Source organism: Salvelinus sp. IW2-2015, linkage group LG23, assembly GCF_002910315.2.
Source record: "Salvelinus sp. IW2-2015 linkage group LG23, ASM291031v2, whole genome shotgun sequence".
Lineage (NCBI taxonomy): Eukaryota > Metazoa > Chordata > Actinopteri > Salmoniformes > Salmonidae > Salvelinus > Salvelinus sp. IW2-2015.
Window position 1 is genome coordinate 12,486,910 of NC_036863.1, and position 142,965 is coordinate 12,629,874.

The 142,965-nt window shown below is 42.3% G+C and overlaps 9 protein-coding genes across 16 annotated transcripts in view; 6 read left to right on the forward strand and 3 right to left on the reverse strand.

Annotated features, from left to right (window-relative positions):
• Window positions 1-18,943, reverse strand: part of LOC111950467 (protein FAM168A-like) — a 50,527-nt gene extending 31,584 nt beyond the window's left edge. Inside the window, 1 exon segment of the mRNA XM_023968074.2 lies at window positions 18,729-18,943. The gene's annotated coding sequence lies outside the window, so the exon portion shown is untranslated.
• Window positions 18,944-30,810: 11,867 nt separating this feature from the next.
• Window positions 30,811-35,157, forward strand: LOC111950468 (pleckstrin homology domain-containing family B member 1). The gene is made up of 6 exons (XM_023968075.2): window positions 30,811-32,114; window positions 33,094-33,246; window positions 33,473-33,575; window positions 33,674-33,713; window positions 33,798-33,879; window positions 34,247-35,157. The coding sequence occupies exons 1-6, from the start codon at window positions 32,054-32,056 to the stop codon at window positions 34,378-34,380; spliced, it is 573 nt and encodes a 190-aa protein (XP_023823843.1). The 5' UTR covers window positions 30,811-32,053; the 3' UTR covers window positions 34,381-35,157.
• A 2,810-nt stretch (window positions 35,158-37,967) lies between these two features.
• On the forward strand, window positions 37,968-40,917 carry LOC111950470 (histone H3.3A). Its single transcript, XM_023968080.2, has 4 exons — window positions 37,968-38,135; window positions 38,979-39,123; window positions 39,925-40,078; window positions 40,259-40,917. The coding sequence occupies exons 2-4, from the start codon at window positions 38,996-38,998 to the stop codon at window positions 40,385-40,387; spliced, it is 411 nt and encodes a 136-aa protein (XP_023823848.1). The 5' UTR covers window positions 37,968-38,135; window positions 38,979-38,995; the 3' UTR covers window positions 40,388-40,917.
• A 6,989-nt stretch (window positions 40,918-47,906) lies between these two features.
• On the reverse strand, window positions 47,907-52,707 carry LOC111950464 (homeobox protein otx5-like). Of its 2 annotated transcripts, none has more exons than XM_023968067.3 (3): window positions 52,204-52,707; window positions 50,990-51,165; window positions 47,907-50,357 (listed from the first exon to the last, which is right to left on the reverse strand). In XM_023968067.3, exons 1-3 carry the CDS (start codon window positions 52,292-52,294, stop codon window positions 49,701-49,703), a joined length of 924 nt encoding a protein of 307 aa, XP_023823835.1. In that variant the 5' UTR covers window positions 52,295-52,707; the 3' UTR covers window positions 47,907-49,700. The 2 variants fall into 2 exon arrangements, with proteins under 2 accessions (XP_023823835.1, XP_023823836.1); XM_023968068.3 differs by having other exon boundaries at window positions 50,990-51,141; window positions 52,204-52,699.
• A 12,105-nt stretch (window positions 52,708-64,812) lies between these two features.
• kptn (kaptin (actin binding protein)) lies at window positions 64,813-76,988 on the forward strand. Of its 2 annotated transcripts, none has more exons than XM_023968063.2 (12): window positions 64,813-65,169; window positions 65,331-65,413; window positions 66,843-66,927; window positions 67,176-67,230; window positions 69,247-69,325; window positions 69,411-69,484; window positions 69,563-69,669; window positions 69,925-70,044; window positions 71,038-71,101; window positions 71,401-71,536; window positions 73,432-73,605; window positions 76,474-76,988. In XM_023968063.2, the coding sequence occupies exons 1-12, from the start codon at window positions 64,959-64,961 to the stop codon at window positions 76,627-76,629; spliced, it is 1,344 nt and encodes a 447-aa protein (XP_023823831.1). In that variant the 5' UTR covers window positions 64,813-64,958; the 3' UTR covers window positions 76,630-76,988. The 2 variants fall into 2 exon arrangements, with proteins under 2 accessions (XP_023823831.1, XP_023823832.1); XM_023968064.2 differs by having other exon boundaries at window positions 76,479-76,988.
• An 886-nt stretch (window positions 76,989-77,874) lies between these two features.
• On the forward strand, window positions 77,875-103,093 carry LOC111950461 (RNA-binding protein Nova-1-like). Of its 2 annotated transcripts, none has more exons than XM_023968061.2 (4): window positions 77,875-78,634; window positions 85,165-85,308; window positions 93,130-93,296; window positions 94,550-103,093. In XM_023968061.2, exons 1-4 carry the CDS (start codon window positions 78,478-78,480, stop codon window positions 95,564-95,566), a joined length of 1,485 nt encoding a protein of 494 aa, XP_023823829.1. In that variant the 5' UTR covers window positions 77,875-78,477; the 3' UTR covers window positions 95,567-103,093. The 2 variants fall into 2 exon arrangements, with proteins under 2 accessions (XP_023823829.1, XP_023823830.1); XM_023968062.2 differs by lacking the exon at window positions 77,875-78,634 and adding an exon at window positions 81,805-82,149.
• Window positions 103,094-107,653: 4,560 nt separating this feature from the next.
• Window positions 107,654-111,969, forward strand: LOC111950469 (calpain small subunit 1-like). 2 transcript variants are annotated; one of them, XM_023968079.2, is made up of 11 exons: window positions 107,654-107,878; window positions 108,545-108,620; window positions 109,079-109,115; window positions 109,223-109,315; window positions 109,575-109,632; window positions 109,856-109,921; window positions 110,065-110,132; window positions 110,309-110,387; window positions 110,628-110,744; window positions 111,172-111,230; window positions 111,408-111,969. In XM_023968079.2, the coding sequence occupies exons 2-11, from the start codon at window positions 108,574-108,576 to the stop codon at window positions 111,432-111,434; spliced, it is 651 nt and encodes a 216-aa protein (XP_023823847.1). In that variant the 5' UTR covers window positions 107,654-107,878; window positions 108,545-108,573; the 3' UTR covers window positions 111,435-111,969. The 2 variants fall into 2 exon arrangements, with proteins under 2 accessions (XP_023823847.1, XP_070290476.1); XM_070434375.1 differs by lacking the exons at window positions 107,654-107,878; window positions 108,545-108,620; window positions 109,079-109,115 and having other exon boundaries at window positions 109,232-109,319; window positions 109,856-109,948; window positions 110,064-110,132; window positions 111,502-111,969.
• Window positions 111,970-112,063: 94 nt separating this feature from the next.
• Window positions 112,064-117,289, forward strand: zgc:153990 (Myb_DNA-bind_5 domain-containing protein). Of its 2 annotated transcripts, none has more exons than XM_023968065.2 (5): window positions 112,064-112,890; window positions 113,746-113,958; window positions 114,216-114,743; window positions 114,863-114,916; window positions 116,221-117,289. In XM_023968065.2, exons 2-5 carry the CDS (start codon window positions 113,832-113,834, stop codon window positions 116,661-116,663), a joined length of 1,152 nt encoding a protein of 383 aa, XP_023823833.1. In that variant the 5' UTR covers window positions 112,064-112,890; window positions 113,746-113,831; the 3' UTR covers window positions 116,664-117,289. The 2 variants fall into 2 exon arrangements, with proteins under 2 accessions (XP_023823833.1, XP_023823834.1); XM_023968066.2 differs by having other exon boundaries at window positions 113,749-113,958.
• A 7,755-nt stretch (window positions 117,290-125,044) lies between these two features.
• adad2 (adenosine deaminase domain containing 2) lies at window positions 125,045-134,006 on the reverse strand. Of its 3 annotated transcripts, none has more exons than XM_070434364.1 (9): window positions 133,554-134,006; window positions 132,640-133,119; window positions 132,019-132,159; window positions 131,686-131,836; window positions 131,271-131,438; window positions 127,480-127,694; window positions 127,142-127,379; window positions 126,768-126,902; window positions 125,045-126,557 (listed from the first exon to the last, which is right to left on the reverse strand). In XM_070434364.1, the coding sequence occupies exons 2-9, from the start codon at window positions 133,097-133,099 to the stop codon at window positions 126,410-126,412; spliced, it is 1,656 nt and encodes a 551-aa protein (XP_070290465.1). In that variant the 5' UTR covers window positions 133,100-133,119; window positions 133,554-134,006; the 3' UTR covers window positions 125,045-126,409. The 3 variants fall into 3 exon arrangements, with proteins under 3 accessions (XP_070290465.1, XP_023823305.1, XP_070290466.1); XM_023967537.2 differs by having other exon boundaries at window positions 133,376-134,006; XM_070434365.1 differs by having other exon boundaries at window positions 125,047-126,557; window positions 126,770-126,902; window positions 133,561-134,002.
• Between the last annotated feature and the right edge of the window lie 8,959 nt (window positions 134,007-142,965).

Sequence of the window (142,965 nt, forward strand, 5' to 3'; positions counted from 1 at the left end):
GCCGAATTCGCGTTAATCATCGAAGGAATGAGCATTACACCGAGGCCTGTACTCTGGAGCGGGAGCGATTTGGAGGTGGAGGGTCCATCATGGTCTGGGGCAGTGTTTCACAGCATCATCGGACTGAGCTTGTCGTCATTGCAGGCAATCTCAACGCTGTGCGTTACAGGGAAGACATCCTCCTCCCTCATGTGGTACCCTTCCTGCAGGCTCATCCTGACATGACCCTCCAGCATCACAATGCCACCAGCCATACTGCTCGTTCTGTGCATGATTTCCTGCAAGACAGGAATGTCAGTGTTCTGCCATAGCCAGCGAAGGGCCCAGATCTCAATCCCATTGAGCACGTCTGGGACCTGTTGGATCGGAGGGTGAGGGCTAGGGCCATTCCCCCTAGAAATGTCCGGGAACTTGCAGGTGCCTTGGTGGAAGAGTGGGGTAACATCTCACAGCAAGAACTGGCAAATATGGTGCAGTCCATGAGGAGATGAACTGCAGTACTTAATGCAGGTGGTGGCCATACCAGATATTGACTTTTTTTTGTAGGAAGAGAGGTGACAATTTTGACCCCCCCTTTGTTCAGGGACACATTATTCCATTTCTGTTAGTCACATGTCTGTGAAACTTGTTCAGTTTATGTCTCAGTTGTAGAATCTTGTTATGTTCATACAAATATTTACACCTGTTAAGTTTGCTGAAAATAAAAGCAGTTGACAGTGAGAGGACGTTTATTTTTTTTGCTGAGTTTATTACATAGGCTGGTTAGCTGACAGGTTTGTAGATTTTCCATCACCAAACAGAAAAACAATGCAGAATAGAAATACAGAAATGTGAATAGAATGGAGGAACACAACTGATTTGAATGGGTAGGCCTAAATCCACACCAAAGCAAACCTCTAAAACGGAAGGTCACAATGTTGGAGATGACAACTTAGAAGTAAACCAACTTCATTGTCTGCATCTGTGCATGCAATGTTGTCAGAAATCATAAAAATTAGACAGTCCCCATTGCCTAGACCTTGCCATGTATTGTACATGAATTTGCGCTGATGGAGTGATTTTGAATTTTGTGCACTTGTATTTACTGATTGCTGGAGACAATACACACATTTGCACACATTTCTCGTCTGATGAAAACAATGTTTTAATATTCTGGGAACAAAACAGTTCACAGTGAATTTTGTATTGACTGATGAGGCAAGAAAGTGATCAGAAGTATGGCAAGTGCATTAAGGCATTTGATAATTGTTGTTCTGCTGTAGACATATTAGACCCCAGAAATGTGATTGAGGGAAAACTGTAATAGCCAAGAAACAGCTGCAGATGGAGAGATAGCGCTTAAAGAAAAGAAGAGTAAAAGGAATGGACAGATAAGAGAGGAGTAAACAGATGGATGGTTTGTGTGTGTGTGTGTGTGTGTTGTGTGTTGTGTGTGTGTGTGTGTGTGTGTGTGTGTGTGTGTGTGTGTGTGTGTGTGTGTGAAGAGTATAAGAGTGATAAACAAAAAATTAACGAAGAGAGCGTCAGATACAAGAAGATGACTGACAAACGACAGAATAAAAAGACATGATCACATGATGGCGGCAGGTAGCCTAGTGGTTAGAGCGTTGGACCAGTAACCGAAAGGTTGCTGGATCGATTCCCTGAGCTGAGAAGGTAAAAATCTGCCCCTAAACAAGGCAGTTAACCCACTGTTCCCCGGTAGGCCATCATTGTAAATAAGAATTTGTTCTTAACTGACTTGCCTAGTTAAATGAAGGTTACATGGACAGATGGTGTAGGAAGAGAGGTGACAATGGAATATTGGAATGGCCAGATTAGATGGGATGCATGGAGGTGGTGAGAAGAAGGGATGAGGAACTGATGGAGCAGTATAATAAAGAGTGTTTATGAAAGCAGACATATCTACACTGAGTGTACAAAACATTAAGAACACCTTCCTAATATTGAGTTGTTTGGGTTTGGCCGTCATTGTAAACAAGAAATTGTTCTTAACTGACTTGCCTAGTTAAATACAGGTTAAATAAAATAGATGTCCATTGGGTGGTGGACCATTCTAGACACACACGGGAAACACCAGTGCTCTTAGCACCTACTACCATACCCCGTTCAAAGGCACTTAAATATTTTGTGGCACACATACACAATTCATGTCTCAATTGTCTCAAGGCATAAAAATGTTTCTTTACCAGTCTCCTCCCCTTCATCTATACTGATTTAAGTGACATCAATAAGGGATCATAGCTTTCACCTGGTCAGTCTGTCAAATCATGTTCTTAATGATTTGTACACTCAGTGTATATACTACATTGGCCATATACAGTACTGCACATATATTTTGGCCAATTGCAAATATATTGGCCATATACCACACATATATTGGCCATATTCTACAAATATATTGGCCATATTCTACAAATATATTGGCTGTGTTGCACATATACAGTGGGGAGAACAAGTATTTGATACACTGCCGATTTTGCAGGTTTTCCTACTTACAAAGCATGTAGAGGTCTGTAATTTTTATCATAGGTACACTTCAACTGTGAGAGACGGAATCTAAAACAAAAATCCAGAAAATCACATTGTATGATTTTTAAATAATTAATTTGCATTTTATTGCATGACATAAGTATTTGATCACCTACCAACCAGTAAGAATTCCGGCTCTCACAGACCTGTTAGTTTTTCTTTAAGAAGCCCTCCTGTTCTCCACTCATTACCTGTATTAACTGCACCTGTTTGAACTCGTTACCTGTATAAAAGACACCTGTCCACTCACTCAATCAAACAGATTCCAACCTCTCCACAATGGCCAAGACCAGAGAGCTGTGTAAGGACATCAGGGATAAAATTGTAGACCTGCACAAGGCTGGGATGGGCTACAGGACAATAGGCAAGCAGCTTGGTGGGAAGGAAACAACTGTTGGCGCAATTATTAGAAAATGGAAGAAGTTCAAGATGACGGTCAATCACCCTCGGTCTGGGGCTCCATGCAAGATTTCACCTCGTGGGGCATCAATGATCATGAGGAAGGTGAGGGATCAGCCCAGAACTACACGGCAGGACCTGGTCAATGACCTGAAGAGAGCTGGGACCACAGTCTCTAAGAAAACCATTAGTAACACACTACGCCGTCATGGATTAAAATCATGCAGCGCACGCAAGGTCCCCCTGCTTAAGCCAGTGCATGTCCAGGCCTGTCTGAAGTTTGCCAATGACCATCTGGATGATCCAGAGGAGGAATGGGAGAAGGTCATGTGGTCTGATGAGACAAAAATAGAGCTTTTTGGTCTAACTCCACTCGCCGTGTTTGGAGGAAGAAGAAGTATGAGTACAACCCCAAGAACACCATCCCAACCGTGAAGCATGGAGGTGGAAACATCATTCTTTGGGGATGCTTTTCTGCAAAGGGGACAGGACGACTGCACCGTATTGAGGGGAGGATGGATGGGGCCATGTATCGCGAGATCTTGGCCAACAACCTCCTTCCCTCAGTAAGAGCATTGAAGATGGGTCGTGGCTGGGTCTTCCAGCATGACAACGACACGAAGCACACAGCCATGGCAACTAAAGGAGTGGCTCCGTAAGAAGCATCTCAAGGTCCTGGAGTGGCCTAGCCAGTCTCCAGACCTGAACCCAATAGGAAATCTTTGGAGGGAGCTGAAACTCCGTATTGCCCAGCGACAACCGCGAAACCTGAAGGATCTGGAGAAGATCTGTAGGGAGGAGTGGGCCAAAATCCCTGCTGCAGTGTGTGCAAACCTAGTCAAGAACTACAGGAAACGTATGATCTCTGTAATTGCAAACAAAGGTTTCTGTACCAAATATTAAGTTCTGCTTTTCTGATGTATCAAATACTTATGTCATGCAATAAAATGCAAATTAATTACTTAAAAATCATACAATGTGATTTTCTGGATTTTTGTTTTAGATTCCGTCTCTCATAGTTGAAGTGTACCTATGATAAAAATTACAGACCTCTACATGCTTTGTAAGTAGGAAAATCTGCAAAATCGGCAGTGTATCAAATACTTGTTCTCCCCACTGTATATGTGTCATATACAGTGTACTACACATAAATTGTCCTTATATTGTACGTATAGCATACAGCGCTACCCAAGTAGGTACAGTACTGCAGGGTTTCCGAGCTGCTACCCACTCACTGCAGTAAGACCGGCACCTACCTACCTACCTCAGACTTCCCAAAATAAACTGGTGGGTTGTTGGGAGAAAAACCTGCTGCTCTGCTACAAACAAAGCATCAAGACTGTGGGCTCAGAGGATTCATGACAGCAGAATGCCAGCGAAGGGCTGTCTAAATATACACACACAAAATAGCACTAAGACACTTGAAATCACTTGTATGCTTTCAGGGTTGGGTAGGTTACATTCTAAATGTAATCCATTACAGTTACTAGTTACCTGTCCAAAATTGTAAATCGGTAACGTAATAGTGGTCTCTGATATATGGTCAGACTCGCTCAGGTGGAACAAACTTAAACTTGTGCCCTTTTTTTAATGCTGAATTGAATGTCATTGAAAAAACAGAAAGGTGTCATAATGTATTTTTTTGCAAACATCCTTTCTGAATTTAAAAGTAATCCAAAAGCAATCATCTATTTTTTCAAAAGTATCTGTAATCTGATTACAATATTGTAGTTGGTAACGTAACTGATTACAGTTAGTTTTTTAAAACTATTATTACATGTAATCAGTTACTCCTGAACCCTGTATGCTTTCTACATTTATAGTATTATAATTCACTGTATAACATAAGGCCTATACTCTGTCACTGAGTAGCAGTTAGAGATATAGAGGAGAGTGTACACTTGAAATCAATCATATGTTTTCACCCAAAACACATGTTTGATATGTCCATGTAGGGGTTTATAATTTAGCCTTTAACACAAGGCCTATACTCTGATATGGCTGTGACTGAGCAGCAGATATGGGAGGGGATTGTAAACCACGGATTGGTAGACACAGAAAATGCAGAGAGGAGAGTGGAGTAGGAGGACAGTGAGTAAGCAAATCCTCCTCTCCCTTTCTGTGCTCTAGTGGATAGATTCAAGCACTCCTGTCACTGTCTGGCTAAGCATGGATCCTTCTGTAGGTGTTAACACGGCCAGTCTCAGAGGCACCAACACAAACCTCTCATTCAACCATACAAATGTTTACGACACAACCATTCACTATAATATAGTAATAGTATAGTATAGTATAGAGTGGAGACAACACATAAAGCAATATATTGTGCATAAAGGTTGGGAGACAATAATATCATAGGAAAAAAGTACACAAATAGAGAACAAGTCAAGACCTCCGCATTCCACCCAAACCTGTGACATAGAAAGTGCAGAAATAAAACAACAATTTATTCAGTTTTCTCTGTATCAACTCCTTCTTGCATATACTGCAGAGAAAAAAAGGTAAAATGTTGAATTATATCACGCTAGTACACTGTAATATATAAATACTGGTAAGGCCTTACGGTGTGGTCATCCACTTTGCATAATTTTGCATTCATCACATTCAAACATATTCATTTGGGAACATGTTTAGAGGTCGGCAAAACATGAACCTCAACCTCACACCTGTGTAGCCTATTCAGTGAGGTGAAACATTTCAGAATGTTGCAGATATAAATGTAATGGATACCACCGACACGATTCCCTATTCTACACAATCTATTTCTATCTCAACATTCTGTTAGGGAGTGGTCAAAATGTACACAATTGTTACCCGGAGGACAATTGAGGAGGGTCATGCTTTTTCATGTAAAATGATGACAAATCATGCATTCCAATTCTTTCATAGAATGTAATGTCTGTAAAATACTTTTTTGAAGGTTGTACTGATTATGATGAGCTAATGGTAAGCTAATTACCAGCTATATGTGGCACCATGTTTGTTGACATCATACAATGCATTCTGGTTGTAACGTAAACGTCTGTCAGACCAAAGATGTTATAACAAAATGAGGTAAAGGGATGGTTCACTCGTCTTTCCAGTACTTCCGGAAGTGAATGATGGTAGACGACACCCCCCCTTCAACATGCATACTGCAAACAGACCCAAGTCATCTTGTAACATCTTATCTTAGGTTGACACGATAAAACTGTGTTTGTGCAAAATGTTTGTGAAAAAACTGTGGCCAGCTCAAATGCTGACTGTTGCGTCAATCGTAACTTGACGTTCTAAATAAGTGTTCTAATCACACCGGTTTGAGTGCACACTGTAGGGACCGCTGTAGAATGACCACACCCGTATGTTCATAAGTGTCAAAGGGTTAAGTTCGTTGGCTCTCAAAGTTGTCCGTCAAACCCAGTATTATCTCCACCACGGCACTTGCAGTGAAGCACACTTCTCTTTAGTTTTGTTCTTGGGTTCTTAGCCAGATGCGGTAAGAGGTAAGTTGCACTTTAATTACCTTCTGCCTTTGGAATATGATATATTTCTGGAGTAAGATAAGTATTTCTAAGATATACAGTACCAGTCAAAAGTTTGGACACACCTACTCATTCCCTGTTTTTCTTTATTTTGACTATTTTCTACATTGTAGAATAATAACAAAGACATCAAAACTATGAAATAACACATATGGAATCATTTAGTAACCAAAAAAGTGTTAAACACATCAAAATATATTTTATTTTTGAGATTCTTCAAAGTAGCCACCCTATGCTTTGATGACAGCTTTGCACACTCTTGGCATTCTCTCAACCAGATTCATGAGGTAGTCACCTGGAATGCATTTCAATTAACAGGTGTGCCTTGTTAAAAGTTAATTTGTGGAATTTCTTTCATTCTTAATGTTTGAGCCAATCAGTTCTCGACAAAGCATTTCTGTATGGACCTCGGTTTGTGCATGGGGGCATTGTCATGCTGAAACAGGAAAGGGCCTTCTCCTAACTGTTGCCACAAAGTTGGAAGCACAGAATCATCTAGAATGTCATTGTATGCTGTAGCGTTAAGATTTCCCTTCACTGGAATTATGGGGCCTAGCCCGAACCATGAAAAACAGACCCAGACCATTATTCCTCCTCCACCAAACTTTACAGTTTGCCCTATGCAATCGGGCATGTAGCGTTCTCCTGGCATCCTCCAAACCCAGAATTGTCCGTTAGACTGTCAGATGGTGATGTGCGATTCATTACTCCAGAGAACATGTTTCCGCTGCTCCAGATTCCAATGGCGGCGAGCTTTACACCACTTCAGCCAACGCTTGGCATTGCACGTGGTGATCTTAGGCTTGTTGTGTAGCTGCTCGGCCATGGAAACCCATTTCATGAAGCTCCTGATGAACAGTTCTTGTGCTGATATTGCTTCCAGAGGCAGTTTGGCACTCGGTAGTGATTTTTACGTGCTATATGCTTCAGCACTCTGCGGTCCCGTTCTGTGAGCTTGTGTGGCCTACAACTTCGGGACTGAGGCATTGTTGCTCCTAGACGTTTCCACTTCACTTCACAACAGCACTTAGAGTTGACCGGGGCAGTTCTAGCAGGGCAGAAAACTGACTTGTTGGAAAGATGGCATCCTATGACGGTGCCATGTTGAAAGTCAATGAGCTCTTCAGTAAAGGCCATTCTACTGCCAATGTTTGTCTATGGAGATTGCATGGTGGTGTGCCTGATTTTATACACCTGTCAGCAACGAGTGTGGCTGAAATAGCCAAATCCACTCATTTGAAGGGATGTCCACATACTTTTGTATATATGGTGTAGCTAGCTAACTAGCTATCTAGTTAGCTAGCTTTGGCTAACCCAGAATCTAACAGAAAAAGTTTAATCTCCTGTTTTTAGCTCCCCATATGATCTCTTTTTGTTTGCCTAACTTGCCACCTTGTCATTGGCATAAAGAGTGACTAGATTAATAAGATGTGTGTGGCAATAGCTAACTAGCTATCACATTAGGTTACAACTAGATAAGCTGTCTAAGCTAGCTAGCTAGCTGCAGTGTCAACCATGTAGCTAGCTAACATTAGCTAGATCTACAGGTCAGTTCCCCACAGCATCATCCCACGCATTGCTCTCTCTCACGCTCTCTCTGTGTGTATGTCTAAATGTCATTCTGTTTTTATGACAGGGCCTATAAGCACCTCTGTAATACAGTCAGTGTATCATCTCAGTAAGCTTTTTGTGCCATATATAAATCAAGATTGTTTTGTGTGTGTGTCTTTTTATTTACCGCTTGTTGCAGCACAACCGGGGGGGAAGGAGAATGGACCAGCCAAAAAGGGTTACAGCGTTTGTCAAAAATGTACTTTTCATAGCAGGCTAGGAGGAGTAGGTTAAGGTTAGGAAAAGGGTTAGGGTTAGCTAAAATGCAACAACAAAAAACTTTTTACGTCAATTTAATTCCATGGTGAAATGTGTCTGATTTGCATACTAGTAACATGATTGATATTGACATTTCAGTATTGTTTGACCGTTATAACACTTACCTGCTCATTCTGAGTGAAAAATTAAACATCACACTTGGTGTAAATATTTTTTGTATGCATTCACCATCACATGTACTTGAAACGATAATGTAAAATAAATGTTTATTAATGCTATTGAAATTGTAAAATGATTCCAATGTCTCGAGTACCATATACCTTTTTATGAAATTGTGCACATTGTTAGATATTCAATCAACATTGAATGACCGAAATTGAAACTGTACAGCCTACGGACTTTGTTTGACGTCAGTCTTCTTTGAAGAATACCTGTGCTGGGGGACATTTGCAAGATGGTGCTGACAGGCTTTAACAATAAATTAATGTCAAATAAATGTTTGTCTTTTTGGTTTGTTGTCACAGTTTACCATAAGGTGCAAAAATGACCAAAGATATGTTTGCCCTCTGGTTGGTATTGTCATCGGAACAATTTAGTCCTTTTTGAGCAGACTAAGGGCGATTTATCTATTTGACAAGCATTCTGTACAATAGAAATAAAGTATTTCCTAATTTTCCATGGCAATCTACTGTGGAAATTTACCCAACACTTTTTATGAATGGAAACTAATGTTAGTGTACTGTTATTTTATTTGCTTACTATTTATGTTATCCAAAAGTGTCTGGTATGGTAATTTCTTTTCAAGAAAAATAATCTATGCCCCTGGACTGTCCATATTTGAAATGTCTAACTACATCAAGTCAATCAGTAGACTGCATTATTTGTATCAGAAGGGCTTGGGGCAGAATCAAACCCACACCAACACGGTAGACCTATACATACGCTGAAGGCAGTGGCCCTAACTACTACACCACCCCAGGCCACGATTTAACTCAATTTTGACACTTCATTCGTAACTTTCGGATACACTAGATTCTTATTATTATAAAAAAATATATATTGTTTTATCTTCACCCCTTTTTCTCCCCAATTGGTAGTTACAGTCTTGTCCCATCACTGAAACTCCCATCCAGACTCGGTCGAGAGCCATGTGTCCTCTGAACCACGACCCTGCCGAACCACGACCCTGCCAAGCCACACTGCTTCTTGACACACTGCTCATTTAACCCAGAAGCCAGCCACGCCAATGTGTCGGAGGGAACACCATCCAGCTGGCAACCGAAGTCAGCTTGCAGGAGTATGAGTGCAATGGGACAAGGAAATCCCAGCCGGCCAAATCTTCCCCTAACCCGGACGATGCTGGGTCAATTGTGCGCCGCCTTATGGGTCTCCCGGTCAAGGCCGGCTGTGACACAGTCTGGGATTGAACCGGGTCTGTAGTGACACCTCAAGCCTTAGACCGCTGCACCACTCAGGAGGCCCCACACTAGACACTTGTATGTCATAGCCTAGTGGAGACCAATAACTATCTTGTGTTATTAAGCTATATAAAACAACAATTGTTGATGTGTATGTGTACATTTCAATGTTGCAGTAATAGGACCTAAGCCTATAGAGAACATTATTTGAAGATACCGAGCCCTGATCCCAATGACTCGACTGCCCCTGAGTGGAAAGAAAGAGAACTGCTCATTTTTAGCCAATCACAAGGCTCATTTTCCTGATGCATCAGGAAAATTCTCTGCAACAAGAGTGATCAAGTTAAGATCTGACATCTGTAGATCTGATCCTATCCATGATATTGCCTTGCTATTTAGCACAGCCAGGTTAGAAGGTCAATGTGATGACTTGCACACCTCTGATAGGCTACCTTCAAAAGAATCTCCCAGAATCACTAATTCCTTATCCTATCACCCAGCACCATCTATTGCCTTTAATCACCTCCTTTCTCCTTTTCTCTCCCTTCCTAATTTTATTCTTCCTTTTTCAAATGAAAAACCTGCTGATACAGAGTTAAAGAGCTATATAGTAGCACACACCACTGCAGGCTACTCTCTGATAGATGGAGAGGAGAGTTGACTAGATAGTACAACGCTTTGGCTCGCCAAGCTCCAGAACTTTTCAGGAGCTATGTAGGAGCGTTGTAGCTTAGCTGCGCGTCATTGGAATGCATTGCAGCCAGGACTACTCCACTCCTGATTGTGTAGGGCTGTCTGTTGCCAGGCCCCGTATATCGAGCACCGAGTGTCTCCAAGAAGGAGATACATTTTTCGCATTTTGCTCCCCGACGGCAAACAAGTATTTACATTCTTGCCACCCACAGGCGGCATGACACGGCGGCTATTATAGTCTCCTCAGACGCAGACACTCGGATCAAGGTAAACAAAATGGCAGCGCGAGAGAGAGTGACTTATGATCGAGTCAAAGCAAACAACATCTTTCGAGCTTATTCTATTGATCTTCTCTTTCAAGTCCAGTGCTGAATCCTCATCCTCAACTATAAGCGATGAGAAAGGACTGGAGTGGAGATTTGAGTGGAAATTTGTTGTCTTTTTTTTTTTACATACCAGGCTGTACCTATCGAGATAAAGTGAGACAAAGCTATGGGTTAAGAGCCGATAGGCATCCTAATGTTGTTACGAGTCATTGTAGACTCAAACGCACCCCCTTTGGCAGCCTCCTGGGGAGGGTTCAGAGGTACAACGTTCCAAAAAAACAACTCCGACATTCCATCATTCCACAGTACATAGAGGAGGCCTATGGAACGGCAGAAGATAATTTTGTACACACATTCCAGCCCTGAGCTAACCCATATAAAAACCCTGTGTCTGTCAGCTACTCAGCTCTTCATCAAATCCCACAAATGAAGGGAAGGGAAGAGCTCAAGAGAACATATGGAGGTTAGAGGAAGAGAGGAAAGGAATGAACCTATGATGTCAGAGGAGGTAGAGAAAGGAGGGATGCGTTTTTTGTGCCTCCTTTACTACAGCAAAACAGAGCAGTTACAGATGCTGCAGGACTGGAGAATGAGATGGGAAGCAACCAAAATGGCATCCTATTCCCTATATAATGCACTACTTTAGACTACATAGTGCACTACTTTTGACTAGAGCTTGCATAGAGCCCGCCAAGGACTGTTTCTTTCTCTCTCTCCTCAAACCATTTCAAGATCGCACTCCTCTCCTCCCCGAGATAGAAAATTATTTGTCAGCCAGCAGTCAGCCAAGAGATTAAATTACCACTATTTTCACCGTGAGCCTGCATGCCTCACTGGGTGTGTGTGTGTGTCAGAGCTCCCTCTCATGTGAACGTGCATGGTCAAAGCATGGTCAGGTCATGGCAGACCTGACTAATTCCCCTCTCATTCGGCCCCCCTTCACAGTAGAGGCATCAGACAATGTTCTACAGACTGTTGACATCTAGTGGAAGCCGTAGGAAGTGCAAACTCATCCATATCTCGCTATGATTTCAATAGGATCTTGGTTGAAAATCGACCAGCCTCAGAATTCCCACTTCCTGTTTGGATTTTTTCTTAGGTTTTTGCCTGCCATATGAATTCTGTTATACTCACAGACATAATTCAAACCGTTTTAGAAACTTCAGAGTGTTTTCTATCCAATACTAATAATAATATGCATATATTAGCAACTATGACTGAGGAGCAGGCCGTTTACTCTGGGCACCTCTGTGCACCTTTCATCCAAGCTACTCAATACTGCCCCTGCAGCCATAAGAAGTTAATAGCCGGCTTTTGGACACATTTTTTTTAAAGCCGGTAAATACAATTGTCACCGGCCAATTGTCCAGGAGAAGAAAAAAATCCCATTGCAAAATAATGCTTTTTGCCTATTCATTGATGGAAATACCAGCCGATGCAAATACATTTGACCGGTCATGCTTATTGGTCTCTAAGTTAATTTGCATAATTCTGCTTACAGATACAGGGCCTAGTTTGAGTGGAGTCAAACATCCACTTTTATAAGCCCAATCATTGTACAACAATTCTAAATGCAATCGTGTGTTAAAAACAGTTTTGATGGTCACGATTAAAAAGAGCTACTATTTGTATTTTTCAACTGGTAATTGAAGCGTGCTTCCCATTCGCCATTCAAGTGCTTAGGCAATGGTAGGCAGGCTTCAGCGTGTCAAACCACTTTGCAATGTGAATTGGAGCTAGTATGCATTTTGAAAATATAAACTTAATTATGTGAAACCTGAACATTTTACCTTGCTTCAAAGTAGCCGTGCCAAAATCTGTTTATATAAACGTGGAGGCAAATATTTTATAAAGACTTCTATATGCCATTGAAACAAGTAGCCCATTTCTCTCATGTTCTATTGGTTTTCAAATCAACTTTCTTTCATTGTCCAGTAGCCAAAGGCACAATCCTAGTCATATTAGCAACCCATGCAAGTTGTTAAACATTTCTAACTGATATTTTCATCCGAATGTACAGTGCACATTTGACAAAGGTTTTTCCCCACAAACATTCGCGCGTAGCCTACTATCGTGTGTGCATTGCTGCCCTTATAATGTGAAGAAACAATAGTTTATCAACATTTTAAGCTAAACATTTTGATCTGTTGCATCAACCTCAATGCCTATTAAAGTTATTTTGATGTACTGGTTGTATGAATTTGGGATCTATCGTCCCACAACTCTGCCAGAGTTAGTTTGGAATAGGCTATTTATTTTTTGCACAGAATGACCCGCTGACCAATAGTATAGGTCAACTTTTCTACTATGGGGTATAATAGATTGACATAGACTAGTGATTTTTCTGTCTGTTACTTGTTTTGTTGGCTGAGGAAAAGCAAATGTGAAGAGTTATTCTAACATCTTCAAAGTGTGCATCGGAATTCGGTAAGGACGCACCCCGTTGCACCCTGGAGTTGCATGTTCTGTTAAGATGAACTACCATAATCTAAATGTGATGTCTGTTATTCTGATCACTGTGAGTGGACGCCCTTACACAACCAATACATATGCGTCCTGTAAATTTATCAAATGTCAGGTAAATTTTAAATGCTACCGGTCAAATGTCCGACTCCACATTTTTGTAACAGAAACCCTGTTATGTGTGTGTGTGTGTGTGTGAGAGGGAAAGTGTGTCAGAGGGAGTGTGTGAGTGTGGGAATGAGTTGTTATTGCAAGTGTGTTTGCTACTGTGTGTTTGGGATGTGCGTGTTCGCCAGTATGTGTGTGTAGAGATTCGTTTTAGCATCGCCTGCCTCTGGCAGAGTGAAGGAGGGCGGTCCAGGGCCAGTTCTGATTCCATCAGACATGACTGCTCTTAAGAACAGAGCAACGAGCCAATCAGCTTCCTACTTCTTAGTCCGATCCTCCCACTGACCTGACCCCTCCCCTTCACACAAGTTTCCCCTAGGTACAGATCTAGGATCAGCTTCTCCTCTCCCAATACTGACCTTAATCATTAGTGGATACAACTTCACAGCACTGCGGCTTTCACTACAAACTATGGGTGTGAACGTTTTAACGAAATTGGGATCCTTAACGTTAAGAAAAATCCCTAACGGGAAAAGTGTTTTTTGTTTGTTTTTCCCACAAAACTAAAATCACAGTGCAGCTGGCTCACCTGCTCTTTCTCTTCGCTAATGATGCGAGTGTGTGTTCAGTCTTCAGTCTGTGAAATACAGCATTACATGCAGCTTTTGATTGCCGATAGATGGCCTAGTGCACGGTTCTGACTCCGTCTGCCAGGTTGTTGACCTGCCTATACTGTTCCTCTCTTCCCTCTGTCGCTTGCTATGAAAGATGCAAGTGTTTGTGTTCTCGGAAGTATGGACACTAATCAGTCTCATCTGTTAAACAATGGTGAATCTTAGAAGTCGATTCCTAGTGGAAGATGTATTTTCTTTCTACTAAATGTCCTGGTAAGTCACAGTATTTAACTTTAGTGTACTTTTTTGGAGAGAGTGGTCTACGTGCAGGCAGCAGGCAGGCTGCACACAGCAGCTCGATATTATTTGATTGACAGTTCTGGTCACCTAGTGATGAACGTTAGTCCAGCTTCAGAAGCAGCATTCCTTTACAGACAAGTCAAATACCCATTTCGTTGCGCTTCGAAACTATCTTCAGACAAGGTTTTGTGTAAGCATTAAACAAACATGCCGTAGCTGAGGCGCTTTCAAGGGTATATGACTGCGGTAGATATACAGTGCCTTGCAAAAGTATTCATCCCCCTTGGCGTTTTTCCTATTTTATTGCGTTTCAACCTGTCATTTAAATAGATTTTTATTTGGATTTCTTGTAATGGACATACACAAAATAGTCCAAATTGGTGAAGTGAATTTTTTTTAAATAACTTGTTTCAAAAATGTCTAAAAAATAAAAAATGGAAAAGTGGTGCGTGCAGATGTATTCACCCCCTTTGCTATGAAGTCCCTAAATAAGTCACATAATTAGTTAAATAAAGTCCACCTGTGTGCAATCTAACTGTCACATGATCTGAGTATATATACACCTGTTCTGAAAGGCCCCAGAGTCTGCAACATCACTAATCAAGGGGCACCACCAAGCAAGCGGCACCATGAAGACCAAGGAGCAATCCAAACAGATCAGGGACAAAGTTGTGGAGAAGTACAGATCAGAGTTGGGTTATAAAAAAATATCTGAAACTTTGAACATCCCACAGAGCACCATTAAATCCATTAATAAAAATGGAAAGAATATGGCACCACGACAAACCTACCAAGAGAGGGCTGCCAACCAAAACTCACGGGCCAGGCAAGGAGGGCATTAATCAGAGGCAACAGAGACCAAAGATAACCCTGAAGGAGCTTTAAGCATACTGCTAAAGCAACACTCGAGTGGTTTAAGGGGAAACATTTACATGTCTTGGAATGGCCTAGTCAAAGCCCAGACCTCAATCCAATTGAAAATCTGTGGTATGACTTAAAGATTGCTGTACACAAGCGGAACCCATCCAACTTGAAGGTGCTGGAGTAGTTTTGCCTTGAAGAATGGGCAAAATTCCCAGTGGCTAGATGTGCCAAGCTTATAGAGATGTACCCCAAGAGACTTGCAGCTGTAATTGCTGAAAAAGGTGGCTCTACAAAGTATTGACTTTGGGGGGGTGAATAGTTATGCATGCTCAAGTTCTGTTATTTTGGCTTATCTTGTTTGTTTCAAATAAAAAATATTTTGCATCTTCAAAGCGGTAGGCATGTTGTGTAAATGAAATGATACAACCCCCCCCAAAAAATGTTTTAATTCCAGGTTGTAAGGCAACAAAATAGGAAAAATGCCAAGGGGGTGAATATCTTCGCAAGCCACTGTAATTCCATTGCCAGGCCCTAGCAGTCATACATACATAACAGGACCATTATTCTGCATTGTGAATTGATGTGGAATTTTATGATTTTTTTTATCGTTTTAACAGAAAAACTACAAATTTCAGTTAAAAAATGTGGCTAAATTGTCCATCCCTACTACAAACAGCCTGGCAACTGGCCAAAAACACATTGATTACACTATACTTTGTACGTATCAGTGGAGGCTCCTCAGAGGAAGGAGGGGAGGACCATTCTCCTCAGTGAATTTCATAAAAATTAAAATCGTAAAACATGTTAAAAGTTATCCTTTTTAGATAAAATGATACAGAATATATTCACCTCACCAAATAATTGATTAAAACTCACTTTTTTGCAATCAAGGTCTACAGTAGCCTCAACAGCAATCTGTAGGGTAGCACCATTGTGTACCCGGAGGACAGCTAACTTCTTTCTTCCTCTGGGTACATTGACTTCAATACAAGACCTAAGAAACTCATGGTTCTCACCCCTTCCATAGACTTACACAGCAATCATGACAACTTCCGGAGGACATCCTCCAACATATCAGAGCTCTTGCAGCATGAACTGACATGTTGTCCACCCAATCAAAGGATCAGAGATTGAATACTGAAAGCATAAGCTACAACTAGCTAACACTGCAGTGCATAAAATGTGGTGAGTAATTGACTCAGCGAGAGAAAGACAATAGTTGAACAGTTTTGAACAAATTAATTTGTTTAAAAATTGAGGAGCAAAACAGAAAGAGAGATATTTTGTAAACATTTTTCACTTTCACTTACTTAGCTAGCAAATGCAGCTAGCTAGCTTAGCCTACTCAGACAGAGGGATGCTATATTAGCTAGCTGGCTATGACTATCCAACACTGGAACTCTTCCTAGTCAAGGTAAGCTTTTGGTTTTACTCATTTATTGCCACTGGTGACTGCCGGTGTAACTGCTAAACTGCTTACTACACTGTACTGCATGATTGTAGCGGGTATACTAACGCATTAGTTCTTTTAGCTATGTTGACTATGACGTTACTTTAGCTAATATAGTGAGCTAGCTGCGGTGATGATATGAAGGTTTGGCTTGGAAAGTTTTTTTTGCCTGGTCACAGACAGCTGATGTGTTGTGCATTGATGTCCACAAACGAAGGGAAAAGGTGAGAAGAGAGCGCGTATTTGCGAGAAGGAATACAACGAGCTGTTTGTATGTGGCTATGAACTTGAACTGTTTGCGTGTCATCAGAGGTGCATTCATTCCGCCGATTCTGTTGAAAAACGTTTCTTAAACGAAAGCAAGCGGAACGAAACGGGGATAAACATATCTGAATTTGTCGAAAAGAAACTGTTGTTTGCAACTGTTGGACTAATGATTACACCCTAGGTCAGCTAGATGCAGGCAGGAGTGTACAAGGCGATATCGAATGTGTCACTGTCTGTCGAAGTGTCACTGTCTGTGACCTAAAATCATTCTCTCGACCTGTGTGCACCTACGTTGAATTCATAGGCTAGGTTGTAGCAACCTCATGATGGGTATAGGGAACATTTTTGTATCATGTAGTAGCCTAAACCTATCGATGTTAAACTGGGTGAATGGAATATGCTGTAATAGAAATAACACTAATAAAAAATAAAATAAAAAGTGTCTTAAACGGCACTGACCGCCACATAAAGAATAAAGAAACAACATCCGATAAAGAAACAACATTCTGAGTTTAAACATGGCCTAGCTAGTCATTAAATCATTTAACTAGGCAAGTCAGTTAAGAACAAATTATTATTTACAATTACAGCGGGGGCAGAACGACAGATTTTTTACCTTGTCAGCTCGGGGATTCGATCTAGTAACCTTTCGGTTACTGGCACCAACGCTCTATCCACTAGGCTACCTGCCGCCCCATGAGAAACAATATATCAATAACAAAGAAATGAGCCATTTAGACACATTAAAACATTAACACTGGAACAAGTGCATCTCCACAGATAATGGAGTGCCCCCACATCTCTGGGGTGTGTTTTGTCTCACTGCCCTCTGGAGCCCAGCAGAGCACATAGCGGCACTCACACTCACACAGATGGCGAGCAGCAGATTCGGCGCCCCGACATCACAGTCCAGTGTTTACCTGGAATCATGTCAGCTTTATATATTCATGACATTTCTATCTGCAAGGTTCCACAACGTTTTGCCTATTGAACGTCCATACTTTCAAAGCAGCAGCAATTGTCAACTACATTTTCCAAAATGTAAAATGTTTGGACATGCAATAGGCCATTGGCTAGTGATCGGTTCCTTCAAAATGAAATGAAAAACAGGTACAATATTTTCATAATGAAGCATTATTCTTATTCTTGTTGTTATATTGTAGTGTTTACAGTATAATTTGTATGATGCATGCTTATATTATTAAACAGCTTAGATGTGACCATATTTGTTACCTTGCGCAATTAGTCCACCTCCTATTGTAACTTCATAGCTTCTGGCTATTTTGCCATCGTATCAGCCTACTTCCCAAACGCATCATAACCACCGCAAATTGTGAGTCATAACAAAAACATTTCCCAGCAGCTATTGTACGCATACAATACTGTCAGGTCTTGTTCCAAATCACACTGAAAAAAATACTTGCGTCCAGCTGATATGAAAAAGTGAAAATTAATAGTTTTCCCTATGTGCCCTCTCTATCGTGTGGACTCCTGAAATAATTGCTGCGCTCAGAAATTCACTTGGCTTTTAAAATGGTCACACAGTCAAACTCCCGACACCATTTTGAGCCGCACATATCTTTACCAAAATCCGATCTGCTGCTACATGAGTAGAAAAAATGTATAGCCAGGAAAAGGGGTCGGCTGCGTTTCCTCTGCACTCGCTCTCAGCCCATGTCACATTTTATAATGCATCCTTGAGATCCAAGGCCGTTGCTCCGGCGATTACATTGTTACACACTTATGTCTGGTTTTATTTGCCAATGGACCACAGCGACCTATGGCTTGGAACGTGTAGCCTAGTCTTACACATTTGTAATATTTTACAACATGCATGTCCATTACATTTTTTATATATGCATAGCAAATATATATATATTTACATTATCAGGCAGGACACGTCTGTCTCCAAGACTATGAACACGTTATGATATCAAACTCACCAAATGTCCAAGGGAATTTATTATCGTGGAGCACCTCGTCTTTAATTTTATGCTGAGTCCGGAGTCACTGATTTCCCTTGTTCAATGCTGGCGGTTTTCTCCAAGGTTTGCTTCGGTGGTTTCTCATAAGCGGCGTTGGTAACATCGACATCCACACAAAGTGGGGGGATGGGAATATCGAGAGAGAATGAGGGGTAACGGAGGGGGGCAGTAAAACCTTGCAAACACAAGGGGAGGACCTTTTTCTCCTACGTGACTGTCAAACAGGGACCAAATTCAGAAGTCTCACTACCTCACACATCTATCCATCTATCATCAAGTTCACTGGAGTTGGAAATATAGGCTACATTTATTAAGAAAAATGATGACATGATCCTTTATTAAACTTTTTCTGATTTATGTGTTCTCACATCTCTGTATTTTGGTCCTGTTTAATGTGTGTGCAGCAGTGGGAAAGATACATTTTCAAAGAGGACCGCTTGAATCCCTTATAGAATGATCATGACAGCAGGGAGGTTTTCATATAAGAAAAAATGAAAATCAAACTGGAGATTTATGGCAGATGACAGAATAGAATCGAATATTTTTGCTTTGCAAAACGTACTAGGCATCCCTGCCTTCTTATCTCTGTTGTGTTTTTGCTATTGCCATGTCAATCATGATGTATGTATATAATAGCAGCATTATCTGTCATTCAGGAAAGATGGGGCTTTTTTAGCAACAAAAAAAAATATATACTGTATATTGTTTTTTTGGGGGGGGGGGGGCTTGCCTGTTTTGCATGTTATTTTGGCATCACATCAGTTTGCAAACAATGTAAAAAAAAATATATACACTACCTTTCAAACGTTTGGGGTCACGTAGAAATGTCCTTGTTTTTGAAAGAAAAGCACATTTTTGGTCCATTAAAATAACATCAAATTGATCAGAAATACAGTGTAGACATTGTTAATGTTGTAAATGACTATTGTAGTTGGAAACGGCTGATTTTTATGGAATATCTACAAAGGTGTACAGAGGCCCATTATCAGCAACCATCACTCCTGTGTTCCAATGGCACGTTGTGTTAGCTAATCCAAGTTTATCATTCTAGAAGGCTAATGCATCATTAGAAAACCCTTTTGCAATTATGTTAGTGTCATGTTTTGTCTTTGATCATCATGTCTTGTCCCTGTGCTTCCCTCTGCTGGTCTTATTAGGTTCTTTCCCTCTTTCTATCCCTCTCTCTCCCCCTTCCTCTTCCCTCGCTCGCTCTCTCTCTCTATCGTTCCGTTCCTGCTCCCAGCTGTTCTCATTCTCCTAACGACCTCATTTACTCTTTCACACCTGTCCCCTATTTTGCCCTCTGATTAGAGTCCCTATTTCTCCCTCTGTTTTCCGCTTCTGTCCTTGTCGGATTCTTGTTGATGTTTGCTGTTCTGTGTCCTTGTTCCGCCCTGTCGTGTTTTTGCCTTCTTCAGATGCTGCGTGTGAGCAGGTGTCTATGTCAGCTACGCCTGTGCCTTCCTAAAGCGACCTGCAGTCTGTGGTCGCGTCTCCAGTCGTTCCTCTCTATTGACGAGAGGATTTCAGTTTCTGTTTTTGGATTTACCATCGATAATATCCAGGAGAATCATTATTTGTTTAATACTGGAATAAAGACTCTGTTTCTATTACGTCGCTTTTGGGTCCTCATTCACCAGCATAACAGAAGAATCCGACCAAGAATGGACCCAGCGACTACGGATTCTCGCAACACTGCCGTCGAGATCCAGGGAGCAATGCTCGGCAGACACGAGCAGGAATTGTCTGCTGCTCGTCATGCCGTTGAGACCCTGTCCGCTCAGGTCTCCGATCTCTCAGGACAGTTTCAGAGTCTTCGTCTCGTGCCACCAGCTACTTCCTGGTCTTCCGAGTCTCCGGAACCTAGGGTTAATAACCCACCATGTTACTCAGGGCAGCCCACTGAGTGTCGCTCCTTTCTCACCCAGTGTGATATTGTGTTCTCTCTCCAGCCCAACACATACTCAAGAGAGAGAGCTCGGATCGCTTACTCATATCACTCCTTACTGGTCGGGCTCGGGAGTGGGGCACAGCTATCTGGGAGGCAAGGGCTGAGTGTTCTAACGTTTATCAGAACTTTAAAGAGGAGATGATACGGGTTTTTGATCGTTCAGTTTTGGGAAGGAGGCTTCCAGGGCCCTGGCTTCCCTATGTCAAGGTGATCGATCCATAACGGATTACTCTATAGAGTTTCGCATCTTTGCTGCATCCAGTGACTGGAACGAGCCGGCGTTGCTCGCTCGTGTTTCTGGAGGGACTCCACGCTGATTAAGGATGAGATTCTCTCCCGGGAGGTCCTTCCAGCGTGGACTCTTTGATTGCACTCGCCATCCCGATAGAACGACGGGTAGATCTTCGTCACCGAGCCGTGGAAGAGAGCTCGCGTTAACGGTGTCCCCTCTCCGCATCTCGACCATCTCCTCCCACCGGCTCAGAGACTGAGCCCATGCAGCTGGAGGTATTCGCATCTCGACTAAGGAGAGGGAACGGAGAATCACCAACCGCCTTTGCCTCTATTGCGGTTCTGCTGGACATTTTGTCATGTCATGTCCAGTAAAAGCCAGAGCTCATCAGTAAGCGGAGGGCTACTGGTGAGCGCTACTACTCAGGTCTCTCCATCAAGATCCTGTACTACCTTGTCGGTCCATCTACGCTGGACCGGTTCGGCTGCTTCCTGCAGTGCCTTGATAGACTCTGGGCTGAGGGTTGTTTTAGGACGAAGCATGGGCTCGGAAACATGACATTCCTCTCAGACAGTTAGGGAAGCCCACGCCCATGTTCGCCTTAGATGGTAGTCTTCTCCCCAGTATCAGATGTGAGACACTACCTTTAACCCTCACAGTATCTGGTAACCACAGTGAGACCATTTCCTTTTTGATTTTTCGTTCACTTTTACACCTGTTGTTTTGGGTCATCCCTGGCTAGTATGTCATAATCCTTCTATTAATTGGTCTAGTAATTCTATCCTATCCTGGAACGTTTCTTGTCATGTGAAGTGTTTAATGTCTGCATCCCTCCTGTTTCTTCTGTCCCCTCTACTCAGGAGGAACCTGGTGATTTGACAGGAGTGCCGGAGGAATATCATGATCTGCGCACGGTCTTCAGTCGGTCCAGAGCCAGCTCCCTTCCTCCTCACCGGTCGTATGATTGTTGTATTGATCTCCTTCCGGGGACCACTCCCCCTCGGGGTAGACTATACTCTCTGTCGGCTCCCAAACGTAAGGCTCTCGAGGATTATCTGTCTGTTTCTCTCGACGCCGGTACCGTGGTGCCTTCTCCTCTCCCGCCGGAGCGGGGTTTTTCTTTGTTAAGAAGAAGGACGGTACTCTGCGCCCCTGCGTGGATTATCGAGGGCTGAATGACATAACGGTTAAGAATCGTTATCCGCTTCCCCTTATGTCGTCAGCCTTCGAGATTCTGCAGGGAGCCAGGTTCTTTACTAAGTTGGACCTTCGTAACGCTTACCATCTCGTACGCATCAGAGAGGGGGACAGTGGAAAACGGCGTTTAACACTCCGTTAGGGCATTTTGAATACCGGGTTCTGCCGTTCGGTCTCGCTAATGCTCCAGCTGTCTTTCAGGCATTAGTTAATGATGTACTGAGAGACATGCTGAACATTTTTGTTTTCGTTTACCTTGACGATATCCTGATTTTTTCACCGTCACTCGAGATTCATGTTCAGCACGTTCGACGTGTACTCCAGCGCCTTTAGAGAATTGTCTCTACGTGAAGGCTGAGAAGTGCGCCTTTCATGTCTCCTCTGTCACATTTCTCGGTTCTGTTATTTCCGCTGAAGGCATTCAGATGGATCCCGCTAAGGTCCAGGCTGTCAGCGATTGGCCCGTTCCTAAGTCACGTGTCGAGTTGCAGCGCTTTCTCGGTTTCGCTAATTTCTATCGGCGTTTCATTCGTAATTTCGGTCAAGTGGCTGCCCTCTCACAGCTCTGACTTCTGTTCAAGACTTGCTTTAAGTGGTCCGGTTCCGCCCAGGGAGCTTTTGATCTCCTCAAGAAGCGTTTTACATCCACCCCTATCCTTGTTACTCCTGACGTCACTAAACAATTCATTGTCGAGGTTGACGCTTCAGAGGTGGGCGTGGGAGCCATTCTGTCTCAGCGCTTCCATTCTGACGATAAGGTCCATCCTTGCGCTTACTTTTCTCATCGCCTGTCGCCATCGGAGCGCAACTATGATGTGGGTAACCGCGAACTGCTCGCCATCCGCTTAGCCATAGGCGAATGGCGACAGTGGTTGGAGGGGGCGACCGTCCCTTTTTGTCGTTTGGACTGACCATAAGAACCTTGAGTACATCCGTTCTGCCAAACGACTTAATGCACGTCAAGCTCGTTGGGCGTTGTTTTTCGCTCGTTTCGAGTTCGTGATTTCCTATCGCCCGGGAAATAAGAACACCAAGCCTGATGCCTATCCCGTCTCTTTAGTTCTTCTGTGGTTTTCACCGACCCCGAGGGGATTCTCCCTGAAGGGCGTGTTGTCGGGGTGACTGTCTGGGGAATTGAGAGACAGGTAAAGCAAGCACTCACTCACACTGCGTCACCGCGCGCTTGTCCAATAACCTTCTGTTCGTTCCTGTCTCTACTCGTCTGGCTGTTCTTCAGTGGGCTCACTCTGCCAAGTTAGCTGGCCACCCCGGCGTTCGGGGTACGCTTGCTTCTATTCGCCAGCGGTTTTGGGCCTACTCAGGAGCGGGACACGCGCCGTTTCGTGGCTGCTTGTTCGGACTGCGCGCAGACTAAGTCAGGTAACTCTCCTCCTGCCGGTCGTCTCAGACCGCTTCCCATTCCTCTCGACCATGGCTCACATCGCCTTAGACTTTATTACCGGTCTGCCTTCGTCTGCGGGGAAGACTGTGATTCTTACGGTTATCGATAGGTTCTCTAAGGCGGCACATTTCATTCCCCTCGCTAAGCTTCCTTCCGCTAAGGAGACGGCACAAATCATCATTGAGAATGTGTTCAGAATTCATGGCCTCCCGTTAGACGCCGTTTCAGACAGAGGTCCGCAATTCACGTCACAGTTTTGGAGGGAGTTCTGTCGTTTGATTGGTGCTTCCGTCAGTCTCTCTTCCGGGTTTCATCCCCAGTCTAACGGTCAAGCAGAAAGGGCCAATCAGTCGATTGGTCGCATATTACGCAGCCTTTCGTTTCGAACCTGCGTCTTGGGCAGAACAGCTCCCCTGGGCTGAGTACGCTCACAACTCGCTTCCTTCGTCTGCTACCGGGCTATCTCCGTTTCAGAGTAGTCTTGGGTACCAGCCTCCTCTGTTCTCGTCCCAGCTCGCCGAGTCCAGCGTTCCCTCCGCTCAGGCTTTTGTCCAACGTTGTGAGCGCACCTGGAGGAGGGTCAGGTCTGCACTTTGCCGTTACAGGGCGCAGACTGTGAGAGCCGCCAATAAACGTAGGATTAAGAGTCCTAGGTATTGTCGCGGTCAGAGAGTGTGGCTTTCCACTCGTAACCTTCCCCTTACGACAGCTCTCGCAAGTTGACTCCGGGTTCATTGGTCCGTTCCGTGTCTCTCAGGTCGTCAATCCTGTCGCTGTGCGACTGCTTCTTCCGCGACATCTTCGTCGCGTCCACCCTGTCTTCCATGTCTCCTGTGTCAAGCCTTTTCTTCGCGCCCCGTTCGTCTCCCTCCCCCCCCCCCGTCCTTGTCGAGGCGCACCTATTTACAAGTACGAAGATCATGGACATGCGTTCTCGGGGACGTGGTCACCAGTACTTAGTGGATTGGGAGGGTTACGGTCCTGAGGAGAGGAGTTGGTTCCATCTCGGGACGTGCTGGACCGTTCGTTGATTGATGATTTCCTTCGTGCCGCCAGGGTCCTCCTCGAGTGCCCAGGAGGCGGCTCGGTGAGTGGGGGGTACTGTCATGTTTTGTCTTTGATCATCATGTCTTGTCCTGTGCTCCCTCTGCTGGTCTATTAGGTTCTTTCCCTCTTTCTATCCCTCTCTCTCCCCTTCCTCTTTCCTCTCTCGCTCTCTCTCTCTATCGTTCCGTTCCTGCTCCAGCTGTTTCTCATTCTCCTAACGACCTCATTTACTCTTTCACACCTGTCCCCTATTTTGCCCTCTGATTAGAGTCCTATTTCTCCCTCTGTTTTCCGCTTCTGTCCTTGTCGGATTCTTGTTTGATGTTTGCTGTTCTGTGTCCTTGTTCCGCCCTGTCGTGTTTTTTGCCTTCTTCAGATGCTGCGTGTGAGCAGGTGTCTATGTCAGCTACGGCCTGTGCCTTCCTAAAGCGACCTGCAGTCTGTGGTCGCGTCTCCAGTCGTTCCTCTCTATTGACGAGAGGATTTCAGTTTCCTGTTTTGGATTTACCATCGATAATATCCAGGAGAATCATTATTTGTTTAATACTGGAATAAAGACTCTGTTTCTATTACGTCGCTTTTGGGTCCTCATTCACCAGCATAACAGTTAGCACAGCTGAAAACTGTTGTTCTGATTAAAGAAGCAATAAAACTGGCCTTCTTTAAACTAGTTGAGTATCTGGAGCGTCAGCATTTGTGGGTTCGATTACAGGCTCAAAATGGCCAGAAACAAATAACTTTTTTCTGAAACTTGTCAGTCTATTCTTGTTCTGAGAAATGAAGGCTATTCAATGCGAGAAATTGCCAAAAAACTGAAGATCTCATACAACGCTGTGTACTACTCACAGAACAGAACAGCACAAACTGTCTCTAACCAGAATAGAAAGAGGAGTGGGAGGCCCCGGTACACAACTGTGCTAGAGTACAAGTACATTAGAGTGTCTAGTTTGAGAAACAGACGCCTCACAAGTCCTCAACTGGAAGCTTCATTAAATAGTACCCGCAAAAAAACCTTTTCTTTCAAAAACAAGGACAATTCTAAGGCACCCCAAACTTTTGAACGGTAGTGTATATAATTGAGTTGATAAAGCCGCATACAAACAGTCTCTTTTTTGTTTTCTTGGGTAAGGCAGCTCCAAAATGCAGGTGTTTCAGCCTAGCTCAGTGCTTTCTGTGGTGGTGAGGCAAGCCAGCAGAAAATACGGAGTGTTGCGCCGTGATTGGCTCAGTGTTCTGTCACTCATGGGGACACTACGTCACCACCAAGTCTAAGGGTAGAGATAGAAAATTCTAGCCCCTTGGGTGCTGCCATAGAGTTACATTATAAGTTTGCATCCAAGAAAGCTCAAGGTCATTGGCCACAGATAAAATTACGCCAAATCACGTTATATGTACAGTAGCTTTGATTGGACTGATCATGTCAACATCATACTTTCAAAATCTTAGCTAGCAGTCATCATCAATAATAAAGTTGACAATCTACTGGGAAATCCTTTTTAATCCTTGTCATATGAAGAGAAATAATGAAGAGAAATGATAAAACATATCGGTGCACATCGGCCATTCGACATAAACATTATACAACAAGTTAATCGCAAAATCAACAATGAGTGGTTTAGAAGGAATCAGTCACAGTGGCTAACGTTAACTGCATGCATTGCAGCGCAACCACTAGCCTGCTGTTCAGTGGAGTGGCTGTGTGGTCCCAAATCTGGGATTAAGGGGCTCTTTTCCAAGTTTAAAATGATAAACATTCAACATTGGCCATGCTGTCAATGAAGCATGCTTTGTGTCGCGCTCAAAACAACTGTTAACTCGGAACACTCGAAAACTTGACTTGGAGATATGTATACTGTAGCTAAGAAAGTAATACTGTGTATGCTGTGTAGTAAGATGTTAGTAGCCCATGTGCCTCACCCTAATAATTTGGTCTATTTACCCTTCTTAATTTCGCCTACTGTTCTGACTTGGTCATGCACATGTAGCCTATAACCTGTTTTAGAGAAATGTAATCAAAAAATATTGCAAGAGCTTTCATTGTCTGCTTAGTCAAACTATCATACGTCATTGATCTTCGGGCTCCCGAACGGCGCAGTGGTCTAAGGCACTGCATCTCAGTGCAAGAGGCTTCACTACAGTCCCTGGTTCCAATCCAGGCTGTATCACATCCAGCTGTGATTGGGAGTCCTATAGGGTGGAGCACAATTGGCCCAGCGTCGTCTGGGTTTGGCCGAGGTAGGCCGTCATTGTAAATAAGAATTTGTTCTTAACTAACTTGCCTAGTTAAATAAAGCTTAAATTATAATTGCCCTTTATTTATCATATGGTTCTGACTTGGTGTACAGGGAGAATACTGTAAGAACAGCCCATGTACTGAATTCAGTCGCTGTACATTTCAAAAGTGCTAAACAAATAGTTATATTGACTATGTCCATTCTAGCTCGCCCATTAATGTCTTAATCAAAATTACGGATTGCCTCATCTGCTTGTCGTCCCCTTATGCCATAGTTTGTACATCTCAATTGACATTAGAAACCACATTTGTTTAAGCAAATCAGCCATATCAGCTATGTTTTTTTTAAAGGCAGTAAATGAGGCTGAATTAACTGTTTCGCTGCCAGACAAGGCTCCATTGGTAGCCAGGTGTAGCAGTGGTAAGATGTTGGGACTGCTGTTGGGACAGCTTTATGTAGGCCCTAGCAGTTTGTGGGCACCGTTTGTCACTGTTATAGTGCAATTAATGTATTGTTTAGTGTTGTGTAGTGGCTTCACAGGCATGATTCCCACTTGTTTTTTTTCCCCCCACCAAGATTTACATGCTAAAATCGCCATTGAATAGCAGTAACATGTTTCGTATGCTAGTTTGACTGAGTTGTATAGAATCAGATTAACATTGCAAGTCAATATTAAACAAAATTCTAAACAATTTTTTAATGCAACCAAGCACCTCCAAAATTCTGCTACAGTACTTGCTTATCTCAACTAAATAAAGATTCCAATGATAGCCTTAACCATGTTGCTCCAAAAACCTGACCGCAGCCCCAAAAAGTTATCAATAGGTTTTAAAGGGCCAAAACATGCAACAGAATTTAGGGGCAAGAGTCAGAGGTAAATTTATTTTACAAAAGTTCAATCAGGAAGGCTGATCTGAATACTCGTTTAACTTCATCCAGTAAGCATACCATCATTCACTTTGTTTCCTATTCTTCAGGCTTAGTGGGAATGAATACAAAAATATGATCAGCATGGCGTCTTGTTTCTTCTCCTCTTTCCTATAAGCCAAGTGAGGAATGTCGTACATCTATTTACCTTATAGCCTATAAGCATGGCACAATAATGCACATTCCTCACGCTTGCTGTTTAACCAATGGGCTCACGTTTGCAACTATCAGTTTCCTCACTCACAACCAATGGCAGTAAATCGTGGGATGTATTTATGTAAACTCTCCCATGTTCTCTCACTTGCTCTTTTTCAGCAACAATTTTCAACAACCATCCACCTCCCCACCACCACCAGCTATAATACCCTTAAGGCCAGTCATAGGAACTCCTTTCCCCAAAGGACAGCAGACTCTCTGTCACATCATCTGACCATTCCCCAAACTATTTAATAAAATGTCATATTGCATTCCGTCTTTGTTGTTCTTTCAGTTAAGCCTGTACTCGATTGTCCTGAAGAAAAACACTCCAGACAAAGAATCTCCAATCCAAAATTAAATCTAGAATTGGCTTCCTATTTCACAACAAAGCCTCCTTCACTCATGCTGCCAAACATACCCTCGTAAAACTGACTATCCTACCGATTCTTGACTTCGGCAATGTCATTTACAAAATAGCCTCCATCACTCTACTCAGCAAACTGGATGTAGTCCATCACAGTGCCATCCGTCTTGTAACCAAAGCCCCATATACTCCCCACCACTGCGACCTGTATGCTCTCGTTGGCTGGCCCTCACTACATATTCGTCGCCAAACCCACTGGCTTCAGGTCATCTATAAGTCTTTGCTCGGTAAAGCCCCACCTTATCTCAGCTCACTGGTCACCATAGCAACACCCACCCGTAGCACACGCTCCAGCAGGTATATTTCACTGGTCATCCCCAAAGCCAACACTTACTTTGGCCGCCTTTCCTTCCAGTTCTCTGCTTCCAATGACTGGAACGAATTGCAAAAATCACTGAAGCTGGAGTCTTATATTTCCCTCTCTAACTTTAAGCATCAGCTGTCAGAGCAGCTTACCGATCACTGTACCTGTACACAGCCAATCTGTAAATAGCACCCCCAACTACCTCATCCCCATATTGCTATTTATCCTCTTGCTCTTTTGCACAACAGTATCTCTACTTGCACATCATCATCTGCACATCTATCACTCCAGTGTTAATGCTAAATTGTAATTATTTCGCCTCTATGGTCTATTTATTGCCTTACCTCTCTACTCTTCTACATTTGCACACACTGTACATATATTTTTCTATTGTGTTATTGTTTATGTGTAACTCTGCTTTGCTTTATCTTGGCCAGGTCGCAGTTGTAAATTAGAACTTGTTCTCAACTGGCCTACCTGGTTAAATAAAGGTGAAATAAAAAAAGATTATCTTATGCCAAAACAAATGCTGAGTGCCAACAAAGCACAAACATATTCAAACAGAAACACTAATACAATATTATAACATGTTATAACTCTCTGTTAGGCTTTTACAACATATTATAGATTATGGAGATGTACTGTTACTGGGCCTGATGATGTGCATGTTTGCACTGAATTGGATAAATCAAAGTTATCTTAGCTGGTTTGGTGTAAGGTAGTGATGTGAGGTGAGCTAGCAGCAGGTAAGTGGAGAGCACAGTCTTCTGAAATCGAACAACATTTGCAGACCCTGCAGTCTAATTCCACTTGTATCACCATAAGTAAAGGGATAGGCCTGTGCTGTTCACAGAATTACTTTACTTGAGCATGCTTTCCTAGAAGCCAAATAATTGCTTGCTGTCATAATAATGTCCTAACAGGTGAGAGCTGATGTGGCATAATGTCATATCTAGTTATTTTGCAAGTTGGCTGGTGTTTTACCAAGCAATTTAGCTGAACCACACATTGGTTTGTGTCATCGGGATTGTTGAGATAACTGTTGAGACACTAGATGTCATGAATGTTATTGACATATGATATATGTTATGTAGCCCCTTATGACAGAGGACTCTAAATAAGTGCTACCACCAAGCTTTTAAAACAGCTAGACGTTAGTGTGATTTCAGGCAGGGCAGGCCAGTAGATAGGGTTAAAAAAGGGTTGTTCTTCTGGAAAGGTGGAGTAAGTCTAAAAACACTTACACTCTAAACATTGCGCTTCTGTGTCAGTCACCACCAAGTACCATTGACCTCCGATTGAGTACTAGTCCCAGTATCCTACAGAGCACACTAGTAGAGAAATGTGTGTATTTCAGAATGGCTACAAGTTCAGATTTCAGAGGTCCTCAGGTTTGCTGGGCTATGGTGAATGTTGAGGGACTGTCATGTGATGTCATGGAACGCAGTGGGTCACTGCTGACTTTTCTGACCATGATCTCCAATAAAAATACACAGCGTGTGGTACTGATAGGGGTAGAAATAGTGCCATCTAGTGGCAACGGAGTGTAAGTGTACAGAGAGTATAAATAGAGTCCCTTATGTTGAAGGTCAAACCCTGAGAGGAATCCAGCGTTCCCACAGTCACAATACAATGGCCAACATTCAGTCCCAGGCAGCAGTATGTCATCAGAACATCTGGCTAGCAGTTTTTCCCCACTAGGATACGCTTCATGACTCACACATGGTGAAAATAGAAACGGATCATCACCAAGCAGGGTTGGGGTCAATTCCATTTAAATTCCAGTCAATTCAGACACCCCTGGACCCCCCATAACAGATCAGAAGCCCCCCCAAACGAATTTAAATATCAATGTGAGGCCCAACCCCACAATTGCCAAAGATATCGACATCAGGCACCCCCATGACATTTTAGGCTCCCCAAGAGTCAATGTATAATAAGAACCCTGTGGCTAAGTAAGCATCGCTACTGTCTTCCTGAAACCTGAAGTAGGGCTATTGTTAGACACAGACTCAGCACTGCATTGGCTTTTTTGGGTCAGTGGTATTACTGGTGCTTCTGGAGGACGTTGTGTTGTGGTGTGGGTTCGAATCTTGGTTCTGCCATGGCAGGGATGGACCACATTACAGATGCATTAATTGTTAAATATTACAGTGTGATTAGTAATAATGCATCTATAAACAGCTAATGTGTATATATATACTTCTATAAATACAGTTATTGATATTCTTTCTCTGACCTTGAAAACAATGATATCCTCATTGGCTATATCCAGATCATTCTAACCATCTCAAACTCAAACTCTCTATTTAATACACTGACCTGAGGCAGTGACCATGATACAGGCACCAGAAATGAGGTCATCATTATACCTCCATGGGATTTGCTCACTTGGAGGGAACAGAGTCTTCTAGTAAGGTTTAAAATAGAGCCAGGGTGATTCCTTAGTGAATCAGTCTAATATACCTTGACATTTCTGCTGGGTTCACTTCAAATAATTGACTTATTTCTTAGCAGACCCACATGTGTGCTTATAAAAGTGCTTGGGCAGCTTTCATAACGATGTTACAACAGTAACTCAAGTATGCTCAGGTCAACGGTGCACCTGAGTTAAAACAGGAATCAGAAACGGACAGGCCATTGGGCATTTTGGGCAAATGGCAGATGGGCTGGTCCATCTTTAGCCCAGTCGATTGGTTAAAAAAAATTGTTTGACCTAGAATTACCCTTATTTGGATAATAATGGGTGTCTAAAGGAAAAAAATGTGGCAGTGTGTTAGAAATGCCCCAAACAATTTCTGGTATCAGTCTGTCCCTGACAGGAAGGTTCTCCTGAGTTACCCAAAGAAAACTATAACAGTTAGCTAATTCTCATGGTGTTATTTTAATGCAGGGATTAAGGTGTTTGAGTGTGTTATGCCTTTTTCACTATGTGCTATCAACACATGCAGTAGTCCAAGAAGCCCAATTCCTAAAAACAGATGACAACATGTGCAAAATATAAAGAAAGGCAAAGCAGAGACAATTTAGTAAATAGTGGAGGAATAAGAGGAGTTGGGGAAGGAGACGGGAAGTGAAAACATTCCAGCCAGAGAGGGAAGCAGAAGATAAATCAGGAGAGAAGGTGTGGCCAATCCAGGCCCACTAATCCCAAGTGATCTAGTTCAGCCCCATTCTCCGCCTCTCGCTATCAGATTAGAAGTGTGGGCCAGAATAAAAATAAAGGCACCGTAAAGGCATCTCTCTGTCTCTCTTTAGACGACTCCTCAAACAAGAACAAACACTTGACAAACATAAAACATACACCCCTGGTACAAACACGCTTTTGGGTTTCCTCTCTGGATTATTTGGGGTGAGGAATTGTAACATGGACAGATCTCCGACCATACACATAGCTCTGCTGAAGTCAGGCTGGCTCTGGAGACAGAGTGAGTACTGTAGATTCAATGTTTCTCAAATAATGTCATGTTGTAGTCTAACCTCGTGTCTACCTGTTTTGGTCTCAGATATAGCCATAGCCATTGCAGGTACTATCTTTACCAAGTGTAGACTTCAACGGCTAAACATAGCATAAGAAGTTGTGTGGGGCACTAGTATCAGAGAAATATCAGCACTGTATAGAACACTTTGAAAGACAGGTTAAGGCCAGGCACCACAGGCTGGCCTTAACCACAGCCCAGTCCATGCCACTCTCTCCAAAAACAGTTCTCCCATGTTCTTAAAACTGACTCCACTGAAAACAAAATGGAGGACTCTGTTGATGTCATCAAGATCGCTAACAGATTAACCTACAGTACCTACCATTTAGCTTGTTTTGATGAAGCCAATGCACTAAAGGGCATCTTTGCCCTATTTATTGAGTTGCGGTTGCTTGTCAAAACTACTGGATTTTTCAATAAGATCAGAATCGTTCTAGAAGATGAATGTTACAACTGTTATGAAATTCCAACCCTTACTCTGCTTGTCCAGCCTGGCCATAATCTAATTAGCTTCCTGTCTGTGTTAGCAAATCAGTGACTCACGCAGAAAGGCCACAAGCCAACCACTGGGGATTCACCCTCCGGAGAAAAACATATACAGATTTACAGCTTCAACGATATAAATACAAAACACTCAAAATGGCTGTAGGTTTACCCATTATAGACCCACTGGCAAGAATGCGTCTTTGAGATTCTTCTTGTAATAAAAAATGCTATATAAATGTAATCTATTATTGTTATTACTACTATTATTATATGCTGAATTGAGACAGAATCATATCTGGCTGACAGTGCATTTCAGTTAATGTGAATAAATAAAAGTATACAAAATGGTCAAAGTCCAAACTGACCGTTAGGAAAGTGGACATCTTAACCTAACCCCAACTCTACTCCATCTCCCCCCCACGCCCTTCCTGCCTCCCGTCAGCATCCATCTTAAAGCGGTGGAAGCTGAATTGGTGTGACCTGTGGATCGATGGGAGCCTGGTCTTCTACAAGACGGACAGCAGGCGAGAATTTGAGCACCGAGTGGGTCTCAAGACCAGCTGTGTGAGCGTCAAGTCTGGCCTGGAGAGTGCAGGTGAGGAGGAAGTGTCTGGAAAGATGGGGATGTTCAATATGACAATGGGTGCTTCCGAAATGGCAATCTATTCCTTAGGCCTATAGTGCACTACTTTTGACCAGAGCCCCATGAGACATGCTGTATGCTTTATTACATAAATAAAGAGGACTTTACCTCCAAAAGATTTTGGCCTTTGCTGTGGACTTATGTGTGTGTAACCCTAGCTGTCTATGTTGTTGTACAGGTCTCTCTCCCCCAGAGAACCACCCAAGTGAGAACATGGTGGTGGTGCAGCTTAGAGATGGCTCCACTGTGATCCTGTGTGCCAACAGTGAGGACGAGGCACTGTGAGTCTATATTATTTCTCTCTCCCTCTCTCACACACACACACACTCTCTCTCAATCCACTTCCTCTCTTTCTCCTTTTGTCATTCTGTTTTTGCAGAGCATGGAAGTTGACAATTATAGAGGCGAGACGAAACCCAGTAAGTAAACCGGTAAACCAGGGTTTCCCAAACTCGGATTCTTAGAGGACATTCTTGTCTTATCGTCTTGTCTTTCCCACTTAGTTCCCGTATGACCCATACGACGACTCGTACCAGTCCGTCCCAATGGACGGCAACAACACCATCTACCTCACCCCTGGATCAGGTAAAGACAACACAACACCCAAGCTCTGAGTCGTAATCATTATTGCACACTGTGGCAAAATGTTTTGCAACGAAAAATGAAAACAAGTGTTTCTTATTGGACAAGTTCAGGTAGTCCCTCCTTGTTTAAGTCCATTTTCTACTGTTAGGTGCCTAGTGAATACAACTCTGATTTCAGCAAGTCAACAGGGTGACTCTAGCACTCCTTTCCAAGACTCCCTGAAATTAGTTGTTGACAAAACTATCCTGGTTACATCAAATCAGAAAAGTCTAATAAAACACACTCGTATATTCACTTATGCTCCCGTAAATACTGTAGTACATCCTATATTCAGCATCCTGTCTCTCCCTCCCTCTCCCTCTCTCAGGTACGCACCACATACTGATCCAGAGAGACCCATACGACGGCATAGGACAGCAGGTGGCACTGGGGCTACTGGCGGGCATGGCGGCGGGTGCTGCCATGCGCTCCTTCCTCTGGATGCCCTTGTTCTTCTGTTGATAGAGAAGGTCTCTGATCTGGACCAGGCTGCTTGCTTGGCGCCCTCCCCCAGTGCGCTAGCTCCATGAGCAGGGAGGCACGGTTGGGAAATGCCCAGGCTGCTGTAGGCCTCATTCCTACAAGTCTTTTCTACAAGCCTCATTCCTACAAGCAGAATAATAGTGCACGAATGTGTGTGTGTGTTTTAAGTTTTAATGTCCCATGCACACGTACAGTGAAATGCCTTTTTTGCAAGCTCTAACCACAACAATGCAGTAATCAATAACAATGTAATACTAAAAATAACAACGTATAACAAAAACACACAAGATATAAAAATAAGAAGAACCCGATAAAGTAAGTAAGCATACAATATCAGGGTCATTGTGTTTGTGTGAGCGTGCTTGCATGTGTGAGCGAACGTGTGTTGACAAATTGGTTTACAGAACAGGTTGATGGTAACATAAATATGTCCTTTATAACATATGCTGTGTGAACTCAACCTATTTAGTAGAAATGCATATGAAACGTATACGGTATGCAACATACAGGATGTATGAAAAACAACATCCCGATCCGCATATTCAGCTGCCTGAGGTTAATGGAACCCCCCCCCCCCCCACACACACACACACAGAACCATTGACTGCAATTATTTTTAAATAAAAAAATTGAGGTGCAAAAATGTATCACTTTAATTAACCTTAGATCCTGTATTTAAGCTCATGTACAGAATGTAATTCACTATGAGTACAATGCTGCTGTTGTTGTCAAATTTAATAAAAGTTTTCAAAGCCATGGATATGAGAATTAATATTCGATGACAGTAGAAACCTGTCTGGAGATGGTGTTCCATGACAGACCACAGTCCTTCATATCCGTCTCCACTGTTCACCTACATGTCTCTTTGGGGCACCCACACTTTCTTTCTATAATATAAGAGATAGACAAATATGTATTCAATATGTATAATGTATTACACATCAGTAGTAGCCTACACACTAGTCACTCACAATCTACGTTTTCTCCAAAATAATATTCACATGATGGTGAATTTCAGAGAAGCACACCATTAGAGAGACAGAGCTCATGAAACTAACGCATCTCCTACCAACTCACAGTTAGCCTACATTCAGGGGTGAAATTGATGGGGAATGACTGGGAACTGAGTTCCCAAATGAAACTAATTTTAACATCTAAACATTTCTTTAAAAATGAATTCACACTGACACAGAGGGATTAAAAATCATTTTAAAAACCTGCTTGTTCATGTGGTTTTTAGCATCGATTCATAAACCGAGAATCTGAGTCTGACCCTTCCACATCCATGCCTTCCCAGTTCTCACCATAAAAAAATAAACCTTCCAACAAAATCAAGGGTTGTTTTCTAATGACATTCTCCTTAGTAACACTGTTATTCAAACTGGTTAATCATAATGGGAAGCCTGTTGTAAAGTAGGGCTACAGTAAGCGAAATTATGCACTATATAAATTATAATAAATGACTTAATCTCTAAATGATAAGATTACATATTTAGTCATTTTTTTCAATGAAGCTCTCAAATCATGACTAAAGAAAACCCTTGATTTTGCACCTTAAATAATCGTTGATATTCCCTTTTGACGATCAATTGGCATCCAATTATGGTTTCAAAGATTTCATGGTAGGATATACTGACATGTTTCTCTACATGGATTACAATATTATTAAGGTTTAAATGAATGAAAACAACCCCTAAATTTAAGAGGCTATATGGAACTTTTGCCTCTGGCGTGCTCTTGAGCCAAAAGGGGTCCCAAATCGACAGAAATGTTCCAGAAAAAACTTTATAGGCCTTAATGACACTCAGAGGGAACCATTAGCCTATAGCCTTGCTGTAATGTTATGCCATATGAAGAAAAAAATCACATTTTGCTTTCTTTTACCACTTTCCCAGATTGTGTGATGCGGTGTTGGTTGTTTTGAAGATCTTGTATTTTCTAAAGAAATTGTCACTAAACTGCCATATTTTCATACACAAGCCGCGGCATAGGTCTGCCTAGCTGAGATACCCCCAACTTTGTTCTCTTACACCGACATGGAGGCGGAGTTGGTTTTGATAGCTTTAAAAACTGGCGATTTGATAGCTACAACATTGTGTCACCATCACTCAATACTTGTAAAAATTCTGAAAACGCTTTACCTTTAACTATGCTAGTACTGTACAACCGCGATGGTTCGGCGTGGTGGTGAAATTCATACATTTAATTAAAACTTTAATCGATTATAACCGCCGACTTTTTCGTAATTTGTGTTGCTCAAATGGAGACGTAACGTCCGTCATGTACTGCTGGCTGGGCTGCAACCTAAACTGAGATTCAACTGGCACATTTGTATTCGCGCTGAGTTGGGCAACACAAATGCGCTATCCACCCACAGATAGAACAATGAGACAGATATTTCACCGGATGTATAAATATGAAGCATCCGCGTGGCGTTTCTACGGTAGTGAGAGAAAGCCCACTGGCGCGCAGTGGGAGAAGACGGAACGAGATGGATTTTTGCCTACATTCTGCAAATGTTGTCATCGATTAAACATTTGATCTTAATACAGTTTTCTGTTCCCAAAAATATAATTCATTATGAACAGAGTGGACTAAGTTTTGTAGACTTTACCCTTGCACACGCGCATTTCACGTAGTAGGCGTTCCCTAACAGAAATATGCAGATGTATGCTAGAACGGACCAATAGGTTAATAATTATATAACTGATTAAGTCTTCCTTGTAGAATGCTGACAGATGTATATAATATATTGTATTGTTAAGATGCTAAAACTTCACTTAATAGCTACACTCACCAACACAGGATACCCCTCATGCTGGCCCTGACCAAACTGATACATTGCCCCACTATAGTCGCACTTCTCCACGTGGCTAGATTTATAGTGGTCTTCCCCCCTTTTAATTCTCTTATGCTCATCCTTGAAAAATGCCATAAGGTCTGAAATAGACACCAAAGTCAACATACTGTACAAACTATTATCTAGGCTAAGTAATACACAAATATTTTTTGATCTACTGCTCTGCTAACTAGCTAGCTAAAGTGTAATAAGTGGCTATCTAAAACAGAGAAAGAGGACAGAAGATTGGGAAGAAGTTCAACTCTTTATTCAATTATTTCCAAAACAGCACATGGATTCATCATGGTTTGGGCAAAGGTATCCGTTCGCCCTGGTGAACGGTAGCCGACAGTGTCGGATAGAGATGATGTCCAGGAATTTGGTCTTGCTGAGGTCTTCCCTGTTACACGTCAGTTATCTCCCAGTCTGAAAGTCTGAGATCTAGAATGAGGCCCGAGTTCCTGAGTTGGAATTCCGAGTTGGATGACCGTTCAAATCGATTACAAATAAATGTAGGCAGTTGTACTGAGAGGAGACTGTGCCACTTTGGCATAGCAAACGCTTTTGAAAAAGCAGACAAATTCAAGCAGTTACATATAATTTATTTCACAAGTAATTGTTTTAGCACCTTAGGTTATTTCGTACTACATTACTTCAAATCGATAAAGAAATCACTAGAAAGCAATGAAAATGTTACTTTCAGGGAACACTCCAACCATCAGAAACTGTGTTTACAAAATGAAAGCAGTTGCATTATGGGAGAACAATGATTGACACGGCAGCCATTTTCCTACGGGGCGCCCTGTTCCCATTGTGTGAGAGATAGTAAATACTGACACTGCTAGAAAACCATAACATTTATTTCCTTGCGAAAAAACGTTTATATTCACGTCAGGTAAGTGGCACATTTTGGCATATATTTTTGTCTAAAACACTTAACCACTGTTTTATATAAGTTTCAGATGGGTTAAACTTCATTTTATTTTAAAATAGCATTTTATTCCGACGGTGTGGAAATGGAGAAGCGACTGCCGCGATGCTAGAGAAAAATGCTTTCTACTTCACTGGCCGAGGCAGATGTAAATTCCGCTCCAGTTTCATGTGCATTTTTACTTCGCTCGTACGGTGTAAACAAACGTTCACCTACAACTCAGAGCGACTTTTTGGATAGCTACAGTTGTCTAGTTTTATGTTTTAATGTTCGTAGTTCTGAACATTGTTTAGTTTTTCGAAGATTTTTGAAAGTTTCTGTCCCGCTCTTTGCCTGTATATTGGTAGGCTCATTCGATTGCTTCTTCATCTGCGGCCATAATCTTGCGGTTAGAGGGCGGAACTAGGGTTTGTGGACCCACCCATACGCTGTAAACCGTGTATCTCGATTGGTTGACAGCGACGACATTGCCCACTGGATTGGATGTATTTCGATAGGCGATCTGCATACTAGTTTTATTGGTTGGGCAGTATCCCAGTATTCACGGATAGGATAGTGGCCCGCTGTTTCTGGATTGCAATGCAGCTGATCAGCAAAATAGAAAGTTATCATAACAGAGTAGTACTCCAGACGGAAGCGTTTCAGTCATAAATTCTCAATAATAGCAACACACTAGTATACATTTAACACTTGGGAAAATTGTATTGCAGTATATTTGTAACTCACAGAATTTTAGGGATTGTATCTAACAGAGCATTGTCAACACATAAAAATAAACAATTGAATGTATTTTTACCTGTCTCTCAGGTGATAACTAACTTGTCATGGCTCGTACCAAGCAGACCGCCCGTAAATCCACTGGGGGAAAGGCTCCACGTAAGCAGCTGGCCACCAAGGCTGCCCGCAAGAGTGCACCGTCTACCGGTGGGGTCAAGAAGCCCCATCGTTACAGGTAAAGTATCGGTTCACCCCTAGAAATTAGCATTAGTGTTCACCACAGATCGTACATGTCATGGTCAGCTGGCAGTGGTGTAAAAATACTTTAAAAACTTTTACTTAAGTACAATTTTACTGGATGACTTTTACTTGAGTCATTTTCTATTAGGGTATCTTTACTTTTACTCAAGTATGACAATACGGTACTTTTTCCACCACTGTCGGCTAGCGATACAGCCCCATTATGACATGTAAAGCTTGTGTGAAACCACAGAGGTGGTATCAATTCATATTGGTGTGGAAATGACTTGACACTCCAATTGGTCACTTGGTGTGTTCAAAATGGCACCCTATTCCCTATATAGTGTACTACTTTTGACCTGAACCCATAGGGAATAAGGTGCCATTTCAGACGCAGCTAATGTTTTCAATGAGCAGTTCCACAAGCCTTATAACTAAGCAGTGACTGCTGGTAAACGTCACCACTCAGTATTTGGGGCGGCAGGTAGCCTAGTGGTTAGACCGTTGGACTAGTAACCGAAAGGTTGCAAGATCGAATCCCTGAGCTGACAAGGTAATAATCTGTCGTTCTGCCCCTGAACAAGGCAGTTAACCCACTGTTCCTAGGCCGTCATTGAAAAAAAAAAAATGTTCTTAACTGACTTGCCTAGTTAAATAAAGGTACAATGATTATTATTTTTTTTAAATTAGCACGGCCAGACACGACCAGTAGAATTCAGCATGGGGAAATGATCGATGAAGTACTATAGTAGAATATAATTACCCCCCAGTCATACTGACTGTGTGTTGGTTCCAGGCCCGGCACCGTGGCCCTGCGTGAGATCCGTCGGTACCAGAAGTCCACTGAGCTGCTGATCCGCAAGCTGCCCTTCCAGCGCCTGGTGAGAGAGATCGCTCAGGACTTCAAAACCGACCTGCGCTTCCAGAGTGCAGCGATCGGAGCTCTTCAGGTCAGTGGCTGTGTGTGTGTATGTGAAGCTCTGTCCCCCTTAATCCAGATCCTGTCCTAATTGGCCTACTACACAAACGGGAACAAAACAGCATGCTCAAATAATTTTTTGTGTGCTGACTTATGCATTTATATATGTGTGTGTGTGTGTGTGACATTTCTTCTCTCTGTCTGTCTGCAGGAGGCCAGCGAGGCATACCTGGTGGGTCTGTTTGAGGACACCAACCTGTGTGCCATCCATGCCAAGCGTGTCACCATCATGCCCAAAGACATCCAGCTGGCACGTCGCATCCGCGGGGAGCGTGCTTAGCCCGCCCGCCCTCCTTTCCTTTTTCTCTTTAATGTTTCACCTCTATTCTCTTTGTTTCTTTATCTCTCACTGTCCTCACTCCCTCATTCGCCCCGCCCTTCCATCTCACCCCCCAGCCCCCTCTCCCTGTTTTCTTCTTGGTAGACTTTAGAGTAACCGTGATTATGATGAGAGAAACGTGTTGAAAAGTCTCGTCTCTCATAGTTTTTGTCTTCAGCAGATGTTTTAGGGTACCTTTTTCGTGCATGTAGTAGGTGTCGCTGATCAGACACACACACAGGTTTGTGCGTCCTCAGCTCTCATAAAATAAAACTCACTCACATGCACAGGTGGGCAGACCAGAAGGGCATCGCCCGGGGGCTAGTCTGCTTAAGGGGAGTGGCAACTTCCACAGCAGGGTGCTACTAAAACTAACCCCAGGGCTGTCGGTGTGTGTGTGTGTGTGTAAGCTCTGATCAGCCAAGCAAATTGTATTCAACAGCAAACAAGTATCATCTTGGTTACTTAAAAATAATTCATGATTACTATCATTGTGGATATTGTGTCTATTTTTTTTAATATATATATATATAATTCATACATATACACCTTTTCTTTTGACTACTGCCAGAGACATCAAAATAATAATACGAAGAAGAAAAAACGAAGTGATTGACGTTTGGCAAACTTCTGTTTTTACAGAATTATTTTTAAACCAATCAGAAAGAGCTTCTCAGTTTCATAAGAGCTACTGTTCCAATGGCAGCCACATGGGGGTGATATATACCAGCCCCCCTCCTATTTAGCTTTTTCTCACTATTAATCTGTCATTATCCATGATACTACTCTCAATCTCTACCCTATCTCCTCTTAAGGTTAGTTGTGTTCGGCATTAGAGTTGTTACACCAGTATGAGTTGACTTTGTAGTAGCGAGAGTTACTCTTCAAGTTTGGGTTATTTTCTGACTTTCTCTCACTTCCTTTGTATACTGAACAAAAATATAAACTGAACATGCAAACATTTCAACGATTTTACAGTGTTACAGCTCATACAAGGAAATCAGTCAATTGAAATCAGTTCATTAGGCCCTAATCGATGGATTTCACATGACTTGGGGGGGGCGCAGCCCTGAGAGGGCATAGATCCACTTGGGAGCCAGGCCCACCCACTGGAGAGCCAGGCCCAGCCAATCAGAATAAGTTTTTCCCCACAAGGCTTTATTACAGACATAAATACTGTTTCATCAGCTGTCCGGGTGCTGGTGTCAGACGATCCCACAGGTGAAGAAGCTGAATGTGGAGGTCCTGGGCTGGCATGGTTACACAAGGTCTGTGGCTGTGAGGCCATTTGGACGTACTTCCAAATTCTCTAAAACGACACTGGAGGCGGCTTATAGTAGAAAAACTAGCATTCAATTTTCTGGCAACAGCTCTTGTGGACATTGCTGAAGTCAGAATGCCAATTGCACGCTCAACTTGAGACATCTGTGGCATTGTGTTGTGTGACACAACTAAACATTTTAGAATGGCCTTTTATTGTGCCATCACAAGGTGCACCTGTGTAATGATCATGCTGTTTAATCAGCTTCTTGATATGCCACGCCTGTCAGGTGGATGGATTATTTTGGCAAAAGAGAAATGCTCACTAACAGGGATGTAAACTAATTTGTGCACACAATTTGAGAGAAGTTTTTTGTGCATATGAACATTTCTGGGATCTTTTATTTCAGCTCATGAAACATGGGACCAACACTACATGTTACCTTTATATTTTTGTTCATTATAGATCTGACCATAGAATCTATCAGTTTCCTCAATTTGTGATAAGCAATATAACCTCATGTTTGTTTTCTTATATTTGTTCTTATTCTTCAAGATTTTCAGATGTTTAAGCTGATCTTTGTATTTTCCAAATTCCTCATATTATGGTGGTAATAAATAGATGTTACACAAAATAGGTGTCTGTCAGTTTCCTTTTCTACAAATGTTTCACTCTTTGCTTGTGTAACGGATGTGAAATGGCTAGCTAGTTAGCGGGTACGCGCTAATAGCATTTCAATCGGTTACGTCACTTGCTCTGAGACCTGAAGTAGGGTTTCCCCTTGCTCTGCAAGGGCCGCGGCTTTTGTGGAGCGATGGGTAACGATGCTTCGTGGGTGACTGTTGTTGATGTGTACAGAAGGTCCCTGGTTTGCGCCCGTGACGGGGCGAGGGGACGGTTTAAAGTTATACTGTTACATTGGTGCCGTGACCCGGATCACTGGTTGCTGCGGAAAAGGAGGAGGTTGAAAGGGGGGTGAGTGTAACGGATGTGAAATGGCTAGCTAGTTAGCGGGTACGCGCTAATAGCATTTCAATCGGTTACGTCACTTGCTCTGAGACCTGAAGTAGGGTTTCCCCTTGCTCTGCAAGGGCCGCGGCTTTTGTGGAGCGATGGGTAACGATGCTTCGTGGGTGACTGTTGTTGATGTGTACAGAAGGTCCCTGGTTTGCGCCCGTGCCGGGGCGAGGGGACGGTTTAAAGTTATACTGTTACACTTGTTGTGTGCATAGTCTGTAAGAGTTGTACGATTTTGATTGATGAAACATTCCAGTGGGCTACCTCTTGATTTGAAAGAATATAACTTCTAGATACAACTAAAAAACCAAGGACCTAGAACTCGTGTTTTTGCAGGCAAACAAATGGCAAAGCTTCAAATCATGTTTTTAAAAGGTAATGTTGCTCTCATGGAATGTCATTATAGAAACCAACTGCTGTTTGCATGTGAAACCAGTAGAATTTTGACTGTGCTTAACTCCTTTCCGTAAATTTTTTATCCTGAAAATCTCCCCAGTCCTTAACGATTACAAGCATACCCATATCATGATGCAGCCACCACTATGCTTGAAAGTGGTTCAATTATGTGTTGTATTGGATCTGCCCCAAACATAACACTTTGTATTCAGGACAAAAAGTGAATTGCTTTGCCACATTCTTTGCAGTATTACTTTAGTGCCTTGTTACAAACAGGATGCATGTTTTGGGATATTTTTATGCTGTACAAGCTTCCTTCTTTTCACTCTGTCAATTAGGTTAGCATTGAGGAGTAACTACAATGTTGATCCATCCTCAGGAGAAAACTATCGCAGCAATTAAACACTGTAAGTATTTTAAAGTCACTTCTTTAAACCCTGGGCGGTTTCCTTCCTCTCTGGCAACTGAGTTAGGAAGGATGACTATCTTTGTAGGGACTGGGTGTATTGATTTACTGCTCGCCCGGGGCAACTTTACAGATTATTGTATGTGTGGGGTACAGAGATGAGGTAGTCATTCAAAAATCATGTTAAACTATTGTTCCACACAGAGTGAGTCCATGAAATGTATGAACTTATTTAGGCTTGCCATAACGAAGGGATGAAATACTTGACTCAAGACATTTCAGCTTTTCATTTTTAATTAATTGTAAAAAATAATCTAAAAACATAATTCCAATTTGACATTATGGGGTATTGTGTGTAGGCCAGTGACATAAACATCTCAATTTAATCCATTTTAAATTCAGGCCGTAACACAACTAAATTTGGGAAAAGTCAATGGGTGTGAATACTTTCTGAAGGCACTGTATCAGAGATCTGTGTTCATACAGGTAGACAGGCCTGTTTTCTTTCCTAGTTCTTGTTGTAATGCCCGACCAGAGGGTGGAGAAGTTGAACAGCAGTAGATTCAACACAGTTGTAGCTATGTGGGCTAATATAGTCAAAATGTTTGCCTTGGGGTAAATTGAGGGTATGTTGAGACAATGTTTGAGCCAATGGCAATTTGAGCAAATATAAGTGTTTTTCCCCCCAGGTGTAATGCAAGGCATTATCGCTGGGATATGAGGCTTATGTTTAAAGTGTTAAGTGTAAAAAAAAAAAAAAAAGTATTAAGTGTATAATAGGTGTTAAGCCTGTGTCAAAATATGCTTAACATTATTGTCATTGTATTGAATTGTGTTTGGGAAATAAAGATAGACATGGTTTTAAAAAGTATAAAATGGAAACTCAAATGGTAATGTATAGATGCATCACTGACTACACCAAAGTATAGCAATTATAGCAATTATATTGTATTCACTAAGGCTTCATTTTCTGTTGCAAAACCATTTGATACTAATGAATATCACCCTGGTCCTGCAGAGTTACAGTGGTATGCAGGGGTTTGCTCCAGCCAACATAGCATCAAAATACCTGATAGAGTTTATAAACTCAAGGTCTCTGAATGAAGTAGACTTGTGTTGGGCTGGAGCTAAACCATCCACGTCCACTAGCTCTCCAATGATCACCATGGTCGGTGACCATTGCTTTACAGTACAAAAAAAACAGTTTTATAAGGGTTTTTGTACAATTGAAGTCGGAAGTTTACATACACTTAAGTCATTAGAACTCATTTTTCAACCACCCCACAAATTTCTTGTTAACAAACTATAGCTTTGGCAGGTCGGTTAGGACATCTACTTTTTGCATGACGCAAGTAATTTTTCCAACAATTGTTCACAGACAGATTATTTCACTTATAATTCACTGTATCACAATTCCAGTGGGTCAGAAGTTTACATACACTAAGTTGACTGTGCCTTTAAACAGCTTGGAAAATGACAGAAAATGACATGGCTTTAGAAGCTTCTGATAGGCTTATTAAAATCATTTGAGTCAATTGGAGGTGTACCTGTGGATGTATTTCAAGGCCTACCTTCAAAGTCAGTGCCTCTTTGCTTGACATCATGGGAAAATCTAAAGAAATCAGCCAAGACCATAGAAAAAACATTGTAGACGCCCACAAGTCTGGTTCATCCTTGGGAGCAATTTCCAAATGCCTGAAGGTACCACGTTCATCTGTACAAACAATAGTACGCAAGTATAAACACCATGGAACCACGCAGCCGCCATACCGCTCAGGAAGGAGACGTGTTCTGTCTCCTAGAGATGAACGCACTTTGGTGTGAAAAGTGCAAATCAATTCCAGAACAACAGCAAAGGACATTGTGACGATACTGGAGGAAACAGGTACAAACGTATCTATATCCACAGTAAAACAAGTCCTATATCGACATAACCTGAAAGGCCGCTCAGCAAGGAAGAAGCCACTGCTCCAAAAGCGCTATAAAAAAGCCAGACTGGTTTGCAACTGTACATGGGGACAAAGATTGTACTTTTTGGAGAAATGTCCTCTGGTCTGATGAAACAAAATAGAACTGTTTGGCCATAATGACCATCTTTTTGTTTGGAGGAAAAAGGGAGAGGCTTGCAAGCCGAAGAACACCATCCCAACCGTGAAGCACGGGGGTGGCAGAATCATGTTGTGGGGGTGCTTTGCTGCAGGAGGGACTGGTGCACTTCACAAAATAGATGGCATCATGAGGATGGAAAATATTGAAGCAACATCTCAAGACATCAGTCAGGAAGTTAAAGCTTGGTCGCAAATGGGTCTTCCAAATTAACAATGACCCCAAGCATACTTCCAAAGTTGTGGCAAAATGGGACAACAAAATCAAGGTATTGGAGTGGTCATCACAAAGCCCTGACCTCAATCCCATAGAAAATGTGTGGGCAGAACTGAAAAAGCGTGTGCGAGCAAGGATGCCTACAAACCTGACTTAGTTACACCAGCTCTGTCAGGAGGAATGGGCCAAAATTCACCCAAATTATTGTGGGAAGCTAGATGAAGGCTCCCGAAACGTTTGACCCAAGTTAAACAATTTAAAGGCAATGCACCCAAATACTAATTGAGTGTATGTAAACTTCTGACCCACTGGGAATGTGATGAAAGAAATAAAAGCTGAAAGAAATAATTCTCTCTACTATTATTCTGACATTTCACATTCTTAAAATAAAGTGGTGATCCTAACTGACCTAAGACATTGAATTTTTACTAGGATTAAATGTCAGGAATTGTGAAAAACTGAGTTTAATGTATTTGGCTAAGGTGTATGTAAACTTCCGACTTCAACTGTGGTATACATGTATCAGTTTACCCACTTTTTTATTTTTGTGAATAGGGTTTATTTTGAGAATAAGTTTTTTTTTTTTGCATTAGGGTACCCAGATCTTTTACCACTACATCTTGTCTGACCTAAATGACAAAGGTATCAATACTCTATTATTACATTTGGCTGACATCTCCATCATTGAGAAGTTAGGGTAGTCATTGGACTCAAAATATGAAACTGATGTGACTACGTGTTTGTGTTCCCTTATGCCCTAAAGAGAAAGAAATGCATTACTTTAAGGGGTCATGAATTGGTCATTTTGGTCTTATGTGGTTTAGGGTTTTGAGTTTGTAAGTATACTTCAGAGAGAAGAGTTCGGAACGGTCTTGGGTGGCCAGGGTCATGTTCATCAGAACACAAAATGGGAAACATTTTGAAACACTTTGCAACAGATTTTGTTTTTCTTCAGCTATTCTTCACCTTGTGTCTGTTTGCTTCACTTTGGCAGCTAATGAAAACGACCCACATTGGGATATAATAAGGAACGCTGTTTGTCTCTATGTTCACCTTCCCCAAGGTCTGCTGGGTGCTGCTGTCCATCCCTCCCTCCCTTGCTCCATCCCTCCCCCACCACATCTGCTCCTTTTAGAGATTACCGGCAACATGTCTGTCTGTCTGAATCTATCCGTGCTGACGACCAGCAGATTACAACCGCACTGCACCCTCCAAAAGAGATTAACCAATCAGGACGCAGACAGAGACAGAGAGGGCAGGGATTAACCAATCAGACCACAGAGAGGGAGGGCAGAGGGATTAACGTGGCGCGGAGTGGGATTAACCCAGCGAGTTGAGTGGGTACGTCGTGTGCGTATTCAGTGCGCTATGGAAATCTCTCTAGTTTCCCTTTTACGTCTAAATACTATACTGTATAATGCTTGTGTTCAAATGAACACTTCATCAGTTGAGGAAAATGGCAAATCCACTCCTATGTTATTCATTCCCAACATTGTTAGATACATTTGCTGCTCTCTGAAAAATAAAGTTATTCTATTCTATAAATTAATAGGTTATGTATTCATTTTTAGAGTCCCCATTTGTCCAAACTTAAAGTACCAAATTGTTAACCTGTCACCACATGAGAAATCTAGTTATCTCCAGACACTGTCAAATATGTTATGGAATCTGTCTTTTGCCGAGTCTAGATTCCAACACACATTCGTAATGAAGACGTCTTATGCGCAGCGATAGGAGCATTGATAGGAGCATTGCTGCAGAGTAACTCAGTGAACTCAGTCCCCATCTCTGTTATGACATACACACACACACATCGCATACACATCACGTACACATGTTGTACTCACAAACACTCACATACAAGTATACACACTCACACAAATTTCCACTTGAAGTCAAATTACATGGCATGTAACCAGGTCAACTAGGGATTACTGGGTTGTCAGAAGAGGAGGGTGAGGTGGAGTAGTGGGTGTGTGGAGGGAGGCAAAAGGGGTGTAAGAGACTGGTAGGAATGGGGGAGAAGAGATGTGCTGGAGGGGAGGGGTTGCACATAGGAAGAAGGACAATAGACAATACTTTATGTCACAGATGATAGCCTTGATTGTTTTTTTGACATTGAGACATTAGTGGAAGGAAAGAAAGGGGAAGTAATTACATTGTCCTCCATGATAGCAGAGTTTGAATTCAGCTGTAATATGTTTTAACCATGGCCTGAGTGTTTCAAATCAGTTTATAGTTAAGTCTTTTCCGTATAGCATTATCATCAAGGGCGTCTACCTTTTTATAGAGTATATGGTATACTTTGCCTGTTCAGAGAGAAGAGAAGTGATTGAGACCAGAAGATTGAGAGACATGTAGATGGAGAGACAGATAAACAGGGAAAGAGACCAAGGCCGTAGCTACATATGAGGGCACTGAGGTCCGGACCTCTGTACTTTCTAAAGATAAAAAAACAAAAACAAACATTTTCGGAACTCAATCAGGGTCTCAATTTACTGTTGAGAGTTAGAATAGTAGAATACTCAAGGTGCAATTTTGAAACTTGGTTGTGCATCAGCAGTTTTCCTCTTGTTATATGTCACTCACTGACTGAGGGAAAGTGAGAAGGGAGAGGTAGAGGTGGGGAAATAGAGACAGAGGGAGAGAGAATAAAGAGTTACAGAAATGGGAAAAAGACAGAAAGATGGTGACAGAAAGAAGGATGGGGAGATAGAGAGAAGGAAAGAGAGACAGAGGGGTAATCCTGACTAATTCACTTAGAACATTGCTGAAGGGAGGGTAAGAGGATTGAGCCCCTCCAGAATCAGATGAGCAAAAATAACCGACAGCAAGATACACTGGAGAGCCATGTGGGCCAAGGTGGAAACACGACAGAAACTGTTAAGAAACACAATAGAAACCATAGCTAACTAACTAACAACATGGTGACTGTTATCCTCAGAAGTCAACTGGTCACTTGTTTACTTCTGGTTCAGTCATGTCCTTGAACTGAACTCATTTTGATTTAGAATACCAATACATGATGTACAGTACGTTTGAATGCAAACCTGATCATTTCCTATAAATTGTGAAACCAAAATGTCACTCAAACTTGTAATCACAATAATTTTTGTTGGGCATAAATGTAGATTCAAAGTTAGCTCTAATATTTCACACAACCAAACATATACTTTTTTTTCTCCATCAAAATATAATAGCAATGATGCTAGCCTAACACCATAGTAACACGTTAGCTCCAAAAGCCTAAAAGTAACCAAATGAAAATCTAAATTGTAACATAGAATAACAATGACTAAACTCAAATTAACACTGACGGTTTTTCAGAACAAAAAAAGAGAGAGACTAAGAGAGTATCAAAGCTCTGTAAATGTGATCTATTGTTGTGTTTTTTGAAAACAAAACTCAAGCCATCAACAGCAGAAAAAACATCAGAGGAACGATTGAGTTTAGCGTGGCTGTATCAATAGAATTCTCTTGAGGATGTCTTTCCATCACAGACCAATCAATGCATCTGAACCATGGTGTGTGTTTAAATCAGTTTCTAGCTGCGAGTCTTTCCCATAGTATGATCCTCAGGGGCATCCTTCCCTTCTACTGTATGAGAAAGTAAATGGACCTGATATCCTGCAATCACAGTCAGGAGGTATCAATAATGTCCCCTGGTCTCTCTTCTCCTCTCTCCCCTGAATAGAAAACACATTCTACAGGGGTTGTAAAAACCAAGCTTACAAACGAGAAACGGAGAGAAAAAAATAAGTGTTCAGTCAGAATCATTTGATCGTACTGTATATCTGGCGAGAGCCTCATTCAATCACAACTCCTCCCTCTTCTTCTTCTTCCTCTTCTTCTTCTTCTTCTTCCCACTCTCTCTACAGCACCTGGAACTTCCAGGAATTCTGGTCTTTGTGGTCCAGGCAGTCCATGGTGCTGAAGCCCAGCTTCCAGGCCTGCTGGTCTTTGTAGTCCAGGCAATCGACGGAGGTGAAGCCCAGCGAGGCGGCCGTGCCGTAGCCCTGGGAGGAGAGCGAGGCGGGTGACTGGCTCAGTGAACCCCCCATTGAGGGCACGGTGATGGGGCTGAGGGCACCGCTAGCCGACAGCTGCGAATGCATGGGCGACAGGTAGGCGCTGCAGTCCAGGCCCGTGAAGTAGGAGGAGGTGCCGGCATAGCCCTGGGCATAGCCCTGGGCGTAGGCCTGCGGCTGGCCGTAGCTCATCGGGTAGGCAGAGGGCCGCTGCATACAGGGCGCCGAAGAGGCCAGAGGGTCAGGGAGTGGTGAGATGGCCGGGCTCCAGATGGAGACGGCTGCGTTGCCAGGGTTGTTGCCGCTGGGCGGCAGGGAGGGGCCCGATGGGGCTGGGGAGGGGCTGTAGGAACCAGAGGGGTTGTTGGCTGAGGGGTCTGGGCCGGCGCCGGGCTGGTCCTGGGCGGGCGACGCCTTCTTTTTGGGCGGGCGGGGCTTGGACTGGCCGCTGCTCTGCTGCTGCTGTTGGCGGCACTTGGCGCGGCGGTTTTTGAACCACACCTGCAGAAACAGAGACACACAACACAGCTACTTAGCATAGAGACAGACAATATGTGGAAAAACTGTGATGGTGATAGTAAGTTGTTTGGTGGGAAGATGGCACTATGTTACTACATCATTGTTGATATATCTGTCACTATGTCAATGTGCACCTATACTCTGTGATATAATGCAACTGTCAAAACCAGTTTTTGTACCAGATAGAACTGTGAGCCAAACTGTCACGGGTGGGGGATGTATCTGTACAGAGCATTCAGTACATGTCCTTCTACAGTCCTTACTACAATACTGGTGTATTGTATTCTTCCATCTGAGAGCACTCTCTTACCTATGAAGGTGGACGTCATTTTTTTTTTACCACAACAACAATTTTGTAACACTGTTTCGATTGTGTAGGTATTTCTTCCACTGTCCATGTTGTTATAACTTGAAAGGAGCCCCGATTGATAACATGCATAGATGTAAATTGCACTAACTGCATAACCTGCATAGGCCTACTCTAAATGTACTTCTAAATCCATTACATTGTCATATAGACACCTGTTGGTGAGACGAGAAGATGAGACTAGAACCACTTATAGATAGAGCCATGTCTGACTAAACATTTTATATATATTCACATTACACCGTACCTGTACGCGTGACTCGGGGAGGTTGATCTTGAGGGCCACCTCCTCCCTCATGAAGATGTCGGGGTAGCGGGTCTTGGAGAACAAGGCCTCCAGGATATCCAGCTGAGTGCGTGTGAAGGTGGTTCGCTCGCGACGCTGCTTTCGTGGGGTGGCTGAGAAATCCAGAGACACAGAGACTGTGTGATAATAATGGTAATGATGGAATGGCATTAATGGACAGCAGCACTCCTCAGTGCTCAAAGTGATTGACATTCACATTGCATTTCATTAGGCCTACAGTCCATTGGTAAAGGGTTTGGATATGTGTTGATAACAGTGGTATTGATTTCATGACCCCTCATGACACCTCTCTATAAGACAATAAGTAATTGTGCAATGTCATATAGTTTCTATGATCATTATGTTAATTTGAGATATTCATAGTCATAAAATAGTCAGAGCAGGTATTAGCCTAGTAATAGAAAAAAGGCCAAAGAAAAAAGAAAGAAAACTATAGGAAAATTCAGGTCTATGTGAAAACGAATCCTTTCCTGATTAAAAGACTGTGCCCATATATGGGAAGATGTGTGTTAGGCTAAATGGTGATTGTCTGTCTGCAAGTTGAACAGGTGTCACAACTGGTGATGATGGTAATGGCAGATGCAAAAATAAAATTTGGACAGAGAAATGCATAGCCGACTGTAAAGGACCAGGCTACTCTCACATTTAGCCAATTTGGACTAGGATTACGCTAAACTGTCATCATTGTCTATAGATATGGTTTTCGTTTAATTCTCTATTCTTTTCAATGCTCACAATTATTTCATATTTTCTTTTTGATTAGGAATCGCTGTTATCTGACACTAGCCGACCCTTTGTGGAATAGGTTATTGTCATGGAACCAGTCACATAATAATCTATTATTATTGATATTGTTGATATTATTCTTGTTGTTGTAGTTATTGTTATTAGTAAGCTATGTTATGTTTGGATATACATTATTAACGGGGTTGAAAAATTCATGGTGCACGGACTTGAACGCATGAGCATGAGCCGCGTTCATCTTTGGACTTGAACGCATGAGCATGAGCCGCGTTCATCTTTGGACTTGAACGCATGAGCCGCGTTCATCTTTGGCCAATGTAGGCAACAAAACAAACTAAATAAAACAACATTGGTAATGAGAAAAAAAGTGGTAAATTACAATAAAAAAGTGGTAGTATTGCTATACTCACATGGGTATCCAGCCGTGGTGTGTAGCAGGTCCATCCCAGACATGTTTAACCCGTTCATGGCGTAATGGGGTTGCTTAATGTAGGACATCATCCTCGCGCCGGGCTTTTATGCCTTCTCGCTCACTTGGTCGTCTCTCTGAATTGACACACACGACCGGACGTTCTTGGGAGACTTGGCTATTTCCCACCAGTCCCTCTTGGTCGGTAAATTTAGGCCTCGCTTCAAGTCAACCTCGCCAAGTGCGTAAAAGTGACAAGGATATCTTGATATCGGAAAGTTCTTTGTCTTTCTGTCTTTTTACTCTTACTCTTTCTCACTTTACTGACTTATCGAAAAAACCAAACATTTCTAGTGCGCTCCTCGTGACAATTGCGCGCCTCAGTTTATGTCAAGGTAGATCGCGCGGACCCTTCTTTTTTGACGCGCCAGGAGCAGGTTAAGAGGCGCGTGCTGCAGTTGAGCCGGGGTGAAGCCGCTACACTGATTTATTTTACAGACACTGTGAGCTAATTAGAGGGACGACGTGGACTCATAGAAACCCCTCCTTCCTCTCTCTCCCCCCCCTCTCTCTTTCGCTCCCTATCTCTTTCCCTCCTCCCGCTATCTCTTTCGTCTCTGCCCATCCCACCACACATGTTCCTTTTATTCCGAGAGACATTTAGAAACAATTTTGCAGTTACGTCTACTTATTCAATTCACCATGTAGAGGCATCAAATTTTTACAGCATTTATCACATTTTCATCAAACAATATAAGCATTATATGTATAGGCTACAGTTAATGTAATCGTTGAAGGGTTGGTTAAAGAAAATAAAAAAATCTTACCCAACCTGTCAATTTTATTCAAACTAATCATTTTCATTGCTGAAGCAAAAAATAATATTTAGCCGTGTATTTTTTTAAATGCTGTCGATTTATCAACAATCGATAAACATTCGTTCTTTAACATTTGAAATCAAGGCATAAGATTATCCATTATAGTCTCAGACATACATTATACTGTATATATAAAAGTATGTGGACACCCCTTCAAATGAGTGGATTCGGCTATTTCAGACACACCCGTTGCTGACAGGTGTGTAAAATTGAGCGCACAGCCATGCAATCTCAATAGACAAACATTGGCAGTAGAATGGCCTTACTGAATAGCTCAGTGACTTTCAATGTGACACCGTCATATGATGCCACCTTTCCAACAAGTCAGTTCATCAAATTTCTGCCCTGCTAGAGCTGCCGATCAACTGTAAATGTTGTTGTTGTGAAGTGGAAAAGTCTATGAGCAACAATGGTGCAGCAGCAAAGTGGTAGGCCACACAAGCTCACAGAATGGAACGGAAAAATTGTATGTCCTCGGTTGCAACACTCACTACCGAGTTCAAACTGCCTCTGGAAGCAATGTCAGCACAATAATTGTTCATCGTGAGCATCGTGAGCCTTAAATCACCATGCGCAATGCCAAGCGTCAGCTGGAGGGGTGTAAAGCTCACCGCCATTGGACTCTGGAGCAGTGGAAATGCATTCTCTGGAGTGATGAATCACGCCATACCGTCTGGCAGTCCGACGGACGAATCTAGGTTTGGCAGATCCCAGGAGAATGCTACCTGCCCCAATGAAAAGTGCCAACTGTAACGTTTGGTGGAGGAGGAATAATGGTCTGGGGCTGTTTTTCCTTGTTCGGGCTAGGCCCCTTAGTTCCAGTGAAGGGAAGTCTTAACACTACATCATACAATGACATTCTAGACGTTTCTGTGCTTCCAACTTTGTGGCAACAGTTTGGGGAAGGCCCTTTCCTGTGTCAGCATGACAATTCCCCCGTGCACAAAGCGAGTTCCATACAGAAATGGTTTGTCGAGATTGGTGTGGAAGAACTTGACTGGCCTGCACAGAACCCTGACCTCAACCCTGACGAACACTTTTGGGGTGAATTGGAACGCAGACTGCGAGCCAGGCCTAATCGGCCAACATCAGTGCCCGACCTCACTAATGCTTTTGTGGTTGAATGGAAACAAGTCCTGCAGGAATTTTCCAACATCTAGTGGAAAGCCTTCACAGAAGAGTGCAGGCTGTTATAGCAGCAAAGGGGAGACCAACTCCATATTAATGCCCATGATTTTGGAATGAGATGTTCGACAAGCAGGTGTCCACATACTTTTGGTAATGTAGTATATTTGGCCTATAGGCCTATAATATTGAAATAAAAATGACTGAATTGAGTCCATGTTTAATATATTGCATGAATCAAAAATACTATTCCCATTAAATTCTAAGATAGGGTCAATTCAGGAAGAGGGGGACATCATAAGAACTGTGACAGCTTAATCCTGACATGTTTATTTCTTGGTCTGACAAGAGAAAATCAAAACCATTATTACTAAGCCCTTGCAGAGAAACCACATGATCAAAATCGCCTCACTTTATTGGTGTGACATCATAGAGAGGGGCAGAGTAAGCTTAAAACAGGAAGCTCGCCCCTGAAGCACACAGTAAGATCAGTGACAGCTTTTTAATCAATTTTGACGTTAAACGTTATAAAACTGTCATAAATAATGCACTGTGCCAAACTGTGATGTAAATGTGGATACTTATACTGGTGCATCAAAATACATAAAACAAGTTGCCAATACTATGTTTACATTTTGTAATTCTGTCATTTTTTTAGTTGCCCCGCTTTACTAACCATAGCTAGCTAAAGTAGGACAGCATGGAGTAGCTAAATTGGGACAGACTTATATGCTTTTCCAATGGAGGAAAGAGATCCAGTTTACATTTGGGACCCCCGGCTCTGGTTCTTGTAGTACTATAACCTGTTCATTTTTTCTTGTAGTACTGTCAGTGCTTGATTTTGGCAGGAACTCACCAGCGCTGAGTACCCGGCACCTCAAATGTTCTACTGCTTGAACTCCTGTTCCTCTTCATAGGTCAAAAGTATTGTGGAGCTCCTGCACTTAAATATAAACAGTACCTGCACCCAAAATGAGTACCAGAACCTATTTCAGTCCAAGTCAAGCATTGACTACTGTTATTTGTACTGTTATTAGAGTGAATTCAGAAAAAGTGGGACACTTTTTGCATTATTGTCTTCTGTAACCTTGTCAGACATCTTTCCAACATGTTAGCCCAACACATGATACATTTCTGAAATCCTCAGATGTTTCCTAATCACATAAATTGACTTGAATTGTCATTCATTGGTGTACAATTAGGGCTATAAAAATGGCCCACTTTATCTAATCTGCTGTCCCAGTCTACCAAATGCGAACGGAAAATATGGTTTTAAATCAGTGTACACAAATGGGTGTGTCATGACTCCTGTCAATATGATATTAACATTCGTTTTTTTGTGTGATTAGGAAACATGTTGAAGATTTCAGAAATGTATGTGCTGGGCTAAAATGTTGGATAAATGTCGAAAGCGGTTTCAGAAGACAGAAATTCATCATAAAATGTTACTTTTCAATTTCTAATTAAAATTTGAAACTCAATGAGAAATGATTTCAAGTTGATACACATATTTCTATTACTTTGGCCTCCAATTACAACGTTGATGTAATAACTATACTCAGAACCAAGATTTTATTGATCAGTTCTTTCGACCTTCGATTTTTTGTTATGGGCCAACATTGTTAAATTATTTAATATTCGTTTAGTTTGTTCTGTCACAAACACGTATTTTTGCGGGGTTTTCAAGAGAGATATATATTTTTGGTAGAGTTATGTGGGCCTCCCTAAACTGCATTTTAATTTTGAATATTGTTGACAATGAACATTTTTACAATAATTTGACCAGATTAAGCCACAACAAAACATGTACCTTCATGTGACACAAGGTTCAATGTAAATGTAAGTCATATAAAAATGTTCTGAGTCCCTGATTTAAAAAGGAAGATGATTGTGGCACAATCTGCAATATTTTATTCTGTTAAATTGTCATTTCAATTATATACCCATTCTCGAAGAATATAACCTATGCTTTATGAGCATATTACAACTTGTCACCCAAATATCCAAAGTATATTTTTTGGTTTATAGCCTGGCTGAAACTCAGGATTGTGGCTTCAACTTTGATTCTAAATTGAATCTCAAGGTTTTCAATCAGTTCTTGAACAGGTGCATCAAACAATGAATTGCTATTCATAAAATCAATCCTTTCACATATTCATTGACCCATCAGCAAAAGATTACAGTGAGCTGTAATAAACCAGTGTAAAAACAAACACACACACACACACACACACACACACACACACACAACACACCACACACACCACACACACCACACACATCACACCACACACACACACACACACACACACACACACACACAGCACACACACACAAAACAACCCCACAAAGCTCATTTTAGTTTACATTCATAATATGCTTTATCTGAAAAGATCTTATCTCCAGATAAAGGCAGGAAAGAGAGAGCAATCCATTCAGTGGCTGAGAGAGAGAGAGAAGATAGAGAGAATGAGCTATCAGCTAAAAGAGAAGTAGTCTACAGACAACTTGAACAGGGAGACAAGGAGACATAATGGTATGTAAGTATAAAGACAAACAGACAGACAGGTGTTAAGATGTACAGACAGACAGCCATCCAGACAACAGACAGACTGAAATTAAGGAAATAATTATATTTTGCACCTACAACTCAAAACAAGAAAAGTTACATCAAGAAAATATTTAACAGAGACAGCCGAGACTAATCACCAATCTCATGGAACGAGTAAGACGGAACAACCACCATGTTTTGTGGACTAACATCATTGACTTATGGAACTGGAGAGACTTAGTTAAGTGTCGGTGGAGAGATTTAGTTTGCTATTTTGTTATGTCTATTTTATGTTGATGTATATTTTTTGTAACCTTTATTTAACTAGGCAAGAGAGTTAAGACAAATTCTTATTTTACAATGACAGCCTAACCCAGCCACACCCTCCCTACACCGACGACGCTGGGCCAATTGTTCCGCCACCCTATGGGACTCCCGATCACGGCCGGTTGTGATACAGCCCGAGATCAAACCAGGTCTTAGTGATGCCTATAGCACTGAGATGCAGTGCCTTAGACCGCTGCGCCACTCGGGAGCCTTGGTGTGTGTGTGTGTGTGTGTGTGTGTTGTTGTGTGTGTTGTGTGTGTGGTGTGTGTGGTGTGTTGTGGTGTGTGTGTTGGGTGTGTGTGTGTGTGTGGTGTGTGTGTGTGTGTGTGTGTGTGTGTGTGTCAGTGCCAAGGCGTTTGTCAACAGTTGAATCCAAGAAAATATTAACTACGTGGTTGTGGGTTTTGTCTTTTTGGAGATCATGGTGGACGAATATTTGGACAAAACAATCATTTTAAGGCAGGATATTTTGTGAAGAAAAAATGTGTTTTTGCTAAATTAACATTTGATAAAATCCACTTCTGTTTAAACTTTGGACATTATATTTTATTGACAATTAGCATATATTCAGTGTCTATACTGTAGCCATACAGATGGTAAGACAGGCAGCCATGTTAGATTGTGAACAGATAGTTCTGCAGCTTCAAGAGCAATTAGGGAATTGAGGACTGAGCCCCTGTAATCCTCGGTCACATGCTGCTAGTTGCCACACCCCCCATGCACACACACACACACACAACACACACACACACACACCACACACACACACACACACACACACACACACACACACACCACACACACACACACACACACACACACACACACACACACACACGCCAAACTACACTACGGGAGAGCTTTGGGATTGGAATTGTTGAAGAATTGCATTAAATACAAAGATGGTGCAGTTAGAGAGAGAGGTAGACGGAAACAGATTGAGGACAGAGAGAATGAGGTGATAGAGAGAGGGAGATGGAAACAGATTGAGGACAGAGGGAATGAGGTGATAGAGAGAGGGAGGGGGACAGGTAGACAAAAGTGATCAAAGAGAATCAGGTAAAGCGATCGAGAAAGAGAACAAGAGAGAGGAGGGGAGGAAAAAAACAGGCTAACTCTGAGAGATTCAGAGTTGGAGGAAGGAAGAACAAGGCGACAGAGGGAAGCGGGGTAGGAAAGAGATGGGGTGAGGAGGGGAGATGGAGGGAGGGATGGAGAGAGGCAAGAAGGTGAAGGGGTAGAGATGGTGGAGGAGGGTGCGGGCCATGTCCCCACTGACACACTGCAGTGGTTAATCCAGATTACACTGTCTAAAACGTGTTGCCTAAACCAGTAATACAGAGACTGCTGTCAGCCCCAATCACTCACACACACACACACACACAAATCTCATACGTGAAGACCTGGTGCTCAGCCACCAGTAGCTCAGCACAACAACCCCCCATTACCCTTGCACCCAGGAGATATACTGTACCAGCTGGCACCAACCCGGGAGCCCTACAGACTCTTCTAGAAACACTGGGACATGGCAACATGTCAGAGCCTCTGTCCCTGGTCATTTCCATGTAAAAGGACCATGAGCACCAACATGTGAATTTTATAGGAGCATATCAAATTTGGTGTCAAATGAAAGCTAGGAGTCTATTTTTTAAGAAATGAAGGCATAGATAAGTTTTTCTATGACTTCATTAATTAGGAATAGGCAAATGCTTTGATTTCTCGTCACACAGATGGAAAAAGGGGTGTTAAAAAACATGTATAGAAAATGTCTTAAACGGTATTAGAAATACATCAAACAAAAAAATGTGTTGAAGTAAAGTCATGGGACAATGGGAAATAATAGTAGTCACAAACCACAGTTGCAGTAGAGCACAGTAGAGCACAGTACAGTAGAGCATAGTAGAGTACAGTACAGTAAATAAAAATAGAGTAGAATATAGTTCCCTACAGTAGAGTACAGTGGAGCACACGAGTAGAGTACAGTATAATCTAATCTACTCTACTGTAATGTACTGTACTGAACTATAGCATACTATACTATACTCTACTTTGTTTTACTGTACTGTGCTCTACTGTGTTGTACTGTGATGTCCAAACTTGTGAAACATAGACATCTATGATTGGTACAGATTTGGTCCGGTCTGGACCAACCAAATTTGCTCTTGTTTGGGGGCGGGGCTCATGTAGAGAGTGAGAGTGACATTGATAATTATGCATCTCTGTATAGTACAGATCAAGGACCCATGATATCATTCTGTTACAGTCATTCTTTTAGATTGATAGATTTTTAAACAACTCAAGGTGTCATATCTTAGCTGGCCTGGCACCCCATTATTTCTGCAGACATCTTTGAATCTGTAACGGCATTCCTCCTCCTCTTCTGACGAGGAGAAGCGAGAAGGATCAGAGGACCAATGCGCAGCGTGGTTAGTGTTCATCTTATTTAATAATAATCCAAAACTGAACACTTCAAATTACAAAACAACAAAGTGAAAACCGAAACAGTTCTATCTGGTGCAGACACACAAAGACTGAAAATAACCACCCACCAAAACCCAACAGAAAACAGGCTACCTAAATATGGTTCCCAATCAGGGACAACGATTGACAGCTGACTCTGATTGAGAACCATATCAGGCCAAACACAGAAATAGAAAATCATAGAAAAACGAACATAGACAACCCACCCAAATCACGCCCTGACCATACTAAAACAAAAGACAAAACAAAGGAACTAAGGTCAGAACGTGACAGTACCCCCCCCCCCCCCCCAAGGTGCGGACTCCGGCCGCAAAACCTGAACCTATAGGGGAGGGTCTGGGTGGGCGTCTGTCCTCGGTGGCGGCTCTGGCGCGGGACATGGACTCCACTTCACCACAGTTTTTGTCCGCCTCCTTAACCGCCCCCGTGGCCTCTTACGAGTGGCGATCCTCGCCGCCGACCTTGGCCTGGGAACCCCAATAAATGGGCTCACAGGACTGCGGGACGCCACTGGACTGAAAGGCACCTCTGGACTGAGGGGCAGTTCCGGACTGAGGGGCAGTTCCGGACTGAGGGGCAGCTCCGGACTGAGGGGCAGCTCCGGACTGAGGGGCAGCTCCGGACTGAGGGGCAGCTCCGGACTGAGGGGCAGCTCCGGACTGAGGGGCAGCTCCGGACTGAGGGGCAACTCAGGACTGGCGGGCGGCTCTGGCAGCTCCTGACTGGCGGGTGGCTCTGGTAACTCCTGACTGGCGGGCGCCTCTGGCAGCTCCTGACTGGCGGGCGGCTCTGGCAGCCTTGGCACCACTCCCCCAGGCTGGATAACTACTCTAGCCCGGACCCTCCAGAGTGCAGGCACAGGTTGAACCGGGCTGTGGGTAAGCACTGGAGATCTAGTGCCTACTACGGCACCTCTCCCTTAGGCTCCACTCCCACATTTGCCCGGCACGAGCGGAGTGCAGGCATAGGACGCACTGCACCCTCCCAGCACCCCGGAGACACAGCACGCAGAGCCGGCGCAGGATACCCTGGACCGAAACGGCGTACCGGAGACCAGACACGCTGAGCAGGCACCATACGCCCTGGCTGGATGCCCACACTCGCATGACACTTTCGGGGGGGTGCCCTATAGCGCACCGGGCTATGGGCACGTACTGGCGACACTGTGCGCTTAACCGCATAACACGGTGCCTGACCAGTAACGTGCTGCTTATAATAAGCACGAGGAGTGAGCTCAGGTCTGCTACCTGGTTTAGTCCCCCCCCCAAACAATTTGGGGGCTGCCTCTCGTACCTGCCGTGCTGCCTCCTCATATCGCCGCCGCTCAGCTTTCGCTGCCTCCAGCTCTGCTTTGGGGCGGCGATATTTCCCAGCCTGTGCCCAGGGTCCTTCTCCGTTTAAAATCTCCTCCCATGTCCAGGAGTCCTGTGTTCTTTGCCGCTGCTGCTGTCCTTTACCACGCTGCTTGGTCCGGTTTTGGTGGGTGTTTCTGTAACGATCTGGGTGTCGTGGGTGTGAAGTCAGGCGCAGGAAACAGAGAGTTCAAGATAGTGCTCTTTAATGCACACACGGTGGACATAGGCCACCTCACGAAACACTGGGTGCTGAAAAACAAATGCCCCAAACATGGGGACTAAAACAGTCCAGCAAAACCCACGAACAGGAACAAACACGTTCGTCTCCAACATACACAAATGTTACCACAAACAATCCCGCACCAACTCACGCCCTGACCATACTAAAACAAAAGACAAAACAAAGGAACTAAGGTCAGAACGTGACAGAATCTTAATTCTGAGTTAATATTTAACAGTCTTTGGAAAACGTAATTAAATAAAAAACTGAGGGAGATTTTAATGTCATTCTGTTACCAAACTTTCCATCTGCACTATTCCTCAAGTGAATGTGTTGAAGTCAAATTTCCAGTGTCAATTGTTCAAAGTAGACTTCTTCATATAGACAATATATACAAAAGTATGTGGACATCCCTTCAAATTAGTGGATTCGGCAATTTTAGCCACACCCGTTGCTGACAGGTGTATAAAATAGAGCACACAGCCATGTAATTTCCATAGACAAACTTTGGCAGTAGAATGGCCTTACTGAAGAGCTCAGTGACTTTCAACGTGGCACCATCATAGGATGCCACCTTTACAACAAGTCAGTTCCTCAAATTTCTGACCTGCTAGAGCCGTACCTGCCATGCTAGAGCTGCCCCTGGGGCGGCAGGTATCCTAGTGGTTAGAGTGTTGGACTAGTAACCGAAAGGTTGCAAGATCAAATCCCCGAGCTGACAAACTAAAAATCTGTTGTTCTGCCCCTGAACAAGGCAGGTAACCCGCTGTCATTTAAAATAAGAATTTGTTCTTAACTGACTTACCTAGTTAAATAAAAAAAATGTAAATGCTGTTATTGTGAAGTGGAAACCTCTAGGAGCAACAATGGCTCAGGTGTGAAGTGGTAGAGGGAGAGAGAGAGGATAGAGAGGATGCTCACAGAATGGGACCACAGGGACCACAGAATGGGACCACAGGGTGCTGAAAAAATTCAAATAAATCATCTGTCCTCAGGTGCAACACTCACTACTGAGTTCTGAACTGCCTCTGGAAGCAACGTCAGCAAAAGCCAAGCAGAGCAAGGGAAAAAACTACTTCAAGGTCTCAGAGCGAGTGACGTCACCGATTGAAATGCTATTAGCGCGTACCCCGCTAACTAGCTAGCCATTTTACACCGGTTACACTAGACCCCTTAGTTCCAGTGAAGGGAAATCTTAACACTACAGCATACAATGGCAATCTAGACAATTCTGTTTCAGCATGACAATGCCCCTGTGCACACAGCGAGGTCCATACAGAAATGGTTTGTCTCGAGATCGGTGTGGAAGAACTTGATTGGCCTGACCTCAACCCAATTGAACACCATTGGAATGAATTGGTCTAATTTCCCAACATCAGTGCCCAACCCCCCTAATGCTCTTGTGGCTGATTGGAATACAAGTCCCCGCTGCAATGCTCCTGCATTAAGTGGAAAGCCTTCCCAGAAGAGTGGAGGCTGTTATAGCAGCAAAGGGGGGACCAACTCCATATTAATGTCCATGATTTTGGAATGGAATGAGATGTTTGATGAGCAGGTGTCTGCGTACTTTTGTTCATGTAGTGTAGGTGTGTGGTTTGAAATCAATGTTATTTGCTTGGCATAAACATTTTAAAGTGAAAAAGTGAGTCTAAGCGTCACTCTGTTACTATGGAATTGCCCCTACACCCCCCTACATTTGGACCCCAGTTACCCCACGTATGTTAATGTGTGTCAATCTTTCAATCAATGTGTCATTTTGGAGTAATTTTTATTGTAAATAAGAATAGAATATGTTTCTGAACACTTCTATGTTAATGTGGATGCTACAATGATTAGGGATAATCATGAATGAATCGTGAATAATGATGAGTGAGAAAGTTACAGATGCGCAAAGATCATGCCCCCAAAACATGCTAACCTTTCACCATTGCCAATAACAGGGGAGGTTAGCATTTTTGGGGGGGTATGATATTTATGCCTCTGTTGCTTTCTCACTTACAACTACTCACGATTTATTCATGATATGTAATCATGGTAGTATCCACATTAAATGTAGACGTGCTCAGAAACATATTAGACTCTTATTTACAATAAAAGTTACTCCAAAATGACACAATAAATTATTGACCATTATTTTATATTGGGCACAACATAATCCGAAATGTAACCAAAACAAACTGCAAATGCATCCAACAAGTTTGTAGAGTCACAAGCTTGATGTAGAAGTTGCATACTAGGAATATGGGACCACATACTAAACTTTTTGACTAAATTTAACACGCTATAAGTGAATTTGTCCAAATACTTATGATACCTTCAAATGGCGGGAATAGATACATAAAGTGTTTTAATTTTTCAATGGTGAAACAGATATGTATGAAAATACCCTTAAATAAAAAGTGACAGTGTGTGTGTGTGTGTGTGTGTGTGTGTGTGTGTGTGTGTGTGTGTGTGTGTGTGTGTGTGTGTGTGTGTGTGTGTGTGTGTGTGTGTGATGAGTCAGAGGTTGCTGTCTGAGGTGACAATGTGGTTGACTGATTACAGTGGACAGTAATCCTGCCAGAAGATTCCCCAGGTGGTATTATGGGAACTGGGAGTTTGGCACAAGCTATTCCTGAACTGGGAGAATATACTACCACATGTGATATCACTGTCTGTACGTACAATATACCTACAAGACCCAATGACACACATTACACATTTTCTCAGCAGGAATTGTCCAATGTCCAACATCTGTTTCCTGCTTTATCCCAATCTCTCCTAAAGAGACATACACACAGAGGGTTGTGTAGTAGATATAAGATATATTTTGTAGTATATACAAGATACAAGAGCTTTCAATACTATTGATCATGAAATATTGTTTCAAATTTGTCTCAAGTTTTAACCACTGCATCCAAGGTGAATGCATGAGATACTACTGAATAACCAAACAATGTGTAGATTAGATGTGACCTGTGAGGTATGCTCTGTTTAACAAAGCCAGTGAGATAAAAAGAAAGAAAGAAGCCTACTCAGACGAGGACCCGCAGCGGACATTATTATAATATTTTTTTAAACTTTATTTAACTAGGCAAGTCAGTTAAGAACAAATTCTTATTTACAATGATGACCTAGCAAAAGGCAAAAGTCCTCTTGGGGGGGGATAAAAAAAAAAATATATATATATAGGACAAAACACACATCACGACAAGATAGACACCACAACACTACATAAAGAGAGCTAAGACAACAACATAGCACGGCAGCTACACATGACAACACAGCATGGTAGCAACACAACATGGCAGCAGCACAACATGGTAGCAGCACAAAACATGGTAGAAACATTATTGGGCACAGACAACACCAGTAAGTGTCCACACAAGTGAACAGTATTTGAGGACACTAAATCCAAAAAATCAATATATAAACTGAACACACAAACAGATTACTTTTATATTCCAAGCCAAGAGACTAGTATGCATGCCGTTGTTTTGCTTATGGATGTTCATATTTATAGGCGCAGACAGGAATATCATGGATTTGTTTACAGAGTTGTTGCTGACACCTAGTGGTTGACGTTTACGTACTGCACTGCAGCGACTGAAAGGCGAAGTGAAGTGATTGGTTGAAGACATCCACGCTGATTTGCTAGAAATCGTGACATTTTTTCCCTATTGGATCATTTTACTCGTAGTTCCTCCCACACCCGGATGTTGTGTTTTTGGGCTGCTTGAATGGTGATGGAGGATTTTGGATTCTTGGCATAGGCTGGTGTTTTGCACAAGTTTAAGGCAAATTCGGATTAAATTAACTGTATTTACTACGTCACGAGGATGCTGCGAGAGGGGAAAGAAGCGTGTCCATTCGTGGAGGACAGTTTCAGCCGCTTTCTGTCCCAGAGTAACATGTACGGACTCTGTCAGGCTGGAGAGCAAGAGTTACTCGCCGCTACTCTGAAAGGCAAAGTGGTCTGTTTCAGGTACCAAGACATCCAACAGAAAATCAGACCTGTTGCTAAAGAGGTACAGTTCACCTACATACCAGGTGAGGATAAGATAACTAGCTACAGAATTTAACCTGCTACGGTTGCATTCTTGTTATGGCTGCATGCATTGCAACGATTCATGTGTTGTGTATGTGTGTACAAAATGTGTTGCTAGTGAACTTGCTAATGTGTGTCTGTCTGTCGTTTTCTGTCTCCTCAGTTGATGCAGAGATTGTATCAATTGACGCTTTCAACAAATCTTCACCGAACAGGGGGCTGGTCGTGGGAATAACGTTCATCAAGGTATGCTTATATCCCCTACCCTTCTCCTAGTGAACACATCTGTACACATACAGTGCCTCCGGAAAGTATTCAGACCCCTTGACTTTTTCCAAATGTTACGTTGCTGAAAAAAAATTAATATTTAATCCAATCTACACACAATACCCCATAATGACAAAGTGAAAACAGGATTTTAGACATTTCTGCAAATGTATTACAAATAAAAAACAGAAATACCTTATTTACATAAGTATTCCAGACCCTTTGCTATGAGACTTGAAATTTAGCTCAGGTGCATCCTGTTTCCATTGATCATCCTTGAGCTGTTCCTACAACTTCATTGGAATCCAGCTCTGATAAATTATATTGATTGGACATGATTTGGAAAGACACAACTGTCTATATAAGGTCCCACAGTTGACCGTGCATGTCAGAGCAAAAACCAAGCCATGATGTCGAAGGAATTGTCCGTAGAGCTCCGAGACAGGATTGTGTTGAGGCACAGATCTGGGGAAGGGTACCAACAAATTTCTGCAGCATTGAAGGTCCCCAAGAATATAGTGGCCCCCATTGTTCTTAAATGGAAGAAGTTTGGAACCACCAAGACTCTTACTAAAGCTGGCCGCCTGGCCAAGCTGAGCAATCGGGGAAGAAGGGCCTTGGTCAGGGAGGTGACCAAGAACCCGATGATCACTCTGACAGAGTTCCTCTGTGGAGATGGGAGAACTTTCCAGAAGGACAACCATCTCTGCAGCACTCCACCAATCAGGCCTTTATGGTAGAGTGGCCAGGCAGAAGCCACTCCTCAGTAAAAGGCCCATGACAGCCCGCTTGGAGTTTGCCAAAAGGTACCTAAAGGACTCTGACCATTAGAAACAAGACTCTCTGTTCTGATGAAACCAAGATTGAACTATTTGGCCTGAATGCCAAACGTCATGTCTGGAGGAAACCTGGTAGCATCCCCTACGGTGAAGCATGGTGGTGGCAGCATCATGCTATGGGGATGTTTTTCAGTGGCAGGGACTGGGAGACTAGTCAGGATTGAGGCAAAGATGAACGGAACAAAGTACAGAGAGATCCTTGATGAAAACCTGTTCCAGAGAGCTCAGGACCTCCGACTGGGCCGAAAGTTCACCTTCCGACAGGACAAGGACCCTAAGCACACAGCCAAGACAATGCAGTAGTGGCTTTGGGACAAGTCTCTGAATGTCCTTGAGTGGTCCAGCCAGACTCCGGACGTGTGCATTAAGCCACACAGTAGCAAAATTGAAAATTAGTGTTTCATGGGAAAGTTCAGATAGTACCTCTCTGTTTTGGGATGTTTTCTTACGTTTCGTGTCTACAGAATGATACGACTAGGATCACTTTTCTCTCTCTCTCTCTTTGGTAGATGAAAGTGTGTTCACACATCACTGTATCCATAACACTTGTCTTCACTCCTCCCCCCCAGGACTCAGGTGACAAAGCCACTCCATTCCTCAACATCTACTGTGACTACGAGCCAGGGTCTGAATTCAACCTGGAGTCCATTGCACGTGAGTCATCGCATCACCTGCTGCAGTAGAGTTACATAGAACACACATTCCCTTCTTGTATTCACATGGTTTTACAGGGTAGTGTTCATTAGGACCACGTAGTAAAGTGTTTCAAAATGTTGTACGGTGGAAAACAAAATTGTTCAGATTATACCTCCCAATTTCACCCTGTTATGAACCAGTTTCTTCTGTTTCGTGCCTAGTGAACATGACCCTGATTAGAGCTTGTTTCTTTATCCTCTTCTTAGAGAGCTGTCTGAACCTGGAGCTGCAGTTCACCCCCTTCCAGCTTTACCACACAGAGTAAGTACTGTACACACTACAGTGGGCACCTATCTAACTGGCCTACACAACTTTAGACATAGTTTATACTTCTTTGACTCCTTTCAAGGCCTACCACACATTTTAGGTGCACAATGCAGTTTCAAGTTTTAACTTCTTATAGCTGCAGGGGCAGTATTGAGTAGCTTGGATGAAAGGTGCACAGAGGTGCCCAGAGTAAACGGCCTGCTCCTCAGTCATAGTTGCTAACATTTGCATATTATTATTAGTATTGGATAGAAAACACTCTGAAGTTTCTAAAACTGTTTGAATTATGTCTGTGAGTATAACAGAACTCATATGGCAGGCAAAAACCTGAGAAGTTCCACTTCCTGTTTGGATTTTTTCTGGGGGTGGCAGATTTTCAACCAAGCTCTCATTGAAATTACAGCGAGATATTGATGAGTTTTCACTTCCTACGGCTTCCACTAGATGTCAACAGNCTAGATGTCAACAGTCAATAGAACTTTGTCTGATGACTCTAATGTGAAGGGGGGCCGAAGGAGACAGGAATTAGTCACCACTGCCACGAGCTGACCATGCTTTGACCACGCGCGTTCACGTGATAGGCAGCTCCGTTCCATCGCTCAACTGAAGTCAATCTAATTCTCCGGTTGGAACGTTATTCAAGATGTATGTTAACAACATTCTAAAGATTGATTCAATACATCGTTTGACATGTTTCTACTGACTGTTATGGAACTTTTGGACATTTCGTCACGTTATAGTGGACACGCTTTGTGACTTTGGAATTGTTTACCAAACGCGCTAACCAAAGTAGCTAATTGGACATAAATAACGGACATTATTGTGGACCTGGGATTCCTAGGACTGCATTCTGATGAAGTTCATCAAAGGTAAGGAAACATTTATCATGTATTTTCTGGTTTCTGTTGACTCCAACATGGCGGCTAATTTGGCTATTGTTCTGAGCGCCGTCTCAGATTATTGCATGGTCTGCTTTTTCCGTAAAGTTTAAAAAAAATCTGACACAGAGGTTGCATTAAGGAGAGGTATATCTATAATTCCATGTGTATAACTTGTATTATCATCTACATTTATGATGAGTATTTCTGTTGAAACGATGTGGCTATGCAAAATCACATGATGTTTTTGGAACTAGTGAATGTAACGCGCCAATGTAAACTGAGATTTTTTTATATAAATATGAACTTTATCAAACAAAACATACATGTATTGTGTAACATGAAGTCCTATGAGTGTCATCTGATGAAGATCATCAAAGGTTAGTGATTAATTTTATCTCTATTTCTGCTTTTTGTGACTGCTATATTTCGCTGGAAAAATGGCTGTGCTTATTGTGGTTTGGTGGTGACCTAACATAATCGTTTGTAGTGCTTTCGCTGAAAAGCATATTTGAAATCGGACACTTTGGTGGGATTAACAACAAGATTACCTTTAAAATGATATAAGACACATGTATGTTTGAGGAATTTTAATTATGAGATTTCTGTTGTTTGAATTTGGCGCCCTGCACTTTCACTGGCTGTTGTCATATCGATCCCGTTAGCGGGATTGCAGCTTAATGTCATGCGCACAAGTAAAAGTGAAATCCCTTTTTTGCCAGCTCTAACCCCAACAATGTAGTAATCAATATCAATGCAGTACTAAAAATAACAAAGTAGAACAAAACTAAGACAGAAATAAGAAGAACACGAGCAGTAAGTAAGCTATATTTACAGGGTCAGTTCCAGTACCATACAATGTGCAGGGATACTGGAGTGATAGAGGTAGACATGTACAGGAGTAAGGTGATTAGGCATCAGGATATATGATAAACAGACTAGCAGCAGCGGATATGATGATTGTATGTGGTGCGTGTGTGTGGAGTCAGTATAAATGTGTGTGCATGAACGACCCAATGTATGAGTCGAGATTTTAAAATTTAATGTATAAAAAAGCCTGGCATGACGATAGTGTTTGTCACTTCCTTACATTGTTAATGACATGAATAACAACAGTATGTAACTGTTCCAGAGTGCAGTGCGAAGATGGATGCAGTGAGACAGTGTTTCTGCTCAGTGGTCATGATCAGAGGATTCATCTTTACAAGGAGGTAAGCCTATGTACCCGTGTGTGTGTGCGGTGAGATTTGTAATGTTTGGTGTGGGAGTCTAGTAAACGTATCTTCTCTGCAATAGAACGCCTCCCTTCACCAATTTGAAGAGCAGCCAGTCGAGAGACTCTTCCCTGAGCTACAAGAGCTGCCCAGCAAGTTAGTTTGTGTATCCTCTGTCTGCTGTTCTCTCAGTTGTGCGTGTGTGTGTGTAATCACTGTTCCCTCTCTTTGCAGTGTGTTGTGGCTTGATGTGCTGAGTATCCCCGGCGGTCGTCGTCTCTCAGCCTTTGGCTGTCAGAACGGCTGCGTTGGGCTGGCTCTGGTGGACCAGACTGGACCTGGTGAGGACGGCCTATACACAACATACACTAAATCACTATAGGATTGCGTCCCAAATGGCACTCAATTCCATATTTAGTGCACTACATTCGACCACAACCCGTAGGGCTTTGGTTAAAAGTAGTGCACTATATTTAGGAAATAGGGTACATAGGGAATAGGGTTTATATGGGGAATAGGGTGCAATTTGCGACACAACCTATGATTTGCTGATGTACTTTCCTTTCTGTGTCTTCACATGCGTCCGCGTGGATTAGAGATTGTGCAGAGTTGGCGGGTGCAGCAGGACAGTCCCATCTCCACCGTGCTGCTCTTCCCTCTGCATTCCCGGGCAGAGCCGGCGGACCCTGAAAGGGCAGGAGAGAAGGGAGGGGACGGTATGGATGAGCAGCACCGATATGACCTCTGGATATTGTTGTACCCAAATGGCAGTACATTCCCTATGTAGTGTTCTAATTTTCTCCAGTGCCCATAGGGCTTTGGTCAAAAGTAGTACACTATATAGGGAATAGGGTGCCATTTGCGACATAACCTATGATTTGCGGCTGTACTTTCCTTCCAAAACTCTGGATGTGTTCAAGAGCATCATTCTGCTCAGTCGCTAATCACCGACTGACTGAGCAGACTGACTGATCTACCTATAATAACAAGCAGTTATTTTGGATGCAATGAGATTTGTAGATCCGTGTTTATGCTCCGTGTGACAAAATTATTAGATAGGAGGAGAGAGCATTTGGTCAGAACCATTCCCTAGCCTACCAGTGGACTAGGTGGAGCTATTGGTATATTGCAAATTCTATGCAGATGTTGCACCGTCCTACAGTTACCCTACACATAACAACAAATCCATTCAGATTATACCCTAAATAGCAGCCTACCTGTTGGCTTTTGGTCATTGTAGCCTTTCTTTCTCATTTCACTTTTCATTCTGTCATTTTAATTCCAGCTTCCATTGATTAGATATCCCCTAACTTGCTTGCCACACAAGCAGAGCAGCAATGCAATTGTCTTTCTCTCTCTGCGTCAAGTGCAAGGATCAGAGCACGTACCTTTTTTGCAACTTTTTCCAAATCATCAATATAGAGTCACATCATGCAGCCCTTATGTTTTGATTTCTAAAACATTTCCAGTTTTTTACAGGCCTAACACAAGTAAATCAACAATGGATTTTATTGTGATGGTGTAGGCTATATTATTAGATTTTGTTCAACTTTTTAAAATGTAGCTGTTCCAAAGGCACGCAGCTTGTTTGCATGGAAGCCCGTATATGCTAAACATTTGCTCCATTTGTAATAGAATTACCCTCTGACAACATTTCATGACCGCCACAACCATAAGAAACACAATTTTTGTCTCCACACTTTTCTCAGACATTGAGATCGTTGGTTACAACCTCCTGGTGACCAGCAGTATAGAGATGGCCGTTGTGTACAGGTCAGTATCACAGGCCTATTAGAGACTAAGAATACATGAATAAAGAATGCAAGCCATTTGCGAGAGGTGCTTACTAATGGAACATTACCTCAGAAATCTTATTGCAGTGGTAGAATGCCAGTCATTTGTTGAAAAAAGCTTGTTCATACTGACCTCTGTCGTGGTCAGTAAGGATATTCTATTTTGTACTGGTCAGTGTTTTGTGTTCCCTGTGTGGTGGGTGCTCTTTCTAGTCTTCGGGTCAATGTGTGGTCAGTTAGGTTTCTATGGTCAGAATGGTCAGTACATTGTGCTCTCAGGGATGTCCAGGAGTATGGTGTGAGTTGCCATGCGTGCCTCTCGGAGAGTGACCAGTGTGACGCAGTGCTCTGTGCGCTGGTCACAGACCTGGACTTTGATGGACAGAAGGAGCTGTTACTGGGAACCTATGGACAGGTGAGTTTGTGGGGCTTCTCATAAGGGGCAGAAGGGCTATGAGCAAAAATAAATAAATAAAATACAGTGCATTTGGAAACTATTCAGACCCCTTCCCTTTTTCCACATTTTGTTATGTTACAACCTAATTCTAAAATGTATAAAACAAATAAAAAATCTAACAAATACCCCATGATGATTAACTGAAAACTTATTATTTTTTTTTATTTTTTTTTGCACATTTATTAAAAATAAAAAATAAAAACTTTATTTACATAAGTATTCAGACCCTTTGCTATGAGACTCAAAATTTAGCTCAGGTGCATCTTTTTTCCGTGATCATCCTTGATGTTTCTACAACTTGATTGGAGTCTACCTGTGGTAAATTCAATTGATTGGACATGATTTGGAAAGGCACACACCTGTCTATATAAGGTCCCACAGTTGACAATGCACATCAGAGCAAAAACCAAGCCATGATGTTGAAGAAATTGTCTGTAAAGCCCCGAGACAGGATTATGTCAAGGCACAGATCTGGGGAAGGGTATCAGAACATTTCTCCAGCATCGAAGGTCCCCAAGAACACAGTGGCCTCCATCATTCTTAAATGGAAGAAGTTTGGAACCACCAAGACTCTCCCTAGAGCTGGCCGCGCTGCCAAACTGCAATCGGGGGAGAAGGGCCTTGGTCAGGGAGGTGACCAAGAACCGGATGGTCACTCTGACATAGTTCCTCTGTGGAGATGGGAGAACCTTCCAGAAGGACAACCATCTCTGCAGCACTCCACCAATCAGGCCTTTATGGTAGAGGCAAAGATGAACAGAGCAAAGTACAGAGGGATCCTTGATGAAAACCTGTTCCAGAGCACTCAGGACCTCAGACTGGGGCGAAGGTTTACCTTCCAACAGGACAACACAGCCAAGACAATGCAGTAGTGGCTTCGGGACAAGTCTCAATGTTCTTGAGTGGCCCAGCCAGAGCCCGGACTTGAACACGATCTAACATCTCTGGAGAGACCTGAAAATAGCTGTGCAGTTACGCTCTCCATCCAACTTGACAGAGCTTGAGAGGATCTACAGAGAAGAATGGGAGAAACTCCCCAAATACAGGTGTGCCAAGCTTATAGCATCATACCCAGGAAGACTCGAGGCTGTAATGGCTGCCAAAGGTGCTTCAACAAATTACTAAGTAAAGGGTCTGAATACTTATGTAAATAAGATATTTCAGTTTTTATTTTATTTATAAATGTACAAAATTTCTTAACCTGTTTTTGCTTTGTCATTCGGCTCCCGCTCACAACCGGCCGTGATTCGAAGTACCATAGGGCGGTGCACAATTGGCCCAGTGTCATTAGGGTTTGGCAGGGGTAGGCCATCATCATTTTAAATAAGAATTTATTCTTAACTGACTTGCCTAGTTAAATAAAAGAAAATACAATTATAGGGTATTGTGTGTAGATTAATGAGGACATTTAAAAAAAAAAAAATTTTTTTTTTGAATAAGGATGTAACAAAATGTGGAAGAAGTCAAGGGGTCTGAATTCTTTCCGATTGCACTGTACATATCCCTTGATGAGATTAGTACAAAAATCTAACCTGATCATAACCGAAAACGATTGACTGATTACTCCATTGATTTACTCCATTTGTCAATTTTTATATTTTTGCTTTTGCTCCACTCTTGGATGTTATTCGGTGTGTTTTTAAAACTACTCATCCAAATCATGATTCAAATCAAAAGCCGAATACAACAGGTGTAGAACTTACAGTGAAATTCTTACTTACAAGCCCCTAACCAAAATGCGAATAAGAAATAAGTCACAAGTATAGACCAGCAGTACAATTACAGTCATTGTGTGGGGGCACCGGTTAGCTGATGTGCTGAGGGTTTCCTTTGCTTCTGCTCCTATAACTCAGGAGCTGCTTTGCTACAAGTTCCAGCAACCAATGAGAGGGACAGAGGAACAGTTCCAACTGCTGTGGAGGCGGAGCTTCAAGAGCCCCTTGCTGTCCATCATTTACTTGGATTTGACTGGAGATGGGCTGAGAGAGCTGGCGATTCTAACACTCAAGGGGCTACACATACTACAGGTGCATTATCATGGAGTGCCATAGCACGGAGTGTAGTCCCTATAATGCATTTTACGTTTACATTTTACACTACCGTTCAAAAGTTTGGGGTCACTTAGAAATGTCCTTGTTTTTGAAAGAAAAGCACGTTTTTTTGTCCATTTAAAATAACCTCATTGATCAGAAATACAGTGTAGACATTGTTAATGTTGTATATTACTGTTGTAGCTGGAAACGGCAGATTTTTTTATGGAATATCTACATACGCGTACAGAGGCCCATTATCAACAACCATCACTCCTGTGTTCCAATGGCACATTGTGTTAGCTAATCCAAGTTTATAATTTTATAAGGCTAATTGATCATTAGATAACCCTTTTGCAATTATGTTAGCACAGCTGAAAACTGTTCTGATTTAAGGAAGCAATAAAACTGGCCTTCTTTAGACTAGTTGAGTATCTGGAGCATCAGCGTTTTATGGGTTCGATTACAGGCTCAAAATGGGCCAGAAACAAAGAACTTTCTTCTGAAACTCATCGGTCTATTCTTGTTTTGAGAAATGAAGGCTATTCTATGTGAGAAATTGCCAAGAAACTGAAGATCTCATACATCGCTGTGTACTACTCCCTTCACAGAACAGCTCAAACTGGCTCTAACCAGAATAGAAAGAGTGGGAGGCCCCGGTGCACAACTGAGCAAGAGGACAAGTACATTAGAGTGTCTAGTTTGAGAAACAGACGCCGCACAAGTCCTCAACTGGCAGCTTCATTAAATAGTACCCACAAAACACCCGTCTCAACGTCAACAGTAAAGTGGCAACTCCGGGATGCTGGCCTTCTAGGCAGAGTTCCTCTGTCCAGTGTCTGTGTTCTTTTACCCATCTTAATCTTTTCTTTTTATTGGCCAGTCTGACATATGGCTATTTCTTTGATCTGCCTTCTAGGCAGAGTTGCAATCTGATGTTATTTTAATGGACAATAAATGTGCTTTTCTTTCAGAAACAAGGACATTTCTAAGTGACCCCAAACTTTTGAACGGTAGTGTAGTCATTTAGCAGACACTCTTATCCAGAGCGACTTACTGTTATTGCATTCATCTAAAGATAGCTTGGCGTTTTACAACAGGATGTGCAAATGTTATTACAGAAATATATGTACTGTATCCAGTGGCGATTTTAGCATGTAAATCTTGGGGCAAACAAAATAACATTGGGGTATGCATGCCAACAAAGCCACAACACTAAACAATACATTAATTGCACTATAATGTTGACCAACAGTTCCCACAAACTGTTAGGGCCTACATAAAGCTGTCCCAACAGCAGTCCCAACATCTTACCACTGCTACACCTGGCTATGAGCGGAGCCTTGTTTGGCAGCGAAACAGTTCATTTAGTCTTATTTACTGACTTTTTAAAAAACATAGCTGATATGGCTGACTTGCTTAAACACATGTGGTTTCTACTGACAATTGAGATGTACAAACTATGGCATAAGTGGATGATGAGCGGATAAGAGGCGATCCGTAATTTTGATTAAGACATTAATGAGTGAGCTAGGATAGACATAGTCAATATAACTATTTGTTCAGCACTTTTTAAAAATATACAGCGACAGAATTCAGAACATGGGCCGTTCTTACAGTATTCTCCCTGTACACCAAGTCAGAACTGTATGATAAATAAAGGGGGCATATAAGCAGACAATGAAAGCTCTTACAATATTTGATAATTACATTTCTTTAAAACAGACTATAGGCTACATGTGCACCACCAAGTCAGAACAGTCGGCTAAATTAGGAGTGGAAAATTGCCCAAACTTGCAATTCCGATTCGGATGACCGTTCAAAACGTATTTTCTCAGTCAGAGCTTGTTTTTTTCCCCCGAGTTCCCAGTTGTCTTGAACTCACTGAAGTCTGAGATTTCCGAGTTTCCAGTTGTTTTGAGCGCGGCAGAAGTCATGCTGGATTGAAATCATGGCCAATGTTGAATGTTTATCCTTTTAAGTTTGGAAAAGAGGCCCTTAAACCCAGACTTGGACTACACACCCACTCCACGGAATATCAGGCTAGTGATTGCTTTGCAATGCTTGCAGTTAGCCACTGATTCCTTCCAAACCCCTCATTGTTGAAATTGCGATTTCCAACTTGTGTAATGTTTATGGTGTGAGCACCGATACGTTTTATCTATAATTTCTCGTCATTATTTATCTTCATATGACAAGGATTGAAAAGGATTTGCCAGTAGATTGTCAACTTGATTCATGATGATGACTGCTAGCTAAGATTTTGAAAGTATGTTGTTGACATGATCAGTCCAATCAAAGCTACTGTAGATATAACGTGATTTGATGTAATTTTATCTGTGGCCAATGACCTTGAGCCTTCTTGGATGGGAACTTCTAATGTAACTCTATGGCAGTACCTAAGTGGCTTGAATTTTTCAGCTCTACCCGTAGACTTTGCGGTGACGTAGTGTCCCCATGAGTGACAACACTGAGCCAATCACGGCGCAARTAGAGAACATTACCAACCCCTACACTCCGTATTTTCCGCTGGTTGCCCCACAACCACAGAAGGCACTGAGCAAGGTTGAAACACGTGCATTTTGGAGCTGCCTTACTCAAGAAATCAGTTTGTAATGCGACTGTATTAAGTCAATTATTATTTAAAAAAAAATGGTTTTACATTGTTTGCAAACTGATATGTGACACGTATTAATGCCAAAGTAACATGCTAAAAAAATTATAAACAGGTGGGGCTCAAAACAGGTGGGGTTCTGCCCCACATGCCCTGAATGACGAGTCACCACTGACTGTGTAATCTCTTTCTCTCTCCCACTTTCTCTCTTTCTCTTCTTTCCATCTTTTCCCCTCTCGTCCTCTCTCCAGCACAGTCTGACCAGCACTGCTGACTTGGTCCTTCAGCGACTGGCCGACAGGGGGTCAAAGCTGACCCCTGGCTCGGAAGTTCAGCCAATCCCAGAACGGAACACTGAAGAGAGGGATGCTGTGACCAATGAGGAGCAGAGTGCCCCATCAAAGTGAGAGCCAGCTGTTTTTTTTTGTTGTTTTTTTTATTTCTATTTTAACCTCTATTTAACTAGGCAAGTCAGTTAAGAACAAATTCTTATTTACAATGACGGCCAAACTCGGAGGACACTGGGCTAATTGTGCGCCGCCCTATGGGACTCTCAATCATGGTTGGATGTGATACAGCCTGGATTCGAACCAGGGACTGGGGTGACGCCTCTTGCACTGAGATGCTGTCCCACCTGGGTTACCTGTGCCAATAATGACAGTTTTACCATGAAGTATCTACACTTACAACATCATGCATTTTTTGTTTGATGTTGCCTAACATGTAATATTGTCCATATATGTACACAATAAATTAACTAAATATGTTTTTTGCATTATTGTCAAGAAGCTTGCATTAAGGTCTCCGTAATTTTGTCAAGACCTGACAGGACTGAAAAGAGCTAAAACAACAAATTCACTGACAAGCTCTCATTTTGTTCATGAAGTAAGTATTTAGTAATTTTACGGTGTCATACAGCACATTGAAGCAGATCATTTTAATGACTAGGCCTAGAATTTCATGCACTCACCTGGAATGGGTCAACGTATAAAAAATGGTTAAGTAAAATCACTATTAGTCCTAAATTAATTAAATCCTGTATTGACTTATACCTAGTATGTAGTTACATTATTTCAAAACTCAATGCAAGTTCACACCTGTCATTTTGGTATATGAAAGTTGGTGTAAGAAAGTATGAAGACAGTAAATTTAAAGTGGTTTGGTCCATTTCTGGGGTGAACAAAAGCGTACCTCCATTTTATTTGTACATATTTTATTCACCTGCACCTGACAAACTGCACGATGAACTTCACCACCTTGGGTACGGCTATTTTGTTGGTAAAAGTGTGTTTGCTCCACTCCGGTTAGAAAGTAGTCAAACTTGTTCCATGTGAACTTTTCATGTTTCAGGTCAAAATGTGCTTTATTTATCCTATGCGCGAGTTGGCTATCAGAAGGATCACACTATCAGGTAGCCTAATTCATAAGTAGCTTTAGGGCCTATTTACAAAGTCGCATGATTTTTTTAAACTTAATCAATTAAAAGCAGCATCATTTGGCTGATATTTGCATTTTGTTTGAATGTGCAAATTTTGCAAGCTTCTTGCCTTTTTGGACCAGAAAGGCCATAGGACTAAAAAAGTGGATGCTGAACCACGTGACGTCAGCTTGTTCTCTTCTGACAACCTTTCGGTGGAAGAAGATGCCCTGGTGTCTCGTTTGCTTCATCTCACCGGTCAGCGGCAGTGTGGTCGACTTCAGAGCTTTCAAATAATATTTCCCTCATGTACTTCAAAGACAATAACAACAGCTGAACTGCCGTGGACTTACTGTACATGTTTATCCCAGAAGATGGCGTGAAGATGACTTAAAAATATATATATTTTTCCCGGGCTATTCTTCGCAAATCTTTAAAATGTTTATATTTTTGATAGGCTAGTTCATCACTGTCACTACTGACTTACGGCATTATTTTAATGCACCTTGGTGGACTATTGCGTATGAATCACGGGCAAGGGGACACCACCACTGAACACAAAGCTTATGAAGTGACAGGCTAATGAATGCATTTCGCTCAATGGATTTTTATATTTAGCTTTCTGTGACGCTCTATCAGCCAACTGCAAGCAGAGTCGAGAAGAACAAGCAGGACCGAATGCGCTGTGTTTCCTGTCATTTTGGTGTTCTCAAAGAGGAAATCGGAGACATTTTAAGTCAAGAAGGAAAACTTGGATCATTTTGTGAGAACTCGCATACATGTAATGTGGTGAGGGCGTTGTGGAATAACGCAAATAGGCCTATACAAACTGGTCAGAATGATGGCCGGTGGAGCAGTTGAACAAAACGGGATATTCTTGAATCCTCTTCATCACAATCAACATCCCCACATGGAGTCAGATCCCCCCGACTCTCGTAAACGACCACTAACTCCGACGGAGGAGGACTGTTGTACCAAGCGCACAAACACGGGAGGTAAGACATTGCACACCCACCGTAGGCTACATTGTCTTCAGCGTGATCAAGCAGTAACTTATGTTGATCAAGCAGTAACTAATGTTTTAGTTACTGCTTGATCACAGACGCTCTTATCCAAAGCAACGTGCAGGATCAATTAGGGTTAAGTGCCTTGCTCAAGGGCACATCGACATATTTTTCACCTAGTTGGCTCGGGGATTTGAACCAGCGACATTTCAGAGCCCAACGCTCTTAACCGCTAGGCTACCAGTCGCAAACATTGGGATCCTATAAATACATGGAATGACATCTGATTGACATAGTAGAAAATAGTTGCCATAGATCAGCAGTTTCTAAGGCCCTCAGTGAATGTAACATGTCATCAGCCCATTACATTTGACAGAGAACTTAGAAACTGCTTATCTATGGCAACTATTTTCTAGTATGTCAATCAGATGTCATACCATGTATTTATAGGATCCCAATGTTTGAATGCATAAGATTATACAACTTTTGTAGCCTATGTTTCGCAAGCATGCTCTGACTTAAGTTTCAAAGCACATTGCATCAATGTATATAAATACTTATTGTAGCCTAGCTATTGGTCTCGCTACTTACATAATTACATAAAATACAGTGACCCATTTGGAACCTGTCAGGTTTGAACCCAGTCACCCCTTCATGTTGCACATCTGGAGATTCGTTATGACATTTTCTATTGAGTGGAACATTTATGTTGCAGACTCATGGGACCTCCAGAAACATAGTAAATGAGATGGTCGCTGATAGTTCACTTCAGAAAAAATACCACTAAGGAAAATAATTGAAATGTTTTTCTTTAGAAATGTGATCTGAGATCATCCATAATTTGAAACTGTCACAATTGACTATCAGTGAACAACAACTTCTAATACATTATGTTCCTGTCATAGCCAGTTACTTAGAAAGCCACGGTTTGTTTCTGCAGAAATAGTCTCAATAAAACTAACACAATTTACCAACCACTCCATAGAACACAATGAAATCTTTACACCCCAGAGCACCCAATGTAATTCACTTATCGGCTACACGCTAAAATAGGTTACCTACGTAGTCGTAAACTGGTAGACAACCACATAGAGGATGGAAAAACAAACGGAACTGATCGACAACATTTCAAACACACTTTTGTGTTTTCTTGTGAAAACACAAAATTATGTGATTGCAGCATGTTGATACAGCATTTAAAGCATTAATTTGAATCTTTGTTCAGGGGTAAAACAAATAGCAAACCCGAAATATATAGCCTGCAATGTGTTGCTCACACGTTTGCAATATGACTCATCTAAAACACTAGTGACATTTCAGTAATATCATTGAGGATGATGCTGTTGGTGACGGCAAAAACATTACTCCTTGTTTAGGCAAGTCTCCCCCCCCCCCCCATTTTTTTATAATGAATGTATGAGGTAGCCTATAGAAAAGGTTATTCTAGACCAGCACACAGGGACCACTTATTCCATTAGTTGGAATAATATGGTAATAGTACAGTATGTCTGCAGAGAATAGGCTGTTTACTTTTCACCAGCTGGGGTAGACAAAGCCAATTGGTAGGCTATCTTTGGATGTTACCGTGTAAGGCACCAATAATGTAATATCTTACAACCAATAATGTCAATCTGTAAAAATAAAATGTAATCGCGGGATTAAGTTTAAGTAGAATTTAGAAAATATATTTTCCTCCACGAGATAATTAGACTATCTGTGATTTTCTTCACTGCAATAATTTCAAACACAAAATGTCCACATTGCATTTTTCCATTATCCATAGAACAGTCAGAATGTATATCGAGTTTTAAGGTTAATGTGATCTTGGTTGTATTATCATCAGGTTTCATGTCATTTAGGCTATTTAATAGATAATACTTAATACGTTTTTTTCTTGATGATTCTCAGCCATCTTGGTCATTACATTACACATTGTATCTGATATTTATAACATCATTCTTGTTGATCATTAACATGACTGCCAGTTACCATAAAAAAGGAGTAAGATGCTGGAGATTTTACTGCTGTGTGCTTATTGTGCATTTAGGATTGCTGGAGAATTACTGCTTAACTCGAGGAGGAGGTAGCTTATTTCTTTTTCCTTTTTTAAAATCAGCAACACCCCTCTCCTCAAAACTAACATTTTTCATTCATCGCTCATGCTAATTTAGCCTGTAATTACCCATGTCCTGGATTAGGTATGATATGGTAATGTTGCTAATGGAAAGGTTGGCAGAGGAATGTGAGCTGTGTTTTTTGGGGGGGAGAAGGACACAGGTGCCCTTGCAGAGCAATGTGACGTGAGCGGACTATGAATTTGCCAGGTGGCAGAGGGAGAGAGGGGGGAGCCTACAGAGAGACAATGCTTATGTACACCAGTGAGTCCGGGTGACACAGTGAACGGTTCATCGGTAGAATTTACAGTAAGACGTTTGGCCAGATGCTTATGTGCCTCAGTTATTACTTCAGTTTGCTCTGTGATTTAAATACATTGGAAATTAATCTAGAAAATGAACAAAGCGGCTAGGCAAATGGTACTAGTATTTCTAGAGGTTCCCTGGAAATTACTACTGAGCGGAGCCACCCCCCCCCCACCCACCCACAACCACACATAGGATACTGCTCTCTATAGTCTATACGATTTATAGACGTAGTGATTGGCTTCGTTGCCCCCCACCCCTTCCCCCCTCCACCATTCTGCGGCACTGCCATTTGCAGTGGTTGATGAGCCCCCCCCCTCCCGCTCAAACATGGCCGTCTGAGGGAAGAGGGGTGGGAGAGATTGGAGAGGGGTTGTACAGAGCACACTCTCAGATCACTCCTCTACTCCTCCACCTCCTTCATCATCCACTCACTGCATCCACACACCTTTTCAATCATCACTCAAGGTAACCCCACGCTCTCTCCCATGAAACGCACAAACCAACCCCACTACCTGTTTCACTTTTGTAATTTTCAACGGAAAAATAAATTGAATGGGCCGCTACGCTTTATAGTGCTGCGTCAAAAGAGGCGGACTGGGGGAGAAAATCAGATTTTTTTGGGACAGGCATTGGGGGGTGGGGGCATGACGTGCTGGGGGAGGAGGCTGCCCATTGGCCAGACGAGTTGTCAGTCGTCCACGCTGCTGCAGACGGACGGGCCACTCGATGAATATGGATGAGAGCAGTGAAAAGGGTGATGCGGCAGGGAAGACCCCCCCCTTCAAACCGGTGCAGGCTTGAACAATGCGTGGCGTCTTTCACTGAAAACACTGAGAGCCTGCATTAGCATTTTCTTAGACAATTGAGGCTCTGGCCAGCTGCAAGCATGGCTTGGATGTTGCGGTGAAATCATTTTTTTAACCCACTGATGTATTAGACCTCGGTGAAAAAGGTTGACTGGCCGCATTCCTCAACGCCACCATTTCACCTATGACTAGCCTAACGTTAAGGTACCCTTAAGAGTTTGTACCGCGGCATTGATGGCGATCTGACAGAGGATTTTACCAGCAGATCTCAGAATGGGTAAGAGCCTAACTGTTTTTGTTATGACTTGTTGAATTCATTTATCACACTCAACTCTTTATATTTGATTACCTGAAATCTCATCTGCTCATTATTGCCCGTTTTGTTCCATCGTCCTTGCTGCCTGTTAGCGGCAGGTTGGTCCATTGACATGCAGAGTGGGTATTTGGAGGGGTAGTGGGGGGGTGGGGGCCCACCCCCGTTGAGTGACTTCACTAAACACGTTTGGCTCGTTGTCTGTGTCTCCAAGCTGTCCCCCCAGTATTAGATGCATGGGTTTGAACTCAACACCCTCAATTGGCTTAACGTTAGCTCCCCAACATGCCCCATACTGCTCCCATTCCCCTGGCGGATTGCAGCAACAGATTGCCATGTTTACTCTACCACATGACACCATTGAAACCTGTTACTGTGATTTTTCAGACACTAGGACGGAATTAATTATTGACTAATGACAAAACGCTGCTGTGAGGGCAATGGAGGGAATCTCAATGGTATGCTCTCCCATGCTGGGTTCACCCTGGTTTTAAGACACATAGAAACGGGGACTTGTACACTCCTGCCAACACAGGTCTAATAGAGGGCATTTCCACTGTTCCATTCTTATTGTTCAGTTTGCCCTGTGTAGAGAGATGTAGTAACATTTGTCCTCTGACTGACAGTAAAAAAAGAGCCTGTAGCTCCATGAAGACAATGTCAATGTCTGAGCAATGGTCTTTACTTTTTCATCAAGGTCATCTATCATCATGTTTCTCTGAAAGGGGAAGATGAGTAGAAAGCAGAAATCCAAGCAGAAAAAGGGCCTTGGCTAATGATATGGTTTGTGTCAAGAGTGTAATGCCGTCATAATGGTTTCTCTCTGATTGATAAAGGAATGGCAGATGTTCTCAGAAAGGCTAAATCATTCATCAGTGTGATTTACAATATAGATGTGTTGACGGACTAGACATGTTGAATGTAGATGTTGGTTCTAGTAGTTCTAGTAGTGTGTCCGAGGTAACAGAATGAAATCTAATTGACTTTGGATTTGAGAAATCAACATGTCATGACTGTATTGAGAGACCCAAATGGAACATGAGGGGCATGTTAAAGAATCAGTAGAGAGCTGACACGTAGAGGGACTGAAATCCCGGGATGTCACAGTGCCACCTTCCTTATGATCAGGATCTAATGATCCCATTTTGGAGGAAAACAGAAGGTCAGTCTTAGAACAGTGACATCGATGTGTGCAGAGCTCTATCCATCCATCTTCCCTGGACAAGCCTGCAGATCCATCCCCCTGCATGAAGCTAGACAACGACGACACAGGCAAACACGCATCTTGGTGTTGGCACCCAAAATCACCCCTAAAACTAACAACAATGTTGTGATATCGTCATTATATTTTTGTGCTGGTCTGTATTGGAAACACATTTGTATGCATATATGAACAGTTCTTTGAACGTGCCTTCTTGACAGAGTGACGTCACCCTTGTTGCTGGTTGAGGCATTGAAGAGGTCCCAAAGTGACGTCATTCATTGAAAAACGTATGTTAAAAATAATAGATATCTGAAAAAAACATATTAGATCATTTTTGGGTCATACCAGCACAGATATGTGAAGAATGATGTAGGCTACTATTATCTAATTGATTTCAGGGGTGATTTGGTACTTATTGTGCCCACAGGTTCATACATAGGTCACATGTCTGTCTCCCCTGTTGATTACTTATGTCTGGAATAGCACAACCAGGTGTTGGTTGGTATAGAGATGGAAGAGGATGTGAGTCATCCCAGTTGCTCATTTATTCTGGTTAATATAGGCCTACAGTCAATGAACTAAACAGACCAAACCCAGCTGCTATCGCATTGGTGTCTATGGGAGAGCTACCCCTTAAGCAGACCGGTACTGTGACCATTTTTTCCAATGGTAAACTGCCTGAGTGGGACATCTTCATTTATCCACCATCTTTGGGTTGGTATTCACAGTAATTGGCACTGTGTCCAATCCCAACATTAGGTTGATTGCTCTTGTCTGAATTTAGCCTACCCAATCTGGACTTGTTTGGATTGACACACACTGCTAGTGCTCACCTGGGTGATGGTTACAGTAAGTCTTTTTGATTAGCCATTACGTGTATGGAGGGGAACATTCTGAATTAAAAGGTTGAAGAACAAAAGGTTTGGTCCGTCAATTCTTTCAGCGAACACGATATCAATCACTGACTGATACAAGACAGTGCTGTAAGCCACTGAACCCCCTTTTAAATGGGAGGATATTGAGTTTGTCTTCTTGGAAGTATCCAGTTTGATCAAATCTGAGGGATTTCAGTCCCTTAAGCTTGAATCCCTAACATTCATTACTCAGGATCACTGGGTTGGATTTCATGCACTGCAAGCATATGATTTAAGTGTTTTGACATAGTCCTGTGTGAGTCAAATTCAGAGTAATGTTATTACATTCTATAATTTTCACATTATTCTGATATTGTTTATGTTCTCCTTTGTCTCTTGGATTGCTAACATTATGTAGGAGTTGGCTTGAATTGGACCGCAAATTAGATATTTTGTCCGAAGATTCTGATAAAGGATACTAAAACTCCTTGAAAACAGTTAAAATTAGACCTCTGCAAACTGGAAAAGAGGTCAGCATTTACTCAACAGGAAATCTGGGACAGAATACAGAACGTGTCACCAAACTCTGATGAAATGTGGGACTAGGGGATACAAAAGAATCACACTCCGAAATGAAAACCCCTACTCTAGATTCCTACCTACCAAAGCCAGTCTGACAAGAAGATATGTGGCTAGCTACCTATTCAAGTGTATGCATCTGAAATGTACATGTTCCTATTGTGAATGATTGAATGGACCCAGAAGCGATACATTGTGAATGTGAATTGTTGTCTACTCCGTGCTGCAGGCGTGTATCGGCTGAGGTGAATGGGTTACTTTCAGTATGGTGTATATAATGTGTGTAGACTAGAGCCTCTTTACTAGCTCTGACCTCCTGTCTGTTTGTCTCTGTCCCTACAGAGGAGGGTGAGTACTTCCTGAAGGTGCTGATCCCCAGCTATGCGGCCGGCTCTATAATTGGCAAGGGTGGCCAGACCATCGTACAGCTGCAGAAAGAGACGGGCGCCACCATCAAGCTGTCCAAATCCAAAGACTTCTACCCAGGTAAGTGGACCTCACTTTGTCCATGATCACATTGTCCAGATGTAAAGGCTTTAGGGCTGACCCCATTTAGTTGACTGGTCGATTGTTTGGTCGATAGGCTGTTGGTCGACTGAGATTTCTTTAGTCGAACAGTCAGTCACAAATCTTTGAGTTCTTTTCATGGTGCACAAGACACCTGCCTCAGTGGACTAATCCATTGTGGAGGCCGTGGGGATGGCACAGTCCATCACTGTAAGACGTACTACTGAAATTGTATATGGCTATATTATGTAAGAACAATGGTGCAACACTAAGAAAAATAATATAATTTTATAACAAATGCGCTTTCTCCCGCGTTGCGGTCTGTGGTTCTTAAACATCAGTCTGCTGTTGTTGGCGCCTTTTCCTCGACCATGTTGCTATGTGCATAATAGCAAAGTTATCCAGTATATTGGTGTCGAGAACAATGCCGCGGAGGCACCAGCGGAGTCAGGGGATAAGGAAACAGCCCTTGACTTAATTGTCTAAGAAAAGTAAGGAGAGAGGAAACCCCATCTTAATTAGGTCTATAATCAATAGCCTAACTGTTGAATGTGCCTGGCTTTATAAATCATCCATATTTTTCTACAGAAATAAGACAGATCCTGCTTCTGTTGCCTATTTGAGTGTTTGTTTAATAGCGTACTGATTCTGTGAGCTCCAAGCCTCATTCAACCACAACATGTCGGATAAAGCAATTTCACAAATTTGTCTGTTTTTAATCTTTGCTATGCTGTAATAAAGGGTTTACACTTTTTTTTGTTAGAGCAGCCTCTCGCTCCTATACCCTCCTTTTCTTTATCTCCTTATTGTTATTATTACAATTATTATTATTATCATCATTATAATAAATAGTAATGTCATTATCATTAGTAGGCTTAGCATAGCAGCCTTGTATAACCATCATCGAGCTTTAGGCCTAAGAGCGCATCATGTTTAGCTGTCTTAATACCGTAACTTCCTTAGGCCTGTATGTGAATATATATATATATATATATATATATATATATATATGTATATATATATATATATATTCACATATATATATTCACATATAGGCCTAGGGAAGTTACTGTATTAAGACAGCTAAACCGAGAGAGTTGTCTTGGTTGATACAGGCTACTGTATCAACCAATCATTAATTAGTTAATGTCATCACACAGCATACGAGTCATTCATGATTTGAAATGCAATCAAGCATTTTAGTTTTAAAATGAAATAACAAAGGGAGCATTGAATAATTAGCCTAAACTATAAATAAACCGTTCCACGTTGGCAATTGCATTCACAAATGCATGGGACTGTTTTTAGTCTTGCCTGTAATAAAGTCTTTACAAAAAAGGTAAGCTTATAATGTATTTAGTGTTGTTTACACTGTTCCAAATAGTCCGAAAAAAATAATATTGTAATCTAACAGCACCTGTTTGGCACACACAATATGCACGCAGAACTTGCTCCTTACCTTCCTTATTTTCCTTGATCTCTAGTAGTTTCCACAACTAAGTCAAATGTCCCCCACACAACTGACTTCCCATTTCCTTCCTGAGCAACCAGTAAAACATTCCTCTGTTTTTTAGTTTCTTTTTCACGTCCTCTGCATCCATTTTGCTGTCACGTGTTAAGAGTTTATAAACAATTTATTGATGTGATCATGATATGCTAAAGGTCAGGCCCCATTGGTCACGTGCATTGATGCCTACATGTGTCACGTAAAGAGAGCAAGGGTTGAGAGAATATGGAATGTTTTTCCTAAACAAAGTAAGGATTTTGGTAGCAGAACTTTTCAGTCAGAAATGGCTGTAATTATGTTGCAGCTTCAGCAACACGGACAGCGCGATAAACACTGTTGATTTTCTGTGGTGGTCACTGCAGCAGGGAGGAGAGAGACAACGGGTGCTAGTCACACAGGCACTTGCTGTCTGAGCCTGGCCCAGCGCAATCAAATCAATTGCGGTCGGATCCCTTTAGTCATGTGTGTCTAAATTATTTCATCAAACAGTGAGCTTTAAATCATCAGACAAGCTCAGTGCATATAGTTTATTTTATTAAAACACACAGGGTGTGTCTTTATATGGGAAAAATACAAGTTTTAACATTTTGAACAATATATTGGTCGAAAGACAACTCTCGGTAGAGCCACAATATTTGTTGTTGTTGGGGACAGCCCTAAAAGGCTTACACACAAGTAAGAGCACCAAACCCATGGCACTCTCTGAATCCAAGTTCAGCAGAAGACTCTGTTATTCGTTGGTTATGCTGCAGTTTGAATTCCAACTGAGGTACCCAACCAGTTTGATCTAACCTTCCAAATGCACAGTATTTGTACCCAGACAAAAGAGCCATGCAGATGATACAGCTGCTAATGACGCAGGAGTATCATTTAAAGATGCAAGCAATTTCTCTTTCAGTTTGGCTGCGCTCTTAGCAGGGAGCTGATCCCATTTCTGTGTAAAGTCTGTATTCCCCAGAAGTACTATCATTCTTCATTCTGCTACAATGCAATGACCGCATTTAATCAATTTCCCTCTTAGCTGCCTGGCTGCCATTTTACTCCAAGATGGAGAGAGCACATTGTCTAATGTCAAGGACATGTAAGGTACACTGAAAGCACTAGTCGCCCAATAGGGCCTTGTTAAAAAACATGTCAACATGGAAAAGAAATGCTCATGTTTTCCCCAATGACCCCACACTGATGGAGGTCACTGCACTCTCTGGTTGGTGCTGAAGCATCTTGTCCTCGGAAGAGAAATGCCCGAGCCACAGAAAAGTATCTGCGTTTGTCCTTCATGGTTAAGGAAGCTTCAACCTGCTGAAAAATAACAGGTGTTCAGAGGCTCACTTTTGATTAAGTCCAGATCTCTTTTGTAATAACTAATTGAACTAAATGATCATATTTCTTTTGTACTGATCGCCTATTTTCAACACATAGGCAATGGACTGTGGTATTGTTAAACTGAACGCATTTCTGTACCATACAGATGCATAAATGGAAAGAAATGAATGTACTGGCTTTTGTTCCTTTTTACAATATATGGCTTATACTAAATTATGTGATTGCCTCAAGCAACCAATTATAGATGAGCTACATGTAGAAAATAAGGATTAAACTTCCTGCTGAAAACAAAAAGGCAATATGGCTCAAATATGGCCTATTTTCTGCTAAACGGAAGGTGTGATATACTGCACCTTGACTAAACATTGGCAAAGATGAATGAACCTTGTCAAAGAATAGAAGTACAATAAAATGTAATTTTTTGGGTATCCATTTCTTAGACAATCTCCTGTCCCTTGCCCTCCCCCACTTCTGCAATATCTGAAAAACTTCATTCATCGATGGTAACCATGACACGCTGAAAATGAACTCTAGTAATGTCTTACTGTTGCATATAATGTATCAGCACTACTTTCTTTGTCTACCTAGAAAACACACATTGAAGCAGTTGTGCTTTTATATCCTCCTCCTCTCTCTGAGTGGTGGATGGGTCGTTGGGGCACCACCTGCTCTGCCCCTCCCCCTCCTCATTATTGCGATGAGTGAGGAGTTCAGGGAGATGGTACTGGCAGTGATTTGATTGGGTGCTGCTAGGGCCCTCCAAAGTGAAATTAAACGACTACACCATCTCACACAATAGTCCAGAATTTCTCTTCCAGAAACTTCAATATTCGAGGCATTTGCACCTGTACAAAGTTTACACCTGTTATTTCCCTAAGGAATTAAAAGACAACAAACAAAGCTAATCAATTGAATGTAATTTTTACAAAAATTTTTGTTACCGCAAGTCTATAACCTTAATTTTTGTTCTACCTTTTGTGATTTATTCCCTACTGAACTAAGTGCAAACACATCGTAAATTAGGCCACAATATTTTATCTAACATGTGTTTTTAATGAAAAGGGTAGGCTATACCATTGCAATGACTTTTCCTTCTATGTCCATTCTGTGTTCAGCTATGAGAGGACTGTGCTGACATGTCATGTTAATACCAATACGCACAGATCACCTCTTAACCTGTAACACTGCAGCTGCCTTGGCTTACCCTTCCTACAGCACAACGAGGAGACAGACAGACAGAGCTATTTCCCCTAGCAATCCACTCAATAGTGATAGCCGCGGTTAGAACAATCCCAGCACCTCCCGTCTCCCATCCGCCAGTGTAAGACATGAAATCATGAATGGGGGAAGGCTTCGATGGGAATGGGATCTGTACGACTAGGCCCTGCTGTGGCGGCCTGAGATAGATGACTGGAGATAGTGAAGGGTGTGGATGATGCATGATTGTGTGTGAGGGGAGGGGACAGGAGGGCAGGCCCGGAAATAACCTCTCTCTCTCTCTCTCCAGCTGTACTCAAGATGCTCTCTCACTACGCCAAGTTTCCTCCTCCCCTCTCTCCCGAGTCGGTTTTTCTCATAGCATTTGTTCTTAAAAGTTTGTAGGTTTGATCCAGATTAGATGGCATCGTGCTGTCTCTACAGAGTTTTGTTTGGATAGTAAAAAATAGCCCCAGACTCCTTTTTGTGATCCGATCGCATCCTTACTGATACCTTACATGACAAAATTACCCTTCACCAGTATGTAAACAACATACTGTTCACTCATACTGTACACACACGTGTGTACGCAGTCACGTACACACACTGTTCACAGCAGCTGCAAAGGAAGCTGAGAGTCCCTGGTAAGGGTGCAAAGATCTTACAACCAAAAATCCAGACTCCCTGCTTTGTGCAGCTGGCCATCAGCCCAGCTAGCATATAAAGTTACACACTGTGCTGCATGAACAGATAAAATTGATATGATGTAATATACCATAGGAGTTTTCGATTAGCTGAAAAACATAGACTGACCTCACCCTGAAAAACTACACCAAGTCAGTCCATTTTGTGTGAGGTAGTTCCATCAAAAAGCAGGTTACAAAATTAAGTAACCTCATTGAAATGCTTTGAAGACAGGCTTTTAGTATTCAGAGTGAAATAAAGATGGTTGTTACCACTTTATAGCCCTCTGCAGTTAAAGATCTGCAGGGTAAGGCTTTGGACTGACGCAACTGGACTACAGAATCAAGGTCCTTCTTCATTCTGCCTCAGGAACTGCTGCCCTGTGTGCCAGAATTCCCTCTAAGATTAAACAGACTGTTATTAAAATTTGTATTACACACATCAGAACCTACATTATAGCTGCTCCTAATAACGCTGTCAAGTGAACCAAGCTCCCAGAGAACCTCAATCCCACCCAAATTGCCTGGACAGAAACAATTGCAGTTCTTAATCAGTCTCAGTCTTGAATGCATGACAGCACTTTGAGGCACAGGTAACAATAAACGCACAATGCAACTTACAGTAGTAGCTCCATACGGACTATACTCTGTCCATACTGCATAACATAACTAGTAAAAGCCAATAAAGTTGAATGTCTTTGCTCTGGACTCTAAGATGGGAACAGTGGCGACCAGTCAGGGTTCGGAGTTGGATTGAGTTCGAGTGAGATCCTGGACCGTCCCCAGACTTTGTGGGCTGTGTGTTTTGATAACTCTTGATGGATATTTCCTGAATGTCAACAGGTGCTTCTAGGGGCAGATGTGTGTCACCCAATCCTGTAAGAGGAGATGGAATCACATTAAAAGGAACACAAATACTCGGGCTGGCTTGAGTGGAGCAGTGTCGCCCACAAAACTAACAGGCCAGTCTCAATCAGCAGGTCTTCCTTATAGGAGGGTACTCCCCTGAGTTAAAAAGTTTGGATGACTCTTAGTTGTCACTAGCATTGAAGAAATGTTTCACTTATTGGATTGTTGGATTTGATCAGATTGCTGTCATTTCACGATTCGATCAATTCATTTGTATTTGTGTTTTGATAGACATAACACAATGTAGTGTTTATTGTAAGGCTGGTGTTGTGAGATTGAATGAATAATGTGGGTATAGAAGTATTTAAATGTGCAAAGGAATGAAAGAAAGAGAGCAAGGCAGACAAGGGGAGTAAGAGAGAGAGAAAGATAAACAGTCAAAGGAAGAGAAGATGCAGGCTGTAGAAAGGACATGCGATTGCATCACCTGTTCCTACGGCGCAGCTCCTTAACCATGGCAACAGAATTCCGGTAGGGCCGACAAAGGGGGTGTAGAAAGATGCCTCAATGAGGGAAGGATGTGTGGAGTCTATGGAGGAGGTAGGGGGGCGAGGACAGGCCCAGAATTTCAGGGCCCTGGAAGAGTTACATCATTTAGGAGGAATCCTTTGTCCCCCCAGTGGTTTGTTACCCGAGCTTCTCTTTCAGCTGCTCTGTTTTTGAGCTCCTATATGGGGGGGAGTATTATTGAATAGGTTGGCAGTTAACACCACTGCATAAAGAAACTTATCAAAACTCAAGCATAATTTTTTTTCTGCAAATAGTCACTGCATAAGTAGCTATTCAGTTATAAATGGGGTTGCTTTGCAACAATACTTTTTGTCCTTGGCAAAAACATGTTTCATCCAAGAAATCCTGTTCGTTAAATTGAACAAGGAAGCCTCTTGTAAGTGATATGCTACAGCCACAGCAGACGCTGACCCCAAGGCACAATAATCTACGTTCTCACAAGACTGTGATGCCGAAGTAGTTGCACAACTGAATGCTTTCAACCCAAATGTGTCTTCCACATTTAGCCCAACCCCTCTGAATCTGAGAGGTGTGGTGGCTGCCTTAATCGACATCCACAGCACCCGGGGAGCAGTTGTTGTTGGGGGTTAACTGCCTTGCTCAAGGGCAGAACGGCTGATTTTTCCACCTTGCCAACTCAGAGATTCCTTGCCTGCTCAACCTTTCGGTTACTGGCCCAACGCTCTTAACCGCTAGGATAGAAACTACCTACCCTTAAAAAAAGTCAATAGTATTCTATAGTTATATACTATAGTTTTCACTGTAGTGTTTTTACAGACTTTACTGTATTTACTGTAGTTTTGTGGACATGACTGTTGTACCCTGTAGTATTTACAGCTTACTTAAGTATAAATACTGTTGTAAGAAAAAAATTGTAGTATATACTAGTAATTACTGTAGTGTTTTTGCGGACTATAGTATACTTAAGCAATAAGGCCCTAGGAGGTGTGGTATATGGCCAATATACCACGGCTAAAGGCTGTTCTTTGGCACGACGCAACGCAGAGTAATAATAATGTCGTATTTATTGTAGTGTTTTTGCGGACTGTCATATACTGTAGTATTTACTCTAGGGTTTTTGTGACGTTACTATAGTGTTTTTTAAAATGTATTATATTTGACATAGCAATGAGGGCTTTGTCTTTGAGGAAACCACATTTTCCATAAACTGTAGGTTGGTAAGACTGGAGTCAAATCCGACAGTTTAGAGCTTTTACTCTTTTCTATAACTTGTAGGGAACACAATATATGTTCGATACTTGGCATGTCAGTTTCTCACTTATGGGTGACACAAATTGGGATATATGGGAGGGGAATTGGCAGGGTATATGTAAATTAAGTATTTACTGTAATGTTTTTGTGGTCTGTTGTATACTGTATACTACAACATTCTACAGAAAGTGTTAGTAAGCATTTCCTTGGACGATTTATACCATGCGTATAACATGCGTATCCCATACATACGACTAATAAAACTAGGAAAAAAATATCTAAAGAAAAAAATACACATTATTGAGCTATACTACAGTGTGTAGTATAGTATTCTACAGTATACTAGAGTTTACTATAGAATGATTTAGTATTGTAGTATTCTATAGTAAACTGTAGTATTTTTTTCATGTGGGTAGTACTGATACACTGTGATGTTTCTTTTTTGTTCTATCCCCACAGGAACCACAGAGCGGGTGTGTCTGATACAGGGTACGGTCGAGGCGCTAAATGGCGTCCACAGCTTCATCGCGGAGAAAGTCCGCGAGATGCCCCAGAGCGCCCAGAAAACAGAGCCAGTCAGCATACTGCAACCACAGACCACTGTCAACCCCGATCGCGTCAAACAGGTGAGACACGGTCCATTACAGTCAGCCAACCCTGACACGGAACCCAAACCGGCTGCGCACGCGCGACATCGTGCATACATTTATTTTGTCCCCCCACACCAAACACGATCACGACACGCAGGTTAAAATATCAAAACAAACTCTGAACCAATTACATTTGTTTGGGGACAGGTCGAAAAGCATTAAACATTTATGGCAATTTAGCTAGCTAGCTAGCTTGCACTTGCTAGCTAATTTGTCCTATTTAGCTAGCTTGCTGTTGCTAGCTAATTTGTCCTGGAATATAAACATTGAGTTGTTATTTTACCTGAAATGCTCAAGGTTCTATACTCCGACAATTAATCCACACATAAAATGGTCAACCAAATCATTTCTAGTAATCTCTCCTCCTTCCAGGCTTTTTCTTCTTTGAATTTATATGGTGATTGGCATCTAAACTTTCATAGTATTACCACGACGACCGACAACACAGTTCATCTTTCAATCACCCACGTGGGTATACCCACGTGCCATCTCCTCATTGGTTTATAGAAGCAGATACCCACATGCCATCTCCTCATTGGTTATCTGCTTCTATAAACCAATGAGGAGATGGGAGAGGCAGGACTTGCAGCGCGATCTGCGTCACAAATAGAACTGACTTCTATTTTAGCCCTTGGCAACGCAGGCGCTCGTTGACGTGTGCGAGCAGTGTGGGTGCGCGCAATAATATAGATTTCCAAATTTATTTTGCAACGCGTGCGCGAGCGGTGTAGTCAGGGTATGACCGACCCCCATACTTAACATAACCATGGCGTGGACAATGACCTATCAGATATAGAATACGACCGATCAAAGCATGTTACCTCCCTACCTACGATGATCTGTCTGACATGTCAATAGTGTAGACCTGCAGAGTCATAAGGGCACGTGGTCAGCACATGGCAAGAACACAGTCACACTTTGTCTCACAGGGGCATCTGCCACACAACCTGAGCCCTGGCAGGGTCAGGAAAATGTGAGGGCATGGGGTTATTTTTACCGGCCGCCTGCTCGCTAGGTCCTCCACAGTGCCACAGAGCTGGACGGCAGCTGCAGCCTTAACCCCTGGGATTAACACATCGCTGAGTAAAGCAGAGGGCTGGGATAGTAGAATGACTCAGTGAGCGATATCTTTCTCTCGTTCTCTCTCTCTCTTTCCTACTTTTCAATCTCTCTTTCTGCCTCTCTCCCTCCCTTCCTCCTTCTCTCTGGCTCCCACTATTCCTCTGCAGGCTAAGTTAATAGTGCCCAACAGCACGGCTGGTCTGATCATCGGTAAGGGCGGGGCCACAGTCAAGGCGGTGATGGAGCAGTCGGGTGCCTGGGTCCAGCTGTCCCAGAAGCCCGAAGGCATCAACCTGCAGGAGCGCGTGGTCACGATCAGCGGGGAGCCCGAGCAGAACCGCAAAGCCGTGGAGATCATTGTCCAGAAGATCCAGGAGGACCCTCAGAGCAGCAGCTGCCTCAACATCAGCTACTCCAACATTTCGGGCCCCGTGGCCAACTCCAACCCCACCGGTTCCCCCTACGCCAACTCGGCTGAGGTCCTTCCCAACGCCGCTGCGGCTGCCGCCACTGCCTCCAGCCTTCTAGGCCAGGCCGGCCTGGCAGGAATGGGCGGCTTCCCGGGAACCATGTCCAGCTTCTCTGGCAATGACCTGCTGGCCATCACCTCGGCCCTCAACACACTGGCCAGCTATGGCTACAACACCAACACCCTGGGACTGGGCCTCAACCCCGCCGCTGCCTCCGGGGTCCTGGCCGCTGTGGCTGCTAGTGCTAACCCAGCTGCTGCTGCCGCCGCTAACCTCCTGGCCTCCTATGCCAGCGATGCCTCCGGCTCCGGCCATCCTGCTGTTGGCCTGGGGGGCTTCTCCCTGGGCTCGCTGGCCGCCGCCGCGGGGGCCTCCAACGGCTACCTGAATGCCTCGTCCCCACTGATGGCTTCCTCCCTGCTGGCCGCAGAGAAGCTGGGAGAAGGGGCCAAGGACGTGGTGGAGATTGCTGTGCCCGAGAATCTGGTGGGCGCCATCCTGGGGAAAGGCGGGAAAACGCTGGTTGAGTACCAGGAGCTGACGGGCGCTCGCATCCAGATCTCCAAAAAGGGAGAGTTCATACCCGGCACGCGGAACCGTAAAGTTACCATAACAGGGTCACCCGCGGCAACGCAAGCCGCCCAGTATCTGATCAGCCAGAGGATCACGTATGAGCAGGGTGTGCGTGCCACCAACCCACAGAAGGTGGGCTAAATGGGGAAAAAAGGATGTAATAAAGGAAAGATGGAGACAGAGAAAAGAAAGGGAATCAAGGGTCACGGAGAGGGGAAAAAACGTCCAAATATCCATTCAATATTTCAGTATTAAAAAGAGAAGGTGACAAAGAAGGAGGTGAGGCAGAGAGAAAACCAGGATACGTGTGTGTGATATGTGATTGTGTTTTTAGGACTGAGTTTGTGATGTTTTTTAAAAGTGGTGTCGAGTCCTTTTGATGACGAGTAAAGCTGAACTGGTCCACTGCTAAGCAGCAGAGTCAGGGGTGAGTCCACACGATTTCACCCCCTTCAAAAACCTCACAGCTGGGTTTGTTTTGGGTTTCGTTCTCTTCCGTTTTTCTTTTCTTTGGCTGTGTTGATTTTTCAGCTTCAGTTGTAGATCTCCGCTCCCGGTGAGTTGAGGTTCCGGACAGGCTTAAAGAGCAGAGATAGCATTTTGCTCATGCCTTTTTGCTTTGATGTTAACATCGCTCCATGTGAAGAAAGCAAAAGGCCTTGTTTACATGAGAGAGGTAAAATGACGAGCACCAGAGGTCATCCAAGACCATTAGGCAACCATTTTAATCTAAATTCTTAATGGATATCAGAATATTAATGACATGCCACTGTATGGTTCATATCAAAATTGAGGTTTTAACAATTCGGTTGTTATCCTTTTTATTTTCCTCAATTATTTATTGAAATATGGTCTCATTCAAACACATATAGATTATTTAAACCTGTGAATTCGGGTTGATATGAATGTAAAGACATTATTATTGTTATTTTGTTATTAACGAGGATCAAATGTTGAGTTGCAGTGACAGATATGTATAGTTTTAACCCAGAACTGCACAGTAACTAGTGTAGATCAGGGGTCAAATGTTCAATGTGAGAGGATAGAGGAGACACGCAGGAATGTACACATACACAGGAACAGACACACATTCATACATGTTTACCGCCACCCACATACACACCACTTTTGGTGCTACGAAAACATAACTACAGATAGCTAGGCCTATATTACCTGTATCACCTAAATTGAAAATCCCTTTGGAGATTGCTCTCCCTCCTTGATTGTAAGATGCCAAGCATTGTTCACTTATCTGTAGTTTACGGGATCTAGTTCTGCCTTTATGTAAGCAAAGACTGGATTTCATGCTATGTTGCAGGTCAGTCTTAATATTTGACCCCGCTAGTTCTCCTTCAGCTGCCATGGCAAACTGTATCTTGTGCCACCATGGACAGTTTAGATCCCAATAACGTAGTTACTGGTAAAACATTTTTTTAATCCTATTGTCAGGAATTAGCCCTGTACTTTGAGTTCGCCAGCCGATATTGCGCCTTGGGACATGCTCCTATGTAGAAATTTGAATAAGCCCCCATGGGACGGCGCATCATACCCGAGAGGGAAGACAGCACTATACACAGCTTGAGGTATCTTACATTACCTTTTCAATTGAAGAATCTAACCGGAAGAGTCCCGAAGGGAACGAAGCACTACAAAGCAGTCTTGTTAAGAAAAGCAGTATTGAACGTTATCTGTGAGCGAGGAGACAATTTGCTTTATATCAGGATGGCTGGTAGTCAAGAGAGACACTAATGAGAAAGAAATGGACTCACCATGAAACACATTTGGAGTTTTCTGTGAACCATTTTTCTCAACCAGAGTCAATACCAATATGGAGTCAAACAGTTTATGCAGGTTGTTAGTCCAACCTGTTATCTTGCCTAAAGCAGACATTGACACTAGCTGACATTGGCAGTAGTGCATAATGCGTTGCCCAAACATTTATCTGACATTCTGTAAGGATAATTGTTTGGCAAAAACGCAGGGAGGGTAATTGTCTTCTAGAACATTCTCAAACACAACGATTAACCTTGCTTGCTTCTGCGCTGCTATCCATTGGTTTTCATCCGAGTACACTGGGTCTCTTATGACTGCACTGTGAGACACAACAAAGACACAACGCAAAGTGTGTCTGTCCCTTCTTGAGCCAAGGGATCATATTTTGAAGTACATATCCAGGATGTAGGCCTACAGCTGGTGCACTTGCATCGCTTGTTCTAGAGCAGGGATGGGCCACTCCAGTCCTCGGGGGCCGGAGTGGTGTTACGCTTCTTCCCCATCCCCAGCAAACACAGCTTTTAAAACTAATTACATTGTAAACTGAAGATCATGATTATTGGAGTCAGGTGTGTTAGCTGGGACAAAAGTGTGACACCAATCAGGCCCCAGAGGACTGGAGTTGCCCATCCCTGTTCTAGAGCAAAACCAGCTGAGCAGCGAGATAAGGAACATCTCCACAAGAACATCCATAATGTGATGTCTTGGAGATATTTTGGTTTACCAATAATATTGCACAACAGAGAGCTGCTAATGGACGTTTTTTCTACTGATCAGTCCAGAGTCATCAGTCAACCATATTGTCTTTTATTAAGGTCCGTGCTATCCGTGATCCTTGGCATGTCCCTACCCCATTGAAGTTGAAATGCAAAATGGTTAAGGTAAGTGTACGGTTTAGGGTAGGGACATCCCAAGGATCCCGGATAGCATTGACCCTTTTATTAACCCAAATGACTCCTATGACATTTATTTTCCTGCATAGCAGTCCCTGAATCATATTTTGACCCTCTTTTCCATTTCACAAATGTATCCATAGACTTATGTAACCAGAGCTCTGGGATCGGCTTCCAATAATACAGGACCGGGAACGATAGTGTCAGAGAAAGAAACAGCAGCACTCCCTTTTCAGTGAAATGACAAGGCTTCTTCTTGAGGAAGAATTTACCTTTACCCCACCTTACTAACAACTCTATGTTTGAGCGCTCTGCATGGCATGGCACCAGCCACGAGCCCCATTACCTTGACTCACTGAATACACGTTTCCCTTTCATTGTATTTCTGACGGGATGTGCTGTGACTTTTAACAGTAGTCAACGGTACACTAGTTACTTGAAATGAAATGGCACTCCAGTTAAAATATCTGTAACTTCTTTCACCTGTGGGGTTCAAAACCTTCAAATATTAGCCCCAACTTCACATTTTAATGCTGATTTTAAAATATAAGCACAAATCAAGGTGGATTTAATAATAGAAGCAATGCAACTACGCTTGGTTTAGAGAGAGACTACTCCAGAGCTGTCTGATCTGTACATTGTACCAACTCCTCTCTCTCCATTCATTACTTTTCCTCCTCTTTCTTTAGACATTTCCCCACCCTACATATGCTCTTTTTGGTCTATTTTAAAGTCCTCCTATATAGAGATAACCTTTTCTCTCTCCTCTGCACTGCTCCCCCTCTCTCCTTCTTTCTGTCTTGTCTACTCATAGGCGCTGACGTCTGGGAGTTGCGGGGAGTGCCCAAGTGATTGATAGGAGTTATGCACTATAGGTCATAGGGTATGCAAATATTTTCACAGCCCATAGAGTTCACCAGTCAAAAATGCACAGATAACACCTGCCTCCAAACTGTGACAACCCAAAAGACCAACCAGCAACATTGGTTCAAACTTCGGTATCAAATTCCCCACTAAAAGAAGAACAAGTAGGATTTAGACAGGCTTACACAGTGATCTATGACCTTCTAGGGGAAGGGAAAGCAAAATAGGAAGGCGAATCTTGGTTGAATGAGAAAATGTCTGTTGGTTGACTAAACAGAGCTTCTATTTCATCCTCATAACAAAAGAAAGCAGGAGTTTATTTTTTAAAAAGTAAATGAGAGAGAGAAAGGTGGGAACTCGTTCGTGACCTCATGCTGAAACAGTGACATCCTTTATGCATATCCTCTTATCTGAAAAATGACTAGAAATTCATTTCTGTGGAATATGTCATGTCAACATGATCTATATGTACTTAATTGTAGCTATTCTAGTTTGTAGTCCAAATGCAGTCCAGCGTCGTCGATACAATGTGAAACTCTATGTTATCTTTGTGTGGATGATGAAGAGTGCCAACTAACCCTGATTAAGATTAGCTTTGCGATTTGTTTGTGCATTACGATGACTCTTCATCGACAGGTGGCGTCCATATTTCTGTTATTGATGATTTAATTTGACCGTAAGAAAAATTTAAAGAATATTGGAAGCAATATAGTAGCATGTTGTCCTGTTTTGTGTTTTTATTATGTCTATTGTATGAACCTTTGAAATTACTAAGATTTTGAATGAATAGGTTTACATGTACTTTTTGTAAGTTATGAAAATGCTGCTATTTGATAAGTAAAATATAAAAAATATTTTAGTTGAAAATATGTCTGGTCTGTTGATAAGAAACATGCTCTAAAAGACAGGGGCGTAAAACGAGGTGTATAGAATACTATACAGTATTGGTAAGATAGTAACAGTAATAATTGTACCTGTGCCAAACTAGACCTCTGCAGCTTCTGAAATTGTAGATGTGCGATCAAATGTTAGATATCAATAACTTGTTTAGAAGTGCTGATCAAGTGCCAATCAAACATTGTTTTTCAGTTAAGAAAAGATTATCATATACATTACTTAGGAAAATAATGGACAAATAACTATTTTGTGCATTGTTTTACCCCATAGCAACATAGAGTAAGAGATAAAGATTGTGATTTTTATGGATCCATGTTGTTTTACACTCCATGCATCCCCTGTGTGTTCGTTTGACCTGTGGCTTAAGCACTGCTGTTTTTCACAAATGTCTCTATAGGCCAGCATGGACTAAGCATAACATGTTATAAGCATTCATAACATAGTCATTAACAATCAGACAAAATGTGTTTCGTGGAGTTAGGTGTTATCTTTTTGCACGTCTTCTATTGCATGGTATCAAAGTGAAAAATTGAGGGAAAAAACTAAATGAAAAAAAATGGTGAGGTTTTCTCGCAACATTCAAAGACATAAAGTTGCATGCAGTCAGTTGTAGAACACTTAAGTTAAAATCACCTCATTTTTTAAATGTTGTTTCATGTCGTAAGTTGGGAGGGAGCCCATTATTTTCATGTTGGCCCAAATACAACACATTTCAGATCAAATTCTCATACAGTCCATCTCTTTATATTCTAACAGACCAGGTTTTGTTTTCTTAAGGTACCATAAGGAGTATTACAAATGTGAAACATGCAAACGCGAAAATGTTATTCAGTGTTATTCTTGAGTTTTGCTTTCTAGAATACCAGGTATTTTTTAAATCAGGTTTAACCTCACAAAACCTGTGTAATATTTTTTAAATATTTTTTGTAACACAGTTTGAATGCCCAAATCTAATCTATGAATGTAATCCCATTTGCTCATTTTTTCAGTTGAATGTTTATCAGTCTTTTAATGTGAATTCAGGGCTGGAATTTCAACTACATGTAGAGTTAACATATTATGTCAAGAACCAATTTCAGCTATAGTCGGGTAGGCCATAGTCATAACCCAGATATGTTTTAACGACACTTCCGATTCGCTGTCAACATTGTCCTGTTTGTTTGGTGTTGCATAAATGCACTTTACTGATCAATAGGTCATACCTTTTTACAAAATTCCATCTCCTGTTATTGGATGTGAAACAAAGCAAACCATGTTAACGTTCAGCCGTTTTTGTCATTCTTTGCTGTTGCTCTGATATAGTTTGTTGAGGTTTTTTTTCTGATCTTTTTGGGTCTCTGTGTATCAGACTTCTCTGAAAAGGTGGCACCCGAGTCCACATAATATGGTTTATCCATTTCCTTTTGAAAATATTTGTGTAAATCACAATGAGCGAATCTTCTTTAAAAGAGGGAGAGGGAATTTAGAGTGGAGCTGTTCCATCTTGTCATGTTGCATTCTGCTGCCTTGAAGTCTAGAGGGCGGAAGTATTTTTATGAACAAATTGGCATTGAAAGCACGGTAAACCTCATACAACGTCTCTATGTGGTGTTATCAGAGAGTACACGTTTGTTACGCTACAGAATGCAATCCCAAGGTCTTGCTGATATAATTTTAGATGGGAGACAAATACAGCACCAGCAAAATTCGATTGCCTCGGTCATACCGCTGTCAGTGTTGGTGGATTGGACAACTCAACCCGTAAGAACCCGGTGTAACCTAAAACTACTTTACCACTGCATGCTATGACTTTCTGTCTCCTCCTTCTGCCATGCACTGCTACTAACCCCCACCACCCTTCTAACCCCTCCACTACTGAGTGCCAAACTAAGTCAACACCATTCCAAACCTTCAGTTGTTTTAAATATGATGTAGTCTGAACATGCATCTGACCCTCCAGGATCTTCCTAAGGGGGATTCTATCGAACTATCAGACAGGACTAAGCCGGTTAAGGCTGCTTGCCCCCTCTTCTCCTCAACTCTCTCCATCTTTTCAGCCTACATGACATTATGATTATGTGTGCTGTTGTGTCTGGCACCTGTCATTGTATTCACCCATTGAATGGAAAAATATTCTGAGCCCATTCCTCTGAATAGTGGGAGAAAGACAGGATTTGTACCAACCAGCCACGACGCCATCTCTTATCTTTGACCCTCCCATGAACTAAGTTGACCTTATCCACCCTTTGCGTGCTCATCTGCGTGTTTGGATTATTTTGACCCCAGGTTTATTGCCAACATTTTCTGAGACTACAACTGTATGAATTTTAATTTGGTTTTAATTGTTTGTTTGTTTTCTTGTCATCCGGACAATTCTGCAGGGTTGAAAGCTAACAAATCTTGTCTGAAAAAAGCATGACAATGCCCTGCACACCTCTTCGGCTCCATTGTAAATATTATTTTGGGTTAGGTTTTTCATTTTGTAAAACTATTTTTGTTTTTCCATCTTAAGAAATGGACTGTCAGCATATGTAATATGTTATCCTAAACTAAAAAGAGTTGGGTCAATTGGAATGACTCTAGTGTCTATATTGAGACAGAGAAGATGCCATTTCAAAGTCCAGGCCTCACTTGTCCTTTGACTGAAGCATTTGCTTCGATGCCTTTACACAAACAGTCTCAATCTTAAAGATACAAAGGCAACATTGTCTTTCCTTGTGCCATGTCAGTGAAGTACGGGTGAGAGCCTTTTATTGTTTGCCAATACGAGTGCCAAATGAAATCGGCACTGAGCCAAAAGCCAGCCAGCCTACACACTGAAGCTGTGGTAGCAATGGGATGGTTCACTTCCCAATCCCATATCCCCCCCAAAACACTTAATTGTTTGACATTTGACTTGACATGTCACTATATTCTATGCTGCCAGTCAATTTCCTGCTTTCCTCAGTGAAACATCTCAGAAGCAGTTCCTTTTACAACATTACACTGTTGATCAATGACAACAGCAACTATCAAAAGGGAATGAAAGTGTATTTTTATTATCAGTTTATCTGAGCATCATTCATTAATAGATTTAAGGGTAATGACTATTTAATGTAACTGTAGTATTGTGTTTGTAAAAAAAAAAATCAGTGAGTTGTGTTTGATGACTCGTGGACTACCAGTGAAGTCAGCATTTCAGTGTTAATATATTGAATTGTTTTTTAAAGATTATTTTTGCGACAGCAACAAAGAGTCATTATAAATGTTCATTTTAGCATCACTTGTCTTCTGTTCCTTTATTCTCCTCCACCTCTACTCTCTGTCTCATTGGAGTGAAAGGTCTTGAGTTGATTAAAGTGCATGCGATATGCTCACGGAAAAGTTCATTTTCTAAATGGGGTGCTGAATCTTAGCTTATGAGGTAGTCCATTAACAATTAATATGACAATACTCTCCAAATCATGACTGCGGTTTTATTGTGCATGTTCTGTCTGAGTGCTTTTCTAGTTGTTGTTCAAGGTCTTGAGTAAAAGCCAAAGCGAGCGTCTAAGCTAATTAGTAGTTCTAGTACAGTGGCGTGTGGGCAGAATGTTGTAGTGTTATCTGTTTTGTGAACCTGTGAAGTTCTTCACAGGCCAGAACCAGTTGGGGAAGTTCAATTAATCTTTCCTTGATTTTTTTGCATCCTCTATTCTTGCCTCCTTCTCAAAACCCATTGGAGAAGGGGGACCGGGGACCTTCTCCAATATAGTTGAGAAGCTCCTGAGTCGCGCAGCGGTCAAAGGCACTGCATCTCAGTGCTAGAGGCATCACTACAGACCCTGGTTTGATTCCAGGCTGTATCACATCCGGCCTTGATTGGGAGTCCCATAGAGCGGTGCACAATTGGCCCAGGGTCGTCCGGGTTAGGATTTGGCCGGGGTAGGCCGTCATTGTAAATAAAAGTTTGTTTTTAACTGACTTGAGTGGTTAAATAAAGGTTAAATAAAAAATAAAGGAGTTAAGGAGATAGGATACGAAGAGGATTCACGGAAATACAATTGGGATAGAGCCATAATCCATCTCTGTCCCTCCAACATCATTCCTCCTGCACCATGTGACAGCCTCCATTAACAATAACTTCTAAAACCAGAGTATAACAGTAATTGATTTATAAAGCGGTTTTCATTACATCTCAAAGTGCTAATTCCTACTGGCGCGTGAAGATTTTGTAAGACAACACAGAACAAGGAGGGGTCTACTAGGAAGGCACCTCCTGTATAGGTGCATTTTGAGGTCAGATTTGAAAGAGCCGAGTTACCTTGAGGTGGACGGCGGGGAGCACATTCCAGAGGCGAGGATGTGTGGTCTAAAATGGCTAGCTGCTAGCTTTTCTCATAGGTCAACCTGGCACAATAGGCCACTATGCTGAGGACGACCAGCTGAGAACATAATTATATCCGGTAACAGAATAACGAATCAACAGAGCAGTGACCTTACAGGGTAGAGCCATCATCCAATCGCATTTGTTAAACAGGTCAACTTGTCCACCAGAGGGATATTATAAAACCTCCAACTTCAAAGTAAGTGTTTGAAACCCTTGCCTTAGTCTAAAAGGTGGAGTGTGACAATAAAAATTGCATGATGCTTCTTTATGGGCTACTAACGTTACACAAAATTCAAAAGGCACGTTTTGCATATATGACCAAATTCAAAGTTGGTGTTTACCATTTCATATGCATCCATGTGCTTTTACAGAGAAAAAACATGAAGGATTCTACATTTATATTTGTAGATACATTGTAAAAAAGGTGTTCCTAATGGATGATAGGGGGTGAACAGGCCATGGCACCGGTGACCCAAGCGGTGATACAGCCCGACAGGATGCTCTCAATGGTGCATATGTAAAAGTTTGTGAGGGTCTCAGGGGTCAAGCCAAATTTCTTTAGCCTCCTGAGGTTGACGAGGCGCTGTTGCGTCTTCTTCACCACACTGCCTGTGTGGGTGGACCATTTCAGATTGTCAGTGACGTGTACGCCGAGGAACTTGAAGCTTTTCATCTTCTCCACTGCTGTCCTGTCGATGTGGAAGGGGGCGTGTTCCCTCTGCTGTTTCCCGAAGTCCACGATCAGCTCCTTCATTTTGTTGAGGTAGAGGATATTTTCCTGGCACCACTCTGCCAGGGCCCTCACCTCCTCCCTGTAGGCTGTCTCGTTATTGTTGGTAATCAGGCCTACTACTGTTGTGTCGTCTGCAAAGTTGATGATTGTTACCGGTTATAAATATGTGCTGGGCTGCCAAGATAATCTATTTGAGTCAATAAGTATTCAACCCCTTTTCTTATGGCTATTTCAGGAGTAAAAATGTGCTTAAGTCACAAAATGAGTTGCATGGACTTACTCTGTTTGCAATAATAGTGTTAAACATGATTTTTGAATGACTATTTCATCTCTGTACCGCACACATACAATTTATCTGTAAGATCCCTCAGTCTAGCAGTGAATTTCAAACACAGATTCAACCACAAAGACCAGGGAGGTTTTCCAATGCCTCGCAAAGAAGTGCACTTCTTGGTAGATGGGTAAAAACTAAAAAAGCAAACATTGAATATCCCTTTGAGCATGGTGCAGTTATTAATTACATTTTGGATGGTGTCAATACACCTAGTCACTCCAAATATACAGGCGTCCTTCCTAACTCAGTTGCCGGAGAGGAATGATTTCACTTAGGGATTTCACCATTAGGCCACTATATATGTGCAAACCGATCTCATGTGCTTAGGGCATAATATCAAGGAGAAGGTCTCCCCAACTCCCCACCTACACCCCATAAAGTTAAAGGAAGCAAGTGTGGTACCATATATTTCAAGACATTCCCAGCAATCCGCAGTCTTATCTGGCTCTGTAGAAGCATTTGATTCCCTCTGTGGGAGAAGGTAGTGGTGGGCTAGAATGATAAAATCATGTTGTCAAGGTAACGGGTGATACCGAGTACTTTAGTATGTCACACTGGGGATGCTCTTGCAAGGATTCAACTTGTAGACCTGGCAACTCCTGAACAACTCAAGATCTGCAATGCACCACCATCAGGGCAACCAGGTAAGTGCAAGCTGTGGTGATATTTTCTATTTAAATCAATCAAAATGTTCAAAACCCACGGCAAGGTGACTCGGGTCAAAGCTATTGCAAAGAATTATTGGTGGCCCCATTTGTGTCATTTCAAACCCTATCACTGCAGCACACAGCCAGATTCTTAAGATGGCACTGTCTTGCAACATGGTGAAAGGAAAATAAAGGTGGAGAAACTACTGCAGAATCAAGAGGCACCCCTTAACATGGCTCCTGATGTAACCATGGAAACCTTTATTTCAGTGCGATTGAAAGGGTAGATATCTCTGCAGAGCCATTGTAATACATTACATTTTACATGGTTCTTCACCATACCTATTAAAATTATTAAAACTTGAACTTCTGTCCAGATACAGTATTATATCATCATCCCTAATTGTCTTTATACATCCAAACTTGTCCTGAATTTATATAATTTTGATTGTTTAATATGAGCAATGTATGATGCTAAATATATGATGCATGTGTGTTGCGCATAATGATAGTATGGTAACTTTCAGGCAAATCAATATGAGATAAAAAACAACAACAGCCTAGTTCTAGGAGGTAACAGATAGATGCGCTAGATGTACTGTACTGAACCACTGAGCTTGAGCAAATAAAAATGTAGACTTCATAGCAAAAGATAGGAACGACCCCATCTCTGATTGAACAACTGACTGTCGAGGGCATGAGCCCGTCTCTTTTGCAATATACTCCAGTGCCGTAGGGAGCACTATTTCGCTACATATGGATTCCAGTCAGATGTTCAATCTTCAGAAGAAGAATCTGATATCAGAAAAAATGCTTAAACGCTAACAAATATTCTTTATATATTCAACCTCTATTCTACGTTAGTTTAACGTAATTTCATTGAAATGACGTGGAAACAACGTTGATTCATCCAGTGTATTCCCGGTGGGATGTCTATTTTTATTTGTGGGAATACTTGGGAACAGATTTCATAAATAAAACATTTTTGTTGCTAAATTCCTGGTGATTTTAGTCTCGCTGCTGGGGCCTTGACAGTGGCCACACTAACCCTAAACACCAGGGTGACCCTCACCATGTGCCAGTGCCCAAAGTCATGAGGGCCAACCTAAGGAAGTAACATTTGAGGACTTGGAGTTCTGCACTTGGGAAAAAATTTACACCATGATACCGACTGATTTCACTGATTTGATTATGTCATTCATTGCCTGGATCCTTTATAAAATGTATGAATTACAATGCCAAAAGGCACTACAAAATACAAAACCCTAAGATCTGATTAACCTTGGTTACCTTGATTCATGGTAACCTATTGTATGTACAGTACAGTGTGTTTGATCAGGCGAAGTGTTATCCAAGGCTTCATGCGGCAAGGCCACATTTTCTGCACTTCTAGCTCTCTTTGTCTTAAAAAAATATAATTCCTCACTTTCACATGAGGAATATGTCTTATTGAGCAAGGGATGCTGTTGAATGTACTAATGTACTAATCTTTAGCCAGCCTGTCAATATAGTGACGTTTTGGTCCACACTTTGCAGTTATAATCAATCACTAGCTCTCACATTGTCAACGTTGTGTGAAATGTTGCTGACAATTTCCCATGTCAAATCATCCTTTCAGGTTTTGCTAGAAACTTGCTCACATGTTGTGTAGATAAGTATTTGACATGTTTCGAGATAAATGTTCCATTGTTCTTCATATTTTTTTGTTTTTCATATTTTTGTACAGATAACCATATAGATATGTTAGATATGATAGTATTTAATTTGTGGTTTTATCAGGCTTGTGGCAAAGATTTTCTTCTTGTGGTCAAGTTATGCTTGGCGGTAAAGACATCCCTTTTCTTTTCATTATCCACTCAGGGTCGGGGGGACACGTCTAGCGCGTTTGATTGACAGCGTCAGTGGGCGCTTTTACTAACTTGGTTAATTTGGGTAACATCCTTCTTTCTATTTACAAGTTCACTCACTGGCACCACGAAGTCTTGGTAAGTAAATACCCCTAACATGTTGATTACGTCAGTGTTATTATAGTGTTAGTGTAGCCTCGTTTTCTAATATAAGATTTGCCTACTAACAGTAGATTAGCGCACTGCTAGTTAACGTTAGCTGCTTCCTGTCCAGGCAAGCTAGCTGGTTTGTAGGCTTGCAAAAAAGGACATACATTTCTTTAAACCGACATCCATCCTACAAAATATATTCGTAGCATTGATGTTGTGTGGCTACTAGGCATTTGACCGACCTACAGTAGCTGTCATACTTTGTAAGCTAACGTTAATGTAGCTGGCTATAGTATAATGGTCGGCCAATTAGCCATCTAACTAGCTGTCGTTGGTTTAACATAAAATAAAATAAAGTATAATTCGCTGGGGTATCTAATTTAGGATCATTTTACTTTTTAAGCAGACCAGCCAATTTGGAAACGTAAAAATTGTCTGCAGGGCATTTTATTGGCAAGGCGTCGTTGGGTGAAATATTTGCAGTGGGTGTGTACTTATGTGTCAACACTGAGTCATTAGCCTACACTGTTAGGCTTCCGTTATTCTTGAGATTGCCATATGATTTTCATTATGGTTATTTATGACTCTATTAATTAATAATTCAAACTACTTTAGAAACGAATACGTTTTTAATCTGTTTTTTCCCTTCTACAGGTTGACAAATTAAATTAAATTGATTAAAGATGTTTCTGGCTAAAAGACTCATTGGTGGCATTCTTGATGTTGTAAGGTAAGGATCTGGCTATAGTACTAAGGACCTCTTCTAAATCATTAGCGCTTATTATGTATAAACAACGTTGACCACAGGAATGTAGTCAGTAGTGTTTTCTGGGCTTTGCCAAATGGGAAGGGGGTTGAGGCGTTTCAGGTTGTGTGGGTGCAAGGGGAATGAAATTTGTCTAATCTTAGGAATTTGGCACTGCTTAAATTGGTTCTATCATTGCATAGACTTTCATGTATGGATAATATATTATCACTGTGCTGTTTTAATCAGTTTGGAATCAAGAGAGAATACAAGATGTTAATTGTTTAAGCTATATTGGACAGGAGCATGATTCTTCAGCTAGTAGTCACTGCAGCTATTACCACTGACCAAGTCAATCAATGCCTCTATATCTCTGCATAGCTATCACTCTTAGGAATGCTACCCAGTGACTAACCTATTCATCTCCCCTGTGTCCCCTTCAGCAATATTGATCCAGCTGCTTTTGTGCCCTCTGACCCAGTGAGTGGCATTGCTGTTTCATAATTTATCACCAGAATACACAGTTGTTATGGATAATAGTAACCTGAACAATAAATTCCTAATTTCCTAACGGTGTTATCCTGCAGCCCGCACCACGAAGGCCACTTGCATATGCAGAGCAGAGTGAGAGTGATGAGGAAAGACAGTTTCGCAAAGTCTTCCAGCAGTTGGCTGGAGATGTCAGTACGATATTTCCTTGCTACTACTCCCTCACCATATTCCTATTTTGGTTTAACTTCATAGTACCTCTGTAAAAGTAAACACCTTGTGGCAACCATACACATTGCCATTAAAAAGGCACTGACTGCTGAAATGCCTTTGGTGCAGGATGATCTTCATTTAATGGCTCAAATTCATTACTGAATAGTGTGAATAGATGCACTATGCATGCTATGCTTCGATGTTGGGAATAATTAAAATGAATAACTTTTCCTTCAGGACATGGAGGTGAGCGCCATCGAACTGATGAACATCCTGAATAGAATTATTTCCAAACGTAAGTCAGGGTTCTATTCTGTCTATTTGTGTGGCTCTGCCTGGATGTACACGCTTGCGTGCTTTAAGCAAGTCTACGTATGCCTGTTTATTGACAATCCTTTTCTATCCCAGAAAGCCATGTTTGAGATGTAATATTCTTGATGAATTTCTCAGTGAGGCTGATATGTATTTGTGAGTAAGGGGATGATACGCTGAGTGATCTGGCTGCTTTTTAATTTCAGATGGTGACTTGAAGACAGATGGGTTTAGCATAGAGTCCTGCAGGAGCATGGTGGCAGTCAGGTCATGACAGGAAGGATACATCCATGTTTGTGGTGGGGGTCAGGGTCCAGGCTGTGACTTAACAAAATGTGGAAAAGTGAAGGTGTATGAATACTTTCCGAAAGCACTGTAAGCGTCAGGTTTTTGTTAACCTTAACTCTGTTGCAGAGTGACAGCACTGGAAAGCTTGGATTTCATGAGTTCAAACACCTCTGGAACAATATCAAGAAATGGCAGGTGAGTATTTAATTTCCACCAGCTTGGTAAAAACGATTTGTCTCATTATTTCTTGATTTGAATAATAAAGTAGTTTGAGAGTATTAGCACTATTAGAAAGTATGATAATGTGTAACCATGGAAATTGAATTAAATATGTATTATACTACATATAAAGGTTTTTGTTTTGTTTTCAGGGTGTGTATAAGACTTATGACACTGATGGCTCCGGGGTTATTGGTGCAGATGAGCTTCCCAACGCTTTCAGGGTTGCAGGTTAGAGATATCATACAGCACAGAAAGATTTATATCACTGTTTGGCAGACACTTGTTACAGCTCATATGTTCTTAAAACATTGCACTGTGATATGAATACATTTTGAATGTCAAAACTTCTTAAGTGGTGTTTGAGATTGCAATCCTCTGTTTCCAGCTTCATGGTTAAAGGTTTAGATTTCAGTTTTGACCAAGGATATTCATAAAACCTAAATATGTATGTCTATGGTTTGGACCCAGGCTTCCGCCTCAACGACCAGCTGTTCCAGATGATCATCCGCAGATACAGCGAAGAGAATGGGGACCTGGACTTTGACAACTACATTGGCTGTCTTGTGAGACTGGATGCTATGTGTCGTAAGTCTGATCCCCTGCTCTTTTCCATATCGTCGTCATGGTAGGGGTTCTTTTAGCTCTGTATAGGGTTTAGATATAAAAACCATATGCATTAACCTTTTGGTACATGTGTCAGCACAACTAATGGTACTCCTTTTGAAAATAATGGGGTACATAATCATTGGGATATTTTATTGGCAGTTTTCTCTATTCAAAAGGCAGTCGCACATCTGAGCTACCTTTTTTTGCAGGTACATGGTAACAGTTGATAAGATAAGAACCCTGCACACTGCTCTTTAATAAGCTTAAGCTTTACGTGTTGACCTCAAGGCCTTCATTAGAGCTACCTTTTGAATAGAGAAAACAGCTTTGCCAATAAAATATTCCAATGATTATGTACCCCATTATTTTCAAAGGAGTACCATCTGTTGTATCTTCCTGATTTCAGGTGCCTTCAACACCTTAGACAAGGATAACAATGGAACCATCAAGGTCAATGTTCAAGAGGTAAGCATGTCACACTTACAAGCTGTACCAATGAGATGGTTTTCTGAATGTAATTAGCCTAGCAAAGCTACTTTGGTTATCGGCATCACTGTACAATGTGTTCCTATCACACGAGGTCAAAACCCACCATTGTACAGGGTTGATGTCAAACAATTGTTTTAATTTGTTTCTTTGCAGTGGCTCCAGTTGACCATGTACTCCTGAGCTTAGGACATGCCTACAGGTGTTTAAAATACCACTCCATTTCTCTCTACTTCATGCTGTGTTTTAGACCACTCCATGGACGCCCTGTGCCAGTCAACCAGTCCCCCAGTGTATGCAGGTTTCTCTACATTATTTGCAAACTACACAATGTGAATATAGCTTTTTCATACAACAAAAGGGGAGTTGTAGACTAACGTGGGAACTAAAAGCTGCACACACAGTGGTTCTATGGGCTGACATTGAGAACCTCTGGGCCATTCGATGCTGGTCTTGCATTCAACCAAGAGTATCTGCTTGTTTTCCTTTTGAATTGAAGAAAAGACAGCCATAGTCTGTGTAGAGGTTCTTTCCAATAGCTCTCAAATGGTAATCATTTACAAGCCATTTCTGAAATAGTCTATAACTGTGACACATAATAATGCCAGCACAATGTTAGTTTTTATGTCTAACAAGAAAAATGTGGTTTGTGCCATTGCTTCATGAAACCAACAGATGCCATTAAAGGATTTGGTAACTGTTGCCATAAGTCACTGAACTGTTACTGTCTTTGAAATGACCAGTGTCATTTTGTATGGAATTAAGTAGTCCTAACAATGTAGTGCGTGTGTTATTTCAACACCTCAAGCCTACTCATCTACAAAGTTTTATTAGTCATATGTACAGGATAAACATGGTATACCCTGTCCAATGAAATGCTTACTTACGGGTTCCTTCAACAATAAAAAAAATACGAACATAAAGTAAATGGTTAAATAGAATAAGCATTTTAGCATAATACAGGAAGGCACAATTTATAGTCCAATATTTAAGTTTTTTTTAAATTGTGCGGTATTTAGCAATAACATATCTGGTAGCAGCAGTTGTGTGTAGCGTGAATGTATGTGCCAAAGTGCAGGTGGTCAACCAGTTCAAGTGTTCGGCAGTCTGAACCAGTTGATATCGGACTTCATGCTCTGATACCATATGCCCAACAGTAAGGGAGTGAACAGCTCATGGCTGGGGTGTGTGGGGTCCTTGATGATGCTGCGGGCTTTCGTTTGAGTTACGTTAGATGCCCTGGATGGCTAACATTTCATCATTTTGTTTCACCCATGCTCTGGGAATAAGGGTTGATGCGTTTACCTGATGGCTGGATTAATACATGTGTATCACCCGTCGTGGTTAACTTGACCACTGTTTCTTCATTATGATGAAAAGCATATTAGCTACTTTTATATTAATATTTTTTTTAGGTGCTTGGGAAAGTTAAGTGATTCCGTGCTTTTGTCCTTTCAACGTATGATTGCAACAGCGCCATAGCTCGCGCATTGTGGTCAGTCGCAGGACTTCTTTCTCATACCAGAAAAAACACGTACTGAGCTTGCGTACAAACTAGCGCGAGACATCGGACTGTGGCTAGCTAACTACGAAGTTTTCGGACTAATCGCAGAAATCACAACCTTTCTTTCCATCAAAGGTAAAACTATACTGCATAGCAATATTACAAATATCTAGCCTATTTTGGTGGTATTTTTCAGTCTCGTAAAATGAATGAAGAGGCGACAATGCGTGCGCAAACGTTTGCTAGCTACAATCTTGTTAAGACGTGACTAGCTAACATTAGCTAGCTAGCTTACTTGTTCACGAAAAAAAACGCCCAAAATGTGAACAATGAGCAGTAACGGCATTTTCGATGTTAAGGCATTGTGTTTTTAAAAAGTGCAAATATATGTTACCATATCGCAGTTACTAACCGGTTTCACCGCTATCGCATAGATAACATCCTAGTTAGCTATAGCTAGTTAGCTATAGCTAGTTAACTAACAAGTACGTGTAAGTTAACGTGAACTAATGTAGCTAGCTAGCAGTCTAGCCCGTAAACCGAGCTAAATCAAGAGAGCATTGACTGCTGTCTGACGATAATCGGGTTGCGTCTGTCTTCTTGGCAAGACAGGCTGATGACTGGTCAACAAAGGGATTGCGCTAGACTTTCAGACAGCTGTGCAAGTAATTTCTAGGGTGCAAGGTTTGTATTCATGATTCTGTCATGCAATGTTGTGATTGGGGGAACCAAATTGAATTCAATTAACTAGCTAATGAGTACAGACGCTCATTCGCGGACACACTTTACTGTAGCTGAATTTAGATGCACTTGCTGATCTTCTTCACCTTATCCACCTTATTATATTATCAATCAACAGTTACTCAAATTATGTTATTTTGTAATCTGATATTTGTATTCAGTATCAAATGTTTCCTTTTAGTTGTACGCTGTTGGGTATTAGATAGAGGTCCAGTGATGTATTATTATGAGTTACATTTTTGGCTCCAGAAGAGCTAGTAGTATCCCTACTAGGAGGACTGAAGGCAGAGACCAGAGAGAAAGAAGCAGACCAGAGATAAGAGGTATTGTGGAAGATGTCTGCCTCGCACTTCTTCAATGAGGACAGTGTCACGCGGTTCAAAAAGAGAAAAGCTCGCTTTACCTTCAGTGAGGTCCACATCCTCCTGGATGAAGTGAAGAAGAATCGGCACATCGTTGTCGGTATGTACCTCTGTACCCTGCAGCACTTCATGTTGATGTGATGATTTAAAACCTTGACCCAATTTGGGTGTCATCCCAGGCTCATGCCTGTGTTTCTTTTCAGAATTTAGACACGTGGTCATGCTTTAATTTTGCAGATGCACAGTAACTCTTGTCTTATGCTCAAGTACCGGCTCCTCTTAGACACTCGTATGTATGGCCAACCAAACACCAGCATCTGATCCTTTTCTTATTAATTGTCCCTCTGACTCTTACAGGGAAGTTTAACCGCGGTGTACCAACGGATGTGAAGAAGCGCGTGTGGGCGGAGATCACGGCCAGTGTGAATGAGATCGGGGAGAGCCAGCGTGAGGTCATCGAGATCATCAAGAAGTGGTCCGACCTTAAGTGCGACACCAAGCGTAAGGTGGCCGCCATGCGGTCGGGGGCCAATTTCAAGGGGATCAACTCGCGGCTGTCCCGCGACCTCAGCCCCACAGAGAACATTGTGCATCAGATCTTGGAGCTGGATGGGAAGCGAAGCCGGGTGCCAGGTCTCCATTATGGGGCTTTCAAGGAGGGAGATGATGATGAAGGACCAGAGGAGGAGGACGAGGAAGAGGACATGGCGGGGATACACAGTTACCCCAATGAAGGAATAGACGTCTCGATGCCACCACCCTCCACGCTTTCCTCGGCCATGCCCATGTCCTTTTCCATGGGGATGCCGGGCCCTGGCCACACACCCATACCCCCGGTTCAACCCAAAGATGACCATTCTATGCCAACCTACAGTGGCTCGTCCAGTGAGTTATCTACTTTGAAACTGGAACGGTCTGGGTTGTTCAATTTATACACCACACACACCTTTCAATGTGAGGGGTTATCAAGGGTGCATATTCACTTATTAGATTTTCTGTTGCAGGAGATTCGTCACATCCCTCTTATGAAATGCAGTACGAGATACCCACTGGTGAAGGTAAGAGTGTATTTGCATGCATGCAGTGTGGCACGTTGACCCAACATTCAACTCTGTTTATTTGTCTACAGGGTCTGATTTGTCTGGTATTGCAGTACTAGAAATACGCTTGTGAAATACTGCCGGATGTGTGGTATAAGGGCTGGGAATTGCCAGGGACCTCACGATACGATATCACGATACTTATGTGCTGATACGATATGTATTGAGATTCGATGTTCCAAACATACTGCTCACCATACAGTGCCTTCAGAAAGTACTCACACCCCCTTGACTTTTTCCACATTGTATTTACAGCCTGCATTTTAGTTGGATTAAATTGAGACACAACACATCACTGAGTACCACTTCATATTTTAAAGCATGGTGGTGGCTGCATCATATTATGGGTATGCTTGACATAGGCAAGGACTAGGGATTTTTTTATTTATTATAATTTTGGATAACACAGAAAAAAGGGAATAGAGCTAAGCACAGGCAAAATCCTAGAGGAAAACCTGTTTGTCTGCTTCCCAACAGACACTGGGAGACAAATTCACCTTTCAACAGGACAACCTAAAGCACAAGGCCAAATATACACTGGAGTTGCTTACCAAGACGACATTGAATCTTCCTGAGTGGCCTAGTTACAGTTTACTTAAATCGGCTTAAATCTATAGCAATACTTAAATGGCTTTGTAGCAATGATCAACATCCACCTTGACAGAGCTTGAAGAATTTAAAAGAATGTGCAAATGTTGTACAATTCAGGTGTGCAAAGCTCTGTTACTTACCCAGAAAGACTCAGCTGTAATCACTGCCAAAAGTGATTTTTAACATGTATTGACTCTGGGTGTGAATACTTTTTAAGAGTTATTTCTGTATTTAATACATTTGCAAAAAATTCTAAATATTTTCGTTTTGTCATGGGGTATTGTGTATAGATGGGTGAGGACAAAAAAACTATTTTATCCATTTTGAATTCAGGCTATAATCAAGTGGAATAAGTAGAGGGGTATGAATATTTTCTGAAGGCACTGTATGTCTGCTGCGGAGGGACAAGAGCCATGAGAACTACTTTTATCAGTCATGGAAATAAGTGCTGAAAACCTATTTAAAAAGATGGAGAACAAGCTATGAATAAAAAATACCGGCGTTTTGGTGCAGTTACAGCCAACTAGCGCAAAAATATTGCGATAGTGTCAATACGATATCGTAAAATGTATATCCTGATGTGTAACTATCGATTTCCCCCCCATCACTATGTGGTATGTGTAACCTCAAACACACGCACAAGTTCAGTGTCACCTCTTGCCTTTCCCCAGACACTGAGAACCAGTTTGGGCAGACAGACGATGAGCGTCAGGACGAGCTGCCCCCTTCCACCTCACAGACGTCCAGCCTCACGGAGGACAACCAGGGGAGCGGCGGCGGCCCACACCCCTCCACAGGCACCCAGCCCTCGCCCTCATCGTTCTCCGCCGCACCACCTACAGCAGGCCAGCCACCTCGGAACGCCAGGGATAGCATGTTGCAGAGCGCCTCGCTGAGCATTCAGGAGCAGCACGCCACCAACACCGCGCTAGAGACGGTCTCGCGCTCCCTGGAACTGCTGTCCGAGTCAGTGCAGCAGCTGGCCGAGACACAGCAGGAGTTTGTGCGTGAGTCGCTGCAGCTGCAGCGGGAGACGATGCACATACTCCGAGACTTCACCAGTGGGGCCCTGGCCCTCATGCATGACAAGCTCAATGGACGCCCGGCCCTATAGCCCAGACGTTGCTGCACTATCTGCCCCTCCTGTGGAGCTGGACGGGTGTGTTCCTTTACACTGGGTACAAGGTTGTTCCATTTCTTTCATTGAGTCATTTACTCCAGACATTTTTAGTGGGTTGTGTTCCGAGTTACTGTATTTTATAGGAGTAACAATACTGTCTGCGTAAATGTTTAAATTATGAACTGTGTGTTATCCCTCCAAGGGAAATACAGAAACTCAAAGCAGAATTAGGGGTTTCTTGCACAAATTAAGAGCCTATTTGTTTCTTCCCCCATTTCTCAGATCATTAAAATGGAGTCTAGTTTAAGGCTCAGAAAGATTCTAAAACTTGCCTAATTTTAGAGTGGGGTAATAATGTGAAATGTTTTCTAAAGTGTCCTGTTAGAACCTGTTTTCAACATGATACATCTGATAAACATGTTAGAGCGATAAGGCCCCGTCATTTGTAAAGGTGTGCATACTTCTTGAGATTATGGACTGATTTCTGTATGTCTTTTTTATGTGAGACAGTTTTAAACAAATTCTCATTTTGTCTACTATGTTGATGTAGTCTCCTTATGTACTATTGTACGGAGATATTGTAGAACATGTAAATAAATATGATTGATAACTGCTGTAAACTGACTTTAAATTGCTCTTATTATCCAGTAGGACTTCGGAGATACAAACGTATTGGGAATGCAGGTCATTCAGAAGCCTTAAATATCTAACTTTCCAATAGCGGAGGTTCATAAAGGTGCCGGCAAATGCCTTGTTTACCCAAATTTCTGTATTGTACATTGCTCTGTTACACATTTTTTGTGAAGTCATTAGCACAGTATACATGATGCCAATTTTGGCTTCAAGACGTAGGCAATTTGAAAAAGTAAATGGTGCCGATTTATTGGCACATTGAACCATGTCGCACGCTGTAGATAACTTGATGGATTGTAGTAAAACCATGACATATTGAGACATCATACACTACATGACCAAAATGATGTGGACACCTGAACATCTCATTCCAAAATCATGGGCATTAATATGGAGTTGGTCCCCCTTTGCTGCTATAACAGCCTCTACTCTTCTGGGAAGGGTTTCCAGTAGATGTTGGAACATTGCTGTGGGGACTTGCTTCCATTCAGCCACAAGAGCATTAGTGAGGTCAGGGAATATTGTTGGGCGATTAGGCCTGGCTCACAGTCGGCGTTCCAATTCATCCCAAAGGTGAACGATGGGGTTGAGGTCAGGGCTCTGTGCAGGCCAGTCAAGTTCTTCCACACCGATCTCGACAAACCATTTCTGTATGGACCTTGCTTTGTGCACAGGGTATTAAGCTAAAACAAGAAAGGGCCTTCCCCAAACTGGTGCCACAAAGTTGGAAACACAGAATTGTCTAGAATGTCATTGTATGCTGTAGTGTTAACATTTCCCTTCACTTGAACTAAGTGGTATGGTCTTGCCCGAACCATGAACAGCCCCAGACCATTATTCCTCCACCAAACTTTATAGTTGGCACTGCATTCAGTTCTTGTGCTGACGTTGCTTCCAGAGGTAGTTTAGAACTCGTAGCTACGTGCTTCTGCGGTCCCATTCTGTGCGCTTTTGTGGCCTGCTTCTAGACGTTTCCACTTCACAATAACAGCACTTACAGTTGACCGGGGCAGCTCTAGCCGGGCTGAAATTTGACAAACTGACTTGTTGGAAAGGTAGCTATCCTATGTCGGTGTGCTACGTTGAAAGTCACTGAGTTCTTCAGTAAGGCCATTCTATTACCAATGTTTGTCTATGGAGATTGCATGGCGGTGTGCTCAATTTTATATACCTGTCAGCAAAGGGTGTGGCTGAAATAGCAGAAGGGGTGTCCACATAAACTATATACAAAAGTATCTTTATGCACCTTTGCCATTCACTTAAAATCCATATGGACAATTTCGATTGCATATTTGTTTTTTGATCCTTTAGCACATGTAGGCAATGTTTAAAAGGCAAAATTAATTTACTTTATTGCATATCCTGGTTTGATATTGCCCGTTCGATTGAACGGTCAGTCCGTAACTCCGGTCAGTCTAACTCTTAGGTTCGTATCTTTGACATTCTACTGTACATAAAATCCAACCACGTGCGCCTTTGTGTGTACACGTCATGTGCCAGTGTGAGTCGGACTGTTGCCAAGGGAGCGAGCAGTGTTGCCAACTTAGCGACTTTGTTGCTATATTTAGCAGACCCCTCTTGCGACACATTTTCAAAAAATCGACTAGCGACAAATCTACCGACTTTTTCTGGTATTATTGGAGACTTTTGGAGACTGACGTGAAAGCATGTATCGTTCTTACTCTTCTCAGCGAGCAGCGGGTGCTGCCGTGGGCCCCACCCATGTCCCAAAGGACTCACAGGCGGCCCAGTCCCTCCCAGCTGCAGTCAGAGCAGGAGATGTTCACCCCTCTGCGTCCAGACTGCAAATGAATCGCACATGCGGGAAGCCACCGCTGGCTGATCCCGCCCTGGCTTACATTCAGGGCGGGATGTAAATTTAAAATGTTCTTTGTCTAAAATAATTCACTGCATTTGACTCACACAGCCTCAGTCACTTACTCACCTTGTCCATTGTGTGTGTGTGCCTCTCTGTGACATAAGCTAAACATCTAGCTGGCTAGCTCATCATGTCTCAGTCTAAACTGTACACTCAAAAATACAGAAAGGAGTGGGAATCAAACCCTGAATTCAAAGGCTGGTTTAAGCTGTTTATTGGAGATGATACACGGGCATACTGCCTGTATTGTAAAGGCTGATTTCTATGCCAAACTTAGTGATGTAAAAAAACACATGACAACTCAAAAACATACTCAAAAGGCAAAGCCTTATAACAGTTCCACCCAAAACAAGCCTAAAATTTATGGTTAAAAAAATTTACTCAGCAAAAAAGGCTGATGCCACCATGGCATTAGCTATCGCTGAACACTGTTCCATGCTGGCATGTGATCACATTGGAGAAGCATGTAGAGCTGCTTTCTCAGACTCCACTGCTGCTACCCACTTCAAAATGCACAGAAATGATTAATGGTGTTCTAGCACCATACTTTCTGAAAAGGTTGGTCGCAGATGTGGGTGACCAGCGTTTCAGCCCCCTCCTCAATGAGTCCACGGATGTAAGTGTTAAGTACCTGGGGGTTGTGATAAGGTACTTTAGTGACACCAAGCAGACAATTGTATCAACATTTCTGGGGCTTGTTGAGTTGGAGGGAGGAGATGCCAAATCTATAGCCCGTGCTGTTGTGGCTTTCGTCGAGAAATGTTGTCCTGGGGATAGGGACTGACAATGCCTCTGTTATGACGGGGATTAACAATGGGGTCCATAAAGTGCTGAAGGAGGAGTATGGCCTCAAATATCTGGTTCTTATTCGCTGTGTGTGCCACTCTCTGCAGCTTGCTGTAAGTCATGCTTCCAATGACACCATCCCCCGTAGTGTGGAGTACTTGGTACGAGAGACTTATAACTGGTTTTCAGTGTCTCCAAAGCGCAGGGGGGCCTACAAGGCCATATATGAGACCATCAACTGTGGGGAGAAACCTTTACAGATAACCAAGATGTGTGCCGCACGTTGGCTCTCCATTGAACCAGTGGTTCATGCATTTTGGACCAGTGGGAGGCTGCATTTCGCAGTCACCAAGTCCAGTGAACACTGCTACATGGCTGAGGTTTTATACTCCATGTATAGTGATCCTCAAAACATATTGTATCTGACTTTTTTGAAGTCAGTGCTGGGTGAGGTACAGTTGGCCATCAAGGCTTTTGAGGGAGAGCAAGTAGATCCTCTTKAGCTACTRGACAGCTTMGRTAGCCTGATCAAGTCTGTGAGCAGCAAGGTGCTGAATCCACTGGCAAATGTTGATGTACTCAAAGGGCCAATAGATGGATACATCAGTCCCAAACCGTACCTTGGTTACCTTTTTGAGTCAAAGGCAGCTGAGCTCCACCTTGCGCCTGAGGATGAAAACAATGTCCGAAAGCGGTGTCTAGCCTTCACCATCTCCCTCACTAATGAGTTGAGGGTGAGACTGCTGGACAACATCGAAGCATTGCAGTACATGTCGGTTTTCAAAGTGGAGGAAACTCTAAAGCACAATAAGAACCCTGGAGAAATATAAAAAATTGCCAAGCTCCTGCAGGGATAGACAAGATTGTCCAGCAATGGCGTGCCATCCATCTTAGTAAATGGAATGAGACAAAAAACACACTGGGCTTCTGGAGTGAGATTTGGAAGTTCAGGGATGCAGCTGATATCAACCCGTTTCAAGAACTTGCCATGGCTGCTGTGTCTGTGTTGTCCTTGCCACACTCAAATGCTGAAGTCGAGAGATTATTCAGCCAGATGGGTGTGGTAAAAATCTAACTTAGAAATCAGATATCCTTGCAGACCCTTAACTCCATCCTGTACATTCGATATGGACTGAAGCTGTCTGGTGAGGCTTGCTATAAGCACCAGCTGCCTGATAATGTTTTGCAGCTTTTTGGCACATCAGCTGCTTACTCATTTAAGTCAGCTCCCTCAGTTGCTGAACCTGCCATAGAGAGCCTTGACCAAAACGACAATGACCCACTCTTTCTGTGAGCCAGCACAGCCTGTGTGTGTGTGGAGGGGGGGTCTGGAGAAAAAAAGAAAGAAAAAAAACTGAATTAAGGCCAGACTAGTTACCATAATTTTCTCACATTGCCATTGACAGTTTTTTCTATTGTCTCTTTTTGGTCCATTTAGATTGTATACAAAAAAAATAAAAATAATAATGGTTAAAAATGTTAATGTTTAACTGTGACTTGTTGTAGGCTCCTAAGTGGACCATAAGGTTAAAAACCAAACCAAATTAATAAAACGAAACTAATAAAAAAAAAATGTATTACATTAAAAACTAAGTAACTCCGCCAGAGTGTCTCTTTTGGGTCACTTTTGCCAGTTCCAAGCCCGGATAAAGGAGGAGGGTTGTAATTGTGACATAAAAAAACAACAACAAGAATCGACAGAAGAAAGTTCATTTGTAGTTCTAAACATATTTAGGGTGTTTTTTTTACTCACTTTTGGTCTCTCCCACTACGTTATTCCTCTCTCCTACAGTGTCCATCACAATTACCTGCACATGGCCAATTATGCAAATTAGGCGATGACGTCATTTAGCGATTCCTTACTACTTTCCTTACTGAGAAATTAGCAACACTGGGAGAGGAGAGCGCAAAATAGACTATATACAGGGACCACTATGATGATACACCACATGTGTTTGATGGACAGCAGGAAAAGAGCAGGAATATACTTTTTTAGGCCACAGTCCAAGCTATGTCTTCCAATTGTGCTATTGCTGTCGGCATCCAAAGATTATCCAATTTGAATAAACGCTTGGTAAACTGACAGTAGTCGTGTAGTCTACGGCGATACGGATATCACTTATAATTGTTTTCTACATTGCGCATTGATGTGAATCACACTGCTACTCTCTCATTTAGCTATTTGCTCTTTACGGATTGTGGTTGTTGTGGATGGCTGTTCACAAATCTAAATATGCATTTCAAACCAATAATGGTTGAATTCAATAAAGTTTAAGCTGCCTATCAATCATTGTTTTTGAAACCAGTGGACAGCCAGTGAAAAACGTGCTCTTGCAACAGCTGCATATTGCGGATCCAAGCCTATGGAATAAAAGTGGGGCTTTTATTGCTCAATTTAATTCATGCTGATAATTTTTTTATTCCATAGGCCTAATGGATACATGCTCAAACTTGCACACTTTTGATAGAGTTAAAGGGGCAATCTGTAGTTGCTACATCCATTGGACTTATCTCCATTGATTCTTGAAGAATATAACTTAAATGCCTCATGAGTTTAGTTCAACTGTCAGTCACACACCATGAGAACCCAAAATATAAGCTTGTTTTTCTTCAATGTTTATAAACATTGTAAATGTAAACAAACACTGTATAGCCTCATAACATGGTTAAAACAATAATGTTAATATCATGGATGGTCAGTCCTTGCATCCATAGCTCTGTCTATTAATCTGACAGTGGTTACATCCCTCAGCTTTTTACCAAAACAGAGGCGGGGTGACCGTTTTATTGTTTCATCTGTAAAATGTGCCCTTTAAACAGCTGCATATCATCAAGATAAAGTATCACCAACAAAAAAGTAAATAATAGGCCTATAGCAAATGCAGCATATGGCATTAATTTTTCACATGTAAATAGCACTTTTCAGTAGTGCTCAAAGCATGCCATTCCATGAGCGCATCATTTATTTTTCAACTCGAATCAATGAGTCCAATCAGTCCTCCAAAATCATAAACAACAGTGGCTAATAAGTCCTTAGTTTTGCAGTCATGCTCAGGTAAAACAATTTTGCTAATCTATACTTCCATATTTCCAAGTCCTATTCTTGAAGATCAAGGGGTATAACGTGTATTGGAATGACTGGAATTCTGATAGACTTCGGTTTTTAATGTAAAGGTATAATTTAATCGTATTATATGTAGAAAGCGATGGGTTAGAAGAAGCTTGGCAGCCTTCATTTAGCATTCAGTCCCCATAAAGTAAAATATATCATTGTAATGTACTTTATTTTTCTGCTTCTTGACTTTCAAAATAGCATTAGACCAAACATTACTCACTCTCCCTACAGGTGTGATTACTACCTCTGAGGGTTTAGAGCTTGAGGTAGTCACCTCATACAAGTACATGGGAGTATGGCTAGACGGTACACTGTCCTTCTCTAAGCACATATCAAAGCTGATTCAAATAACCATCCTACCCATGCTAGATTACGGAGACATAATTTATAGATTGGTAGGTATGCTCTCGAGAAGCTAGATGTTCTCTACCATTTGGCCATCAGATTTGCCACCAATACTCCTTATAGGACACATCACTGCACGCTATACTCCTCTGTAAACTGGCCATCTCTGTATACCCGTCGCAAGACCCACTCCCCCCTACCTGAGATATCAACTGCAGCCCTCATCCTCCACATATAACACCCGTTCTGCAAGTCACATTCTGTTAAAGGTCCCCAAAGCACACACATCCCTGGGTCACTCGTATTTTCAGTTTGCTGCAGCTAGTGACTGGAACGAGCTGCAACAAACACTCAAACTGAACAGTTATCTCAATCTCTTCATTCAAAGACTCAATCATTGACACTCTTACTGACCGTTGTGGCTGCTTTGCATGATGCATTGTTGTCTACCTTTTTGCTGTTGTCTGTGCCCAACAATGTTTGTACCATGTTTTGTGCTGCTGCCATGTTGTGTTGCTACCATGCTGTGTTGTCATGTGTTGCTGCCATGCTGTGTTGTTGTCTTAGGTCTCTCTTGTTGTGATGCGTTTTATAAAAAATAAAAAAATGTATCCCATCCCCGCAGGAGGTCTTTTGCCAGGCTGTCATTGTAAATAAGAATTTGTTATTAACTGACTTGCCTAGTTAAATAAAGGTTAAATAAATAAAAACCACCCCATGAAGTAAAAGTTTACATCCATAAAACACTACTGTTCAAAAGTTTGGGGTCACTTAGCTTCTGGCTATTTTGCCAGAAACGAAGTTCTTAGTTTCTGGCCATTTTGAGCCTGTAATCAAACCCACAAAAGCTGATGCTCCAGATACTCAACTAGTCTGAAGGCCAGTTTTATTGCTTCTTTAATCAGGACAACAGTTTTCAGCTGTGTTAACATAATTGCAAAAGGGTTTTCTAATGATCAATTAGCTTTTTAAAACGATAAACTTGGATTAGCTACCACAACGTGCCATTGGAACACAGGAGTGATGCTTGCTGATAATGGGCCTCTGTACTCCTATGTAGATATTACATTTAAAAAAAGCAATTTCCAGCTACAATAGTCATTTACAACATTAACAATGTCTACACTGTATTTCTGATCAATTTGATGTTATTTTAAAATGGACAAAAAATGTGCTTTCATTTCAAAAACATGGACATTTCTAAGTGACCCCAAACTTTTGAACGGTAGTGTATGGCCAGCTATGTAAACTTTAACATTGATTTATCCTGCAATAGATGTCATTCAATTGATAGCATACAGTTTTGTCTTTTTCTAATGCCTCTTAAGGGGAAAGTAATCTAAAAGTAATGGAATGTAATCTGATTACGTTAATGAGTTTGGGTAATCCAAAAGTTACATTACTGATTACAATTTCGGACAGGTAACTAACGGATTACATTTAGAAAGAAACCTACCCAACCCTGCCTATACATTTTGATTGACGACAACACTAACTAGAGCTGGGTTGATAAACAGAAAATTCCCGACAGTGACTTTGCCATCCTCTTACCGAAGTAATTTTGTGGCATTGTGTGACAACATTTCAAAGTGGCCTTTTATTTTACCCAGCACAATGTGCACCAGTGTAATGATCATGCTATTTAATCAGCTTCTTGATATGCCACACCTGTTAGGTAGATGGATTATTTTAGCAAATGAGAAATGCTCACCAACAGGGATGTAAACAAATTTGTGCACAGAATTTGACAAATAAGCTTTTTGTGCATATGGAACATTTATGGGACATTTTATTTCAGCTCATGAAACCAACACTTTACATAGTGTTTATATTTTTGTTTTGTGTATTTTAATGTCTTACTTTGGACTGGATAAAGTCAGTCGAGCCCTCCTGTTTAGCTACCTTGCTTTGAAGTATAGCCATTTTATACCTGATTCATTGAATGAGGGAATTATTTTATTAGACTTGTTTGTTGTATGCTAATGTTCTAATGTTACAGCATAATAACTCCAGGAGAGCTACTGGGTGTGCAGACTTTTGTTCCAGCCCTACGCCAACACACCAGATTCTACAACTCAACAGGACTTTGTTAAGCGGACTCCGATGTGTTTGAGTAGTGCTGGATCAAAAGGCTGCATACCCAGTGGCCTAGCTCTCCAAATAGAGTTGACCACATGTTTTATACAGGAACACTGCTGTATATTTTACTAAGGCATTTTTCCGACAGTGGTACTGATATGGTATGGAGTATCATTACACTAAGCTGGTATTGGTATCGAAGCCAAAATTCTGAACACTTGAGTTTGATCTAGCTATTGATCAGCCCATTGGGGTAGCCTAAACAAATGAAGATGGGCAACCCCATGCTTCAGCCATCTATAGCCTAGCCACTATCCTACAACATCCGTAAGGCTACAGGATTATGCTCATTGCTAAAATAGCACACCTGCCTGATAATATGAGCCATCTAGGCTATAGCCCTAAAAATCCAACTTTTTGCCAACACGGGCTCATTCTTGGAGAGGAATATTAGCAGGTGTGTGGTGCGCGGAGACCCAAAATTGGTATTCAATTGCACTCAAAGAGGCATTAAAAAGGTCTTAAATTCATGGGACCTGTAAGTAAGTCTTGTCCGAGCCAGAACGGCTCATAGGGCAGTTGCGATTTCCCTGATTCTGTAGCATGAAGCAGCTTAATGCACAAGTACACACCCTGGACAGGACTTTAGTCAATCACAGGGCCTAGTTTTAGTTTTCATGCTCACCTTTAATTCAAGATTTAAATCTGATTAACTTCAGAGTTCTCTTTATTTTGCACATTATTGAATACTTGATGAAAACAGAACGGGTAGACATACCTGTCAAACTTGGCACACAGAGCGTGCAATACTGCTTATTTGAACATAGGAAAACTCAGGGGGAATACCTTTAATGCAGAAAGTAACAGACTCCAACCGCTTATGTCCTTCCAAAGAAACCCTTACTAATGAACCCCCGTGCCACCCTCCACTCTGAGCGGCTCAGGGACTGAAGCTGTCCACGAGGTGTTTAGAGTTCCATGGACCTGCGTTGTTGGACAGGAACTGCTGGTTGACCACGGTCTTGGCATTCTGGTAGGAGTGAGCCTCGACCTGCAACAACAAGGTTACACAAATCATTCACCACAGACTACATACATATCAATGGCTCACATTCATACCTTCAAAAGAAAAACTCAAATAATCCAGCATTACATGATAAATGACACATCCCTGCCAATTATAAATCTGTTCATTCAAACTGACAGAGTAGCTTACACAATTCAGGTTACATTTTCAATGATTAGCAATTAACACACACACACTTTGGCACTGTGGTACGTGGGGAGATCCTGTAGGCAGCGGTATCCTCCCAGAGTTGCAATTTTGCGGAAGTTGCTGTAGAGGGCCCTCTTGCACAGCCTGCTGGAGAAGCCAGAGCCACTCACAAATGGGGAACTGAGGGACAGAGAGAAGTCTAAAAACATTACCATCCCTGAGGCACCAAAGAAAACTCTCACCACAATGCCGATGTCTAAAGTACTAATCTATATCTAGTAAGTAGTAGAATGTAAATATACAAGCCAAGGGGATGTATTCTGTAAGATTGCACCCTACTGAACAAGCCCCATTTCTGTGTCCTTTGCCCTGATATAACCAACATCCCAGGCCCCAGGACCTGCTCTGCTCTGACTTACCCGTCCACAGTGAAGCCTTTGGTGCTGTCTAGGACCTCGATGCTGGCGTCCCCGAGGCACCAGTTGATGCTGAGGTCTGTGCAGTGGGCAGTGCTGAGTGGAGGCCCCACCCCCTCACTGCTGAGGAAGAAAATCCTCTTCTTGCTGAATGGCGGGGCCAGCAGCTCCTCCCAGCCCCCCTCGCCCAGGCGCTTGTTGATGGTCTCCGACACCTTCTCAGAGTACTGGCTGGAGTCACCTGAATAATAGAGACCAGTATATCTAAGTTTTTCATTTCTGTGGGTCTTTCTTTTTTCAATTTTAAAGCCATTGGCTTTGTTCAGTAGCGAAATGTTTACCCAGCACCACACTGGTGATGTACAGTGGCTGGACGAAGTGGCTAAGCAGCGCGCCCTGAATCCCAGTGACAGTCCAGCGGCACAACTTGTCGCTGTCGGACATGCAGCAGACGCGGGCGCCCCACACACTGGGTTGGAGGAAGGCCACAGGAATCAGGGAGCCCTTGGCGTGGCACTGCAGCTTCAGAGAGGAGTAGCTGCTGCTCAGAGACTTCCTGTGGAGAGACAGATAGGAGTATGTACAGGACATAGTTAATAGAGATGGGGGGAATCGATACATTAGAGTATCAAGAGAGTATTGATATATTGTCAAATAATATTACTCCAAGTAACGATCATCTTATGTCTTCCTATAAATAATGGGGCCGACGTGTGACATTTGGATTAAAAATTCTAAATGGTTTGAAACAAAAAATTATTTTCATGCAGTTCCACATGTATACTTAGAGAAATAAAAGTGAATATGCAAATTGACCCAGGACTCCACCTATACAACAATATAGGCCTAGGACTATACAGATCCTTCAGAAAGTATTCACACCCCTTGACTTTTTCCACATTTTGTTGTGTTACCGCTTGAATTTAAAATGGATTAAATGTAGATTGTGTGTCACTTGCCTACAAACAATATCCCTAATGTCATAGCGGAAATATGTTTTTAGAAATGTTTACAAATTAATTAAATGAAAAGCTGAAATGTCTTGAGTCAATAATTATTCAAACCCTTTGTTATGGCAAGCCTAAATAAATTCAGGAGTAAAAATTAGCTTAACAAGTAACATAAGTTGCATGGACTCACTCTGTGTGCAATAATAGTGTTTAACATGATTTTTGAATGACTACCTCATCTCTGTACCCCGCATATACAATTATTTGTACGGTTCCTCCGTCAAGCAGTGAATTTCAAACACAGATTCAACCAGAGGCTTCCCAATCCCACGCAAAGGTCACCTATTGGTAGATGGGTAAAAATAAAAAGCAGACATTGACACCAGGCCAAATATACACTGGAGTTGCTTACCAACATTGAATGTTTTTGAGTGGCCTAGTTAGTTTTGATTTAAATCAGATTGAAAAATCAATGGCAAGTCTTGAAAATGGCTGTCTAGCAATGATCAACAAACAACTTGACAGAGCTTGAATATTTTTTTTAAGAATAATGTGTGAATATTGTAAAATCCAGGTGTACAAAGCTCTAAGAGACTTACTGTCACGCCCTGACCTTAGTATTCTTTGTTTTCTTTATTATTTTGGTTAGGTCAGGGTGTGACATGGGTGATTATATGTTTTTGTCCTGTCTAGGGTTTTTGTATGTTTATGGGTTTGTTACCAGTCTAGGGGTTTTGTATGTCTATGGTTGCCTAGATTGGTTCTCAATTAGAGGCAGCTGTTTATCGTTGTCTCTGATTGGGAACCATATTTAGGCAGCCATATTCCTTGAGTATTTTGTGGGTAATTATCTATGTCTATGTTTAGTTGCTTGTGTCAGCACTATGATTATATAGCTTCACGTTCGTTTTGTTGTTTTTGTATAGTTCATTCCGTGTTCTTTCTTTATTAAAAGAAGATGCATTCAAATCACGCTGCGCTTTGGTCTCATCGCTATAACGAACGTGACACTTACCCAGAAAGACTCACAGCTGTAATCGCTGCCAAAGGTGATTGTAACATGTATTGAATCAGGGGTGGGAATACTTATGTAAATTATATATTTCTGTATTTCACTTCAATACATTTGCAAAAATGTCTAAAAACATGTTTTCACTTTGTCATTATGGAGTATTGTGTATAGATGGGTGAGAAAAAAACATTTAATACATTGAGTTCAGGCTGTAACAACATGGGGAATATGTCAATGGGTACTTTTTCAAGAACTTAATTGTAATTTTCAAGGACCTCAAGATTATACAATTGTGTCATTTATATAATTGTACATATAGGGCCTAATATAGAACCCCCCCCCCCCCCCCCCCGCCCCCAAAGTGTAAAAAAAAGTAGGCCATTACCACTTTTTTTTGCCAAAACATTGATATTCAATTTATTATTACATTCTAAAATATGAGAATAATGTGGACTAAATAGATTTTTCTCTAGCCTATGTGGCCAACGCAGGCACAAGTAATAAAGCCAAGAATAGCAGTAGCATTAATCTCACCATCGTTGTTTTTATAATGGGAAAGTGACCAAAACCCAGGTAAATTTTTTAATAGAAGGATTTGTATTGGAAAGCCAAGTTGACGCCAACATTAGAAGTTGTCGTCCTCAAAATAACCACACCGCCCTTCAATTGATGTGAAGGGGCCACATCTCTCACAAAATCTGATAAAAAAATGAAGGGAGCAGGAGAACTTATAAATTGGCTACAATAACTACAAGGACTTTTCAAGCACCAAATTGAGGAAATGTCTGATTTTCAAGGTCAGCCTATTCCAGTACTTGATTTTCTGAGCTCCAAATTCAAGTAGGCTACTTTAAGGCCCTTGTATTGTGAATAAGATCATATTGATCATATATAAATGACAACAAATTACATGGCCTAGTGGGCTTATTCATATTGTGAATAAGCCCACTAGGCCATGTAATTTGTCATTATATCCTGAATAATGTATAGGAATAGCATTGGGTGTTGCGCGATAGCCTATCCTACAAAATTAAGCACTGCAGACTGTCCAATCCGAGGCACAAATACATATGAAAATATGAATTTGTTACCTTAATGCTTTCCTGTTAAATTTAATGAGATCCTGCTGTAAATCAAGCAGACTACAGATGATCAACATCAATTCGCTAGGGATATAGATCAACGTGGATCCAATCACAACTGTCTTCACCGGAGTAATGAATGATACACAAATATTCTGGACATTCCTGGTGAATACCTTTTTTGCAGCACATTGGCTGTTGTTGCATCGCATGCGCTATCACAACAGCTGTTCGTCACTTGACTGTCATTAAGAAAATTCCTTCCTGGAGCAGATGATGTGTGAAAATATCAAGGCGTAACTAACCAGCTGGAATCAAGTGCCTGCACATCCAACAAGTATTATGCATAATTGAGCCACGTTAATAATGACAGTATCAATTTAAGTATCAAGGTACGGTGACTCTTTCGGTTAGAAGCATTCGATTTTGTAATCACATTTATAATTTTGTATTTGTGTGCCCATGAAAACTGTTTTCACCCCGTAACATAAGGAGACACAAAATGTTAGGTCAGTGGGAAGGAAACCCTGTTCCTGGATAGCCGCAGGATTTTGTTCCAACTAGGTACCACACCTGACCAACTGAGATAATTGATCAGTTCAGTGATTGCCTTAAATTCAACACACCTGGTCTTCCAGGTCTGTTAAACCAAAAACATCAGGGCCAGGGTTGCCTACCCCTGTGTTAGGTAGTTACACTGCATTTCTGAGATCTCCATACAAAAAAAACTGTCTGACAGCTAGATCCAGGATTCTTACAAGGTTCAAGTTCAATGTCTAATTTAGCTGATTAATGATTAAACGCAAGGACAGAAAAGTTGTTTTATGTCACAATTTTGAACAAATCCTTCAAGACACCAACCATGATAACAGGTTAAACTCGTGAATTTGATTGAATATAGCTATGATCCCCTTTATATCTTAATGTAATGACATGAAAAAATTGGCAGATTATTATCAATGACTTAGCAGCAGCTGTAACAAGTTGTACTGTGTAGGAAATTGTCACTGGTACCCTAGCTTATAAAAAGACCCACATACAGTACCCAAAAATGTATACACGCACTTTGACGTGAACAACACACTTACATGAGGATGCACTGAGCGGCGCCTTTCGGGGTCTGGTTGGTGTAGAGGTGCAGGTAAATCTGGGGCTTGAGCTGGAGCAGGTGGCTGTCGGAGGTGCTCTGGTAGATGGAGCGTTCCTTGTGCTTGGGGTCGTGGCTGAAGAACAGCAGCAGCTGCTTGAACAAATACCTGTACATAAAAAAAGGAATATTACACATTATTTCCTGATATCCAGTAATAATGGCAACGCTGAACTCAAAAAGAGAAGACAATGGATTATCAGAAGGATCCTATTAGGGTTGTGTTCATTAGGGCACAATGGAAAACAGAAAAGAAAAATTAGCATTTCGAATTGGACAAGTCCAGGTAATCCCTCCCTGTTTCAGTTTGTTTATTCCATTTGGTGCCAAATGAACACGACCAGGATGTAGTCTACCTTTGGAGAGCGCGTCTGGCGATGACGATGGCATGACAGTCATGCACCACGGTGCCACTGAAGCAAAGCCAGCCGCTGTAGCTCGACTGGCCTGTGCCCAATGCCACCACCTCATAGCGCTCACAGGACTGGCCCCCGGTGTCAATCACCTCTGAGGATACACCAACAATACACCCCATAGACACACACTGTCGATGTAAGATTAGGCTGAACAGTGTTTCACACTGAGCATACGTTTACCCAATGTGAAAAATGCAGTGGGTCCTATTTTGGGGTGAATTCTTATTTTGGGTCTGGAATGAAACCTATAGTGAGCAGTATGGGAGAACTCACCTCTCTCTAAGACAAAGGCAGCCAGGTGGCTTTTGCAGTTATGGAACTCTGGACACTCCCTCAGGAGGCGCTCAAACCTCTCGCTGCATACTGCTGCCATTCGATGTTTATGCCAGTCTGTGTAACCCACTGGAAACACAGCTAGAGGAGATGTTCATTAAGATCTTTCTAAAGTGTGCTTAAAGGAATACTTCTGGATTTTGGCAATGAGGCCCTTTATCTAGCTACTTGCCTAGAGTCAGATGAACTCGTGGATACCATTTATATGTCTCTGTGTCCAGTATGAAGGAAGTTAGAGATTTCACGAGCCAATGCTAACTAGCGTTAGCGCAATCGCTGGAAGTCTATGGGTATCTGATATACAGATACCCATAGACTTCCAGTGTTAGCGCAACTACCTCTAACATCCTTCATACTGGACACAGATACATAAAAACGGTATCCACAATTTCATCTGACTATGGGGAAGTAGATAAAGGGCCTCATTTCCAAAATCCTGAAGTATCTAAGTATGTGTGCCTTTACAGGGAAAGTAGCCTGTTCCCTCAATTTTATTTATCCAGGAAGTCCCATTGAGGTCAGAAGACCTCTTTTACAAGGGACACCTGGCCCCTCACCCACCTCCAACCCGCTTGCCTCTCTTTGGGCTGCTCTCCAGGTTGTCCAACTGGTCCAGGACCCCTTGTTTGAGGAAGCTGATGTCCCCCTCGGACCGGGGCGGTGTGCCTGGGAGAGAGTACCCGTCACAGTCATCGCTAAAATCCTCCAGGTCAGCTGGCATCAGCATGTGGCTCTGCAGAGGGAGCCTGGGGGAAGATGACCTCTGGACAGGCATGCAGTCTTCTGTCAGCAACGGCCCCAGCAGGTTTGGGGTCCTGGAACCACCACCATCAATACATAGGGTTTTGTCGAAGCCCAGAGGGTCACCGACATCACAGTCGAAATCTCGCCCCATGGCCCCACCACTGCTGCTGATCCGGTGGTGCATCTCCATCCCGGGCTCGCCCTCTGAGGGAAAACGATTCAGCAGAGAGGCCGCCATTCTCGGCAGCCGCTTGTTCACAACGTTATGGTCCACCATTGTATGAGACCTGCTGTAGACTGAAAGGTAACGCCAAAAATATTTCACACATCAGCCAAGTTAGGGCAGGATTTCTCTGACTACAGCCCTACCATGTATGATCAATGCATGATGAATGCCCATATAACGAAAGTGACCTAGGTCGGAACTGTTAATAATCGTCCTTGGACATTACAGGAACCACAGCAAAAAAACTAACTAGTAACTCAGTTAAGTTTGTGAAGCAAGATAGGTCGAAATGTTCTCTATACTGAATTTGCAAGCTAAACCATTTACCTGTCCTTATCCAGCAGGATAAACTCACTTTCGTTATATGCACAAGAGTTTTGCAATGACAAGTTGTAACAAGCCTCGTTTGGCTTCCTAATACATAGCAACCGTGAATCTTTCAATTATTTAGTCACATAGCGTTACTTTCACATTAAAGGTTCTAGCTGTGAACATAAAACTTAACTTGTTACCGTCACCCCGAAATGTCAATTGAAGGTTGACGTTCCCTCGATGGATTTGGACACGAGCAGAAGCTTATGACGTGTTTGGGATAAAACAATAGTGTTGCTGTTTAGCTAACGTTACACACATCTACAATCTTGATGGTGAGTCGTCGTTGAAAGGGAAATGTCAAAAATGTTCTACTTCATATTCATAATCTCCACCCCATCAACATATGAAAATTGCGCGTTTCTATGTTCAATACAATAACTTTTTTCTTCTTCTCGTTTTGTGTTTGTCTAGAAATGTAGGCTCCTGCATGCGTTGGAGCTGGGCTATTGCTAGATGGCGTACATCTTGTCAAGTTGAATTGTTTTGCATTTTAGCTAACCTCAACTATTTTCCTAACATTAACCTAATTCTCCTCACCTATTACGTTAATTCTCCTAACCTGCTACAAGTTGTGAATTCTGACATAAGATGTATCCCATGCCCATCATTGAGGCTGGCCTGCAGGGAGTGGCATCTCTGGCATGTGTTTGAATTTGCATGCAAGTGGTGTACAAAATCTAAATGCATGCCGATGCAAATACATTGATTGGTTCATTTATTGATTATGGTTATATTTGTATTTATTATGGATCCCCATTCAGCAGCTACTCTTCCTGGGGTCCAGCAAAATGAAGGCACATCACAATACATTCACAGATTTCACAACACACTGTGTGCCTTCAGGCCCCTACTCCATCACTACCACATATCTACAGTACTAAATCCATGTGTATGTATGTGTGTGTATAGTGCGCATGTTATCGTGTGTGTATGCATGTGTCTGTGCCTATGTTTGTGTTGCTTCATAGTCCCTGCTGTTTCATAAGGTCTATTTTTATGTTTTTATTTTTATTTAATTTTACTGCTTGCATCAGTTACTTGATATGAATGGAGTTCCATGTAGTCATGGCTCTATGTAGTACTGTGCGCCTCCCATAGTCTGTTCTGGACTTGGGGACTGTGTAGACCTCTTGTGGCATGTCTTGTGGGGTATGCATGGGTGTCCGAGCTGTGCGCCAGCAGTTCAAACAGACAGCTCGGTGCATTCAACATGTCAATACCTCTCATAAATACAAGTAGTGATGAAGTCAATATCTCCTCCACTTTGAGCCAGGAGAGATTGAAATGCATATTATTAATATTAGCTCTCTGTGTACGTCCAAGGGCCAGGCGTGCTGCCCTGTTCTGAGCCAATTGCAACTTTCCTAAGTCCTTTTTTGTGGCACCTGACCACACGACTGAACAGTAGTCCAGGTGCAACGAAACTAGGGCCTGTAGGACCTGCCTTGTTGATAGTGCTGTTGAGAAGGTAGAGCAGCATTTTATTATTGATATACTTCCCCCCATCTTAGCTACTGTTGTATCAATATGTTTTGACCATGACAGTTTAAAATCCAGGGTTACTCCAAGCAGTTTAGTAATCTCAACTTGCTCAATTTCCACATTATTTATTACAGGATTTAGTTGAGGTTTAGGGTTTAGTCAATGATTTGTCCCAAATACAATGCTTTTAGTTGTATAAATATTTAGTACTAACTTATTCCTTGCCACCCACTCTGAAACTAACTGCAACTCTTTGTTAAGTGTTGCAGTCATTTCAGTCGCTGTAGTAGCTGACATGTATAGAGTTGAGTCATACACATATATAGAAACTCTGGCTTTACTCAACCAGTGTGGCATGTCATTAGTAAAGATTGAAAAATTAATGGGCCTAGACAGCTGCCCTGGGAAATTCCTGATTCTACCTGGATTATGTTGGAAAGGCTTCTATTAAAGAACACCCTCTGTGTTCTGTTAGACCGGTAACTCTTTATTCACAATATAGCAGGAGTTTAAAGCCATAACACACAAGTTTTTCCAGCAGCAGACTATGATCGATAATGTCAAAAGCTGCACTAAATTCGAGCAAAACAGCCTCCACAATCTTTTTATCATCAACTTCTCTAAGCCAATTATCAGTAATTTGTGTAAGTGCTGTGCTTGTTGAGTGTCCATCCTGAAATTCTGTTGTCAATTTGTTTACTTGAAATAGCATTGTATCTGGTCAAACACCATTTTTCCCCAGAAGTGTACTAAGGGTTGGTAACAGGCTGATTGGTCGGCTATATGAGCCAGTAAAGTAGGCTTTACTATTCTCGGGTAGCGGAATTACTTTTGCTTCCCTCCAAGCCTGAGGGTTCACACATTCTAGTAGGCTTAAATTTAAAATATGGCAAATAGGAGTGGCAATATCATCCGCAATTATCCTCAGTAATTTTCCATCCAAGTTGTTAGACCTCGGTTGCTTGTCATTGTTGATAGACACTAATAATTTTCTCACCTCTTCCACACTCAGTTTACGGAATGCAAAATTACAATGCTTGTCTTTCATAATTCGGTCAGATATACATGGATGTGTAGTGTCAGCATTTGTTGCTGGCATGGCATGGCTCAGTTTGCTAATCTTGCCAATGAAAAAATCATGAAAGTAGTTTGCAATATCAGTGGGTTCTGTGATGAATGAGCCATCTGATTCAATGAGTTTGCCTTTTTTCCCAAAATTTCATTTAAGGTGCTCAAGCTTTTTACTATCATTCTTTGTAATTTATCTTTGTTTCATAGTGTATTTTCTTCTTTTTATTCAGTTTAGTCACATGATTTCTCAATTTGTAGTATGTTTGCCAATCGGTTGTGCAGCAAGACTTATTTGCCATTCCTTTTGCCTCATCCCTCTCAACCATACATTTTTTTTTTAATTCCTCATAAATCCATGGGGATTTAAGTTTTTAAAGTCATTTTCTTAATGGGTGCATGCTTATTAGTAACTGGAATAAGCAATTTCATAAATGTGTCAAGTGCAGTGTCTGTTTGCTCCTCTTTACACACCACGGACCAACAAATATTCTTTACATAAACAACATAGAAATCACTACAAAACTTATTGTATGACCTCTTATACACTATATTAGGCCCAGCCTTTGGAACTTTGGTTTTCCTAGATATGGCTACTATATTGTGATCACTACATCTGATGGATTTGGATACTGCTTTCAAACAAATCTCTGCAGCATTAGTAAAGATATGATAAATACGTGTTGATGATTTCATTCCTGTACTGTTTGTAACTACCCTGGTAGGTTGATTGATAACCTGAACCAGGTTGCAGGCACTAGTTACAGTTTGAAGCTTTATCTTGAGTGGGCAGCCTGATGAAGGCCAGTCGATATTTTAATCACCCAGACAGTTAACCTCTTATTCTACGTTGTGAATGTGTCTTAAGATTTGTATTTAAGCAGTAGATACATTGTTTGTTTAGAGGTAGCATGTGATTTTGTGGCCCACTGCCATACTGCTGTCAAGGCAGGGGTGAAGATGACATAACACCGTCTGCACACTAGAGGGCAGCAAAGATACTACGTAAATTAGAGGCCTGAGCTGCAGTGTAGGCTCTTCTGCAAGAGTGTAGGTTTTCATTTCAGCAATCACCCCATCAAAAGATTAAGAAACTATATAAACAATTCGAAAATGGTGCTGAATGTTGCAGCCTGTACACGAGCATTTTAACACACATTGCCCCCCCCCCCCCCCCCCAACAAAAATGCAACCTACATAAACAGGTTCACTGTTATATCCAACTCTAGCTCACAGCTTGCCTTTGTGTCGAACAACCAGGCCTCATGCTAAATTCCTGGAAATCATTTTTGTAATTTGTTCCTTAAGTTAATTATCAACTTCAAGTCAGTCAATTAGTTTTAACTATTAGAAATAGGAGCCCCCCCCCCCACACACAGCGGCAGTTAACACAGCATTGCCTTGTTCTACAGCTCTTGTCTGTCTCAGTGGGCTAGTAAACAGCTGCTGGGGCTGGCTTATGGGGGGGAGGGAGGAGTAGTATAGTATGGATGGTCCGGTCTGGAGGATGTGGTGGTGGGGGTTTCTATTTCTAATAGCTGAGGGGAGGGGGAGTCTGCTGGGGGGCTGACAGGGGCCTCTGAATGTGCAGCTGTATTCATCACTGTTGTTGGATCCCTTCTCCTTTAATTTTAGTAAGATAACTCAAGCCAGAGTGGTAAACATGTCTGTCCCTGGATGGCATGTTTATAAAGCAATACACTGATGAAATACAGCTTGTCAACCTTGGCATCGGTATTCTAGCCTTTTTACATCTCTCCTCCTGGCTATTTGTTTAGACATCCGATCAGAGTAGTGAAACGGAGATTCATGACTTGTTCTCCTAAACTGGATTGAGAAAATATGTTCAATACTTATTTACTTTGAACATGTTATGGGTTCCAAATGGATGCTTCCTTCCTGCCAAGAAATTTCCCTGAAAAAATTCACTACTCTGGTCTTGCTGATAGCATTATGGGGCCGAACCTCATTCAAATGAAGGGATTAAATGATGTCCCTATTCAGCCAAGTCAAACATGCAGCAGGAGGTAATGTCTGCACTGGCATAACAAATGTACAACCTTTATAGTCACAGGAAGAATCAAAAAACATTGGTGAGGGCCATTGCAACCTGAACCTAAGATATGTTACATTAACTTTACCATTCCAAGACAACGTTGTGTGTGTGCTCGTAGATTTCCAGTTGACCTCTCAAAAGAAGTTCGCCACTGGGCTATAGACCTAACTGACATCTGGTGAAAGGAGTTGTGGATTTAGAGAGGCCAAAAGAAAAGTAAAATTGACCGATCGATCTCTCTTCCTCCGCAAGTACCCTCCCCCGTTTCTTTTAGCCCCTGTTGACCTCTGCCCTTTTCTCTCTTCTCATTTCACCCCCACCTGTTCCTGTTCCCTCGTCCCTCCTGCCCTGCCTTTCATCTCCCATCTGCCAGAGTAGCTCCAGGAGGAGAGCGAGGGATATGGGGAGGGAAGGATATGAGGAGCGAGGGACAGGAGGAGAGGGAAGGATATGAGGAGAGAGGGAGGGATATGAGGAGCGAGGAACAGGAGGAGAGGGAGGGATATGAGGAGCGAGGGACAGGAGGAGAGAGGGAGGGACAGGAGGATAGAGGGAGGGATATGGGAGCGGGGGACAGGAGGATAGAGGCAGGGATAATGGGTAGCGAGGGACAGGAGATAGAGGCAGGGATATGGGGAGCGGAAAGGGCAGGAGATGCGAGGAGGGATATGGAGAGAGAGGGGAGGGATATGGGGAGAGGCGAGGGACAGGAGGAAGAGAGGGAGGGATATGGGGAGAGCGAGGGACAGGAGGAGCGAGGGAGGGATATGGGGAGCGAGGGACAGGAGGAGAGAGGGAGGGATATGGGGGAAAGAGAGGGATATGAGGAGCGAAGGGAGGATATGGGGAGTGAGGGACAGGAGGAGCGAGGAGGGATATGGGGAGCGAGGGACAGGAGGAGAGAGGGAGGGTTATGGGGAGAGCGAGGGACAGAAGGAGAGGGAGGGATATGGGAGTGCGAGGGACAGGAGGAGAGAGAGGGATATGGGAGCGAGGGACAGGAGGATAGAGGCAGGGATATAGGGAGCGAGAGACAGGAGGATAGAGGCAGGGATATAGGACGAGCGAGGACAGGAGGATAGAGGCAGGGATATGGAGAGCGAGGGAGGGATATGGGAGAGCGAGGGACAGGAGGAGGGAGGGAGGGACAGGAGGATAGAGGCAGGGTTTATAGGGAGCGAGGGACAGGTGGGATAGAGGCAGGGATATGGGGAGCGAGGGACAGGAGGAGGGAGGGAGGGACAGGAGGATAGAGGCAGGGTTATAGGGAGCGAGGGACAGGTGGATAGGGGGAGGGATATGCGTAGCCGAGGGAACAGGAGGATAGAGGCAGGGATATGGGGAGCGAGAGACGGAGGATAGCGGCAAGGGATAGTGGGAGCGAGGGACAGGAGGATAGAGGCAGGGATATGGGGGGCGAGGACAGGAGGAGCGAGGGACAGGAGGAGCGAGGCAGGGATATGGGAGCGAGGGACAGGAGGAGCGATGGACAGGAGGAGCGAGGGAGGATATAGGGAGCGAGCAAGGGACAGGAGGAGAGAGGAGGGATATGGGGAGTGAGGGACAGGAGAGAGAGGGAGGGATATGGGAAGAGTGATGGACAGGAGGAATAGAGGCAGGGATATAGGGAGCGAGGGACAGAGGATAGAGGGAGGGATATGGGTAGTGAGGGACAGGAGGATAGGGCAGGGATATGGGAGAGGCAGGGACCGGAGTGAGCTGAGGGAGGAGTATGGGGAGCGAGGGCAACCAGGAGGAGCGAGGGAGGGACTTATGGGGTAAGCGAGGGAGGGATACTGGGGAGCGCAGGGACCAGGAGGAAGAGAGGCAGGGATATAGGGGAGCGAGCGAGGGACAGGAGGATAGAGGCAGTGATATGGGGAGTGAGGGACAGGAGGAGCGAGGGAGGGATATGGGGAGAGCGAGGGACAGGAGGAGAGAGTGAGGGATATGGGGAGCGAGGGACAGGAGGAGAGGTAGGAGTGAAGACTGGCAGATCTCGCTATAGGCTTATCCTGTATTGAATTATCATCATGCTACCACATGAGACAAAGAGGATTGTGAGTCACATTGTAAAATTGACATCTCTTCCTCAAGCTGATAAACCATTTAATGTTATGTATTTCACCTCATTTGTTTATGATAACAATTATATCCAGGAAGTGATTTGTTTGTGGAAGTTTAGACTTTTTGGAAACGGATAGTTTAGGATAAAAATATTTAAAGACGGGGAGGGATATCAATGTATTTAGCCATTGTTTTCTTGGACATGGCAGATGCAAAATGAAAAGACGAGAGACTTGCACATCCCTGCCTCAAACACACAAATTACCCTTGTTGATACACACCTTACAATATCTGACAATAGAGATATTCTTATTGGGTTTGTGGTTGGGGTGTTCGTCTTTGGGCCAAGCAATAAGAGTTTGTGGCCCGCAAGGGACCTTGTATTACAGTATCATAAGACAAGTACCATGTCCTTACACACACACATGAAAAATAGCTATAACATCACATAGACACACACATACTTACCCTACATACACTTATCCCACATGCTTGCACATGAGCAGCATATCAATGAACACAACCTACCACACCCAGCCACATGCTCCAGCACAACCCCCAACCCTCCTTCTGTCCCGTCCCACAGTCAGACTGCAGTCTGGGGAAGGGAGGTAGGAGTAGTGGCCAGAACAGCCTGGCTTTTCCCCTGAGGGTCTGGGGAACTTGGCCTGATTCTCCCCCAACTCTCCCTTTCTCCCTTTAGGGAAAGGGTCTCTGGGCAGCTGTATTGTGAACCAGGCAGATGCTTGTCCTTTTGATGGGAGGGCAGGGGTAACTCTGTGAATCCTCTTCCCAGGTTCCCATGCCCCATGGCAGGCTTGTGTCACACCCCTCGAGGGGATACAAATGAAACAGCACCAGAGAGGGAGCGAGACCAGGCACACAGTCCATCTGCTCCTTGACACAAAGACCTCTCAGATATACCTATAGATATGCACAGCATTGGTCCGCATACAAAGACAACAGGTATGCTAACTTACTGAGGAACCGAGTGCGATATTGAGATAAGATTATTTGACCTACTACTACTGTATATGATGAAAAGGTAGCTATAAAACATGGTATGAGAAAGAGTAAAATACAACCATCATTACTGTATGTGAAGACAATAGGACTATGTAATAACCAGAGAAATAATAACCAGAGAAAACGATATAGAAATGGTTATGGTAATGTATTAAAAGCTGGAGTTAAAGACACTAACTGGAAGCCTAACTTATATTCCAGGAACTACAAAACAATAGGAACACCTTCCTTTTTTGCCCTCAGAACAGCTTCAATTCATTGGGGCAAGGACTCTGCAAGGTGTTAAAAGCATTCCACAGAGATGCTGGCCCATGTTGACTATAATGCTTCCCACAGTTGTGTCAAGTTGGCTGGTAGTGGATCTCTACTCCGAATAGCTCGTTCCATCTCATCCCACAGATGTTCAGTTGGTTTGAGATCTGGTGACTGGGCAGGCCACTGCAGTAAGCTGAATTTACTGTCATGTAAGTGGATCCATTCCTGGACAAAATCCTATCCTTGTGGCATTGGACATTATCCTGCTGAAGAAATCAATTTGCAGATGGATATACTACTGCCATGAAGGGATGCACCTGATTGGCAATGTTCAGTATCAATGATGTTCAGATATCTATAGCATAGATCAAAGTAGGCTAGTCTTATCTGGTTTTAATATCCAGCACTAGTTTTGGGGCTTTTTTAGGAGGTAGTTGCTATGTTTTAAGGCATTGGCAGCTAATCTTTATTAAAGAACCATCAAATTTGACATACACTTACTGTACAAAACATTAGCAACACCTGCTCTTTCCATGTCATAGACTGACCAGGTTAATCCAGGTGAAAGCTATGATCTCTTATTGATGTCATTGTTAAATACACTTCAGTTTGTGTAAATCAAATCAAATTTTATTTGTCACATGCGCCGAATACAACAGATGTAGACCTTGCAGTGAAATGCTTACTTACAAGCCCTTAACCAACAATGCAGTTTTAAGAAAAATGCCTAAAAAATAAAATAAATAAATAAAAGTAACAAATCATTCAAGAGCAGCAGTAAAATAACAATAGCGAGGCTATATACAGGGGGTACCGGTACAGAGTAAATGTGCGAGGGCACCGGTTAGTCGAGGTAATATGTGCATGTAGGTAGAGGTATTAAAGTGACTATGCATAGATAAGAGAGTATCAGCAGTGTAAAAGAGGGGAGGGCAATGCAAATAGTCTGGGTAGCCATTTGATTAGATGTTCAGGAGTCTTATGGCTTGGGGGTAGAAGCCTCTTGGACCAGGACTTGGCGCTCCGGTACTGCTTGCCGTGCGGTAGCAGAGAGAACAGTCTATGACTAGGGTGGCTGGAGTCTTTTTGACAATTTAGGGCCTTCCTCTGACACCGCCTGGTATAGAGATCCTGGATGGCAGGAAGCTTGGCCCCAGTGATGTACTGGGCCGTACGCAACTGCCCTCTGTAGTGCCTTGCGGTCGGAGGCCGAGTAGTTGCCATACCAGGTAGTGATGCAACCCGTCAGGATGCTCTCGATGGTGCAGCTGTACAACCTTTTGAGGATCTGAGGATCCATGCCAAATATTTTCAGTCTCCTGAGGGGGAATAGGTTTTGTCATACCCTCTTCACGACTGTCTTGGTGTGCTTGGACCATGCTAGTGTAGCGTGGTTCATTCTGCGTTGTGTACTTTTAATTAGGACGCTGCCACAACTGACGGTCTGCTAGTTGAAATCTTTTTATTTGCCCTGCACACGAAGAGACAACACACATTATGTTAACCCTTGGCGCAGTCACATCTCTCAGGCACCTTGCTAGCCGAAGGTCAGGCAAAAGAGCGCCAAAAGGAAATAACAGGTGCTGCG

Bases quoted from the DNA above. Each gene is read 5' to 3' on its own strand.
- LOC111950468 (XM_023968075.2), top strand. From the start codon at position 32,054: ATGGACAGATCTCCGACCATACACATAGCTCTGCTGAAGTCAGGCTGG. The intron at 33,576-33,673 runs GTGAGTCTATAT...CTGTTTTTGCAG, and splicing joins AACAGTGAGGACGAGGCACT to AGCATGGAAGTTGACAATTA. The intron at 33,714-33,797 runs GTAAGTAAACCG...TTTCCCACTTAG, and splicing joins TAGAGGCGAGACGAAACCCA to TTCCCGTATGACCCATACGA.
- LOC111950470 (XM_023968080.2), top strand. From the start codon at position 38,996: ATGGCTCGTACCAAGCAGACCGCCCGTAAATCCACTGGGGGAAAGGCT. The intron at 39,124-39,924 runs GTAAAGTATCGG...TGTTGGTTCCAG, and splicing joins AAGAAGCCCCATCGTTACAG to GCCCGGCACCGTGGCCCTGC. The intron at 40,079-40,258 runs GTCAGTGGCTGT...GTCTGTCTGCAG, and splicing joins CAGCGATCGGAGCTCTTCAG to GAGGCCAGCGAGGCATACCT.
- LOC111950464 (XM_023968067.3), bottom strand. From the start codon at position 52,294: ATGATGTCCTACATTAAGCAACCCCATTACGCCATGAACGGGTTAAAC. The intron at 51,166-52,203 runs GTGAGTATAGCA...ATTATCACACAG, and splicing joins CACCACGGCTGGATACCCAT to TCTCTGTGTCTCTGGATTTC. The intron at 50,358-50,989 runs GTACGGTGTAAT...CTGTTTCTGCAG, and splicing joins TCCCCGAGTCACGCGTACAG to GTGTGGTTCAAAAACCGCCG.
- kptn (XM_023968063.2), top strand. From the start codon at position 64,959: ATGCTGCGAGAGGGGAAAGAAGCGTGTCCATTCGTGGAGGACAGTTTC. The intron at 65,414-66,842 runs GTATGCTTATAT...CCTCCCCCCCAG, and splicing joins TGGGAATAACGTTCATCAAG to GACTCAGGTGACAAAGCCAC. The intron at 69,670-69,924 runs GTGAGGACGGCC...CGCGTGGATTAG, and splicing joins GGTGGACCAGACTGGACCTG to AGATTGTGCAGAGTTGGCGG.
- LOC111950461 (XM_023968061.2), top strand. From the start codon at position 78,478: ATGATGGCCGGTGGAGCAGTTGAACAAAACGGGATATTCTTGAATCCT. The intron at 78,635-85,164 runs GTAAGACATTGC...CTGTCCCTACAG, and splicing joins CAAGCGCACAAACACGGGAG to AGGAGGGTGAGTACTTCCTG. The intron at 93,297-94,549 runs GTGAGACACGGT...ATTCCTCTGCAG, and splicing joins ACCCCGATCGCGTCAAACAG to GCTAAGTTAATAGTGCCCAA.
- LOC111950469 (XM_023968079.2), top strand. From the start codon at position 108,574: ATGTTTCTGGCTAAAAGACTCATTGGTGGCATTCTTGATGTTGTAAG. The intron at 110,388-110,627 runs GTTAGAGATATC...GTTTGGACCCAG, and splicing joins CAACGCTTTCAGGGTTGCAG to GCTTCCGCCTCAACGACCAG. The intron at 111,231-111,407 runs GTAAGCATGTCA...GTTTCTTTGCAG, and splicing joins TCAAGGTCAATGTTCAAGAG to TGGCTCCAGTTGACCATGTA.
- zgc:153990 (XM_023968065.2), top strand. From the start codon at position 113,832: ATGTCTGCCTCGCACTTCTTCAATGAGGACAGTGTCACGCGGTTCAAA. The intron at 113,959-114,215 runs GTATGTACCTCT...TGACTCTTACAG, and splicing joins GAATCGGCACATCGTTGTCG to GGAAGTTTAACCGCGGTGTA. The intron at 114,744-114,862 runs GTGAGTTATCTA...TTTCTGTTGCAG, and splicing joins AACCTACAGTGGCTCGTCCA to GAGATTCGTCACATCCCTCT.
- adad2 (XM_070434364.1), bottom strand. From the start codon at position 133,099: ATGGTGGACCATAACGTTGTGAACAAGCGGCTGCCGAGAATGGCGGCC. The intron at 131,837-132,018 runs GTGAGTTCTCCC...GTGTATCCTCAG, and splicing joins TGCCTTTGTCTTAGAGAGAG to AGGTGATTGACACCGGGGGC. The intron at 127,380-127,479 runs GTAAACATTTCG...TCTATTATTCAG, and splicing joins CATCACCAGTGTGGTGCTGG to GTGACTCCAGCCAGTACTCT.